The sequence below is a fragment of the Muscardinus avellanarius genome, assembly GCF_963383645.1.
Source record: "Muscardinus avellanarius genome assembly, chromosome: 16".
NCBI classification, from domain to species: domain Eukaryota; kingdom Metazoa; phylum Chordata; class Mammalia; order Rodentia; family Gliridae; genus Muscardinus; species Muscardinus avellanarius.
This window is the reverse complement of record NC_137802.1, coordinates 52256498-52399381: the sequence shown is the minus strand read 5'-3', so window position 1 is coordinate 52399381 and position 142884 is coordinate 52256498. Positions and strand designations below refer to the sequence as shown.

Here is a 142884-nt window from a genome sequence, read left to right as displayed (position 1 = left end):
TAATACTTATGGCTGTCTGGCATCCGGAGAGGAAGAACACTGGACAATGTAGACAAGTGGACCTGCTGAAATAAAGGCATTAAAAAGAATTATGCCAAGAAGAACGAAGCTTAGTGGGCCCCAACATTGTGCAAGAGAATTTGTCATGAGGCTGTTGTAGTGGAGCCCTTTTTAGCCAAGTAAGATGATGCCAGTTGGGGTCCCCCAGCAGTTCACCTGCAGCAGGTGTGGTGAGGATCACTGTGAAGGGCCCAGTCCACGGTGGTTGGAGATGTTTTGGTTGAAGCGATTTGAGGAGGACTTGATCCCCTGGCTTAAGAGCCTTGACTGCGGGGTGTGGAGCCGCTTCTGCAGTCCCAGGTTGGGGAAGATATCGGTCAGCACGTTCCCTAAGAAGGTGCCTGAGAAAAGACAAGGGAGATAGGAAGCCAAAGGAGGGGGGTCCAAAGGGAGAGATTAAGTAAAAAAGAGTGACCATACAGCAATTTAATGGGGCTCATGAAGGTGGGGCTTTAATGGGTGGCCCTCACATGGGCCAGAGCCAGTGGTAGTTCAGGCCACATTCACCTGCAGCTCCAGAGAGAGTTTTGTTAGATGGTTTTTAAGAATCCCATTCATTTGCTGGACGTGGTGGCGCACGCTTGTAATCCCAGCATTCGGGAGGCTGAGACTGGAGGATCGTGGTTTGCAGACAGCCTCAGCTACTTAGTGAGGCCCTCCGCAACTCAGTGAGACCTGGCTTCAAAATAAAGAATAAAGAATAGGGCAGGGGGTGTAGCTCGGAGGTTGAATGCCCCTGGGTTCCATCCCCAGTACCGCAAAAAAAGAAAAAAAGAAAAACAACTGGGTTTTCATCTGGACCCTGGGTGATTTCCTTAAATTTATTGTAATTAACTGCTTTATGGGAAGCATCCCACATGCCATCAAGAAGGCAGAGTATCATACGGTCTCTCAGTTTTATTTCATCACCCCTGCCATTAGGGGCTGGCTGATAATCCCAGTGGGCATCCTCAGAAGGAACCGCAGCTGCTCCTGTAGGCAGCGCTGGGTTGGTTAGATGAGCCTGGTTGGCCTGTTCCCAGGCAGCCTTTACAATATTATCCTGTTCATCCAGAATTAAGGCAAAGGTTAAAATAAGATGAGGATCCCACATGTGAGATCATACACTTGCACAATGTAAGGAAGGATGAGGGGAGGGGTTAGAAATGGCGCCTATAACCCAGCAAGGTCACAAGATGGCAACTGCCTCGTCATGATATGGCGACTGCAACTGTACCAGCATTGGGAAGAGGCTTCAAAATGTATTAATGGACCAGTATTGGGAAGGATTTCCAATTTTAAAAATATATCTTCGGTAGTAAAAGAAGCCAGGGGCTTCAAGGAAAAGGCTGCAGATCCCCAGATGCCAAGGGTGATAAGCTAGAGAACAGAAGGGAAGGCCTTTTTACATTTCTAAAGAGAGGTAAACTTCCTCAAGGATGTGGGGAAATCCCAGACTCCAGACACGCAATTTAACACATTTTGGAGTGTAACAAAAGGCATGGGCGTCTGGGCTGGAGACAGAGCAGGTCATCAACATATCAAACCACCTGCCCGGAGGTCTAGGTGGGTTAGAAGACTGGTTATGCCTGGCGTGGTGGCGCAGGCTTGTAATCCCCGCGCTTGGGAGGCAGAGACAGGAGGATCGCACAGGTTCGAAGCCAGCTGCGCTGGCTTAAGAGACCCTGTTTCCAAATTTAAAAAATGTATAAAATAGGTTGAGGAGTATAGCCCGGAGGTAGAAGGGCTTTCAGGAACCCCAGCACCACCAAAAAAAAAAAAAGACTGGTTATAAGAGAAAGCTGTGTCCAGGGATCTTCAGTGACTCCATCCCAGGCCACCCCACTATGTCACTCTGTGGCATAGTGCTTTATGCGCTATCTTTCCCGCTTTCTAATGGGACTATAACTGTTATCTTTATCTTTGTAATAATATATATATATATATATATATATATATATATATATTTTTTTTTTTTTTGGTGGTACTGGGGTTCCTGGAAGCCCTTCTATCTCCAGACTACACTCCCAGACCTATTTTTACATTTTTATTTGGAAACAGGGTCTCCTAAGCCAGCGCGCGTGCGGCTGGTTTCGAACCTGCGCGATCCTCCTGTCTCTGCCTCCCAAGCGCGGGGATTACAAGCGTGCGCCACCACGCCCGGCTGTAATAATATTTTATAATAATAAATTAATTTATTATTATAATTAATTTATAACAATCAATTAATATTAATTTATAACAATTAATTATAATAATTATTACAATTAATTTATAATAAATAATAATAAATTCCTTTAAATCTTCAGCCAGAGTCCGGGCTATTGCATATCTATCCCTAGCTCAGGACAAGAACCTGCAGTTTTATGGGATTAATCTCAAGGAACCTAACCGGGGTCCCCAGGGACTGTTCCCCCAAACGGTAACTAAACATTTTTTTTGTGTGTGGTACTAAGGCTGGAACCCAGAGGCTTTCTACCTCCGGGCTATACTCTCAGACCTATGTCATATTTTATTTGGAAACAGGGTCTCATTAAGTTGCCGAGAGCCTCACTAAGTAGCTATGGCTGGCTTAGAACCTGCGCAATCCTCCTGTCTCAGCCTCCCAAGCTCAGGGATTACAAGCGTGCGCCACCGCGCCCAGCTTAACCATAACATTTTAAGCTGTAACAGCAACGTCACAAGATTGTGACCAAGATGGCAACCGTGTAACGTCATAAGGTCACAAATGTTTAACGTCACAAAATGGCGACCAAGATGGTGACTGTGACATCACAAGGTAGCGACAATGTGCCATCACAAAATGGTGGTTGATGAGAAAATGACAGTTGATGGGAGAGAGCATTTGGAGGGATAGGAATGCAGGAAAAAGAAAGCCTGGACATAAGGACTTCTGACCATTTACCAGACCACTTACAAAAGTTGCTAACCATTCATGGGCCACTGCAACCCATTACCCAACTCATATCAAGGCCAGACAGGTGCTCAGGGCATACGTCCTCTGCTAGTTTTCGACTTCCCATAATTGGTTCATGGATGAGAACGAAGAAGAGGAAGCAGGCGTCCCCATTTTCCTGATCAATCGCTAAGAAATGGGGGTTAAGAGATGGGGAAAGACATTTCAATCCCTTCTGAAAACCAGAGGATGACCTGGTCATCCAGAGGGAGGTCCCAGGTGACCAGGAGATAGTGGGGTCACCAAGCGCTTGAATTTCGGGGTCGCAGTGGGCCAGCAGAAAGGGAGGACCCAAGTTCAGAGAAGCAAGAAGCCGGCACCTGCTAACCAAGGGAAGGGGAGGGAGCCCTGCTTGAAAGACCTCTGCGGGGTGCAGGAGCTCTGAGCCTGAGCAGGACGGCAGGCTCTCGGCGGCGGGGTGTGTGGCGAGGCCTTAGTGGCTTCAGGGGCTGGTGCGGAGGGCAGCCGGAGTGCTGGTGGTGCCAGAGCGTGGTGGCGGCAGCCAGAGCACAGAGCTTGAGCAGCCAAGGTGGCTGGTGCGCGGCAGGGCCCAGGTGGCTGGAGGGCAGGCAGCGGCCACAGGGCCCAAGCCGCAGAGGGCACAGGCAGCTGTGGCAGTGCCAGTGCTGGAGGTGGCCACAGGGCGCACACTGCCCAGTGAGCCTGCTGTGGGAGGGGCCTGTGGCGGGCAGCACTGGCAGCTGGTGGCCAGGCAGGTGCGGGTCTGGGAATGGAACCCAGGGGCATTCAACCTCTGAGCTACACCCCCAGCCCTATTTTTTATTCTTTATTTTGAAACAGGGTCTCACTAACTTGTGCAGGACCTCATTAAGTAGCTGAGACTGCGAATCATGATCCTCCTATCTCAGCTTCCCGAATGCTGGGATTACAAGTGTGTACCACCATGCCCAGCTTTGTTCCTTATTTTAAAACAAGGTCTCACTAAATTTCAGAGAACTTTACTAAGTAGCTGAGTCTGGCTGCAAATCTGTGATCCTCCTGTCTCAGTCTCCCAAGTACTGAAATTACATGTGTGTACCACCACGCCTGGCCTTATTTTTATTTTTAAATTAAATTTATTATTATTATTAGTAGTAGTAATAGTAGTAGTAGTAGTAGTAGTAGTAGTAGTAGTAGTAGTACTGGGGATTGAACCCAGTGGAATTCTACCTCTGAGCTACACCCCTGGCACTATTTTTATTCTTTATTTTGAAGCAGGGTCTCACTGAGTTGCAAAGGGCCTCATTAAGTAGCTGAGGTGGCCATGAACCTGCAATCCTCCTGTTCAGCCTCTCAAGTACTGGGTTCACAAGCACACACCACCACGCTGAGCTTATTTTATTTTTATTTATTATTTTTTATTTTATTTATTTATTTTTTATTTTTATTTATTTATTTATTATTTTATTTATTATTATTTGTGTGTGTGTGTGTGTGTGTGTGTGTGTGTGTGTGTGGTACTGGGGGTGGAACCCAGAGGCTTTCTACCTCCGGGCTATACTCCCAGTCCTTTTTTATATTTTATTTGGAAACAGGGTCTCACTAAGTTGCTGAGAGCCTCACTAAGCAGCTGAGGCTGGCTTCGAACCTGCGCGATCCTCCTGTCTCAGCCTCCCAAGCACGGGGATTACAAGCGTGCGCCACCACGCCTGGACTTATTTTATTTTTGGAACAGGGTCTCATTAAGTTAATGAGGGTCTCACTACTTGCTGAGGCTGTCCTTGAACCTGCAGACCTCCTGTACCAGTATAGGGAAAAGGCGTCAAAATGTATTAATGTACCAGTATTGTGAAATATCTTCAATTTTCAAAATATATCTTTGGTAGTAAAAAAAAAAAAAAAAAAAAAAAAACAACAACAATCCAGGAGCTTCAAGGAAAGGGCTGCAGATTTCCAGGCGCCTAGCGAGAGAATAGAAGGAACCCAAAAGCCTAGGGTCTTTTTACATTTCTTTCTTTCTTTCTTTCTTTCTTTCTTTTTTTTTTTTTTTTTTTTTGGCAGGTCTGAGGGTGGAACCCAGGGAAATTCGACTGCCGAGCTATACCCCCAGCCCTATTTTTTATTCTTTATTTTGAAACAGGGTCTCACTAAGTTGTGGAGGGTCTCACTAAGTAGCTGAGGCTGTCTGCAGTGATCCTCTGGTCTCAGCCTCCTGAATGCTGGGATTACAAGCATGTGCCGCCACCCCAGCTCTTCTTACATTTCTAAGAGAAGCGGACTTCCTCAAGGATGTGGGGGAACCCCAGACTCCTGACAAGCAACTTAACACATTTTGGTGTGTAACAAAAGGCATGGGGTCTGGGCCAGAGACAGACCAGGTAATGTCCACATCAAAAGATCTGTCCCTGGAGAAAGGACAGATCTAGTTGGGTCAAAAGACTGGTTATAAAATACTCTGTATCCAGGAATTGTCGGTGGCTTTGTTCCGGGTCATCCCCCTATGTCACTTTGTGGCGGAGTGCTTTACTCTAAGCTCTGTCTTTCCCTCTTTCTAAACTTTTTTTTTTTTTTTTTGGTGGTACTGGGAGTGGAACCCAGAGGCTTTCTACCTCCGGGCTATACTCCCAGACCTTTTTTATATTTTATTTGGAAACAGGGTCTCACTAAGTTGCTGAGAGCCTCACTAAGTAGCTGAGGCTGGCTTTGAACCTGTGCGATCCTCCTGTCTCAGCCTCTCAAGCGCGGGGATTACAAGCGTGCGCCACCATGCCCAGCCTGTCTTTCCCTCTTTCTAATGGCATCATAACAGTTACAACCATAACAGAATTGTCAGTGACTTCATTTCGGACCACCCCCCCTATACTATCCCTGGATAGCATGGGGCTGTAACTGTCTCCTGTATGTGTATCTTTGTAATAATAAACTAATTTAAGTATTCAGAGTCCCGACTAGTGTTACATTGATCCTAGTTCTGGACAAGGACCCATGGCTATGGGAATAGTCTCCAGGAGCCTAACAGAGGTCCCCGTGGACAGTTCTCCCCAAACCATAACAGTTACAAAACCATAACACTCCCAAGAACTGGGATTATAAGCATGTACCACCACATGTTGCTGCAGGGCAAGAATCTGGACAGGCCTTGCTGGGCTCCACTTTCAGTCTATACCATAAGCCAGATCCTTTTGTTCAGTCACATTTCAACCTGGCCTTCTAGTCTTCATCAAATCTAAGCATTAAAAAAAGCACAATTTTTGCCGGGCGTGGTGGTGTACACTTGTAATCCCAGTACTTGGGAGGCTGAGACAGGAGACTTAGTGAGACTCTGTTTCAAATAAGAAATAAAATAGAGTTGGGTTAGGTAGAATGCCTCTGGATTCAATCCCTAGTACCAAAAAAAAAAAAAAAAAAAAAGGACCATTTTGCCAGGCATGGTGGTGCAAGCCTTGTACTCTGAGCAACTCAGGAGGCTGAGGCAGGAGAATCCCAAGTTCAAAGCCAACCTCTGTAATTTAGGGAGAGCTTGTTTCAAAATAAAGAATGAAACCAGACGCCGTGGTACACGCTTGTAATCCCAGCATTTGGGAGGCTGAGACAGGAGGATCGTGGTTCATGGCCAGCCTCAAAATCAAGTGAGACCCTGTTTCAAAATCAAGACTAAAAAATAGGGCTGGAGGTGTAGCTCGGAGGTAGAATTCCCCTGGGTTCCATCCCTTGTACCGCATAAATAAATAAATAAATAAATTAATTAATAAAAAAGAATGAGAAGGTCTGTGGAAGTAGCTCAGGGGTAGAGTACACCTGGGTTTTATCCCCATTACTGAAAAATAAAATAAAAAAGGCAGTACCAGGACAAACATTGTCTTCCTTTGACAGATTGAAGAACTGACAGCCAGAGGAAGAAGTTCCTTTGAGGGGAGACGGCAAAAGGGCAGGCTCCCCTCTGGACTCTGGGTGAAGTCAGTGCTCTTCTCTCCACCCTTGTTTACTGGCTTGCACTGGGAACGTGCTTCTGGTCGTATCTAAATCCCTGCTACAACCTGAGTGTGTCTGTCCCCACCTCAACGTAGCCCGGGGGAAAGTAGGTGGCATACCTGGGAAGTGTCCTAGCGTGATGGCCGTGCAGACATACTATGTATTTTATGTGCTCACAGACTCATGCTTTGTTCTGTGAATCCTTTGTTCTATAAACTCAGTTAAGCTTGCAGACCGTCACGAGAGGCACGCAGCATAGAGTATAAGAAGGCAGTGTCTTGGAGTAAAGTTTGTCAGTTGCCAGAGGAGCAATTGTTCGTGTCTTTCTTTACACCTTTCTCTCCCAAGTCCCGGGGACTAAGATCTCCGACATCCCTTGGGCAAGATCCCCGGGCAGCAGGAAAGCAGCTGGGGACTAAAATAAGGAGCCCAGGTTCCTGGGGGCCGGCTCTGGCCTCTCCCCAGCAGCAGCAGCTCAGGCTGCCTGTCTGGGCAGGGAGGGCTGACCTGGCCGTGCGGCACAGGAGCCCTGGGCTCTGGACACGCTGCTCTTTCTAACAGGATTCTGAGTCCTTTTGGAGGCAGGTGTTAAGGTTTTCAGATTGCCAGGCCTGAGAAGAAGAGTTTAGAGATAAGGAAGTTTTTAGTCCAGAGGTTCAGAAAGAAAACATAAAGTCCACAGAGCCTTCCTGCTCCAGTGCGCCCCCTGCTGGAACAGCAAAACAAGTACGATGCCCCTATTTTCTTTCTCTCTCTCTCTCTCTCTCTCTCTCTCTCTCTCTCTCTCTCTCTCTCTCTCTCATCTTCCCCCCCCTCCGCCCCGCCCTCTCTCTCTCTGTGGTACCAGTGATGGAACCCAGGGGCATTCTACCTCCAAGCCACACCCCAGCCCTATTTTCTATTCTTTTGTTTTTGTTTTTCTGTACTGGGGATTTAACTCAGGGCATCCTACCTGTGAGCTACACTCCCAGATCTTTTTTGTTTGCTTGTTTTTTGCGGTGCTGGGATGAAGGCATTGTATCTCCGAGCTACACTCCCAGTCCTATGTTTTAGTCATTTTTTAATTTTTTGAAACAGGGTCTCACTGACTTGCGAAGGGCCCAGCGAAGTAGCTGAGGCTGTCAGTGAACTGTGATCCTCAGGTCTCCCCCTCCCAAATGCTGAGATTATAAGCATGTGCCACCACGCCCAGCTTTATTTTTGTTTTTGTTTTGTTGCTGAGTGTCTTGGTAAATCACTGAGGCTGTCTTCAAACCTGTGATCCTCCTATCTCAGCCTCCCAAGTTCTGGATTACAGTGTGCTCCACCACACCAGGCACACCTACTGTTTTTCTGCAGCAAGAGTCTCCTCTAGGAAGCATGACCCCTGCTCCTACTCAGGTTCCCAGTAGCAAGACAATTTTTTTGTATGTGTGGGTCTAGGGATGGAACCCAGAGGCATTTGACCTCTGAGCTACACCCCCTGCCCAGTTTTTTATTCTTAATTTTGAAACAGGGTCTCACTGAGTTGTGGAGGGCCTCACTAAGTAGCTGAGGCTGTCGGCGAACCGCAATCCTCCAGTCTCAGCCTCCCAAATGCTGGGATTACAAGCGTGCACCACCACGCCCGCTGTAGCAAGACTTTTCTAAACTGAGCATGGTGGCACAAGCTTGTAATTCCAGTACTTGGGAATCTAAGACAGGAGATAGCAGGTTTGTGGCCAGCCTCAGCTACTTAGTGAGGCCCTCCACAACTTAGTGATACCCTGCTTCAAAATAAAGAATAAAAATATGAGGATTATAGGCATGCACACCATGCCCCTGGCTTGCTTATACTACCATTTGTGAAATAAAAAATAAAAAAGCCAGGTGTGGTGGCACATACCTGTAATCCCAGTACTTGGGAGTCTTGAGACAGGAGGAACACAGGTTTGAGGACAACCTCATCAAGTAGTGAGACTCTCATTAACCTAGTTGATAAGTAAAATAAAAAATTAAATGCGAGTAAAATAAAAATAAGTGAGTACGGCGGAGTGTGAAAAACACGAGAGAGGTCCGGTACACATGGCATGTAAAGTTTTAATGGCACGGCTCTCCCGGGGATCAGGGCGAGGCACCATGGGGCCCGCGCGCCTGTCCGAAGCTTGAGGACGCGGGCTCTCCTTTTAAAGGCATGCATCTCGCGAGATGGGGGTTTACTCGCGGGAATGCCCAATTCTCGCGGGGTTTTCAGCCCCTCCCTTGCCCTGCAGAGGTCATGTGACACAAAGTCACATGAGTGCAGGACCCAACTTAACATTCCGGCCTTTTGATGGTAGGGATAATGGATGACGTTGGACCCTCTAGCTTCTTCCTGCTGTCAAGGGGCGTCGTCAGGGGCCCCAGGCCAGGAGGAGTTGGGAGTCCAGTCCCCCAGAAGGGGGTGCAGGTGGGTGCATAGCTGCAGTGCGAATTGGAGGTTACCCTGGACAGCTTAGTGATGTGCGCTTGAGGAGGCTTGAACAGGCAAGGGCTATTAAAGAAAAAAACAAATCATGAGATTGAGCAGGCGACCAAAAAGGAGACTGGTTTACTCAGTACCTGGAGAGCTACCCTGAGCTGGCAAAGAGGATGGAGGTTGAGGGATCCAGGAGCCATCAGTCTTCAGCCAGGCTGAGTAGGGCCAGCGGTGGGGCCTGGTCTGGAAAGGTGCTCCCCCTGTGTTGAGGCACCTGGGGCTCACCCTTTTCCAAGGGCACTGTTCCAGTGGCCCTCCTGGCCACACGCCGGGCACAGTCTGATTGGTAGGCGTGGCTTTGCCCCACTTGAGGCAGGCTCCTGGAGGTAGTTGTTGTTGCAGTCTTCCACACCTAGGTGGCGCTCCAGGGGGCTGAGCCGCCACCGCCAGCCAAAGGGCAGCTACCAGGGATCTGCTTTTTGGCAAAGTTGGAGTGTATGCTCCATTTCCGCCTGTTTCTCTCTGGAATTAAAACTTAGATGCTATGTTAAGGTTCTGTCAGCTGTGATGGACCTATACTCACAAAGAGCGCGTCCCGGGGCTGGTGTCCGGCAAGAATGGCAACGCAGACTCCCCACGGGCAGAGGGTGTCGCCCCAGCCCCGGCGTTTCCCACAGCACCTAGGGCGCGCCCACGTGGGCCGCCCAGCAAAATTGCAGTCTGGCGCGGGCCAAGATGGCGACTGTGACATCACCAGGCAGTGACTACGCGCCATCACAAAATGGCAGCTGGCGGGAAAATAAATGGAAGCTGATGGGGGAGAGCATTTGGAAGGATACCAGACCGCTTATAAAAGTTCCTAACTATTCCTGGGCCACCGCAACCTATTTCCCAACTCGTATCAAGGCAGACAGGCTCTCAGGGCATCTGCTAGTATAAAGGTTCGACTCCCCATAATTGGTTCGCGGGCGGAAACGAAGAACAGGAAATGGGCGTCCCCGGTTTCCCTGCTCAATCGTTCGGAAACAGAGGTTAAGAGATAGGGAAGAACGTCTTCATTCCTTCTCAAAACCGGAGGATGACCTGGTCATCCGCAGCGTGGTCCCAGTGGACCGGGGGACAATGGGTCACCAAGCGCTTGGATTTTTAGGTCCCAGTGGACCGGAAGACCCAAGTCCGGAACCCGCTAACCAAGGGAAGGAGGCAGTTTACCGGAGTGAAGTGTTGCCAGCCAGCGCTGGCTGCGACAGAAGCGCTGAGAAGCTGCTGGGAGCGTGGTGGAGCTGGGGCGCGTGGATGCCGGTGGCTGGTGTGGACGGCACTGGCGGCTGGCGCAGGTGGGATCAGTGGGGGTGCGCAGGCGGCATGGCTTGCCGGGCCCGCGGCGTGGAGACAAAATGGCTTCCAGGCACGCGCCAGACGCTGAGGCTGGGCCCCAAGGAGCACCGCCAGTGAGCCTGGCTCGGGGCGGGTGGGGCAAACCGGCCAGAGGTCCCGGTGGTGACCGGAGAACCAAGCTGGAACGGTGCTTTAGGAGGTCCAAGCGGCAGGCAGAGGTCCTGGCCCGCGCAGGCGGTTGGCAGGCAGAGCAAGTGCCAAGCTGCCTGGCTCGGGCCGGAAAGATGGCTGCCGACTCCTAGGATTGGTTAGGAGTGGAAAGTGGGAGGGATTAAAGATTGTGAGGCCTCCAGTGAGGCCATGAGGTGGAGTGGGAGGGATTAAAGATTGTGAGGCCTCCAGTGAGGCCATGAGGTGGGAGGGGTTAAAGATGGCGAGACCTCCAGTGAGGCCATGAGGTGGGAGGGGTTAAGGATGGTGAGGCCTCCAGTGAGGCCATGAGGTGGGAGGGGTTAAAGATGGCGAGGCCTCCAGTGAGGCCATGAGGTGGGAGGGGTTAAGGATGGCGAGGCCTCCAGTGAGGCCATGAGGTGGGAGGGGTTAAGGATGGCGAGGCCTCCAGTGAGGCCATGAGGTGGGAGGGGTTAAGGATGGCGAGGCCTCCAGTGAGGCCATGAGGTGGGAGGGGTTAAAGATGGTGGGGCCAAGATGGCGGCCCCCCAGTGATTCCACGTGTCCAAGATGGCGGGCCAAAGCTGGCGACCCTCCCCCCAGTAATTCCATGTGGCTGCTTACCGGAATGGCCAGGCCCAGGCAGCAGGGGTGGGCAGGCACAGGGTGAAGGGCGCCAGGGCACGAGTCCGAGTGGAGGAACCAGCTGGAGCGCGGGCTGGACTTGGCGGGCTGGGGGCTGTTTAGCAGAGTGGCGGCCGCCTAGATGGAGGAGGCAGGCGGCCTCGGCAGGCGGGTCTAAGCAACGCCAGGCGTGGAGAAGACATAGGCGCGCAGTGTGGCGCAGTCCGCGGGCGGCGCGTTCCCATTCCAGCGGCGGGCGGCGTGGGCAGGCGGGAACGGCGGTTTTAGGAGGTCCAAGCAGCAGGCAGAGGTCCTGGCCCGTGCAGGAGGTCAGCAAGTAGAACAGGTGCCAGCATCACCCAAGGAGCCTGGCTCCGGGTGGGTGGAACTAGCAGCCTGGCGGCCGGTGGAGCCTGCACGCCCCGGCGGTGGTGGCCGCGGAAGATGGCCGCCGGCGCTCCGGAAGAGAGCACATGGGCGGGAAAAGATGGCCACCGGCTCTCAGCAGAGCGCGGGGCTGAAAAGATGGCTGCGGGCTCTCAGCAGAGCTCGGGGCTGGAAAGATGGCCACCGGCTCTCAGCAGAGCTTGGGGCCGAAAAGATGGCCGTGAGCTCTCAGCAGAGCTCATGGCTGGAAAGATGGCCGCGAGCTCTCAGCAGAGCCCGGGGCGGGAAGAAGGCCGCCGGCTCTCCCAGAGAGCGCGGGGCCGGAAAGACGGCCTTGAGCTCTCAGCGGAGCGCGGGGCCGAAAAAATGGCCGTGAGCTCTCAGCAGAGCTCGGGGCTGGAAGAAGGCCGCCGGCTCTCCCGGAGAGCGCGGGGCTGAAAAGATGGCTTACGGTCCGGGCAGGCACGGGGCAGCAGCGGCGGCAGTGGTGGGAGCAACGCCTGCAAGCGGAGCGCTGGTGTGGGACCTCACAGTCGAGCTGCTGGTGGGTCGGAGAGTCTGGGGCTCAAAAAGAGAGTAAAAATAAAAAGAGAAAGCAGAAAAAAAAAAAAAAAAAAAAGGAAAAAAAAATGCGGAGGGACCCAAGAGTTCTCCCGGTTCGGCACCAAATGATAAGTAAAATAAAAAATTAAATGCGAGTAAAATAAAAATAAGTGAGTACGGCGGAGTGTGAAAAACACGAGAGAGGTCCGGTACACATGGCATGTAAAGTTTTAATGGCACGGCTCTCCCGGGGATCAGGGCGAGGCACCATGGGGCCCGCGCGCCTGTCCGAAGCTTGAGGACGCGGGCTCTCCTTTTAAAGGCATGCATCTCGCGAGATGGGGGTTTACTCGCGGGAATGCCCAATTCTCGCGGGGTTTTCAGCCCCTCCCTTGCCCTGCAGAGGTCATGTGACACAAAGTCACATGAGTGCAGGACCCAACTTAACACTAGTAAGACCCTGTTTTCAAATAAGAAATAAAATCAGGCGAGGGTATGTGTAGGTTGAATGCAGAATGCCTCTGGGTTCAATCCCCATTATCACACACACACACACACACACACACACACACACACACACACGGTTCTGTGAACAGCAGTCACTCTTGCTCTGAGTGGGATTCCTCCAGGCTCAGGTTAGAAGACTCGCTTTATAATAGGCCCCTTTGTACTATTTCTTTTTCTTCTATTTCTTTTTTTTGTGTGTGTGTGGTACTGGGGGTGGAACCCAGGGGCTTTTCTACCTCCAGGCTACACTCCAAGACCTATTTTATATTTTTATTTGGAAACAGGGTCTAAGTTGTGAGAGCCTCACTAAGTAGCTGAGGCTGGCTTTGAACCTGTGTGATCCTCCTGTCTTAGCCTCCCAAGCAGCATTACACCCAGCATTCTTTTCTTTCTTTTTCTTTTTCTTTTATTTTTGCGGGTCTGGGGATGAAACCCAGGGGCATCTGACCTCCACGCTACACCGTCTGCCCTATTTTTTATTCTTTATTTTGAAACAGGGTCTCACTAAGTTGCGGAGGACCTCACTAAGTAGCTGAGGCTGTCCACAAGCCGCGATCCTCTGGTCTCAGCCTGACGAATGCTGAGATTACAAGTGTGCACCACTACACCCGGGTTATTTCTCTTTAAATTATTTTCCCCAATACTGAGAATTGAATTCAGGGGCATTCTACCTCTGAGCTATACCCCAGCCCTATTTTATTTTTATTTATTTATTTATTTTTTGCGGTACTGGGGATGGAACCCAGGGGCATTCTACCTCCAAAGATATACCCCCAGCCTTATTTTTATTTATATTATTATTATTATTATTATTATTATTATTATTATTTGCAGTACTGGGGATTGAACCCAGGGGTATGTTACCTCCAAGCTACACCTCCAGCCTATTTTATACTTTATTTTGAAACAGGGTCTCACTAAGTTGCGGAGGGCCTTACTAAGTAGCTGAGGCTGGCTTCCAACTGTGATCCACCTGTCTCAGCCTCCCAAGTACTGGGATTATAAGCATGTACTACCACATCTGGCATTTTTATTCTTTTATTCTTTTTTTTTTTTTTTTTTTTGCAGTACTGGGGATGGAACCCAGGGGCATTCTACCTCCAAGTGACACCCCCAGCCCTATTTTTTTATTCTTATTTTGAAACAGGGTCTCACTGAGTTGCAAAGGGCCTAAGTAGCTGAGGCTATCTTCCAACTGTGATCATCCTCTCAGCCTCCCAAATGCTGGGATTACAAGCATGCAGCATCACTCCCGGCTCCCAGCCCTTTTTTTTTTTTTTTTTTTTTTTGGTGGTACTGGGGTTCCTGGAAGCCCTTCTACTTCCAGGCTACACTCCCAGACCTATTTTTTATACTTTTTTATTTGGAAACAGGGTCTCATAAGCCAGCGCACGCAGCTGGCTTCGAACCTGCACGATCCTCCTGTCTCTGCCTCCCAAGCGCGGGGATTACAAGCGTGCGCCACCACGCCTGGCTCAGCCCGATTTTTTTTATTCCTTATTTTGAAATAGGGTCTCACTGTGTTGCAAAGGCCTCCACTAAGTGCTGACATTTTCCTTGAACCACGATCCTCCTGTCTCAGCCTCCCAAATGCTGGGAGTACAAGCGTGCACCACCAGGCCCAGCTCCCCAGCCCTATTTTTTATTCTTATTTTTGAAAACAGAGTCTCATTAAGTTGCTGAGGGTCGTGAACCTGCTGTCTTCCGGTCTCAGCCTCCCAAGTACTGGGGTCACGAGCATGGGCCGCGACGCGGACTCTATTACTATGTGACACATGTATTGCTCTTTCCTCCTGTGTCAATGTCTGACACAGGTAGGCTGGTGTCTCTGCTTCTTCTCCACCTCATCTGTCTGTTGCCCCTGGCCACGCTTTCCTTTGTGCATGCAACCCACAACAGGCCCGGGGTTGCTTCTTCCTCATGCAGGGCCAATCTAGTTACCAGTTTATGGAATCCAGCTAGGATCCCTGCCCACGAGGCTGGAGAATGAGTTATTCCTCATACGACCACCAGGGGGCAGCACACGCCTAGGCTCTGCCTAGTGTAGGCTGGGAGCTGCGCCAGGGCCCTACAGTTCCGGAACCCTCGGTTGGGCCTTCTACCTACAGTTCCTGGGGGGCAAGAAGTGGAAGCCCACCCACTGAAGGTGGCAGTACAATTATTCCTGCATAAGAGGGGGCTCTGAGTTCAATCCTGAGTACCTAAAAACAAATAAAACACAAACCTCCTTGCTGGGCATGGTGGTGCATGCCTGTAATCTCAGAATTTGAGAGGTTGAGATAGGAAGATCACAGGTTCGAGGCCAGCCTCAGAAATTTAGCAAGAATCTCAGCAAGTTAGCAAGGCCCTGTCTCAAAAAATAAAAAGGCTGTGGGTGTAGCTTGGAGGTAGAATATCCCTGGGTTCAATCTCTAGTACCACAAAAAAACCCACCACAAAACCCCACCCCCAGAGCCATAGAGCCATCCTCTCGCATCCCATCCCAGGCCCTGGGATCTCCCACACCGTCCAGCTTAGTTCACCCTCGGGCCAACTTTAGCAGGTTGGCTGTGGGCAGTCCAAGGCCACTATATGCTGATAATTTAGCAGAGCCAAGCACCCATGGGCTCTGCTCCGCCTGCCACCCAGCTCCTGTTAGCCAGACAACGGAGGAATTTCTTCCCGTGAAACCGTAGGCCTCTCTCCCCTTCTACCTAATTATATACAAAAACTTTTATCAACTTAAAACATACAACTAGCCGGGCGTGGTGGCGCACGCTTGTAATCCCCGGCTTGGGAGGCAGAGACAGGAGGATCGCGCAGGTTCGAAGCCAGCCGCACGCGATGGCTTAGGAGACCCTGTTTCCAAATAAAAAATGTAAAAATAGGTCTGGGAGTGCAGCCCGGAGGTAGAAGGGCTTCCAGGAATCCCAGTACCACCAAAAAAACAAAAAACAAACAAAAAAAAAACATACAACTAAGTGGTATTATTATTATTATTATTTTGTGGTACTAGGGATTGAACCCAGGAACATTCTGCCACTGAGCTATACCCCCAGCCCTACTTTATTATTTTGGTACTGGGGATGGAAGCCAGGGGAATTCTACCTCCAAGCTACACCTCCAGCCCTATTTTTAAATTCTTTCTTCCTTCCTTCCTTTTTTTTTTTTTTTTTTTTTTTGGTGGTACTGGGGGTGGAACCCAGGGGCTTTTCTACCTCCAGGCTATACTCCCAGATCTGTTTTATACTTTATTTGGAAACAGGGTCTCACTAAGATGCTGAGAGCCTCACTCAGTATCTGAGGCTGGCTTCAAACCTGCGCGATCCTCCTGTCTCAGCCTCTCAAGCGCTGGGATTACAAGCATGTGCCACTATCCCTGGCTATTTATTTTTTAAAATTTTATTTATTTATTTATTTATTTATTTATTTATTTATTTATTTATTATTTATGTGGGTCTGGGGATGGAACCCAGGGGCATTTGACCTCTGAGCTATACTGCCTGCCCTATTTTTTATTCTTTATTTTGAAACAGGGTCTCATTAAGTTGTAGAGGGCCTCACTAAGTAGCTGAGGCTGTTCGAGAACTGTGATCCTCCTGTCTCAGCCTCCCAAATGTTGGGATTACAAGCATGTGTCACCACGCCTGGCTTTTATTCTTTATTTTGAAACAAGGTCTCACTGAGTTGCAAAGGGCCTTACTAAATAGCTGAGGCTGTTTGCAAACAGCGATCCTCCTGTCTCAGCCTCCCAAATGCTAGGATTACAAATATGCGCCACCACGCCCAGTTTTTTTAAATTTTTGAAACAGGAACTCACTAACTTGCAGAGGACCTCTACACTGCTGAGGCTGGCCACAAACCTGTGATCCTGTTTCAGTCTCTTAAGTACTAGGATTACAGGAATGCATCACCATACCTGGCTTATTTTATTATTTTTAAAATGTACTATTATAGCTGGGCGTGGTGGCGCACGCTTGTAATCCCCGCGCTTGGGAGGCTGAGACAGGAGGATCGCACAGGTTCGAAGCCAGCCTCAGCTACTTAGTGAGGCTCTCAGCAACTTAGTGAGACCCTGTTTCCAAATAAAATATAAAATGGGTCTGGGAGTATAGCCCGGAGGTAGAAAGCCTCTGGGTTCCACCCCCAGTACATTTTTATTTGGCACTGGGAATTGAACGGGGAGGCATTCTATCTCTGAGCTATATCCCTTTTTTTCCCTCCTCTTTCTCTTCCTTCTCCCCCTCCTTCTTTTTTTTTTTTTTTGGTGATACTGGAGATTGAACCCAGGGGCATTCTCCTTTGAGCTACACTCTCAGCCCTATTTTATTTTTATTTTAAAACAAGGCCTTACTAGGTTGATGAGAGTATCGCTACTTGCTGAGGCTGTCCTCAAACCTGTGATCCCCATGCCTCAGCCTCCCAAATACTAGGATTACAGGCATATCACCATGCTCCGCCCTTTTTTAAATTTTGATACAGGATGTCAGTAAGTCACCACACACTGGCCTTGAACCTGTAATCCTTTGTCTCAGCCTCCCAAGTACTGGGATCAGAGGTGTATGCTACCAAGTTTGGCAAGAGAAATAATATTTTTAAAAATTTCAAGCTGGGCATGGTGGTGCACGCTTATAATCCCAGCATTCGGAGGCTGAGACAGGAGGATCATGGTTCACGGACAGCCTCGGCCACTTAATGAGCCCTCTGCAACTTAGTAAGACCCTGTTTCAAAATAAAGAATACAAGCCGGGTGTGGTGGTGCACGCTTGTAATCCTCGTGCTTGGGAGTCTGAGACAGGAGGATCGTGCAGGTTTGAAGCCAGCCTCGCTGGCTCAAGATACCCTGTTTCCAAATAAAAAATATAAAACAGGTCTAGGAGTGTAGCCCAGAGGTAGAAGGCCCCTGGGTTCCATCCCCAGTACCACCAAAAAAAAAAATAAAAATAAAAAAATAAGAATAAGAATAAGAATACAAAATAGGGCTGGGGGTATAGTTTGGAGGTCGAATACCCCTGGGTTCCATCCCTAGACCCACAAAAAACAAAACAATTTCAGACAGTCTTGCTAAACGACCTAAGGTAGCCTGGAACTTGGGTTTCTCCTGCTGTAGGCTTCCAAACTGCTGGGATTAGAGGTGTGCACCACCACGCCCGGCTGCTCTAGACATTTCACATAAATGAAGCCATACATGTTGTCAGACTTTGTTCACTTAGAAATGAAGTTTGAGGTCTATTCATGTCACAGCACCTATTTTACAATAAAAAGGAGCACTTCACTCTTTTTTTTGGGTGGTTCTAGGGATGGAACCCAGAGGCTTTCTAATTCCGGGCTATACTCCTAGACCTATTTCATATTGGGAAACAGGGTCTCACTAAGTTGCTGGGGCTGGCTTTGAACCTATGTGATCCTCCTATCTCAGCCTCCCAAGTACTGGGATTACAAAGGTACACAACCACACCTAGCTCTATTTTTTATTTATTTTGGTAGTGGGGGTTGAACCCAGGGGCATTCTACCTCTGAGCGACACCCCCAGGCAACACCCCCAGGCTTTTAAATTGTTTTTTTTATGTTAAAACACGGCCTTCTTCTTCTCCTTCTTCTTCTTCTTCTTCCTCTTCCTCCTCCTCTTCCTCCTCCTCCTTTTTTTTTTTTTTTTTTTTTGCGGTACTGGGGATGGAACCCAGGGGCATTCTACCTCTGAGCTACACCCCCAGCCCAATTTTTTATTCTTTACTTTGAAGCAGGGTCTCACTGGGTTGCAAAGGGCCTCACTAAGTAGCTGAGGCTGTCCACTAACCTGGATGCTCCTGTCTTAGCCTCCCAAATGCTAATATTACAAGCATACGGCACCATGCCCAGCTTCTCTTTTGTCTTTTAAAAAAATTTTTAGTGTGTTTGTTACTGGGAATTGAACCCAGCAGCATTTTACCTCTGAGCTAAATCTCGGACTGTGTGTGTACATTTGTGTGTGTGTGTGTGTGTGTGTGTGTGTGTGTGTGTGTGTGTGGTGTGTGTGTGTGTGTGTGTTTGTTTTGCCGGGGACCGAACCCAAGTACATTCTACCTCCAAGCTCCACTTTCCAGTCCTCTTTTATTCTGAAAAGGTCTAAATTGCTGAGTCTGGCTTTGAACCTGCGATTCTTCTGTCTCAGCCTTCCAAGTACTGGGATTCCAGGCATGCGCCACCATGCCAGCCAGGCCTTCCCTTTTAATCAATGACAGACCACAAGTTAAAAGAGCTCATCAGCCGGGCGTGGTGGCGCACGCTTGTAATCCCCGCGCTTGGGAGGCTGAGACAGGAGGATCGCGCAGGTTCGAAGCCAGCCACGCACGCTGGCTTATGAGACCCTGTTTCCAAATAAAAAAGTATAAAAAATAGGTCTGGGAGTGTAGCCCGGAGGTAGAAGGGCTTCCAGGAACCCAGTACCACCAAAAAAAAAAAAAAAAAAAAAAAAAGAGCTCATCAGCCAGGCATGGTGGCACATGTCTAATCCTGGTACCTGGAAAGCTGAGGCAGGAGGATGGCAGGTTTGAAGCCAGCTTCAGCAACTTAGCAAGACCCTGTTTCAAAACAAAATAAAAAGGGCTGGTGGGGGGTACAGCTTCAGAGGTAGAATGCCCTGGGTTCAGTCCCCAGTATCATACCAAGCCACAAGAAGAAGGAAAAAGTCGCATCACCTAGAATTTCCACTTTGATTTGCGGGCTGGAGGGGGTAGTGCCCAGGGCCTGCTCCAGGGGCAGGCGTGTAAGGGCCAGGGTGGGCGAGGAACATGAAATGAACAGGGTGTCCCAGTCCCTCCCACCGCCCCAGCAGCAGCTGTCAGCCAGGGCTCGCATTCCTGGGCAGCCGGGCCTTGGAGGAATGGCAAGGGAGGGCTTCAGCAGGAATGTGTGAGGCTCGCAGGGCACTTTCCCTGCACGGCCCCGCCTGATGGCTCTCTGGCTTGCTGCCTGCCTACCTCAGCACCTCACATTCTCCAGCTTCCTCGAGGAAGCCATGCCAAGCCCCCACGTACGTCCAGGCCAAGGGCATTAAGGCTCAGAATAGCCAGGGTGCCGCTGGGCCAGAGCACGCACTTGGAGGAGGGCGGGCGGACGCCCAGGGCCCTCTCCACCAGGGGCTGCTGGAATGTGCCGTGAGGGGACCCTCTGAGCTATGGGCGGTGCCTGTGAACCTGCCGTGGCTCATCTGAGTGGGAAAGTGCCTGGGAAACTTGAGATAAGGTGAGAATTTCACACACTAACCGTGGAGCCAGGCCAGATGGCCTCTGGTCAGGAAGCGCAGCACCACTGGTGGGAGGTGGGGGTGTGCAAGGCCGGGTGGACCCAGAGGCCGGCCCTGAGCTACCCAGGGGCCATGGGCACAGAGACAGGCGGCATCTTTGGAAGAGTCAAACACACTTTATTCAGCACAGGACCATTGGGGCAGAAGGGTCTTGAGCGGATTCCTGGACAGAGAATTCTGCTTCAAAACCTCCGTAAATGGAGCACAGATCACACGTCAACAGGGGCACAAGGGCAGGCTCCCTCCACAAGGACCGCGTCAGGCCAGGGTGGCTGGGGCAGGTGGAGGGTGCAGGAGATCACTCAGAAACACCAGGGTGGGGGCGGGGAGACTCAAGGCTTCACCTCCCAGGGCGGTGGGGATGGACTGAGCCGGAGCAGCCAGGCTGCTGCACTGGCACATGATTAGCGGCCTGGGAGCCCAGCGGTGACATGGCCGTGCCGCCGTCACCACCGCGTTCCCTGGCAGCCTCGCCGCCCAACATTCCCTGCCCAGGACACTGCGCCCAAGACCTGGGTCAGCGTGAAGTGGGGAGGGGCACGGTGGGCAGAGCATGCAGACGGGGCCCTGTAGTCAAGACATGATTGGGGGAAGGGAGGGCTCGGGTCTCCACCAGGAATGAGCCTCGATCTGAACCTTCCGCCCAGGCTGTGTGGCTGGGCCGGGCAGCAAGGCCAGGGCAGTAACCATGGCGGGGTGGGAGTTGCGGTGTGCAGAGCCAGCCGGGCCCTCTGCTGCTGCATCCCAGGCAAGGTGTGTGCTGGGCAGGGCAGGGCAGGGCTATGAAGGTGGTGCTGGGTGTCCTGGGCCCCTTGAATATGATAAGGAGAAGCTACTCCCAATGGTCCGGAGGGGTCCAGCTGATTCCTGATTAAGACCACGTGGAGGGAGGTGGCAAAAGACAAAATATAACCTTCCTGGACCTACCCCTGCGAACCCGACTGGGACGTTAAATCAAGAGCACTCACTGGACGCGTCCGTCCTGCTTCCCTCCAAGTCCCCCAGCCAGTCACCCCAGGCAGGAGCAGGGGCTTCGGCCTGGGTGGGGAGTGCTTGGCTGCTCTTTACACACAGAATCCCAAATGGCCGGGCCTGAGCTCACTGTGTAGGCACAGACTGGCCTCCAGGGGGCGGAGAAGGGCCAGCTTTGGCTCAGCGGAGGCAGAGGGAAAGGGTGGTGCCCAGTGCGTAGGAGTGCCATCCAGGGCCCAGCTTCTCCCTAGAAAATCTGTGCCCTATGGGCAAAGCTGGGAGGGGAGAGACCCAGGGCAGGCCAGCTCTGAATGACTCACAGGCAGCTGGGGAGGGTGGCAGGGGCACAACACAACTGCACATCACTGTGGAGGGAGCGGGGAGGGCGACTGGGCACAGGCCGCACCAGAAGCTTATTCATCAAACTTCCCTTCGCGGATGTGCTCGAAGGAGAAGGGCAGGAACTTGAAGCCGGTCCCGCTGTAGAATTTATTCTGGAACTCAACCCTGGAAGAGGGAAGAGAAAAGTTGTCAACCTCAGCCAGGCCTGGCGGCTCAGGCTTGTAATCCCAGTACTTGGGAGGCTGAGACAGGAGGAACACAGGTTCGCAGCCAGCCTCAGGTACTTAGTGAGGCCCTCTGCAACTTAGTGAGACCCTGTTTAAAAAAATAAACACTCCCATCCAAGTACTAACCAGGCCCGACCCTGCTTAGCTTCTGAGATCAGACAAATCGGGCGCATTAAGGGTGGTGAGACCCTGTTTCAAAACAGCTGGGCGTGGTGGCGCACGCTTGTAATCCCCGTGCTTGGGAGGCGGAGACAGGAGGATCGCGCAGGTTCGAAGCCAGCCACGCATGTTGGCTTAGGAGACCCTGTTTCCAAATAAAAATGTAACAATAGGTCTGGGAGTGTAGCCCGGAGGTAGAAGGGCTTCCAGGAACCCCAGTACCACACACACACACACAAAAAGATAAAAAAAATAGGGCTGGGGGTGTAGCTCAGAGGTGGAACGGCCCTGGATTCCATCCCCAGTACCGCAAAAAAAAAAAAAAAAAAAAAGTGGTCAACCTACAAAAACCTACCTACCTTTCTTTCTTTCCTTCTCTTCCCCTCCCTCCCTCCCTCCCTCTCTCCCTCCCTCCCTCCCTTCCTTCCTTTCCTCTTTTGAGACAGAGTCTTGCTATGGTGTCCAGGCTGGCCTCCAACTTCTGGGATCAAACAATCTGTTTGCCTCAGTCTCCCCAGAAGCTGGGACTCAGAGGCGTGCCACTATGCCTGGCCCACAGAAACCTCTTGAAGCTTTTTGGGACTTTCCAGGTGGGCCAGAAAGATACCCTGTGCTCACCTTACCCCAAGCCTCACTTTCCTGGGTGAGCTTGCACAAGCCATGTTCTCAGCCTGCTTCCACAGCCCAGCAGCCACATTTATTTATTTATTTATTTATCTATTTATTTATTTTTTATTATTGGGGGAGTACTGGGGATGGAACCCAGAGGCTTTCTACCTCCAGGCTATACTCCCAGATCTATTTTATATTTTATTTGGAAACAGGGTCTAAGTTGCTGAGAGCCTCACAAGTAGCTAAGGGTGGTTTCGAAACTGCATGATCCTCCTGTCTCAGCCTCCCAAGTGTGGGGATTACAAGCGTGCGCCATCATGCCCGGTTTCAGCGTCCACTTTTAAAGACCAGACTCCAGCCGGGTGTGGAGGAACAACACTTGTAATCCCAGTACTTGGGAAGCGGAGACAGGAGGATCCCAGGTTCATGGCCAGCCTCAGCTCCTTAGTGAGGCTCTGTGCAACTTAGTGAGCCCCTGTCTCAAAGTAAGGAATTAAAAGATAGGGCTGGGCGGGGCGTGGTGACGCACACTTGTAATCCCCGTGCTTGGGAGGCTGAAACAGGAGGATCGCACAGGTTCAAAGCCAGCCTCAGCTGCTTAGTGAGGCTCTCAGCAACTTAGTGAGACACTGTTTAAAAAATAAAGTTCTGGGAGTATAGCCCGGAGGTAGAAAGCCTCTGGGTTCCACCCCCAGTACCACCAATAAATAGTAAATAAATAAATAAATAAATAAATAAAAGATAGGGCTGGGAGTGCAGGTTGCAGGTAGAATGCCCTGGGTCCCATTCCCCCAGACCCACCCTCAGAAGAGATCCCCATAAGACGAGTGCACAAGGCTCCTCAGTTTCTGTTCTTGCTCTGTCCTGCTGGCCCTGCCCAGAGGGTGTATTTATGCAAACTCTTTGTAGAGAGCCATGTGCAAGAAGCATTAAGTTGGCCAGAGCCTCTGACAGCAATGAGGTTCCTGAAGGTTAGTCCCCCAAACATCCCTCCAGACTCTGAGTAAGCAGGGACTCACAGCCCACCTCCAAGGGGAGCCCTGGAGGCCCCGGGCCAACACGACTGCCCCTGTATCTCTTCTTGAGAGGGAGTTCTGAGAAGGGAGGCTTGTGGGTGAATGTCAAAGGCTTTCAGTTCAGGGGAGGAAATTCCCAGGAAAGGGGGGAAGTTATGGAGGGAAGTCTTCTCAAAGCAAAGGCCAAAATATTCTCCAGCCACAAAAAACATCTGAGAAAGAATTCTTCTCTGGGGGCTAGAAGGAAAAACAGGGCCTTAACTCCATTCCCAGGCAATTGGGCAACCATCCCCGCTGCTCTCCTCTGGGCCCCCTCGGAGGGGCAGGAAGAAGCGGGAGCAGGGCTGCCTGGCCTGCTGGAGGGCTGCCCAGCAGCCAGATCACCACCAAATATGGGCAGAAAAATGCACGATTCAGATGATAAAAAAGCCAAGGAGAACTACCCTGAGGCATAGTTTCCACTTGGTACTGTGTGACCCTGGGGCACCACTACCCATCAAGAACAGGCAGGGTGGGGGCTCCCAGGGGCAGGTGACAGGAGGGTACAGGGCAAAGGCCTCCAGAAACTTTAAAGCTTCAAGAATACACCTATAATCCCAGTACTTGGGAGACTGAGACCGGAGTATCGCAGGTTTGAGGCCAGTCTCAGCAATGTAGCGAGACCTTGTTCCAAAATAAAAAGGGCTGGGGTATACTCAGAGGTAGAACACGCTGGGCGGGAACCAGGTGGGTTTCTCCTTCCTACCTCTCTTGGGTCTGAATGCTTTCCAAGGCTGTGTTTGCACACAGCCAGAGTATTTCTGTACAAATTCAAATAGATTTACACATTCCCTCTTCATTCTACAATTTATAGCCAGATAGTAGATAAGTCTCTATAGGATCCCAGCTCAAGACCTATGGGAAACACCAGAAGTACGCTGTTCCTGAATTCCAGCGAGGCGTCTAGAACTTTAACTCCTCCCACCCCGGCTGGCTAATCCCACAACTCTAATTTCCAAATGGGGCAAATGGAGCAGCTCTGCCTTCACACGGCTGCGGGCTACCACATTCACCTCCGGATCCTCAGCCTACCTCACGGACCCACAGGCGCAGCAGGGAGAAAGAGAGACTCGCCAGGAAGGGGCGCATAAATGCTGCGCCCCGGGACAACCACCTTCCCTGCCGCTGTTGCTCGAGGCGGGAGCTTTAGGGTGGCCCCAGCCAGGCACACCTTAGGCCTTTTCTTTTCCCCCACAGAGCTGGGGATTGGACATAGGACCCATGCTGGCTAACACTCCACCACCCAGCTCAACATCTTGAGTTTATCCGACTCCACCCCTCGCCCCAGAAGTCCTCACCCCCAAGCTGCTGGCGCAAAGCTGGGAAGCAATTTCCCTGTTAATCTCCCGGGCCTCTTCCCCTGAACGTGTGCTTCCTGAGCAAGCACCGCCACCAAGTCCACTGTGCCGGGGCGAGGAGGCCTACTGGCCGCCTGGAAGCTCCTTCTGGGCCACTGCTCTGCTCTGCTCTGCTTGGGGAGCCTCCGGGGGCCTGGCCATGCCCAGGAAACTAAAATGCACTAAAATAACTCGGTGAGGACAGCCTCAGCAAGCCTGGCAGGTTTCTATTGCCCCTTCTAGCTCCCGCACTTGGTAGAAGCCACCCAATGGCCAGAGGGGATAACTAGGAGACAGAAGAGATCAGTCCTGCCATGGACCAGGAAACCTTGTTTCCTTGACTGGGTGAAGGAGGAAAGAGCTCTGGGGCCTCTTCCGTTTCTGGTGGGGTGTGGCCAAGGGACGGTGGTTTTGGAATGCTGATCTGGGCTGAGCTGTTTTTCTGGCTTGTTCTCCACTTGAGCAGTTGAGGGCCTAAAACACACATCTGTCTGATGGCCCAAATGTCAGACAATGATGTCAGTCTGGAACCACATTCTTCCTACTACTTCTCTTGGGGAGGCCATTCCCTCAACCCTTCCTTGCTGTCAGGCTGTGGCAACACTTGTTCCTTCTGACAAACCACTTCCCAGTCATGCCCCATTAACACCAACTGATCCGGAGAGCACCAACACACGCGTGTGCACAAACATGGGGCAAGGAGGGCTCGGGGCCCTGGAGAGGAGGCCACGGGCTAAGAGTCTTTCTGCATTAATATTATTTTGATGCCCACAGTTATAACGAGAATCAGATCCTGTTTTTATGCCTTCCCTGAGAAAAAAAGATGTCTAATTATGGCGAGAGAGAATGACGAGCACAGAGCGGCCACTGCAATAGCTCAGCTGGGAGAGCGCTGGGCTGAAGAACGCCACATGCAGCTGGTCACAGTGGCACCCGCCTGTGATCCCATCCAACCAGGAGGCCAAGGCAACAGGATCACTAGTTTGAGGCCAGCCTGGGTAATGTAATGAGGCCCTCCACAACTCAGTGAGACCATTTCAAAATAAAATAAAATAAGACTGCAGGTGCAGCTCAGAGGTAGACTGCCCCTGGGTTCAATCCTCATTATCCCCGCCCCCTTCCATCCATACAAAGATGTACAGAGGGCTAGGTATGCGGCTCAGTGTTAGAGCATCCCTGGGTTTAATCTCTGGTGCTACAAAGGAAAAAAAAAAAATGGGAAGCACACTTGACATGGTAGGTGGAAGGGAAGGAAAAGAGACTTAAAAGACAGAATTGGCAGAATTAGTACCTAACTTGCTCATTATGTTTTAAAACGTGCCTCTTATGCTCCTCCATGAATATTAGATTTGTGGCTTATCTGTTATCAAATCATATTTGATAAAAGATAGAAACTCAGAAATTGTATAAATGGGGAGGCCCTTGAATCAGGAATAATCCGGGACGAAGTAAGAGGCATGGAGATGCCTATTCCAGAGGCAGGAAAACCAGCAGTGCCATCCTCTGCCGCCATCTTCTGCAGGAGAAGCTGTGCTCCAGGGTCAGTGGCCACAGCTCCCGGCTCCTCCTGCAGCCAAGACCTTGGTCAACTGAGAAGCTCCAGGACCTTTGGTGACATCCCTGGACGACCAGGAGGGGGCGCACAAGCACCAGTTCCACCACATTTTAGTGGCAGGGGAGACACCTACTCATGCCACAAGTGGTTCCCCCTCCTCAAAGTTGCACGAAGAATCTCTTCTGCCAAACAAACAAAAGCACAAGGTGGCTGGGCGTGGTGGCGCACACTTGTGATCCCCGCGCTTGGGAGGTGGAGACAGGAGGATCGTGCTGGTTCAGAGCCAGCCTCGCTGGCTTAAGAGACCCTGTTTCCACATTAAAAAGCTAAAAAATAGGTCTGGGAGTGTAGCCCGTGGAAGTGTATCCCGGAGGTAGGGCTTCCAGGAACCCCAGTACCACCAAAAAAAAAAAAAAAAAAAGCACAAGGTGTATGGTGGACCTATTCCTTGCAAACTAGATCAGAGGGGTGCTCAGGGGGTCTCGTGTGCCTCCTTTTGGGGTCTCCTCTCTCTCCAAGCAGGCTAGAAGTCACGTTTCGTCGGGCACCTGAACACCTTTTATGATACGCCGTGACAGACAACTGGTGTGCAGGATTCCTGTTTCTCTCAGGAACCTGTCATGGGAGCATCGCCTTTTCTTTCCACAAGGTAGAAAGGCAAGTTCGGAGAGGTGGTGCTCAGCCCGGTCACCTGTTCGTGGTGGGGGGGCTGGGACTCAAGCCCTGACTAGAAGCCTGCTCCCCGTCACCCCACTTCCTCAGGCTCCTTCACTTGGAGGTCATGGGTGAGCCTGAGGGAGAAGTAACAGCGTGGCGTCCAACACCGCCTCTGCTCACTCTGGAGCCGGGGCTGTGCGACGAGCCTGGAAGCATGGCGTGCCTGGACACCTCACCCTGCCCAGGGAGGAGGCAACTGGCCCTTCCATATGGGCTGGAATTAAGTGGAGTGCTCACTGTTCCCTCAAACTGGGGCTTGGGAGAGAGACGTGAACAGGAAAGGAAGGAGGCCAAGAGGGCAAGAAACAGTGAGTCACCCAGGCTGGTCACGCAGCTGCTCCCTCACCGGCCGAGGAAGTGTGCAGGGGAGTGCTCACTGATAAGCCAGGGCCCAAAGCCCTCCCAAGCTCCCGCCACAGTCTACAGGCCCTGGGAGGGGGGGGGGCTGGCAGGGAGGGCCGGAGGGAGAGCTGTGCCTACTGATGTTTTTTTCCTTGGGTGTGTGGTACTGAGGATTGAACCCAGGGGAGTTCTACCTCCAAGCTACTGCCCCAGTCCTATTTTTTTTTTTTTTTTTTTTTTTTTTGCGGGTCTGGGGATGGAACCCAGGGGCATTTGACCTCTGAGCTATACCCCCTGCCCTGCTTTTTATTCTTTATTTTGAAACAGGGTCTCACTAAATTGCAGAGAGCCTCACTAAGTAGCTGAGGCTGTATGTGAACTATGATCCTCCTGTCTCAGCCTCCCGAATGCTGGGATTAAAAGTGTGTGTCGCCGGGCGTGGTGGCGCACGCTTGTAATCCCCGCGCTTGGGAGGCAGAGACAGGAGGATCCGCGCAGGTTCGAAGCCAACCACGCGCGCTGGCTTAGGAGATCCTGTTTCCAAATAAAAATGTAAAAATAGGTCTGGGAGTATAGCCCGGAGGTAGAAGGGCTTCCAGTACCACCACCACCACCACCAAAAAAAAAAAAAAAGTGTGTCACCACACTGGGCTTGAATTTCATTATTATTATTATTTTTTTTTTTTTTTTTTTTTTTTGGCGGTTCTGGGGATGGAACCCCAGGGCATTTTATCTTCAAGCTACATCCCCAGCCCTATTTTTCGTGTTTATTTTGAAACAAGTTCTCACTGATTTGCAGAGGGCCTAAGTAGCTGAGGCTGTCCATGAACTGTGATCCTCCTGTCTCAGCCTCCCAAATGCTGGGATTACAAGCATGAGCCACCACGCCTGGCTTGAATTTCAAATTTAACTGAGTGTCCTATGTTTTAATTTGCTAAGTCTGGCCGCTCTTGTCTGAGGTCAGTCACAGCTCAGACCCAAGCCCAGCTCTCCTGCTCCTGTGTGCTCCATGTAGAACCATAAAAAGTCATACAAGCTGGGCGCGGTGGCGCACGCTTGTAATCCCAGCATTCGGGAGGCTGAGACAGGAGGGTCACTGTTCGCGGACAGCCTCAGCTATTTAGTGAGGCCCTCCACAACTTAGTGAGACCCTGTTTCAAAATAAAGAATAAAAAATAGGGCAGGGGGTGTAGCTCAGAGGTCAAATGCCCCTGGGTTCCATCCCCAGACCCTCAAAAAAAAAAAAAAAAAGTCATGCAGCACATGAAAGAGAAAACACCACAGCTTGGGGTGGTGTGGTGTGTGAGTGTGTGTGTGTGTGTGTGTGTGTGTGTGTGTGTTACTGGGGATGAGGCCCAGAAGCCTTCTATCTCTGAGTTACGACCCTAGCCCTATTTTATTTTCTATTTTGAAGCAGAATCCCACTAAGATGCTGAGAGCCTCACTAAGTGGCAGAGGCTGGCTGCAAACCTGTGATCTTCCTGTCTCAGCCTCCCAAGTAGTGGGATTACAAGGGTGCACCAATCACACCCAGCTACAAAACTGTCCTTCTGAAGCAGCTGCTTTAGTGCCCAGTTACAGGATGAACCCAGGAACCCTGGGCCACAGGAGGGTGGCCAGGGGCGCCACCCAGATAGATACCCTTGGCACGGCGCCAAGGGGAGGAACCGAGCTGGGGCGCAGTGTACTGCAGCTCTTCCCAAGAACAAGGCTATTCCAGTATTATTTTTAGTGCTCTGAAGACAGGAGAGTGAATGTCAGAAAAAAACAGAAACAAAGAAACATGTCAGAGAAAAACACAATGCTGGGGCTGGAGCAGTGTTTCCCACATGCTAGGCAAGCGCTCTGCTACTGAACCACGTCCCTGGTCCTTTTTATTTTTTGAGGCAAGATCTTAAGTTATCCAAGTTGGCCTCAAAATTTGCAATCGTGTTGCCTCAGCCTCCTGAGTCACTGGGATTCCAGGCCTGTGTCACTGTACCTGGCTCCCAGCAGCTTTTCAGGCCACAATCAAAAGAACAAGGAATGCTGGGGGCAGGGAGTAGGAATCTGATGACACTCGCCAGGGAACTCTCTTCGGAACCCAGGAGAAGATGAGCCTGGCATTCCTTTTCTTTGTCTTTTTTTTTTTTTTGGTGCTGGGGATGGAACCCAGGGACGTTCTATCTCTGAGCTACACCCCAAATCCTATGAAACAGCATCTTGCTGGGTTGATGATGAGAATCTCATTCTTTGCTGGGGCTATCCTCGAACCTGCAATCCTCCTCACTCAGCCTCCCAGGGGGACTGTGAGTGTGTGCCACCACTCTTGGCTGAGCTGGGCTTTTCTAAGACCTTTGTCTGAGGCTCAGTGCCAGGAAGGGGGTGAGGCATGCCATGATGTGGTGATGTGCCGGCCCCCATTTCCTGAAAGACAGCCTCCTGTGCCCCAGGAGGTGCCCCTCCTCCCCCAAGGCCCCTGCTCCTCACCAGTGTAACCGCAGTGCGTGAAGGAAGGCTGAGAGGCCCTCCATGATCAGCAGGATGGCCACAGTCAGGGTGGCAAAGGCGGCGAAGATGAAAAACAGCCCCAAACCGCCCGCCAAGCTCTTCACGTTCAGGCCGACGTGGATCACCATGGTCCAAAGCACCTCAGAGAGCTCTGGGAAGGGGGAGACAGAGGAAAGTCTGGTTCAACGTGGCAGCAAGTGGCTGTGGGTCTTACATTTGGCTCTGACATCTCTCCTGAAGGGCTCCTTGCACCCTGAATTCCCACAGTTTGGTGGGATCACCATGCACAGCTAAGCTCGCGTAAGCGCTGATCCTCCCGGCTATGCTCCTCCCTGGATTCAGAAGCCAGAATAATCTTAGGACTTTAACAAGATTTCCACCCTGTGTGAGCCCTGGCTCACGTTGAGGGTGTGCTCAGAGGAGATAGCCAGGGCTCTGGGCTGGAGGGAGAATACTCACGTGCGTGAGCAAGGCTGAGGGCCCAGAGCCGCAGGTAGGAGGCGGTGTTGGAGATGCAGCCCAGGCAGTACTCGATGGTGTGGATGGCCTGGTGGACCATGGTGTCCCCAAAGTCAAACTGTTGCGGGAGGTAACCAGAGAGAAGCTATCCGGTTAGAAGGGGTCTGTGCAGGAGTTCCGAGCTGGTCCCCTCAGAAGCTGGTGCTTCTGAGCCAGGCAGGTTGCGGGACTGTACTGCTACAGCTGACACCTCACCTCTGGAGGGGCTGGGGGCACCCAGCGTTGCAATCAGGCAGTGATGCGGCGAGGACCTCCCCAGAAGTCCTGCCTGGCTTAGCTCCAAGTGGATACCCGTGCCCTGCAGACTACCTTGTATCGGATCTGAGGGAGATTCTTCTCAATGTGTTTATTTTCTCTCCGGCTAGGTTCTGAGCTCAAGATGGGGTGTATCAAGGGCACTCAGCTGAGAGGAGGACTGTCAGGAGCAGCCAGTGGGCCCCGCCCAGCTGTTCCCCTTCCCGTGATGCCCACGGCAGAGTGAAGCACTCTTGCCTGGGATCCGGCTGCAAGAGCAGGTGGGGAGCCCTCGACTGCACTCTCGGCTGGAAGTGGAATGCAGAAGTGCAAGCCGCTGGAGTCTCTGATTCTTCTTAAAGCTTTTTGGGGTCAAACTAACCTTTTTTTCTCTGACTTCCGAAAAGATTGCCCAGGGAAATTTTGACACGAGTGTTATAAATTCCCACATGGATAAACAGTTCATTAAGGCCAAACAGGCTCTCTAGGATTCTTTCTTTGGTTTGTTTTCCTCATCCTCCCTTTCTTTCAGTGTTCTTTTCAAAATCAAGAATTAAAGCTGGGCGTGGTGACACATGCTTGTAATCCCAGCATTCGGGAGGCTGAGACTGGAGGATCACAGTTCACGGACAGCCTCAGCTACTTAGTGAGGCCCTCTGCAACTCAGTGAGACCCGGTTTCAAAATAAAGAATAAAAAATAAGGCAGGGGGTGTAGCTCAGAGGTCAAATGCCCCTGGGTTCCATCCCCAGGCCCGCCAAGAACAGGCTCTCAGACCACATTTAGGACCGCTCCAAGCACATATGAGGGGAATGTAGACTTCTGGTTTTGGTGGTTCTAGAAGCCCCGGTGGAGTAACAAGAGCCCACCCAAGACCAGGAGACAGTTCCCTTGCTGGAGGCCTCCCCAGAGCTCAGTCCAGGATTCCCCAGGGCCTTGCACTCTGGAGGCTCAGCCAGGCCCACACCCTCAGGTCAGGGTCTATTTTCAACAGTTTCTAAACTGTACTTGGGGGCTGGGCTGGTAAAGCCAGAAGGGTAAGGGGCCAGCTCCAGCCCCCACCTCTGGGAGATGTCTGTTTTTCCCTCCCCTCTGATTATAGTCTGCGTTATTTCTGGACTTTTCTCAGGGAACCAACTCTTAACACCTACATACCCTGAAAACTGCTGTGACCCTAGCTACCCTGTTACCTCAAGCTGGCAGTTAGGAGCTCTCCTCTCACTGCTGGCTGTACCGAGGGCAAGGCAGGGCCAGGTCTTCTCTCCTGAGAGCTCAGTGGGCAGAAGCCCTGGCTCCCTGAGAACCAGCCCTCTCCTCACCTGTGTTCCACGCCAGCTTCTCCCATTAAAGTGGGAAGACGACAGTGGGGGTGGGGGACAGGGAAGCTTCCCTCCCAGGCAGTGCCTCGCTCTATCTACCTCACACCCATCTTCTGCCTGATAAATCTGGACAGTTCTCAGGTGAGGGGAGAATGGAGCTGAGATCCAGGCCAGCAGCTGGAAGGAGACTCCCTCGTTAGGCCCCAGATGTCTGCTCTGGAGGGCCCAGGAGTCTGCACACGCCCCATCTGTATTCTCCAGTTTATATCCCCAGCCTGTTAGCTCCTCCCCAGGGCTCTCCCCTCCCAGCTCACAATGACCCTTCTTAGGAAGGTGGCTGCTTTACTTCCAATGGTTAAATCTACGGTGCTCTGTGCTCGTGACCGAGCCTCTGCAGCGTCTGTCACCGTGAGCGCGTCCTCCTGCCACTCTGCATAGTCCTTCATCTCCACCAGAGCTCGACTTCAACACCGAGGCTCCCTGGATTTCTAGCCCTGGCCCTGAGGTCATTCCCGTGGGGCTGCCACTTGGGGCCTTAATGACCACTCCTCAGAGTGATTTCCAAACAGGCATCCCCATCTTGGTGCTGCCTATTCCCAACTAGCTGTGCTACTCCTGCTGCCCACGGGCCTGCAGGAGATGCCACCCAACGCAGTGTGTCAGCCCTGTCCTCCGCCCCACCGAGACGTGCTGCTCCACGTCCAGACCTGGGCATCAATCTTGCCCCCTGCCCATTCACTACAGCACTGGGACCTTTGCTCTTTATTCCTTAATGTTTCAGGCTGGCCCTTCCTTTCCAACTCCTCCATAAATGCCTTGCTTCACTCAGACTGCCTGGTTCTTCCATGCCTCGAGAGCACGCCTCTCCCCCGTCTGATGCACCCCATGACTCTGACACTCAGGGGTTCTGGCCATGCAGGACCAGCTGTGGTGGATATGAAGGACTATGCAGGTGGCAGGAGGATGCGGTCACGGTGGCAGTGTTTGTGCCGCTTCCAGTTTGCTGCTCTCTGATGGCTCCTTGCCCAAACAACTACCATGGTGGTTCTCTGTCAACCTTCAGTCTCCCCTCACAGCAACCCCTCAACTCCCGGCTCTGCTCCAGCCCAGCTGAACCCCGCTCATCTCCAACATGTGATGGGCCTGTCTTTATGGAGCTGTGGATACTGGTGGGCCTGCCCGCCATCCTCCAGAGTCTGCGCCGCCAGGCGACGCTCAGGAATGACTCCTCGAGGAATCCTGTTCTGGTCTCTTACTCCCAACCTCACCCAGGGTGTGTCAGGCGCTCTTTCTGCGCTCTCATGGCATCCTGGGTGACGCCTATCGCAGCACCTGTCAGCTGGACTGCCTCTCCACGTTGGGGATCCTCAAAGGCAAGAACTGTGTTTTTCTTCTCTCAGTTTCCACAACACTAAACAAAGTGCATGACATGCAGGTGACCTATGAATGGATGGATGGATGGACAGGTGGGTGAGTAGGTGGCCAGGCAGCTGAATGTACCTGCTGAGAAGCCACAGTGGGGAGGGGCCACTGACCCCTGCTGAGTGGTTACAGCACTACCCAGTGGGCTGGCCCTGGCTGCGGCTGGACGGAGTGCTTGGGGAGGGACCCTGCAAGGAGCAAATGAGTTTTCATAGACAAGCAAAATGGGAAAATTCTAAAAGTAGGCTTGCTCTTTTTATTTTTTTGTTTGCAAACAGTGCTTTGCTAGGTTTCTCAGAGTCTCATGACATTGCTGAGGCTGTCCTCCAATCTCTGATCCTCCTCTTAGCCTCCTAAGTACTGAGATGACAGGTGGGCACCACCATGGCCAGCTTTGAATATTTTTTTAAGAATTTGTTTTGTTTGAAATCACTGGGTAACTGCCATAGTTATCTAAATTGGCTGTGGAGCGTCTGTTCCTGATAAAGATGCAACGTCGTGACTACCAAGGAGGCAAGGGAAGCTCAGTCCCTGGGTGAGGTGGGTGGTTGAAGCCTGGACAGGCTGCGTTAGAGTCTATTTCCTGTGTGTGCCCAGCCCTCCAGGACATGGCTGGGCAGTTTTGAGAATGACCATGGCACAGGGTGCACATTGAGGAAGGTGTTTAGAAAGCAATCCTGTTAATTGGAGGTGGTGATTCTGGGAGAGGGTGGGCTCCTTGCCAGCGTGGAACACCTGTCCCCCCAGTCATGCCAGGCAGCTCAGCCAGCAACTGCACAGATGAGCAGAGCAGGAGCAAAAACGCAGTCTCCCAACATCAGGATGACCAAGTACTGCCTGTTTTTACACAGAACAGCAAAGATTTCCTATTCCTATCCCACTGCCCTTGGAAAGGACCAGGAGAGCCAGGAAAAGGAAAGTTCATAGGTCTGGGCTTTTAGAGATGTTTGGGGGAAAGATGCAAACAGTGCAGCAAGGCCTTTAAAAAACCAAATTCAGAACACTGTGGGTCACCGCCGAGCAGAGGGCCTCCTACTCTAGGCATGGCCTGCACATTTAGCCAACCCTCTTTTCACTCTCTCTTGTTCTTTATGTGTGCCTGAGACATGAACCCCTTCCACCAGGTGGGCTGTTTTTCCTGGGATACATCTGAGAGGCAAAGCCTCCTTCTGAAAGCTGTCCACCTATCAATGGGTCACAGGAAGGCAGAGCTGACTCCGAGCAAGGCCCCGCGGTCCTGTGGCAAAGCACCATCAAGGGGATGAGGGCAGCAGGAAGAGGCTGGCTGCATCTCAGAAGGGAGGGAGGAAGGGCGAGCCTCGCTCAGAAGCGCTCAGAGGGCAGGCCAGAGACAGCTACCCCATGGCAGAGCAGCCGGGACATCACAGGAGAGGAAGCGGAGGCCCTTCAAGAATGCCAGTGCAGACATTACTTGCAGCTCCTTCAAAGTCACTCCCAGAGTATTAGATCAGCAAAGTCAATGACACAAGACAGAGGTGACCAATATGAGATGCAGTTAATGGAGATGAGCTTTTTCAGAACACAGGCTCACAAACTAGTTAGAAATGGCCAGTGAGATGCAGGACGCAGGTGTCATGTGTGTGGCCCGGGGTACAGCAGGGGCAGGAGAATGATCACAAGAATGGGAAAAAAGAAGCCCCCAGATAAACAGGAAGGCTTTTGTCTTACCACTTCATCCTCGGTAGGCTTGAAAACACAAATGTACACTTAGTGGGAAGGCATGCCACACACAAGGTCACAAGTTATGAGCACATACTACTGACTGCTTCCTGGGACGCTGTTATTGTTAAACGGGCTAACAAGTTGGCCCGTACACACAAAGTGAAATCAGTAGGAATTTAGAGCAGTAAGGTCCATATTTTTGCAATTAAAATAATCACATACATAGGTAAAAGGGGTCAGAGAGACTGAAAAGCCCAACCTGAGTCCGCTCCTAGTCTATTTAAGGATGAACATTCTATGAAGCCAAAGGACCACAAGTTCAAGGCCAGATTGGGCAATATAGAAAGCCCCTCAAAACATAAAAACCAAAAATAGAAGAAAAAAAGAAATTCTGTTTTAATGAACAGACTGAACAGGTAAGATTTAATAGTCCAGTTCGGAGGCTTTGTACTATGAGTTGTCAGGCAAGGAGAGTGGGTTTAAATAACTGGGCCTGGAAGTAGAGTCGCAAGTGTCCGACTCCTTTCCACTCTCCCTATAAAAAGACAGGAGGGGGAAAAAAACAACAACAACCCTCAAACAGGATATCTGCTACAAGAAGACATCAGTGGCATAGGACTTAAAACGTACCACTGAGTGCAGCTGGTCAGCAGTGCACCTCGAGCAGTTCTTGGAAGGACCAAGGAATGAAGAAGCTATTCTCAGCGTTCTGCTTCTGGTAACAAGAGCTGGGAGCTGGGTGCTGCCTGGGCCAAGGAGAGCGGTTCACAGTTGAGGTCGCATGCACAGTGCTGCAGGCACCACTTGCAAGAATTCAAGAAGAGCAAAGCAAAGCTGCTCCCAGCTCTGCGGGGAACCCCTGGGGTTAAAGCAAGGGCCCACAGAAAAAGCTGTGGTGCCCTATGCAGTCCAGAAGGCAGGCCGATTGTTAGTATTTTTATTTTTCAAGAAGACTGGAGTAAGCCTCTTAGGAAAACAAGACCAGGGCTGACCCAACGTGGAAGGAGAGGAAGCCCACGCCGCTGGACCTTACCTCTTCCGCGTCCTCTGAATGGGTGGAGAGCTGGTCATGCTGAATGATCTCAGCATCCTCCTCTGTTGGTCCGTTGCCCACCCTGATCCCACCAAAGTTGAGAGTTCCCTACACAGATGAACAGAAAGAGTAGAATTTGCCTGGGCTTTACTGTCACATTCTGCGAGGTGGGGAAGGGCGATGGTTAGTACATTCAAACCTCAGCAAGGCACATATCCTAACAACAAAGGTAAAATCCACTGATTGAACAGTTAGGTAAAAAAACAACAACTGTTCCCACCCCAACCGCCACCACCCCAGCCCCTACAGGTGGTAACCTGCATTCACCACCTCATCCAGCTGCACCAAGAGGTGCCGAACTCGCCTTGGTCAAGGCTAACCGAGAACCCTGCATGAATGAAAAGCTGAGTAAGAACAGACTCTCATAACAAGTGCAGCTCTATCTGTAAAGGCTGCAAGGGCCTGCACCTGCTGGAACTAAAGATTAGAGCTTCTAAGAGAGAGGGGAACCAAAGACATGGTGAGTGTACCCTGCTCTGATAAGCTTTCACCAGGAGCCTGAGAGTTCCAGCCACCTCTCCCAGAAATGTACCAGGTCTCTGCCCAGGAACAAAGGACTCTCGAGGTCAGAGAAGAAAGAAAAAAAAAAGCTTCATATACATTAATTTGTGGCTAAAAAATACTGAGTCAAGAAATTGAGCAAAGAGACTCTTTTCCTTCAGAGGGTTGGTTATGGAATGTAACGAGTCTTCCTTTAGCGGGGCATGGTGGAGCACACATGTAACCCCAGTACTTGGGAGGCAGAGACAAAAGGATCGCAGGTTCGAGGCCAGCATAAGGAAGTAGTGAGACTCTCATTAGCCTAGCAAGACCCTGTTTCAAAAAAAAAAAAAAAAAAAAAATAGGACTGGGGTTTAGCTTGGAGGTAGAATCCCCTGAGTTCATGCCTTTGTTACACACACACACACACACACTCACTCTTCTGCACATACACAGCAACTGCTGGCTAGATATTTGTTTCTTCTCTCTTCACAAGTACAGTCTTCAGGAAGATCTCTGTTCACAGAATTTTAAGGTCAACTTAGATTATTTTTTTTAAAGGGGCTTAATAAGGCCAAAGGACTCCCTGGGTACAAAAACCAGGCAGAACTGGGTTAAGTCTGAGAGATGCCAGTTAGTGCCAACCTGAGGCAGAGTGAAAGGGAAGCTGAACAGCAGCCGAGACTGCTTCATATGGTCTCTGTCGGGCCCAAGCTGGAGGACCACTCTCCTGCAAAATGGCCTTCAGGGCAGCAGCATTAAGCTTCCCCTTTTGGGGTGCCCTCTTTTTTTCTGTGTGTGGTACTGGGGATGGAACCCAGGGGCATTCCACCTCCAAGCTACACCCTCAGCCCTATTTTTTAGTCTTTATTTTGAAACAGGGTCTCACTGAGTTGCAGAGGGCCTAGGTAGCTGAGGCTGTACAAGAACCACGATCCTCCTGTCTCAGCCTCCCGAATGCTGGGATTACAAGTGTGCACCACTATGCCCAGCTGGGGTGCCCTCTTACCATAGCTCATGACCAGCTCAGTCCCCAGTGCTTGCATAGATTCTCTCTCTTCTAGTAATGACCTTCACAGGCTGGTCAAAGAACCAGTAGCTTTGGAATCATTACCTTGGAAGTGGCTTTTTTGTTTGTTTGTTTGATTTTGGTACTAGGGATTGAAACCAAGGGCATTGTACCCCTGACCTATACCTCAGACTTTTTTTGGGGAGGGGGGGTTACTGGAGAATGAAACAGGGGCATTCTATCTCTAAGCCATATCCCTAGCCCACCCACCCTCCCTTCCTTTCTACTAGAGATTGAACCCAGGGGCATTCTACCTATGAGCTATACCTCCAGCCCTATTTTATTTTTCTACATTGACTGACTGACTGATCGATTGTGGTACTGGGAATGAACCTGGGGCATTCTATCTCTGAGTTACACTTCCAGCCCTATTTAATTTTTTTACATTTATTTATTTATTTATTTGCCATACTGGGAATAGAACCCAGGGGCATTCTACCTCCGAGCTACACCCCCAGCCCTATTTTTTATTCTTTATTTTGAGACAGGGTCTTAACTAAGTTGCAAAAGGCCTCACAAAGTAGCTGAAGAAGCCTGGCAGCAACTGCGATCCTCCTGTCTCAGTCTCCTGGATACTGGAAGCTACACCCCAGCCCTATTTTATTTATTTATTTATTTATTTTGTTATTTATTTATTTATTTGATTTTATTTATTTATTTATTTATTTATTTTGGTGGTACTGGGGATGGAACCCTTCTACCTCCAGGCTATACTCCCAGACCTATTTTTTTTTTAATATATTTTATTTGGAAACAGGGTCTCTTAAGCCAGCAAGGCTGGCTTCAAATCTGCGCGATCCTCCTGTCTCTGCCTCCCAAGTGAGGGAATTACAAGCGTGTGCCACCATACCTGGCTTCCTCACTAAATTTCTGAGGTTGGCCGTGAATCTGCGATCCTCCTTGTCTCAGCCTCCCAAGTACTGGGATTACAAGAGTGCACCAACATGACTTGCTTTATTTTTTATTTTGAAACAGGACCTCACAAAATTACTGAGGTTGGCCGCAAATCTGCAATCCTCCAGTCTCAGCCTCTCAGTACTGAGATTATAGGCATGTGCCACCACGCCTGGCTGATATATATATATATATATATATATATGGTTTATTTATGGTACTGGGGATGGAACTCAGGGGCATTCTACCTTCCAGCTATACACCCAGCCCTATTTTTTATTCTTTAGTTTGAAGCAGGATCTCACTAAGATGCAGAGGGCCTCACTAAGTAGCTGAGGCTGTCTGTGGACGGTGATCCTCCTGTCTCAGCCTCCCAAATGATGGGATTACAAGTGTGCACCACCATGCCTGGCTTTTATTTTTTAAATGTCAATAGGGAACTGTCCAGGCTGTAGCATTACGCGTCACTTTTATTTCTCTCACTTGTCTGTTTTGTTTCAGCAACCTAGAAAACAAATTAGAAGTTCACCAGGTGATTCTGATGTGTAGTCAGATTTGGGAACCACCAAAACTTGAGCATCTCCAAATAAGGCACAAATAGCCCCTAACCACCCTCAGAAGGAGGGCTAAAGTATGAAAAATTGCACAGGAGGGGACTCCACTGTGTCCTCGGCTGGATTACAGGGTAGAGAAAGAAGGCTTCGATTTCCAAAGTAGAAGGCCTTTCTCAAGCTCCCCAATAAGCAGATAAGATAAGGGCAAACAGGTTAAATCTCCCAGCCAGATACTAAGGAGTAGCCCTTCAGAGCGCAGAAAGTAAGAGTTACAGGGAGGAGGATGAGAGACACACATCAGCACAAAAGTGAAAAGAGAAATTAAACTGTGATTTACCACTTACAATCAAGAAGACAGGACACAGAACAAAAACAGACCAGCGTTCATCTCCTTAAGAGTGATCATTCTGCGGTTGTCGGCTACTCTCGAGGAACATGTTAGGTTAAAGACCCAGTGCAATAAGACTCTATGAATGCACAGAATGCGGATCCAGACTGGGGATTTTTAACTTGGAGTTTATCATGGAAGTCAGCACCAGCTTCAACAGCACGAAGAATCGGAAGCGCTTCGTGACGCTAAGACTGGCAGGAAGAAGAGTACGAAGAGAGGGCACTAGCAACGGGCAGTATGTGCTTTAAGGGCTTTATTTTTCACAGGAAAGGAGAGAGTAAATTTCTACTGGAAATAATTTTAAGCAACAAGATTAAAATATCTTCTGATCCAAAATATCAGCTTCTTTAGTTCTAGTAAGATGGCTAAGAGGTTTTCCACATTTAAAATGATCAGGAAAAAAGGTCATCCATCTAAATACTCCATTTTCCTTAAGGGAGTACATTGCTTATAGTCCTTGGTAGTACACAAGTTATCACCACCAGTAAGATTTATTTTAATCTTATGATTCATAATGTAGAATATATTGAGCTAATTTTATACTAGTGCATTATAAGATTGTGGTTAAAAGATGTTTTTACAGACATTAGAAGCATTCAAATGCTTACCAAAGTGCCGTTACTAAATTACAAGTTAGTATCAGAAGTGGGGAAGATCAAGACAGAAGATGACTTTGGTTGCTGCCCTCATAGACCGCAGGCACTCAGCACACGGGGAAGCGAAAGCCTCCAACAGCTGAGGGCTTCTGAGTCTCTCACGAAAAAGGACGTGTATATGCTCTCACTGTAAAGAGGGCAAGGCACTGCTGAAAAGGACCAACGTCCAAGCACCACTCTGACGTCCAGCTCTAGAGCATAGGGAAGTTGATCGAGAATTACAGAGGTTTTCTTGCCTCCATGTTGAAAAATCATCCAACACATGGTCACAAATACAGACACAAAGGTGGATGGCTCCAAGAGCTTCTTGGATTAAGATGACGGGGCTCAGAGCACAACAGCCACTTGGTCCCCATGGGTGGAACTGTACTTACATATCTGAATAGGAACTCAGGAGCCCGATACTGTCAAGATGATACCAGAATCTATTCTTAAGAGGTGGGACGCTCTTCTGTTATCGTGTCAATGAGTAACAAGGACGTACTCTTCCCAAGAGCACACATGTCCCATGCTCTCGATAGTGTCAAAAAGGATCCTGCTGCACTGTTTGCCACCTCTTTAGACAAAATCTTTGGTTTGCTGGATTTAATTCACTCACTGTTGCAGCCGCTGCTGCCTCTACTCCCTGTTGGCTCGGGGTGGGGCTGACTGGGGCCTCCACAGGCTGCCCTTCCTGATAGTGAATGAGAGAAAAGAAGAAGGGAGAAGAAAACAAAAGAGGGAGAGAGGGAAGGGGGAGACGAATGGAGGGTACATGGAAGGATGAAGATGGTCAGAAAAGGGAGAAGGAGGGGCTTGTAACTCAGCTGCTCTCCAACAGGAGGGATCATCTCACAGCCACACGAGAGGCATGCAACAAGATCTCTTGGGCTTTCCCGAGCAGCGCAGTAAGCATTACGAGATAACCAGAAATCATATACATACTGAAAGTTTGGCAAACTTAATTGTGTGTGTGTAACTCTTATGCACACACGCATCAAATAAAAAAATACATATCAATATATATATAGTGCTTCTTAAATAGAAAAAAAAAACCACACCCTTTCTGCGGATGTTTTGGTTGGTGAAAATATCATTTAAAAAAAAAAAAAAAGAGCCTCAGTGTCAGTCCTGTGGTTGCCCAGGCAAACCACATGAGTGGGTTCACCCGTCGGCCGCTCTCGTGGCCTTGTTTTGGCGGATGCTGCCTCTAGACAGGCCCAGGCCTGGATTCTGCTTAGCACGGCGTGAATGAAGTATGATCGTGGAAGGAAAAAACTTATGACTGGTTCTTTCTAACTCAAAGTCATTCAAAGATGAAGCCAGATGTTTGAGCAGCAAATACATATTTCTTTGACTTTGGTATGCCCAATGCTCATGCTGGGATATAACATTAATGTGTTTCAAGAGTGTACAGGTTTTTGCACAGTAATTATATGTTCTGGGGAATTACCTTGATTGGGGAGGCGGGTGCTGGGAATTGAACCCAGGGCCTCACACATGCTAGGCAAGTGCTCTACCCCTGAAATACATCTTCAGCCCTGTTCCCCTGATCTTAAAAAAAAAAAAAAGTTTAGTAACTTTCAGCAGTAGAAATACACTCACCAAATGCTTCTTCCTCAAATATTGATGGCGAAGAATTAGTGGCTTAACCAACAGCATCCAAGGTACACACAGTATAGCAACCACTACCAGGAAACACTGAATTCCTTTCTGTAAAGATGGAATACAAGGGGTATCACATACAAGTCCGTTCATCAAATATGTAGCTTCTACTTCCAGCACGAAGTTCCTCTAAGCAGTTCTTTCATACTGTTTTACAGAGAACACTAGTTTCTAAAAATTCTTAGATGCTATGACAAGACCAAGCATTATCTCATCAACGGCAGTTCTAAAGTCTATCCTTTCTAGATATATAAATTAGTGAACCCTCCCAAGGTAGGGAGGACAATCCAAATTCAGAGCTGGATGTATGGGCTGAAAACCAAACACTTACAGAAGTGATCTTAGGGTTTTTTTAGGGTCATAGGAACATCTGGTTTCCTGACCTAGGGTAAACACCTACGGTAGCCATTTCCTAGGTTGACATACCTGTCCAGAATACAGCATTGAGATGCCAGATTCCGGGTAGAAAAAGAGAAACATGTTTATAAAATGGATCAGAAGGCTCGGTGCATCCTTAGAGGTATGAGCATCGTAGGCTGTCCACTTATAAAAAATAAGGATAACCAAGTAGCCGAACAAAGAGGACATGAAGATTATTTCAGGAATAAATCCAAAGTAGATATTCAGGGGCTTCCTGAAATAGCTAAAAGGAGAAAGAGACACACACACAAAAAAAATGTTAAGGGTGAATAGACCCAGGGCCCTTCCTTCACTGAGTGGAATGTTCACTAGATTTTTCCAGCTAATGCTCCTTCAATCTGTCCATATCACTTTATTTATTTGTAATGCTGGGGACTGAACCCAAGGGTGCTCTACCTCCAAGATACACCCCGAGCCCTATTTTATTTTTTACTTTGAAATAGGGTCTCACTAAGTTGCTGAGGCTGACTTTGAACCTACAATCCTCCTATCTTAGCCTCCCAAGTACTGAGATAACTGCAGGTATGTGCCACCATGCCCAACTTGTCTGTATCCCTTTTAAGAGGCAGCGGCAAGAAGCCCATGAAGCAACAGGGACAGGATTAACTATTCCCTTTCAAACTTTTGGCACCAGAACCACACCTATCACTCTCTCAGTGAGAAAGAGACTGAAAAATCTAGTGTACTTTGAGATCACTTCCTTGAATTACACATGGAGGAAGAAAAAAGAGTTTACTCAACTTGATGAAAATTGCTGGTTTTTTTCCAAAGATTTTTATTGTAACTGCAAACAGTTAAGAGAGTAATATTCAGCCTCATTTAAAAACCATGAGTTTTCTGGAGTTTTTTTGTGGTTTTTTTTTTTTTACAGTACTAAAGTTGGAACTCAGAGGCATTCTACCTCTGAGCTATACCCACAACGCTATTTTTTATTCTTTATTTTGAAACAAGGTCTCACTAAGTAACAGAGGCTGGCCAAGAACCTGCAATCCTCCTATCTCAGCCTCCAAAGTACTGGGATTACAGGCATGCACCACCACACCTGGACAAGATCATAAGATTTTTATAAAATTACTTCTGGAGCCAGGCGTGGTGGTGCACGCTTGTAATCCCAGAACTTTGGAGGCTAAGACAGGAGGATTTGAGTTCGTGGCCAACCTCAGCCACTTAGTGAGGCCCTCTACTACTTAGAGAGATCCTGTTTCAAAATAAAGAATAAAAAAATAAAAAATAATGTAGCTCAGAGGTACAATGCCCCTGGGTTCCATCCCCAGTACTGCAAAAATAAAATAAAATAAGATGTTATGATTTCTTTAGGCAAAAGCTTTATCTAAGATGGTGTGGTGGCACATGCCTATAATCCTAGTACTTGGGACGCTGAGACAGGAGAATCAGAGGTTTGAGGCCAGCCTCAGCAACTTAGCAAGGCCCTCAGCAATTCGGCAAATTTCAAAATATAAAAAAGAGCTGGGGGTATAGCTCAGAGGTAGAATAGCTCTGAGTTCAATCAACAGTACAAAAAAAAAAAAGATTATCTAAATTAAGTAGTGATGTGCGTACGTATGCCTCTACCATCTTTTACCCCATTAAGATGTATGACTAAGCCGGGCGTGGTGGCGCACGCTTGTAATCCCTGCTCTTGGGAGGCGGAGACAGGAGGATCGCAGGTACAAAGCCAGCCACACTGGCTTAAGAGACCCTGTTTCCAAATAAAACTATAAAAACAGGTCTGGGAGTATAGCCTGGAGGTAGAAGGGTTTCCAGGAACCCCAGTACCACCGAAAAAAAATATATATATATATATGACTACAATATACCAAAAAATAAAATAAAATAAAATAAAATAAATTAACTACGCACATTTGTAAGACAGGACAGAGCAACTCACATATGGTTGAAAAGGCTCAGGATGACTCCAAACATCATATGGATAATACCAAGAATAACAGACATCTTCATCTTAAAGGAGTTAAGGAAGGTCAGTTTATTGGTAGCGATGTTCCAAATCTGTCATAACCCAAAAAACAAAAAGGTATCACACACAGAATTCTCAAATGGGAAACCAGTGTTCATCTGATTAAAAGGTTTTTTTGGCTGGGCATGGTCATTTAAGCCTGTGATTCCAGCTACTGGGGAGGCTGAGGCAAGAGAATATCAGGTTCAAGGCCATCCAGAGCAACTAAGGCCCATTTCAAAATAAAAAATAAAAAGGGATCAGTTTGGGGGGGGGGGCAGTACTGGGGATAGAACCCAGGGGCATTTAGTCTCCAAGCTACACCTTGATCCCTATTTTTTTTTTTTTTTTTTTTTTTTTTTTTTTTTTTTGTGGTACTGGGGTTCCTGGAAGCCCTTCTACCTCCGGGCTACACTCCCAGACCTATTTTATATTTTGGAAACAGGGTCTCTTAAGCCAGTGCGGCTGGCTTCGAACCTGCGCGATCCTCCTGTCTCTGCCTCCCAAGCGTGGGGATTACAAGCGTGCGCCACCATGCCTGGCCTTTGATCCCTATTTTTTATTCTGTATTTTTAAACAGGATCTCACTAACTTGCTGAGGGCCTCACTAAGTAGCTGAGGCTGGCTTCGAACCTGCGAGATCCTCCTGTCTCAGCCTCCCTAGTACTGGGATTACAAGCGTGCGCCACTATGCCTGGAGGGGGGGGGCACGCGCGAATGTGTGTGTGTGTGTGTGTGTGTGTGTGTGTGTGTGTGTGTCTGTTCTATGTGTATCTGTTCTATCTCTGAGCTATACCACAGGCCGATTTAGTTTTTTGGGGTTTTTTTTTTTTTTTTTTTTGGCGGGTCTGGGGATGGAACCAAAGGGAATTTGACCTCCAAGCTACATCCCTTGTCCTATTTTTTATTCTTTATTTTAAAACAGGGTCTTACTAAGTTGTGGAGGGCCTCACTAAGTAGCCGAGGCTGTCCGAGAACAGTGACCCTCCGGTCTCAGCCTCCCAAAATGCTGGGATTACAAGCATGTGCCACCACGCCTGGCTTATTTTTTAAATTTTAAAACAGTATCAGCTGGGAATGGTGGTACATGCTTGTAATCTCAGTTTTTGAGAGGCTGAGACAGGAGGATCTTTGTTGTTTGTTTGTTTATTTATTTTGGTGGTACTGAGGATGGAACTCTTCTACCTCCAGGCTACATTCCCAGACCTATTTTATATTTTATTTGGAAACAGGGTCTCTTAAGCCAGCTGAGGCTGGCTTCGAACCAGCATGATCCTCCAGACAGGAGGATTTTAGGTTTATGGCTAGCCTCAGCAACTTAGTGAAACCTTGTTTCAAAATAAAAAATAAGGCCTGGTGTGGTGGCACAGGCTTGCTATCCCAGCATTTGGGAGGCTGAGACAGGAGAATCACTGTTTGCAGACAGTCTCAACTACTACTTAGTGAGCCCTTTGCAACTCTGTTTCAAAATAAAGAATAAAAAATAGGGCTGGGTGGGTATAGCTTGGAGGTAGAATGCCCCTAGGTTCCATCCCCAGTACCTAAATAAATAAATAAATAAATAAATAAATTAATTAATTAATTAATAAAATTGGGTGAGGGTATAGCTCAGAGGTAGAATGCCCCCAAGTTCAATTGCCAGTAACATCAAAAAAAGAAAAAAGAAAAAAAAACAGGGTCACACTAAGTTTCAGAGGGCCTAAGTTACTGAGGCTGGTTTTGAACCTGAGATCCTCATGTCTCAGCCTCCAAAGTACTAGGTTTACAGGTATGTGCCACCACATCTGGCTTCAGAAAGAGTCTTGTTAAGTTGCCCAGGCTAACCTTAAACTTGAGTTCCCTCTGCCTTAGCCTCCCAAGTAGCTGGGATTACAGCTGTACACCACCATGCTTGGCTAGTTTTTTTTTTTTTTTTTCTCTTTAAATTAAGAACAATCCTGAATATTTATTGAAATAGAATAGTATAACAAACTCCCACATACCTATCAGTGATCTTCAAAAATTACTATCAATTTATGAACTCATGCCAATCTTGTTTCATTATCCCCACTCTGCACCACTATATTATTTTGAAGCAAAATCTATACACCATGTCATTTTACCTTTAAACATTTCAGTGGTTTTTTTTTTTTTTTTGGTACTAGGGATTGAAGCCAGGGGCATAATACCTCTGGCCTCTCCCTCTGTTGAAAACAGGGTCTCACTAGGCTAATGAGAGTCTCTCTACTTGTTGAGGCTGGTTTTGAACCTGCGATCCTCCTGTCTCAGCCTCCCAAGCACTGGCATTACAGGCGAGCACCACTACACTTAACTCAGTAAGTATCTTTAAAAGGCAAGGACTCCTCTTCTTTTCTGGTACTGGGGATTGAACTCAAGGCATTCTACTGTTGAGCTATACCCCATCCTTAGTTTATTTTTTATTTTTTAAACAGAGTCTCAACAGGTTGCTGAGGCAGGCCATGCAAAGCAGAATTCATGTTTTTTAACATGATCACAATGAACTCATCATATTAAAAAGCATTAACAAGCCGGGCGTGGTGATGCACGCTTGTAATCCCCGCGCTTGGGAGGCGGAGACAGGAGGATCGTGCTGGTTCGAAGCCAGCCGCGCTGGCTTACGAGACCCTGTTTCAAAATATAAAAAAAAAAAAAATAGGTCTTGGAGTGTAGCCCGGAGGTAGATGGGCTTCCAGGAACCCCAGTACCACCAAAAAAAAAAAAAAAAAAAAGCATTAACAAGCCAGGCTCGGTGGCACAAGCCTATAATCCCAGTACCTGGGAGGCTGAGACAGGAGGATCACAGATTCAAAGCCAGCCTCAGCAACAGAGGCCCTGAGCAATGTAGCAAGACCCTATTTCCAAATTAAAATAAAATAGGACTAACGGTGTAGTTCTGATATAGGACATGCCTAGAGAAAAAAAAAAAAAAAAAAAAAAAAAGCAGAGTGGGAGAATATGAGAAATATTTGTCATCCAAGGTACCTGAGTCTATTCTGGCTTTGAAATACTCTGAACAAGTACATCAAAGTTTTCTTTTTTCTTTTTCTTTTTAAAACAAAACAAAACAACAACAAAAAATAAATAAATAAATAAATAAATAAAAACAATGTCAGCTACTTAGTGAGGTCCTCTGCAACTTAGTGAAACCTTGTTTCAAAAAAATAAAGAAGCCTGGTGTGGTGGTGCACTGTAATGCCCGCACTTGGTAGGCTGAGAAAGGAGGATCGCACAGGTTCAAAGCCAGCCTCAGCTACTTAGTGAGGCTCTCAGCAACTTAGTGAGACCCTGTTTCCAAATAAAGTATAAAACAGGTCTGTGAATACAGCCCAGAGGTAGAAAAGCCCCTAGGTTCCACCCCAGTACCACAAGAAAAAAAAAAAAAGAGTAAGCCAAGCATGGTGGCTTACGCTTGTAATCCCAGCATTTGGGAGGCTGAGACAGGGGGATCACAGTTTGCAAACAGCCTCACTTACTTACTGAGGCCCTTTGCAACTCAGTGAAACCCTGTTTCAAAATAAAGAATAAAAAATAGGGCTGGGATTTAAATTTTAAAGAATAAAAAATAGTCACATCAAAAAGCATTAACAAGCCAGGTTCGGTGGCACAAGCCTATAATCCCAGTACCTGGGAGGCTGAGACAGGAGGATTGCAGATTCAAAGCCAGCCTCAGATGGGGTGTAGCTCAGAGGTAGAATGGCCCTGAGTTCCATCCCCAATACCACACACACACACAAAAAAAAAAAAAAAAAAAAAAAAGAAAGAAAGAAAAATAGGGCGGAGGTGTAGTTTGAAGATAGAATGCCCCTGGGTTCCATCCCCAATACCACACACAAAAAATAAATAAATAAAAAATAGGGTGGGGTGTAGTTTGTAGGTAGAATGTCCCTGGATTCCATCCCCAGTATCGTGTAAAAAAAAAAAAAAAAATCAAGTAACTATCTTTAATTTTCTCACTTCAGAGATATAATTGAAAACTCTGGGGAAAGCATACAGAAAAAAAGTGTTCTTACCGGATCAATGCCAAAAGGGTATGGTCCACCAAACACTCCACGAACGGCAGGGTTCAGCTGGAGAACAGCGTTCTCCCGAAGCGTTTCCTCCCTACCAAATTAGGAGAAAAATCATACTTAATTATCAAGAGAGGAGAACTTTCGGCAGCCAGAAACTAAACTCAGAAGAAACTGCTATAGCTATATTGTCTCTTCAATAACAGGAGGGACTGGACTAGTAGTGAAGAATAAGGGATCACACACAAACACACACACACACACACACACACACACACACAAACACACACACGTAAAACTAAGGAAGTCTGTAAAAATCAGTTTTTAATTTACAAAAAAAAAGAGAAAAGTCTTAAGTCTTAGTTCCTTGAAATTTGCTGGAAAAATCACAAAGTACTTTATGAGTTTAAGCATAAATAAGGCAAATGTCCCTATATTCTTCTGGAACAGGGACAATTTCAACTATTTCCTAAAATGGTGTTAGTTTACCACTTATTTTACAAATCACTGAACATGAAAGGAATAAGCTTCGGCTTATGGCTTCTGCAACTTACGTCCAATTAGATAAAGTGAACATTGGCCGCACACTCCAGGATGACCCGAAGATATTGAGAGACTTGGAAAAGCAATCATTGTAGATGAGGCCAGTGTAGATGGAGAACACACCCATCAACAGAATAATGTATCGACCACTGAACACAGTGCTAAACATCTGGGGACCAGAAGAAAGAAGTCATCAGAATGTGCCATGCAGTCCATGCTGTGCTGATGCTATTTTAAATATACCAGCCACAGGCACGATTTCACCCTATTCTGGCCTTCTAAACATGAAGATACAACACTAAAAGTCCACTCGTACAGAACATGGATTCTAAAATAAAGTTCTCTAGTCTCTTGATAAATCTGTGGATAAAAGACTTTCAGGTCTTACTTGTCATAACGAAATGCTTGAGAAATCATACAACTTCTGTTCAATTTCTGTTACCTCATTCTCGTTCTTCTGGGAGAGGATCCGGCTCTCCCTTAACACCATCCACACGGCAAAAAGGGTCATCAAAATGCCATGGCCGAAATCCCCAAACATCACGGCAAACAGAAAAGGGAAAGTGATGATGGTGTACGGAGCTATGCAGAGACCAAGGAAAGAGAACCATAGTTACAGAAAAGCACAATTCCCCAAATGCCACCATCTTCTCCACAATGGAAGATCAAGATAAGATGGCTTAGGTCTCAGCTGGTGGACAGAGACTCACAGGGAAAACCTTTACAGCAGGATCTGTGTGTCTCACAGAGCTGCTGACAGGCTATGTTCTGCTGCTCTCACATCACCCTAAGAACACAGGAACTGCCAGGCCAGCCCTGGGGACAGTGGCTCCTCCAGGCCCTTTCCCAACCCAAAAACACTGCTCCTAAGGCAGGCCAGTGTCTTCTCTTTGTGTAGTAGCCATTTTTGAGCTGAACACAGCTGTCAGGCAACGAAGAAAACCCTGGAACCTGAGGAAAGCAGGTCCTGCCCAAGGTTTCAGCTAAACAAAAGTCCTCAGATTTCTTTTTTTGGGGGGTGGGGGCTGGGGAATCACACCCCAATATTTCAGGACCATGTACATGGTACGCAAGTGCTCTACTTCTGAGCTACACTCCCAGCCCCTCAAACTCTTGATTTAATAATAATTAACTCTCTAAACAGAGAAGAGAGGCCAGGCGTGGTGGCTCACGCTTGTAACCCCAGCATTTGGGAGGCTGAGACTAGAGGATCGCGGTTCACAGACAGCCACAGCTACTTAGTGAGGCCCTCTGCAACTCAGTGAGACCCTGTTTCAAAATAAAGAATAATAATAAAAAAAAAAAGGTTTAACAGAGAAGAGACCTGATTTGTGTTAAAAATAGTTAATTAGCCAGGTGAGGTAGATGCATACTTGTAATCCCAATACTTGGGAAGCTGAGACAGGAGGATTGTAGGTTCCTGTCCAGCCTCAGTTACTTACTAAGGCCTTTTCCAACTTAGTGAGACCCTGTTTCAAAAAATGAATTAAAAGCCAGGCATGGTGGTGCACGCTTGTAATCCCAACATCTGGGAGGCTGAGACCAGAGGATCGTGGTTCGCTGACAGCCTCAGCTACTTAGTGAGGCCCTCCGCTACTCAGTGAGACCCGGTTTCAAAATAAAGAATAAAAAAAAATAGGGCAGGAGGTATACCTCGGAGATCAAATGCTCCTGGTTCCATCCCCAGACCCGAAAAAAAAAAAAAAGAATTAAAAAAAAAATAGGGCTGGGGACATAACTTGGAGATAGAATGCTCTTGGGTTCAATCCCCAGTACTAAAAAAAAAAAAAAAAAAAAGGTTAATAATTGCAATATTTCATCTAACTTTGGAACAGAGAAGACAGGAAAAAGCCGTTTACTTATTTATTTATTTATTTATTTATTTTTATTTATTTATTTTTTGGTGGTACTGGGGTTCCTGGAAGCCCTTCTACCTCCGGGCTACACTCCCAGACCTATTTTTACATTTTTATTTGGAAACAGGGTCTCCTAAGCCAGCGCGCGCGGCTGGCTTCAAACCTACGCGATCCCCGTCTCTGCCTCCCAAGCACGGGGATTACAAGCGTGCGCCACTACGCCCGGCCTTATTTTTATTTTTTGAAGCTGGAGTTGAATCCAGGGTGTTCTACCTCTGAGCGACACCCCCAGATCTACTTTATTTTTTATTTTATTTATTTATTTATTTATTTATTTATTTATTTATTTATTTATTTATTTTGGTGGTACTGGGGATGGAACCCAGGGCCTTCTACCTCTGGGCTATACTCCCAGACCTATTTTATATTTTATTTGGAAACAGGGTCTCTTAAGCCAGCTGAGGTGGCTTCCAACCTGCGTGATCCTCCTGTCTCAGCCTCCCAAGCACAGGGATTACAAGTGTGCGCCACCACACCCGGCTTTATTTTTTATTTTAAAACAGTCTCGACTTCCGGGAAGATGGCGACCGAGAAAAGCGGGGCTTAAGAGTCCCGCTAACAACCAATCTCCATTACCACAAAAAGAGCGCCTTTCATAGCCAGAAAGCACCATCACCAGAAAAACAAAAAAAAAAACCACCAGGCTCCAGAGAGAAAGCGGACTGAGAACAGAGCTCAGGGCCACAGAGGAGACACACGCGCCCGAGGACGCGGCAGCAGCGCCATACTGCCGGAGGCACCGGCGAACTCAACGGACGGCTACAGCAAGCCAGGTGAGCCGCTGCGGAACAGCCTGGCGGGATCTTTCCGCAGACAGCATTTAAAGCTCCCAGTGGCTGAGCTCAGCACACGCTGCAGGGATTCAGAGTGGAAATCAAAACCAGAGAAGAAAAAATACGCCAGCCTCATGGCCGAGGGTGTGGCAGAGGCGCCATATTGCCACCGGCAGCGGCAGCAGCAGTGAATTCACCGAGTCCAGTACAGCTACATCTGCGTACTCAAGAACAGTGAGTCAAATTGTGGGCCACAGAGGAGAAATCGCAGTATTGGGCCTCCTGGGACTTGACCCAGTGAGGGAGTGGTGGTGGCAGAGATATCACACCATAGGAGAACGTGCAACCTGGCACCCCCCATAGTTTAAAGCAGCCTCTATCGACTCCCTGGGTCGGAGACTCTGTGATACAACCCAGTAAAGGAGTAGTGGGGTCTGAGATAATACAGACTCGAGATCCAGAGCACCTTAAGTGAAGCCATAGTGACCCAAGGGAAGAACCCAGAGAAGGCACAAACATCCGAAATCATGGGAAAGAGGAATAACACTGGAGTAATGAATGTGCACAACCCCACAACATCAGAACCTGATAAAACAGAAAATCAGAGATTTCTAGAAGATCAAATCAGGAAAATAACTGTAGAAATAATAGAGGTGCTTCGAAAAGAACTCAGAGAGAGCCAAAAAGAGATAAAGGATGCAATTAATGAAGTAAAGGCCTCAATTCAAAGCACAAACAACCGATTAGACCACATGGGGAACAGAATCTTGCTCTTAGAAGATGAGCAATCCAAAAATGAATGCATAGTTTCTAATCTAGAAAAAAATATCCAACAGCAGGAATCTGACATTGAAGAAATATGGGCCCATCTTAAGAGAGCTAACCTAAGAATAATTGGAATAGAGGAGGGAAAAGAAAGTGATACCAAAGGGATCAACAATCTCTTCAAGGAAGTAATAGCAGAAAATTTTCCAAATATAGAGCAAGTGGTTGATACACAGATCCAGGAAACTTATAGAACTCCCTTTAGACAGGATCGGAGAAGAGGATCCCCATGCCATATAATTGTCAAAATGACCAATGTGGAAGCCAAGCAGAGAATCTTAAAGGCAACAAAAACAAAGGGCCAACTGACATTCAGAGGCAAACCAATTAGAATCACTCCAGACTTCCCAAACCAAGTCATGAGAGCCAGAAGGGCTTGGAGTAACATATTCCAAACTCTGAAAGAAAACAACTTCCAGCCAAAAATTTCCTATCCAGCAAAACTTTCTATCAAATTAGATGGAGAAATAAGAAGCTTCCATGACGAACAGAAACTGAAGGAATTTATGTCTTCAAAACCAGCGCTAGAGAAAATACTCAAAGAGATTAACTACAAAGAAGAAATAGGTAACACACACCAGATCCAGAGAAACAAGAGTTTCCATCCAACAGACAACTAAGATTGGTTATCTGTGGAGATTCATTATTTATGTTAGTCTTTTACCTATCTCTAAGTTGTATTGTTTGCCTTTATTGTTGTTAATTTTTAGGATTTCTAGTTGGAATATTAATATACCTTCAGATATAGCATTTGGAAATATTTTATCCAATTCTATTAGTAACTTTTAACTCTGTTTACATTGTCTTTGGATATACAATATTTTCTTTTATTTTTTAGGGAGTTTGTATATTCTTCTGTTGCCTGTACCATTGAAATCATATCCAAGAAATCACTGCCAATTTCAATGTTGTGAGGTTTTATGACCCAGATTTTCTCCTAAAAGTTTATAGTCTTAAGATTTATATTTAGGTCTTTTATCTATTTTGAGTTAATACTTGTATATGGGATTAGGTAAAGGTCCAATTTTATTCTTTTCCATGTAATTATTATTTTTCAACAATATTTAGTTAAAAGATTATTATTTCCACCACCAAATGTTCGTGGAAACCTTGTCAAAAATAACTTGACAATATAGGGAAGAATTTAGCTCTAGGCTTGTATTTAACTCCAATGGTCTATATATCTGCCTTTAGAACAGTACTACACTGTTTCAATTATTGTAGCTTTATATGGTTTGAAATCAGAAAATATATATCTGCTAGCTTTGTTCTTTTTCAAGATCGTTTTGGGTATCTAGAATTCATATTCCATATTAGGATAGATTTTTTTCTGAAAAATAAATATATAAATATATGATAGTTTCACCTAAAAAACAGAAAAAAAATATGCTCTAGTAAGAAAGAAAGCAAAAAGAAATATTGAAATGCTATCTTTAAATCATCAAACGCTTGGTATCAGACAAATGAAACTGTTATGTGAGATTATCATTTTTAATTTTGGATAAATTGCTATAATACTAGATGTCAACCACTAAGCCAAGCATGGGAAGGAGGGATGGGGAGAGAATGGGGTGGGGATCGGGTGGGGGCTGACTGGGCGATGTGTGCATGTATGTCTACAAAAGTTTGTATCCCACTATGATGTATGAATACAGTGCACCAATAAAATAAAATTAAAAAAATAAATAAATAAAAATAAATAAATAAAACAGTCTCACTAAGTTGCTGAGGCTGGCTTTGAACTTGTGATCCTCTGTTTTAGACTCCCAAGTACTGGTATCATAGGCATGTGCCACCACTCCTGACTGCCATTTTAAACCAATAAGACATCTTGAAAACCATTTTGCAGCCGGGTGCAATCCCAGCACTTGGGAGGCAGAGACAGGAGGATCACGCAGGTTTGAAGCCAGCCTTGCTGGCTTAGGAGACCCTGTTTCCAAGTTTAAAAAAAAAATAGGTTTGGGAGTGTAGCCCGGAGGTAGAAGGGTACCACCAAAAAAACCCAGTACCACCAAAAAAAAACCCAAAACAACAACAACAATAACAACAACAACAACAACAACAACAAACATTTTGCTTAAAGCAGCTCCTAAAAATTGTTTGCTAGAGGCCAGGTGTTTGTGTTTATTTGTTTATTTTGGGTACTGGGGATTGAACCCAGAGGCATTCTACCTCTGAGCTATATCTCCAGGCCTATTTTTGTGTGTGTGTGTGTGGGGGGGGGTACTGGGGATGGAGTACAGGGGCTTTCTACTCTGGGCCTGTTTTATATTTTATTTGAAACAGGGTCTAAGTTGCTGAGAGCCTAAGTAGCTGAGGCTGGCTTCAAGCCTGCATGATCCTCCTTATCTTAACCTCCCAAGTACTGGGATTGCAAGTGTGCACCACCACTCTCAGCTTCCCAGCTCTATTTTTTATTCTTTATTTGGAAACAGGGTCTAAGTAGCTGAGGCTGGCTGCAAACCTGCAATCCTCCTGTCTCATCCTCCCAAGTACTATGATTACAAACATGAGCCACCACATTGGCCTTATTTGTACTATGTTTTGTTTTGTTTCTGTGGGTCTGGGGATGGAACCCAGGGGCATTCTACCTCTGAGCTACACCCTCTACCCTATTTTTTATTCTTTATTTTGAAACTGGGTCTCACTGAGTTGCAGAGGGCCTCACTAAGTAGCCGAGGCTGTCCTCCAAGTGCGATCCTCCTGTCTCAGCCTCCCAAATTACAAGCGTGTGCCACCACGCCCGGCTACATCTTCAGCTTTAAGTCAGTTGTTCAACAGGGTTTAAAATGAGGTGTTAAGAGAACCAAACAAAAAAAATCTAGAAGAAAAAAAGATTCAAGCTTTTTACCTGGGTTTATCTCTCGGTAAGTCCCAATTCCATAAGCATCTACTATGTTTTGAAAGCCAGATGTGAACTTGTTGGTTTTGTTATAGGTTGGGGGAGTCTGGTTTGTCTGCATCCTGTTCAGAATGGAGGGCACGGTGGAGCCACTGTGTTCCTGGGAAACATCAGCACATGTATCAAAGTTAGCTTATACTCCTACTTATGTGGTTCAATAGCTGTGTGGGGGGAGTATACAAATATATCAAAATTCATCAAAGTGGCCGGGCGTGGTGGCGCACACTTGTAATCCCTGCGCTTGGGAGGCTGAGACAGGAGGGTCAAACAGGTTCAAAGCCAGCCTCAGCTACTTAGTGAGACCCTGTTTCCAAATAAAATATAAAGTAGGTCTGGGAGTATAGCCCAGAGGTAGAGAGCCCCTAGATTCCATCCCAGTACCACCAAAAAAAAAAAAAAAAAAAAAATCATCAAACCATACACAATAATATATGTATTTTCATATTTTCATATAATGGGCGTGGTGGTATACACCTGTAATCCCAGTACTTGGGAGGTTGAGACAGGAGGATCACAGGTTTGTGGCCAGATTCAACTACTTAGTGAGGCTCTCCACAATTTAGTGAGACCCTGTTTCAAAATAAAACAAAAGCTGGAGATGTAGCTCAGAGGTCAGAGGTAGAATATCCCTGGGTTCAACCCCCAGTACCACAAAAAAAAAAAAAAAAAAGAAAAAAAACTAATCAGTGTTCCTAGGGACGGGTCTCCTCTTTCTGGCTGTGCGCTTCACAGCAGTGTGGGGACTCACCGTGCCTCTCCTGAGTGCAAACTGGATGGAATCGAGGTCAGTGACTGGGCACCAGACCTCCGCGATCAGGCACTTCTGGGTCACGTCTATGTTGCACAGGTTCAGGGTGTGGTAGATGGCCTTCATCTTCCGCACCTTGATGAACCAGACCCGGATGTTCTTAGCAGCGGCCTGCAGAACCCTCTGGCGGTGATCCTCCGTTTGATTCAGAACCTTTTGGAAGAGAAAGAAACAGAGAAGGGGTCTTAGATCTTAGGGTATGAATAGCAAAAGAAGCACATCTTTCTAGAAAGGGGTGCTGATATTTTTTTTTCCTCTGGCTTTTGTGGGGTTTTTTTGGTCAAATTATAAGATATATGGGTTATAACAACTAATTTATTTTCATCTAGCTTCAAGCTAAAAAGAAACCTGAAGAGACAAATTTTAGCTTTTCTTCTCTTCCTCTTTTTTAGTACTAAGGATTGAACCCAGGGGCATTCTACCTCCGAGTTACTCCCCCAGCACTATTTTTATTTTGAAGCAGGGTCTCACTAAGTTGATGAGAGTCTCACTACTTGCTGAGCCTTTCCTCAAACCTCTGATCCTATCTCAGCCTCCCAAGTACTAGGGTTACAGAAGTGCATCTCCAGACCCAGTTTATTTATGTATTTATTTATGTGTGTATGTGTGTGTGTGTGTGTGTGTGTGTGTGTGTGTGTGTGTCTCACGAGGGATTGAACACAGGGGCATTCTACCTCTGAGCTATATCCTCAGCCCTATTTTATTTTTTAATCTTGAAACAAGGTCTCGCTAAATTGCAGAGGACTGCGTATTTTTTATTTTGAAACAGGGCCTCATTAAATTGTTGATGCTGAGCCAGGCGTGATGGTGCATGCTTATAATCCCAGCATTTAGGAGGCTGAGACAGAAGGATCGTGGGTCACACACAGCCTCAGCTACTTAGTGAGGCCCTTTGCAACTCAGTGAGACCCTATTTCAAAATAAAGAATAAAAAATAGGGCAGAGGGTATAGCTCGGAGGTAGAATGCCCCTGGGTTTAACCTGTAGTACCGCAAAAAAAGAAGAAAAAGAGAGCAAGCTGCAAAAAACCCTGCATACGCACCAGCATTAGGGAGCAGCAGGAGAGAGGCAGTGCTGCCCACCTGTGCTGCCGATGAGAGGTAGGAGGCACTGTGTCAGCAGTAGCACCCACAGTCCCTCAGGGGTTGCACTGCGACATACCACTGTAATTGCAGGGCAGATTGATTGATTATTTATTTATTTATTTATTTATTTATTTATGGTACTGGGGGTGGAACCCAGGGGCTTTTCTACCTCTGGACTATACTCCCAGACCTATATTTTATTTGGAAACAGGGTCTAAGTTACTGAGAGCCTCACTAAGTAGCTGAGGCTGGCTTTGATCCTGTACGATCCTCCTGTCTCAGCTTCCCAAGCGCTGGGTTTACAAGCATGTGCCATCACACCCAGCTATTCTTTTATTTTTTGAAACAAGGTCTCACTAAGCTGCAGAGGGCCTCACTAAGTAGTTGAGACTGGCGGTGAACCTGCAATCATCCTGTTTAGCCTCCCAAATACTGAGATTACAAATTTGTGCCACCACGCCCAGCTCCTGATTTTTTGCTTTTTGTTTTTGTTTTTTTGGGAGGCTGGTACTGAGGTTCCTGGAAGCCCTTCTACCTCCGGGCTACACTCCCAGACCTATCTTATATTTTTTTTATTTGGAAACAGGGTCTCTTAAGCCAGCGCGGCTGGCTTTGAACCTGCGTGATCCTCCTGTCTCCACCTCCCAAGCGCGGGGATTACAAGCATGCGCCACCACGCCCGCCACCCAGCTCCTGTTTTTAATTTCTGTTCTGAAACAAGGTCTCACTAGGTTGCTCAGAGTCTTGCTACTTGCTGAGGTTGTCCTCAAATATGTGCTCCTCCTGTCTCATCCTTCCAAGTACTAGGATTACAGGCATGTGCCACCATGCCCAGCTGCATATGCATTTTAAATCTACCCATAAACCTAGAAAGTAATGAAGCCCTAGCCCCCAGAATCTGTTAATATAGCCTTTTATCAACAAACAATTCTATTAAAATAAAAAAACCAAAAAACAAAACAAAACAAATCTCTCTTCATCTGGTTAAATTAGTGTATCTCAAAGAAGCCGGCAACAGGTAAAACTGGTGGATCATATACAATGAGGGTTGGGATGAGAGTGTAACTCAGAGGTAAAATGCACCTGGGTTCTATGCCCAGTACCACCTCCCCCAATAAAAAAGCAGAGAACAAGCCCCACTGACTGCCATTTCCTTTCAGGTAGACATAAATTGTAACTACTTCTTAGAGCACTGGATGACTATGGTGTGCATAAACCACACATCCTGTAATTTAATATCTAACTGGATTTCTCTTGGGTTCAAGAGTCACTCCAGGGCTCTTTGGCTGGGCTGTATAGTTCAGATCAAAGGTGACCAGGATATACTCAGCTGCTAGGAGTGGTTGCCTCCAGAGGAGAGTATATATGAGAGGGTAAAACTGGCTTTACATGTACTTCTGAAGTATTTGGCTTTTTTTTGTTGTTGTTCTTTTTGTGGTATTTATTTATTGAGAATTTAATTCTGGGGCATTCTACCTCTGAGCTACACCTCCAGCCCTATTTTATTCTTTATTTTGAAACAGGGTCTCACTAAATTGTAGAAAGCCTCACTACATGGCTGAGGCCGTCCTTGAACCTGCGATCCCCCATCCCAGTCTCCCAGATATTGGAATCACAAGCATGTGCCACCACGCCTAGCCTTTTTTTTTTAGTATCCTGAACAGCTGTAAGTGCTTAACAAATTGTCTGTGTTTCAAAGAATGGTCCTCTTCAGTCGCAGTTCACAAGAACAAATTCCCTCTGGCCCTCTGTGTACCATTTGGAGATCGTCAATCCTGGTATTGACTCCAGAAGCCATTTCTTTCCGTTCCTGTGGCGTCTCAGGACAGGGATAGAGTGAGGCTCGGAACCTGAAATGTATGGATACAGCCTTAGGAACATTGAGGTTTCTTAGCATATTCAATTTTTTTTTTTTTTTTTTGCAGGTCTGGGGATGGAACCCAAGGACATTCTACCTCCAAGCTACACCCCCTGCCCTATTTTTTATTCTTTATTTTGAAACCAGGTCTCACTGAGTTGCGAGGTCCTCACTAAATAGCTGAGGCTGTCTGCGAACCGTGATCCTCCAGTCTCAGCCTCCCCAATGCTGGGATTACAAGCGTGAGCCAGCGCCCGGCTTGCATATTCAATTTAAATAATCTCAGAAAGTAATCCCAAATTACTAGTAAGACCAAAACAGGATTAGGTCAGATTGAGGTGTGAATGCTAATTACTTATGTTAAATAGCCTGCAGATAGAGGAATAATATTTTAACTATCTCAACATTTCTTTTCTTTTCTTGTTGTTGGTGGTGGTGGTACTGGGGGTGGAACCCAGAGACTTTCTACCTCCAGGCTATACTCCCAGACCTATTTTATATTTTATTTTGAAACAGGGTCTCACTAAGTTGCTGAGAGCCTCACTAAGTTGCTGAGGCTGGCTTCGAACCTATGTGATACTCATGTCTTAGCCTCCCAAGTGCTGGGATTACAAGCATGTGGCACCATGCCCAGCCTATCTCAACATTTCTGTAGCTATAAAATTCCCTTGAGATAAAAAAAAATAAAATAAAATTAATTATTAGTACTGGAGTCTAAGCCCTGGGGTATTCTCTCTCTCTCTCTCTCTCTTTTTTTTTTTTTTTTTTTTGCGGGTCTGGGGATGGACAGGGGCATTCGACCTCCGAGCTACAACCTCTGCCCTATTTTTTATTCTTTATTTTGAAACTGGGTCTTACTGAGTTGCAGAAGGCCTCACTAAGTAGCTAAGGCTGTCCACGAACTGCAATCCTCCGGTCTCAGCCTCCCAAATACTGGGATTACAAGCATGTGCCATCACGCCCGGCTTCTAAAATTAATTTTGTGTGTGTGTTGGGGGGGTACTGGGGATTGAACTCAGGGGCATTCTACCTCCGAGCTATACATTTCCACCTATTTTTTTTTTTGTTTTGTTTTGTTTTGTTTTGAAACAGGGTCTTGCTAAGTTGCTGATTCTTCCTAGATTGCTGAGGCTGTCTTTGAACCTGTGATCCTTCTGTCTCAGCTTCCTAAGTACTGGAATTATAGTCACGTACCACCACATCCAGCCTAAAACTTATTATACTATAAATAACTGGAGAAAATGGCATTGAAAAATATTTGTCTATAAGGCAGACTTTCAGAAAGTTTAAAGACACAGTGCATGTGATGATATGATGGTCTGCAGACCTACTGTTCCAGAATAATGGAAACTGTGGCGTTTCTGTTTAATTTTAAATGCTGGGGATTGAACCTAATGACCTTGGGCACACTAGGAAAGCAGTCACACCCCTAACCCCAGAAAATGGTGGTTCTGGTGGTACTTTAAAAAAAAAAAAAAAAAGACTTTAGGTTACTTTTTTTAGGTATTAGGGATTGACCCCCACACCTTGGTCTCAAACCTGTGATCCTCCCATCTAAGCTTCCCAAGTACTGAGTTTACAAGGGTGTGCCATCATACCCACCTTATATTTTGTGACAGGGTCTCACTAAGTTCTCCAGGCCAACCTCAAACTTGTGATCCCCCAGCCTCAGGCTCCAGAATAGCTAGAATTACAGGTATGTACCACTGAGATCAACTTGGTTTTAAAATAGCCCAGACCTCAGAAGCCAGGTACAATGGTGCACACCTATTATCTCAGTAGTTGGGAGGTTGAAACAGCAGGATCTCAGGTTTTAAGCCAGCCTTAGCAACTTAGCAAGATCCTAGGCAATTTAACAAGACCCTGTTTTAAAATAAAAAGGGTTTAGTATAGTTCAGAAATAGAATGCCCCTGGGTTTAATCCCCAGTACCAAAAAATAAAAAAAAAGAAAGAAATTCAGGTGTGGTGGCTCATGCTTGTAATCCCAGTACTGAGACAGGAGGATCACAGGTTCAAGGATAGCCTATGGTTACTTTAGCCATACCCTATTTCAAAAAATAAAATAAAATAAAATAGGGCTGGGGGTATAGCTAAGGAAAGTAGAACCCTCAAGTTCAATCCCCATTTAACAATAAATAAATAAATAAATAAATAAGCCCCGACAGTATTTAAAAAACATAGTCATCATGTCAAGGTGAACTAAACAGGCTCTGCCCATCACTAGTTTTGGTCCTAAGGCTCCACAGCCATGTAACACAGCTCTGCCCCTCGGGTGGCATGGTGTCCCTTACCCTTCACAGATCTTCTTGACTCTGTTTTTCAGTTGATCACCTTGGAAGAAAATGATGAACACAGACTTGTGCACGTAGTCACCCTAGGCCCCAGAAGAAAAACCAAGAGTGAAGACCAAGCCTGGATCAAAGTACCTTTAAGTTTCTGGTTACATAGGAACAATAGAAATCCTTTATGTATATGGCCACTCTATATGTTAGCCACTGTCCTCATTCCTTCCTTAAGTTTAATTAAGGGAGTATCTGCCCTATAATTTCTAATTCACATAATCCTTATTCATTGTATATATTATGTGTGTGTGTGTATGTGTGTGTGTATGTATGTATTTGTTTGTTTATTGTTCTGGGGATTGAACCCAGGGGACTCACTTAGCTGGGTGTGGTGGCACATGTTCTTAATCCCAGTACTTGGGAGGCTGAGACAAGAGGATCATAGGTTCAAAGACAGCTTTAACAATTTAGTGAGGCTTTCAGCAATTTAGTGAGATCTTGTTTCCAAATAAAAAACAAAATAGGTCTGGGAGTGTATCTTGGAGGTAGAAGGTAACTGGGTTCCATCCCCATCCCCAGTAACACACACACACACACACACACACACACACACACACACACTCCACTTAAGTTCTCCCACTTTACTACTCAGTGTAGAGGATGAAAGCCACATAACTGCACAATTTACCTAATTCAAAAAGGTTTACAATTCAATCTCTCTTCTTAGGTAGAACAAAGAATACTAATTTAAGAGCGTCATAAGATACTTTAAGCCAGAAAAACCAACTCTAGCTTCTAAATAATACAAAAGTGACATGACTTTTTTTTTTTCCCGGCACTGGGGATGGAACCCAGGGGCATTCTACCTCCAAGCTACACTTCCAGCCCAATTTTTTATTCTTTATTTTTGAAACAGGGTCTCACTGAATTGCAAAGGGCCTAAGTAGCTAAGGCTGTCTGTGAACCACAATCCTCTTGTCTCAGCCTCCCAAATGCTGGGATCACAAGCGTGCGCCACCACGCCCGGCTCAACATGAACTTTTTTAAAGTACATAAACCTCCCATGCATACTTGGTATATGGAATTTATTTGCCATTTATTTATTTATTTATTTATTTATTTATTTATTTATTTATTTTTGGTGGTACTGGGGTTCCTGGAAGCCCTTCTACCTCCGGGCTACACTCCCAGACCTATTTTTTACATTTTTATTGGAAACAGGGTCTCCTAAGCCAGCGCACATGGCTGGCTTCGAACCTGCGCGATTCTTCTGTCTCTGTCTCCCAAGCGCGGGGATTACAAGCATGCACCACCACGCCCGGCCATTGCCTTTTAACTTTTGTTTATAATTCCTGAAATCAAGACTCATCATGGTCATGTAGGTTTAGGTTACAAACTCTGTCCCGTTGCAGCAAATGCCAAAACACAAGATTGCTCCTATTTTCCAAAGCAGTAAGTGAGGAACATCATCCTATTTCCTACAATCGTGTGTGTGTGTGTGTGTGTGTGTGTGTGTGTGTGTGTGTGTTACTGAGGATAGAACACAGAGGCATTCAACCTCTGAGCCATACCCCCCAGCTCTATTTTTTTTTTATTTCTAGAACAGGGTCTCATTACGTTGCTAAGGCTGGCTTTGAACCAGGGACACTTCTGTCTGAACCTCCCAAGTAGTGGAATTACAGGTATACACCACCACACCTAGCCACAATATCTACGTGTGTGTGTGTGTGTGTGTGTGTGTGTGTGTGTGTGTGTGTGTATGTATGTATGAACCCAGGGGCATTCTACCTCTGAGCTATATCCCCAGCCCTATTTTTTTACTCTTTATTTTTGAAACAGAGTCTCACTGAGTTGCAAAGAGCTTCACTAAGTAGTAGCTGAGGCTGTCCGCGAACCACTTCGATCCTCCTGTCTCAGCCTCCCATATGCTGGGATTACAAATGTGGACCACCATGCCCTGTTTTAAGTTAGTTTTCATAAAAGGAATTTTTTCTTTCAGTCCCACATTAGTGACAGGAAATATATAAAGTTTAAAATGACTGCAAAGCCGGGCATGGCGGTGCATGCTTGTAATCCCTGCTCTTGGGAGGCTGAGACAGGAGGATCGCGCAGGTTCGAAGCCAGCCTCAGCTACTTAGTGAGGCTCTCAGCAACTTAGCAAGACCTTGTTTCCAAATAAAATATAAAATACGTCTGGGAGTGTAAACCATAGGTAGAAAGCCTCTGGTTTCCATCCCCAGTACCAGAAAAAAAAAGAAAAAAATTGCAAAAAAAAATTCTAACCAAAATAATATCTACATGGGTAAGCCTTGAAATTATGTATACATTAGATATACACATGATGGAAATTAAATCAGAAAAAAGGAAGCCTGGCATGGTGGCCTATGCTTATAATCCCAGCACTTGGGAGGCGGAGACAGAAGGATTGCACGTTCAAGGACAGTCTAAGCACATAATGAGACTCCCATCAACCTAGTGAGACCCTGTTTCAAAATAAAAATAGAAAAATAGGGCTGGGGGTATAGCTCAGAGGCAGAACATCCCTGGCTTCATCCCCAGACAGACAGACACACACACATACATACCCCAAAGAAAGCTGGGGAATGAGTTCAGAGGTAGAACGTCTCTAGCTTTAATTCCCTGTCTGTCTGTCTGTCTGTCTGTCTCTCTCTCTCTCTCTCTCTCACACACACACACACACACACACACACACACACACACACACACACACAGCAAGGAGCAATCCTTCAAGTCCTAAGATCAAAGCAGGGACAAACATATCTTCTGTGGAAGGTAGGTTGCAGGGTTTCAGGATGCACCGTGCTGTGCTACTGCTCTGTGCTCCCTTTTTAAGACCTACTCCACAGGACACAATTTCCCTGTCTTACAGTCACAGGATCCTCCAGGGGGTTCTCAATTTCAGCCTGTCGCAGGAAAACATTCCCTCGGCACACTCGCCAAAGCATGCGTTCAAAAGTGGGGATGCGCTCCCGGTTTATCACACCAGCCACGAAGCTGTGGGGAGAAGAGCCAGGTTGGAAACTCTATTCCATGTCACGGAATGGGAAGTTCTAATACGAAGAAGAAAAGTTAGGGAAGAAAGGCAAGGAAAGAGTAAACACGGGACTGTTGTCATGTCAAAAGGGCAGAACAGTCTTATTTCTGACCTGATTTCTGGACCCAGCGGAGGGCTGATAGACAACTCTTAGGAACTGCATCCTAAGAGGCTCGGGAACACCTCGCAAAAGGCTCAGCAGAGAGCCCATCCTGGTAGCAAGGGAATCCCCAGCCTCGTGCTCTTGTGAACAACAGAGATGAGCATGACCCCACTGAGTGTGGAGAGGCTGGAGTGGTACTCACCCAAGTCTTAAAGGCGTGCCTCTTCCCACCTCACTTGGCTCCAAGAGGGATGAAGACTCTTCCAACAGGTCTGGATCCGCCATCTGCTGATGATGCAATTCAGCCTGAATTCACAAATCAATTAATATCTAATGAAAATAGTTAGTGGCATGCAGGGAACGAGGAGCCAGGAGCCGGCTTCAGAAAGTAAGGATGGGAAAGAAAGAAAAAAAAAAAAACATAAAAACACCCCAGACCACCAAGAGATAAGACACACACATAAAAAGAAGGCGAGAAGAACAGGGGAAGAAAACAAAGGAAATAGACACAAGGTAAAGAAAGCATACTTGCCCCAGGAAAGCATCTGGGGAAATGGTTTTAGAAATGAGGAATAAAAGAAAAACATTAAGTGGTGGTGACATGTATAAATCTGTTACTTGGTGGAAGCCATTTTCTCTAAAGTTTCCCTGAACAAACCATGAAAATACCAAGAATACCTTTGCATGTGGACAGGAAACTTAAAGGTCTTTTCTGAGCTGAAGTGCAGCACTAGGCAGATACCCTTAATCTTTAATTTCTAGGCAGCTACAAACTAGAGCTTTCCCTGGGTGAGAAGTCGAGAGCACGTCCTGGTCGCAAGTATGATCTGTGATCTGTGATCTGGAAAAAGACAGAGGAGCATTTCCAGGCACCCAGGTTTTCCAGGCCCTTAGAGATTCAGAATATGAGAACATTCAGCATGGCCACACCTAAGATGCCCAAAAGCATGGGATTTAAAGAATACTTCTTCCTCCAAAAGGTTAAGAAGCACAACAGTGAGGCGGGCCTTACTCCTCTTTTGTACCCATAAAGAGAAGAGAAGGTGAAAATATATTTGAATGTCTATTTTCTGACTAGGAATCTAAGAATATTTTTAAAGTTCATTTAGGCTTTAAAAACAGGGCACAGTGGCACATGCTTTAAATACCAGCTTCTCAGGAGGCTGAGTCAGGAGGATCACAAAGCCACAAGTTCAAGGCCAGCCTTGGCAACTTAGTGAGACCCTACCTCAAAATAAGATATAAAAAATGCTGGGGATATAGCTCAGTGGTAGACTACCTGAGTTTAATCCCTAGTACCACCACCAAAAAAATCAAGTAAAGTAAAGAAAAAGCAATAGGCAAAAAGCCATTATAGAGCTCCTGGTTTAACTGGCTAGATTTAAAATGATTTCCACCATGACAGTTTATACAGTGTAATGAATGAGGAGAAGGATCTTCCCACACAAAGCTCTATAACTGCCTCTCTCTCTATCCGACTTGTTCTGCCACAATTTACTTCCATTGGAAAGCAGAAACTGCTCTAAAACATAAAGTTCAATCAACTTTACTGCTGGATCTCCCCAACTTTAATATCCGTGTACTACTTGTTTGACCAAAGACTTAAAGTAGCCAGAACACTCTTCCTTTTCAAAAACAAAACAAAAAGGAGAATTTCCCCCTATCGTTTTCATTCCAAATTTCAATTTAACTCTACTCTTCTCAACCACATTATCAAAATCTGCCACATGGGAACTGCCCTTGATAAAGTCACAGGATGATTAATGTTCTAAAGAGGGAGGAAAACTAAGTATCAACCAGAGAAGACTGAAAGCCCCAAAAAGGGACAGCAATTGTTTTGATCAAGGCTGATTCAAAAGAAAGAAGGAAGAATAAAGGGCATACCAGAAGGACAGAGAAATACTGTCACGAGAATAGAAACATTTACTGTGAGAGAATGGGGACAACCAGTTACTGCCTGCGGTCACAGGAAACATAAGGGGTTCTTTCTGTTCTTACTTCAAATAGGTTGACTGCAGGCAACTTGTTTTGAGGATCAGATGATAACAACATTTGGCTTTGTTCTCGGGATATCCCTTGGCAAAAACCGGCAAGACTTCCTCACAAGACTTCCTCCTATTTGTCTATGTGGCTCACAGGACCTGGTTTAAGTAAACCAATTCTTACACGTCAGGCTTAAGGCAAACGTCTGTGTCTGAAAGGTGACAACTGCCAGGACAGCAGACAGCACTTAGTGGCTAGATTACTCCAAAGACTGCGTCTGGGATTCTCCAAGGATAAAACCCAGCAGAATTAAAATTAAGCAGAAACTTCAATATTCTTATTAGTTCATACTTAAGAATACTAAGTCGCAGAGAAGGAGGTTTAAAATTTGTAAATAAAATAGCCTGATGGGAAACTAGAATGATTAGAAACACTAACCAAGGGCACTTAAAGCAATATCTAAAACTATGTTCCCGGGCCTCCAAAACTTAACCGTTAAGAATCTGGGTTCTCTAGTAACAATAAAATGTTTCTCTAAATTATTTGTTATGCCCCTTTCTCCATTTAGAATACTGCAAAGCATGCCTTCAAAAAGCAAGTTGCAGAACAGACCTTCAGTTCTGTTTCTACAGCATTTAAAGCAGCACACCCAATCAAGCTACATCAATTATTAAGAGCAAACCCTTTACCTTCCAGCCACATTAAGAAAGAAATTACATCAGCGTTTAAAGTATTCACCCAAGCCCCAAGGGAGATGGCAGATGAGAATGAAAAATAAAGAAAGCAGATGGATGGAAAAACTCAGAAGGAAAGGAAGGCAGGGATCTGCATGCCATTAACCATTACTTTTCCAGTCTTCTTTACGTTCTCATATGTTATGGTGCTTATGGTAAAAGATGCAGAGAAATCTCTCCAGCTCTTACAGTTCTTCATAAGCAAGAAGACTGAGAAAAGGATAATCATTAACAAGTCATTTTAAATGCTCTGGATAAGAAATGGCTAAGCTGAATTTGCAATCATCTTAAACATAAGAATATTCAGTACATGTTTACTTTTCCCTTTCTATGCACTGCCAATTACGGAGTCACTTTCTGAATTAGACATTTTCTGCTAACTCCTTACTGCCAGTTATTGATTACAGTCACCAAATATGTTAAAAGATGAGGGGTTTACAATTGGTAGTGTTTTAGGCCCTTTGCAAACATTACAGTTTCAGGCATAAAAGAACATCTTATGGGAAATTCCAAGTTTCCAACATTTGAGGGCTGCAATTTGCTTACCTTTTTTGTTATTTAAGCACGCACTTGCATGCACAGATGTGACCACTCTTGAGGCCCTGTTGCTGATCATGGCAGCAACACTGAGACTGCTGCTTGGCAGCCGAAAGGCAAAATCTATGGAAGAAACCTGACTGAGGCTATGAAAGCGCCATAGAATCAGCAAGGCCGGAGTGGGGGGGAACACTGGTTCTTGCCAGAAGACTTCCTGCACTGCTGTGAGGGTGCTAGGAAGGAATGACAGGGATGCTCTTATGGCCAAGGCCTTGTGTGCAAAGTACTTCCTGAAGCTGGGTGTGGCGGTGCATGCCTATAATCCTAGTACTTGGGGGGCTGAGACAGGAAGATCACAAGTTCCAGGACAGCCTCAACAATTTACCGAGACCCTCAGCAAATAAGCAAAATTAAAACAAAAATAGGAAACAGAGCCAGGCGTGGTGGCACACGCTTGTAATCCCGGCATTCAGGATGCTGAGACAGGAGGATAGTGGTTCAAGGATAGCCTCAGCTACTACTTATGAGGTCCTTTACAATTCAGTGAGACCCTGTTTCAGAAAATAAAAAGACTGAGCCAGGTGTGGTAGTGCACGTTTGTAATCCCAGCATTTAGGAGGCTGAGACCTGAGGATCGTGGGTTGCAGACAGCCTCAGCTACTTAGTGAGGCCTGTTGCAACTTAGTGAGACCCTATTTCAAAATAAAGAATAAAAAATAGGGCAGGGGGTTTAGCTCAGAGGTCGAATGCCCCTGGGTTCCATCCCCAGACCCACAATAAATAAATTAATTTAAAAATGACTAAAAAATAGGGCTGGAGTATAACTTAGAGGTATAATGCTCCTGGGTTCCATCCCCAGTACTGAATAAAAAAAAAAAAAAAAGGGCTGGGGGTGTAGCTTAGATGCAGAATGCCCCAAGGTTCCATCCCTAGTACCACACACACAAAAAAAAAAAAAGAAAAGAAAATATAAAGGGCTAGGGCTTTAGTTTGGAAGTAGACTCCTCCCCTGGGGAGGTTCAATCCCCAGTATCCCCCCATAAAAAATATCTGTATAATTGAAATGTACACAATTGTTGTATAATTAAGGAGGGAGAAAGCAACCTACCATGAAAAGGGCACAAAGGTCATGAAGACTCGGCGTCTGCTTTCATAGGACAGGCACTTAATGTTTAGACTCAGTAATTACAAAATAAAAATCCAGTAGCCCTAATTATTTTAAAATCACATATTCCAAATGGTTCTTCTTATTTTAACTATTTTTCTTTTCTTCTTTTTTTTTTTAATGTGTGTATGTAGGACAGGGGATTGAACCCAAGGGCATTCTACCTCTGAGCTATACCCTCAGACTGATTTTATTTATTTAGAAACAGGACCTTGCTAATTTTCTGAGAGCCTCACTTAGTTGCTGAGGCTGGCTTCAAGCCTGTGATTGAAGATACCACACCTGGCTTAACTCTGTATTTTTAAATTAGAAAATTAAAAGAATTTAGTCAGGCATATGATCCCAGCTACTTGGGAGGCTTAGATGGGAGGATCACAAGTTTGAGGCCAGTGTGGGCAATTTATTAAGACCCTGTCTAAAAAAATTTTTTAAACTTTTTTTTTTTGTGTGTGTGGTACTGGCGATGGAACCTAGGGCTTTCTACTTCCGGGCTACACCCACAGGCATATAGGCATATAGGTATATAGGCATATATATATATATCCTGTTTCCAAATTATATATATATATATATATATTTTTTTTGAAACAGGGTCTCATTAAGTTGCTAATAGCCTCACTAAGTAGCTAAGGCTGGCTTTGAACCTATGTGATCCTCCTGTTTCAGCCTCCCAAGTACTAGGTTTACAAGCAAGTGCCACCATGCCCAGCTAAAAAATAAAATTTTAAAAAAGGAGCCAGGTATGGTGGAGCACATCTGTAATCTTAGTACTTAGGAAGCTGAGACAGGAGGACCAAAGACTTAAGAGCAGTCTTAGCAGTGTAAGGAGACTCTCAGCAGCCTAGTGAGACCCTGTTTCAAAACAGGGCGTGGTGGCACATGCTTATAATTCCAGTACCTGGGAAGCCGAGACAGGACGATTGCAGGTTTGTGGCCAAGCTTAGTTACTTATGAGGCCCTGCCCAACTTAGTAAGACTCTGTTTCAAAAATTAAAAAAAAAAAAGGGCTGGGGGTGTAGCATGAATATTGACTGGCCCTGGGTTCAATCCTCAGTACCACAATAAATAAATGGCTGGGGATAGAGCTCAGTGGTAGGGCACTTGCTTAGCATGTATAAGGCTCAGAATCATTGAAGAAGAAGAAGAAGAAGAAGAAGAAGAAGAAGAAGAAGAAGAAGAAGAAGAAGGAGGAGGAGGAGGAGGAGGAGGAGGAGGAGGAGGAGGAGGAGGAGGAGGAGGAGGAGGAGGAGGAGGACGACGACTACTACTAAATAGTTTAAGTGACTATTAAAGATTCAAAGCCAGTCTCAGCAACTTAGTGAGGCCTTCCACAACTTAGTGAGACCCTGTTTCCAAATAAGAAATAAAATCAGGCTAGGGGTATAACTTGGAGGTAGAACACCTCTGGGTTCAATCTTTAATACCAAAATTAATTGATTAATTAACATTTCCCTTAAGAGGGCTCATTATTTAGTCTTTATTAAGACTGTCTCTCAGTTGGGCATGGTGGCACACTTGTAATCCCAGTACTTTGGAGGCTGAGAAAAGAGGATCTGGGTTTGCATTAGCCTCAGCTACTTAGTGAGACTCTGTTTCAAAATAAAGAATAAAAAATCAGCTGGAGGTGTAGCTTGGAAGTAGAATTCCGCTGGGTTCAATCTGCAGCACCACACACACACACAAATGTCTAAATGAACCAAAATAAAGCTGGACTTGGTGGGGTACATCTGTAATACCAGTACTTGAGAGACTGAGACAGGAGAATCACAGGTTCAAGGACAGCCTCAGGAAGCAGTGAGACTCTCTTCAACCCAGTGAAACCCTGTTTCCATATAAGAAATAAAATTGGGCTGGGGGGTATAGCTCGAAGGTAAAATGCCTCTGGGTTCCATCTCTAGCACCACAAAAGAAAAAAAAGAAAAAAAAAAGTAGCTCATGTGGTGTATGCCTATAATCCCAGTACTTTGAGGACGGAGACAGGCAGATTGAAGGTTCAAAGTAATTTAGTGAGGTGCTCAGCAACTTAGTGACTCTCAGAAACAGCAACTGTTAGCCGGGCGTGGTGGCGCACGCTTGTAATCCCAGCATTCAGGAGGCTGAGACCTGGAGGATCGCGGTTCACGGACAGCCTCAGCTACTTAGTGAGGCCCTCTGCAACTCAGTGAGACCCGGTTTCAAAATAAAGAATAAAAAGTAGGGCAAGGGTTAGAGCTTGGAGGTCAAATGCCCCTGGGTTCCATCCCCAGATCCGCAAAAAAAAAAAAAAATAAAAAAATAAAGAAACAGCAACTGTTTGCAAATAAATAAAACAGGGCCAGGGATGTAGCAGTGAGGTAGAAGGTCACTGGATTCTATCCCTGGTACCACAAAAAAAAAAAAAAAAAAAAAAAAAATATTCAAGCAGTAAGCATACTGGAATTCCAGATTAATTTGTTGACCAAGACCAAATATAAGTGCCTATGCCTGTTGCAAAAGACCTTAAACACCTGGAAAGAGCTACACTGTCCACACTGTCTAATGCAATGATAATGGGTGCTAGTGAAGGCATTACCACCAATCCTAGAATGTCCAACTTAATGAGCAAACTGAATGTTCACACTAAACCTCTACTGATGCTATCCAGATTCTGAGTCTTGGGAGGATCAAACTTTTTTTTTTTTTTTTGGTGGTACTGGGGTTCCTGGAAGCCCTTCTACCTCCAGGCTACACTCTCAGACCTATTTTATATTTTTTTTATTTGGAAACAGGGTCTGTTAAGCCAGAGAGGCTGGCTCCAAACCAGCGCGATCCTCCTGTCTCCGACTCCCATCTTCCTGTCTCCTGTCTCTGCCTCCCAAGCGCTGGGATTACAAGCATGCACCACCACGCCCGGCAAGGATCAAACAATTTAAACTCATACAGGCTTTTCCCTATTACCTCCCTTCCACAGATCTTCTTCATTAGCATAGCTTCTCTGAGCCAAATCCTTAGTCCATGAGGAATATATCACATCCTCAGCAGATTTTTTCTAGACTGCGGGTTTTCAAAGTAGCATATCTCAGAATCACCTTGTTAAAACAGATGACTGGACCCCATCCCCAGTGTTCTGCCTCTGTAGATCTGGGATGGGAACTGATAATTTTTATTTCTTATTTATTTATTTTTTTTGAGGGTCTGGGGGTGGAACCCAGGGTCACTCAACCTCTGAGCTATACCCCTGCCCTACTTTTTATTCTTTATTTTAAAAAAGGGTCTCAGTGAGTTGCGGAGAGCCTCATTAAGTAGCTGAGGCTGTCCACGAACTACAATCCTCAGGTCTCACTCAGCTTCCCAAATGCTGAGATTGTGTGCGCCACCACACCCGGGGCATTTGATTTGACCTCTGAGCTACATCCCCTACCCTGTTTTTTATTATTTTGAAACAGGGTCTCACTAAGTTGTGGAGAGCCTCACTAAGTAGCTGAGGCTGTCTTCAAACTGCGATTCTCCAGTCTCAGCCTCCCAAATGCTGGGATTATAAGTGTGCACCACCACGCCCAGCAATAATTTGTGTTTCTGACAAAATTCTAGGTGAGGCTGTTGCTGCTGGCTAGAGAACCCCTGCTTAAATCTAGAGAACAATAGAGAATTGGTCTCTTGTCAAAAGACATAAACCAAAAGTAAAATTGAGAACATATCAGATGCTGACTGAAATAAGCCTTCTGTATTTAAAAGCTTTGCCCAGGTTTTTTGTTGAGCAAAGGAAATAGAAAGCTTTATGTGAAGTCACAGTGAACAGTAATTAGAAAAATCTCTAAGTGTTTAGAGTTTCTAATTTGGTGGCAAGGACGCGTGGCAGAAAAGGTTACCAACATTTTAGGTCATCAGAAAAAACACAACCAAGGCCAGACGTGGTTGTAATTCCCGCGCTTGGGAGGCTGAGACAGGGATGGCATAGGTTGGAAGCCAGCCTCAACTACTTAGTGAGGCTCTCAGCAACTTAGTCAGACCCTGTTTTCAAATAAAATATAAAATAGGTCTGGGAGTATAGCCTGGAGGTAGAAAACCCCTGAGTTCCACTCTCAGTACCACTAAAAAAAAAAAAAAAAACCACAACCAGACTGAAAGGGAAGACTCCTTCCCAGGTTTAACTAGGAGAAGGGAGCGTTCTGCGGGTCCAATTCCAAGTACTTTTAAAGGGTCACCTCACAAGCTTTCACCTGGCAAATTAGTCACCTATAGTTAACTGCTAACTTATTAACTTTTTTTTAATAATGTAATGAAGTTGCATTTATGTAAAAATCCAAACACATGTCCTACCAATATTTCCATATAACACAGTAAAAAACTCTTGAAAAATTAGTGTGAAGCTGGGCGTGGTGGTGTATGCCTATAACTCCACTACCTGGAAGGCTGAAACAGGAGGAGTTTCAGGTTCAGTAACAGCCTCAGCAACTTAGTGAGGCCCTCCACAACTTAGTGAGGCCCTGTTTCAAAATAAAAAATTAAAATATGGCTGGGAGAGGATCTCAGAGGTAGAACACCCCTGGGTTCAATCCCTAACACCACACACACACACACACACACACACACACACACACACACATATCAGTGTGGCATATGCTATCTAAAGCGCTGAAAAATGTGCCCAAAGATTGATAAATGAACAAAAAAAAAAAGAAAAATTTGATAACAAAAGTTTTGACATTAAACTTTTGTTATAATTTTGTGGATAACTGTATTTTTCCTTCAACCTGTGTGTTTGAAGAACTTGTTTCACTCTTCAACTTTAACTGTAAGCATGTACTTACCTTATATTACATAAGTATAGTGTAAAGATTTCAACTATGTCTATACAATGACTTTAGAATCCCTTTCCCCATCTTGAGATGAAAAATTGCAGAAAATGTGAAAATATACAAAACCATGGTTGGCTGTGTACTGCATGAAATATGGAACATAATCTGACATTTCTTCAACTAAAACAAGGTGCAAAAATGGAACTGCTTCCAAACTAGCAAATGAAAATAATTACTGGGATAAAAATATGGCCCAATTGTGTGGGTATAATATTGACTGCTCAAATACTAAAAGAAACAATAGTCTGACCTCATCAAAAAATTGCTGAGTTTTGCGAAGTATAAATTTTAATTCAGTCAGTTCCAGAAAGTTTCTCTTCAGAGCTTCCTGGTTTGTGTTGATTTCCTTCAGTTCATTTTCAATCTTTTCAAAATTGGCCTAGAGGAAAAAGAGAAAACTATTAATTCAAACTTAGATTAATATGCTGTTTGTTGTCGAGCACGGTAGCACACACTTGTAATCCCAGCATTTGGGAGGCTGAGATAGGAAGATTGTGGTTTGCTGACGGCCTCAGCTACTTTGCAAGGCCCTTCGCAACTCAGTGAGACCCTGTTTCGAAAAATAAAGACTAAAGCTGGGTGTGGTGGTGCATGCTTGTAATCCCCGCGCTTAGGAGGCTGGGGCAGGAGGATCACACAGGTTTGAAGCCAGCCTCAGCTACTGAATGAGGCTCTCAGCAACTTAGTAAGACCCTGTTTCCAAATCAAATATAAAATAGGTCTGGGAATATAGCCTGGAGGTAGAAAGCCTCTGGGTTCCACCTCCAGTACCACCAAAAACCAAAACCAAACAAAAAATAAAGACCAAGCAAGACATGGTGGCACACGCTTGTAATCCCAGCATTTGGGAGGCTGAGAGACCGGAGGATCGCAGTTTGGGGACAGCCTCAGCTACCTAGTGAGGTCCTCTGCAGCTTAGTGAGACCCTCTTTCAAAATAAGGAATAAAAACTAGGGCAGGGAGTGTAGCTCAGAGGTCGAATGCCCCAGGGTTCCATTCCCAGACCTGCGATAAATAAATAAAGTAAAAAATAAAAAAATAAAATGACTAAAAAAATAGAGCGAGGGTGGGGGTGGGTGGGAGCTCAGAGATAGAATGCCCCTGGGTTCCTGAGTTTCATCCCTAATACCAAAAAAAAAAAAGCTGTGAAAATTATTTATTTATTTATTTATTTATTTATTTATTTATTGCAGTACTGGGGATAGAACCCAGGGGCATTGTACCTCTGAGCTACACCCCCTGCCCTATTTTCAGTCCTATTTTTTTTTGAAAAGGGTCTCACTGAGTTGCGAAGGGCCTCACTAAGTAGCTGAGGCTGTCCATGAACCATGGTCTTCCAGTTTCCACCTTCCAAAGGCTGGGATTACAAGCATGCACCACCACGCCTGGCCCGCTGCTGTGAAAAATATTAAAATAAATTTACCCCACAGAACTGTTGCCACACTGATAGATCAGTGCACTACACCTATGCAATGACTGCTAGGATTTTCCTAGAGCAAGTTTATTTTATTTTTTTATCTTTTGTGGTACTTGAGGTGGAACCCAGGGGCATTCTACCTCTGATCTACACCTCAGCCCTATTTTTTATTCTTCATTTTAAAACAGGGTCTCGAAGCCGGGCGTGGTGGCGCACACTTGTAATCCCAGCATTCGGGAGGCTGAGACCTGGAGGATCATGGTTCGCAGACAGCCTCAGCTACTTAGTGAGGCCCTCTGCAACTCAGTGAGACCCGGTTTCAAAATAAAGAATAAAAAATAGGGCAGGGGGTATAGCTCGGAGGTCAAATGCCCCTGGGTTCCATCCCCAGACCCGCAAAAAAAAAAAAAAACAGGGTCTCGCTGAGTTGCCAAGGGCCTCACTAAGTATCTGAGGCTGTCCGCGAACCGTTATCCTCCTGTCTCAGCTCCCAAATGTAGGGATTACAAGCATGCGCCACCACCGGCTGGTTTAAGACAACTTTCTTTATAAAAAATTTTTACTTAAAATAGTCTTTCTTTAGTTGGGCATGGTGATGCATGCTTGTAATTCCAGTATTTGAGAGGATAAGACAGGAGGATCACAGGTTTATAGCCAGCCTCAGCAGGCCCTCTGCAATTTGGTAAGACTCTGTTTCAAAATAAAAGAATATGCCAGGCGTGGTGGCACATGCTTGTAATCCCCATGCTCAGGAGACAGAGACAGGAGGATTGGACAGGTTGGAAGCCAGCCTCAGCTACTTAGTGAGACCCTGTTTCCAAATAAAATATAAAATATGTCTGGGAGTATAGCCCAGAGGTAGAAAGCCTCCGGGTTCCACCTAGTACCAACAAAAATAATAAATAAATAAATAAATAAACAAGAAAAGAATAAAATAAAAAAAAAGCTTTTTACCCCAGCATTTGGGAGGCTGAGATATGAGAATTATGGTTTGTAGACAGCCTCAGCTACTTAGTGAGGCCCTCTGCAACTCAGTGAAATCCTGTTTCAAAATAAAGAATAAAAAAGCCGGGCGTGGTGGCGCACGCTTGTAATCCCAGCATTCAGGAGGCTGAGACCAGAGGATCATGGTTTGCGGACAGCCTCAGCTACTTAGTGAGGCCCTCTGCAACTCAGTGAGACCTGGTTTTAAAATAAAGAATAAAAAATAGGGCAGGGGCTGTAGCTTGGAGGTCGAATGCCTCTGGGTTCCATCCCCAGACCCGCAAAAAAAATAAATAAATAAATAAATAAATAAATAAATAAATAAGAGAAAAGAAAAAAGAAAAAAAAAAGAAAGAAAAAAAAATAAGGCTGGGGTGTAGATCAGAGGTAGAATGCCCCTGGTTCCATCCCCAGTACCCAAGTACTGCAAAAAAAATCTATAATACTGTTTGGGATATTGTTTAATACCACAAACAGGAAATTAACTTGAATCCCATCTACAAAAATTTATAATGAATACACAAAGCATACAAGGTTGACAAGAATCACTCTACACTCCATCTACTCAGGAAAGTAATTTTTGTATTTAAATTGAAAGAACCTTATCTGGTTTTCTCAGAATTATTTACCTCTAAGTCAATCATGTCTCGGGGGAAGGGCACCTCTGGGTTTTCGCCAGTGTCCATAATTGGGATGTTAGCTTTTCTTATCTCTTTCTCAACAAATCCTAAAAAGATAGAATCAAAACACTCATTTCCAGCTGCATATCTGGAGTCATTATTATTTTAAGGCGGGGGGAGGGGGGGGGTCTAAAACCTGGTTACAAGGTAGCACCTCTGAAGTTATCCCAGAGAGGCTGGTTGACCCACTACTGCTTTCTTTCCCTCTTTGAGTCTTAAAATAGGCCTTCATTAGCCAGGCGTGGTGGTGCATGCTTGTAATCCCAGTACCTGGGAGGCTGAGACAAGAGGATCACATATTGGTGGCCAGCCTCAGATTTAGTGAGGCCCTCTGCAACTTAGTAAGACTCTATTTCAAGATAAAAAAAAAAAAAAAAAAAATAGGACTTGGGATATAGCTCAGAGGCAGAATGCCCCTGGGTTCAATCCTTAGTACCTACAACCTACACACACACACGCACACGCACACACATACACGCACGCACACACATGGTGCTTTAGCTGGGTGTGGTGGTACATGCTTGTAATCCTAATAAGTACTTGGGAGGCTGAAACAGGGAAGATCACAGGTTTGTGGCCAGCCTCAGCTACTTAGTGAGGCCCTTTGTAATTTTGTGAAACCCTGTTTCAAAATAAAGAATAATACATAGGGCTGAAGGTATGGCTCAAAGGTAGAATGCCCTGGGTTCAAATCCTAGTACCACCAGAAAAAAAAAATTGATGGTGCTCTGATTCCATGTCTCAGAATTCTGTAACGTACTTCTGCTACTAAAATCTCACAAAAAAAATGACCACAGTATGTTTAGCTTGCAGCCTGTCGTTTGAACAAGGTTTCCATTAAGTACTACCTAGCTCAAACCCCACACAACCCATTTATACATAAGAAATTCATCTTAACGTCATGAACACAGATTTTTCCTCTTTTTCTCCTGCAGTGTTTTCATTCTTTATTTGCAGGACTAATGTCTCATATCTAAGACAAAATATTCATTGCAAAAACAACATATGAGATAAAATTTCACATACGAAGCTTTCGATCCATTTCTTCACATCTTCTAACTTCATTCACAAATTTCCGCTGGAAAACATTCACATCTGGATTTAACTGAAAAAATAAGAATACAGATACTGCATCTATTTCCACTATTTCACATGCAACACAGCCTGCAAAGTGAAAACCTAACTTTGCGTCACTATATAATGCAACGCTAATCAAAACTGTCTACACGCAGGGGGCACGTTCCTCTAATCCCAGTTCTTGGGAGGCGGAGACAGGAGAATCACAGGTTTGAGGCCAGTCTCAGCAACTTGGTAAAGACCTTAGCAACTGAACAATACTTTGTTACCAAATAAAGGCCCCTGGGTTCCATCCCCATTATTACACACACACACACACACACACACACACACACACGCACGCACGCACGCACGCACGCACGCACGCACACACACATGCACACCCACACAAAGAAACCTAATGATCCATATGAACTGCCTTGTGACTGGTCACATCAGCTAAAGCTAAAAACCTCTCTTGCTGAGCCAGGCGTGGTGGCGCACGCTTGTAATACCCGCGCTTGGGACGCTGAGATAGGAGGATCACTCAGGTTCGAAGCCAGCCTCAGCTACTTAGTGAGGCTCTCAGCAACTTAGTGAGACCCTGTTTCAAAATAAAATATAAAATAGGGCTGGGAGTATAGCCCGGAGGTAGAAAGCCTCTGGGTTCCACCCCCAGTACCACACAAAAAAAAAAAAAAAGACCTAAAAACCTCTCTTGCTGCTGGAACACATTACTCAAATTGGAAGCAAATCTGGCAAGATGCAATGGGCTCCCTTTCTACCACCTCATATTTGGGCAGTGGCTATCAGTGAAGCTCTGTTTAGTTTGCCTCCTTTTTTCTTCCTCAAGCAGAGGAGACAGGGGACAAACCTCTATTCTCCTGCTTCAGGGTCTTCAACTTCTGGTGACAGCGGGTTTATTCACTCATTTACCACATGTAGCTTTCAAGCAATGAGACAGTCCTTCTGGGATGCCCAAAAATAAGTCCCAGCAATTTGAGAGACTACAGCAGGAGAAGCACAAGTTCAAGGTCAGCCTGGGCTACTATTAGCAAGACCATGTCACAAAATAAAATAAAAAGGGACAGGAGCCAGGCGTGGCGGCACACGCTTGTAATCCCAGCATTCGGGAGGCTGAGACCGGAGGATTGCGGTTCGTGGACAGCCTCAGCTACTTAGAGAGGCCCTCTGCAACTCAGTGAGACCCGGTTTCAAAATAAAGAGTAAAAAATAGGGCTGGAGTGTAGCTCAGAGGTAGAATGCCCCTGGGTTCTATCCCCAGTATGGGGGAAGGGGGAGTAAAATAGGGCTGGGGTGTAGCTCAGAGGTAGAATGCCCCTTAGTTCAATTCTCAGTATTTAAAAAAAATATATATCTTCACTAATAATAAAACAACATGAGGTGCTTGCTTGCTTTCACGGTATTAGGGATTGAACCCACGTTCATTCTACCTCTGAGTCACACCCCAGCCCTATTTTTTTATTCTTTATTTTGAAACAGGGTCTCACTGAGTTGCAGAAGAACTTACTAATTAAATAAGCTGGCCACGAACTAGAAATCCTTCTGTCTTAGCCTCCCAAGTACTGGGATTACAAGTGTGCACCACCATACCCAGCTATCAGTTGCCTTCTAATGTGATGTATCAAGAAGGGCACACTATCATGTATGTAAAAAATATAAAAAGAAGCCAGCCGTGGTGGTGCACGCTTGTAATTCCAGCATTTGGGAGGCTGAGACAGGAGGATCTCAGGTTTACAGCCAGCCTTAGTTGCTGAGTGAGGCCCTTTGCATTTTAGTGAGACCTTGTTTCAAAATAAATAATAAAAAATAGGGCTGGGGATGCAGCTCAGAGATAGAATGCTCCTGGGTTCCATCCCCAGTACCCCCACAAACAAATGTATGTATGTATGTATGTATGTATGTATGTATCTATCTATCTATCTATCTATCTATATGCATAAAGCTGGTGTAGTAGTACATGCCAGTAATCTCAGTACTTGGGACACTGGGACAGGAGAATCATAGGTTTGAAGCCAGCCTCAGCTACTGATTGAGGCTCTCAACAATTTAGCGAGACCCTATTTGCAAATAAAAAATAAAATAAGGCTGGGGGTATAGTTTGGAGGTAGAATGCCCCTAGGATCAATCCCCAGCAGAGAGAGAGAGAGAGAGAGAGAGGGAGAGAGAGAGAGGTGAGAACCAGGCACTGTGGTATAAACCTGTAATCCCAATATTCAAGAAGCTTAAGACAGGAAGATTATAGTTCGAGGACAGCCTCAGCAATGTGGCAAGACTCTCAGCAACCTAGAAGACCCTATTTCAAAACAAAAATAAAAATGACTGGGGTATATCTTGGAGGTAGAATGACTGGGGTATATCTTGGAGGTAGAATGCCTCTGTGTTCCATTCCCCCAAAAAATGTCCCTGTCTCTCTGGTGCACAGAGAAAGACTTTAATCAATTATTTCCAATTATAAATATAAAGTCATAGCCGGGCGTGGTGGCGCCCGCTTGTAATCTCCGCACTTGGGAGGCTGAGACAGGAGGATCGCACAGGTTCAAAGCCAGCCTCAGCTACTTAGCGAGGCTCTCAGCAACTTAGTGAGACCCTGTTTCCAAATAAAATTTTATAATAAATCAATAAATAAAATCAATCAATCAATAAATCAATCAATAAATAAATCCATAAATAAAAATGTAAAGTCATGCTGGGCGTGGTGGCATATATCTGTTAGTCCAGACCTTGAGAGGCTGAGATTAGGATCACAAGTTTGAAGACAACCTCAACAACTTAGCAAAATTCTCAGCAACTTTTTGAGACCCTATTTACAAGTAAAAAATAAAATGGGGCTGGTGGTGTAGCTTCAAAGTAGAATGTGGCTGGGTTCCATCCCCAGCCGCCCCCCCACACACAAAATGTAATAGAGGTATATGCCAGGGGGATGGAGGAGGGAAGGAAAGAGGAAGGTGCTGAGAAATTAAATTGCCCAAGCTATATATGTGCATGTACAAATATGTAAGAATTAATTCTACTACTATTATATATGATCATAAGCCAATTAAGAAAAAGTAAGAGAGGTATATGGACCATTGAAATTGTATAACAGGAAGATCTGAGTCAGATCCTACTGAATTGTTAACCTCCCCCTAGTAAGCATCATGCCTTACTGATCAGATTATAAACCCTACAGTCAAACTGTTGTTACTCTTAGACTATCCTTTAGTTTGGTTGGTTTTGTTTTGTTGCCTGGTGGGGATCAAATGCAGGGCCCCCAGCACGCTAGACAACAGTGCTCTCTACCACTGACTTAAAGGTCTCTAAGCCTGTACATTTTCATTTGATATCTTTTCCAAGTGGCCTAAATAATGAATTACCACATATGCCTACTTACACACTATATATCTGTAGCTGGATGCCTCAGATTTTGTTCTTTAAATAAAAAAGTCCCATTATATGAAAGAATAACAATTTTCTAAAAAATATCTTGTCGTGGGTGTTAAGAAGCACAAAAGCAAAGTAAAAACCTTGAAAAGACTAATTTGGTATGCTCTCCTGGTATCCCAACAATTACTTAAGAGTGCTTAGGATGGTTCTCAAAGTAGAAGCCAGCAAAACCATCGAAGGACTGCCACAAAACATTCTCGCCTCTAGAAAGACATCTTACAGCATATACTACAATCAGTAGGCCAGTGCTAAAATATTATTCTTGTAAATAAAAACAAAACACTCCAGTGCTTGGGAGGCTGAGACAGGAGGATAGCACAGGTTCGAAGCCAGCCTCAGCTACTGAGTGAGGCTCTCAGCAACTTAGTGAGACCCTGTTTCCAAATAAAGTATAAAAAAAAAAGGTCTGGGAGTATAGCCCAGAGGTAGAAAAACCCCTGGGTTACACACACACACACACACACACACACACACACACCACTCATAATAAAGCCATTTACACACACACACACACACACACACACACCACTCATAATAAAGCCATTTGACTAAAATGAGAACAGTAGCAATCAACCCCATAGCCAGGTGTGGTGGCACAGGCCTATAATCCCAATACTTGGGAGGCTAAGAGAAAAAGTTAGCAAGTTTGAGTCCAGCTCCAGTAACTTGGAGGAGGTCTCCAGAACTTAGTGAGACACTGTTTCAAAACAAAAATAAAGCCGGGCATACACGCTTGAAATTCCAGCGCCTGGGAGCCTGAGAGAGGAGGATCGCATAGGTTTGAAGCCAACCTCGGCTACTTAGTGAGGGTGCTACTTAGTGAGGGTCTCAGCAATTTAGTGAGACCCTGTTTCCAAATAAAATATAAAAATAAATAAATAAAATAAAAACTGGATCTGGTGGCACAGTTTTGTAATCCCAGTATTTGGGAGGCTGAGACAAGAGGATCACAGCTTCAAAGACAGCCTCAGCAAATAGTGACCTAAAGAGGCCCTATTTCCAAATAAAAATAATCCAGGCGTGGTGGCACATGCTTGTAATCCCAGCATTCGGGAGGTTGAGACAGGAAGATCGCAGTTCAGGAACAGCCTCAGCTACTTAGTGAGGCCCTTTGCAACTCAGTGAGGCCTTATTTCAAAATAAAGAATAAAAAATAGGGCTAGGGTGTAGCTCAGAGGTAGAATGCCCCTGAGTTCCATCCCCAGTACCACAAAAAAAAAAAAAAAAAGAGAAATAGGAACCGGGCACGGTGGCACACTTGTAATCCCAGCATTCAGGAGGGTGAGAATGGAGAATCGAGGTTCCTAAACAGTCTCAACTACTTAGTGAGGCCCTTCGCAACTCAGTCAGACCCTGTTTCAAAAAACAAAATGACAGCCTCAGCTACTTAGTGAGGCCCTCTGCAACTTAGTGAGACCCTGTTTCAAAATAAAGAATACAAAATAGGGCAGGAGGTGTAGCTCAGAGGTCGATTGCCCCTGGGTTCCATCCTCAGACCCATGGGAAAAAAATAATAATAATAATAAATAAAATAAAAAGACTAAATAATAGGCTTGGGGACGTAGCTTGGAGGTACAATGCCCCTGGGTTCCATCTCCCATACTGCAAAAATAAATAAAATAGGGCTGAGGGTGTAGTTCAGAGGTAGAATGTCCCTGGGTTCAATCCCATTGCCAAAAAAATATTTAAAAAAGGAAGAACTGGCCAGGCATGGTGGCGCACGCACACTTGTAATCCCCGCGCTTGGGAGGCTGAGACAGGAGGATCACATAGGTTCGAAGCCAGCCTCAGCTACTTAGTGAGGCTCTCAGCAACTTAGTGAGACCCTGTTTCCAAATAAAATGTAAAATAGGTCTGGGAGTACAGCCCGGAGATAGAAAGCCCCTGGGTTCCACCCCCAGTATCACCCCCCAAAAAAATGAAGAACTGGGGAGCCAGGTGTGGTCATCCACACCTGTATTCCCAGTACTTAGGAGGCTGAGACAGAAAGATTGTAGGTTTGAGAACACACACAGCAGCTGAGCAAGACTCTCAGCAATCTAGTGAGACCCTGTTTCAAAAAAATATAAAAAGAGCTGAGGGTGGCGGGCGTGGTGGCTCACACTTATAATCCCCGCGCTTGGGAGGCTGAGGCAGGAGGATTGCGCAGGTTCAAAGCCAGCCTCGCTGGGTTAGGAGACCCTTTTTCCAAATAAAAATATAAAAAATAGGTGTCTGGGAGTGCAGAAGGGTTTCTACCCAGAGGTAGAAGGGTTTCCAGAAACCCCAGTACCACCAAAAAAAAAAGAGAGAGAGAGAGAGAGAGAGCTGAGGGTATAGCTCAGTGGTGGAGTGCCCCAGGTTCAATCCCTAGTACCACAAAATAAATAAATAAGCAGCAGCCCCATATCTACTTACATCACGAAACTGAACCTTCCCAAGTTCTCCTAGTTCACTGACGCAACAGTAAGCAGCTTCAGACTGTAAAAATAGCTGGGCCAATGTCATCTCTTCACTCCGGAAAAGCTCCCCCATGGTGGCAGAAAGCAGAAAGTAGTTAACTGAATATCTGGATTTCACTTCAAACCTGAGGCGAGACAAAAAAATGACATGACTCTGGAAATCATCTACAGGACTAAAAGCAAACACCACCCAGTGATGCTGTCATTTTGCATTTTATTTCTTCTGTCCCATGCCAACAGGTCTTCAACAACTGTTTTGATATCATACTTAGAAAGATGAAAAATAACCAGGTGTGGTGGCGCACCCTTATAATCCTAGTACTTGGGAGGCCGAGACAGGAGGATTGCAGGTTCGTGGCCAGCCTCAGCTACTTAGGCCCTCTGCAACTTAGTGAGACCCTGTTTCAGAATGAAGAAAAAACATAGGACTAGGGGTGTAGCTCAGAGGTAGAATGCCCCTAGGTTCAAGCCCTACTGAATGCACACACACAAAAAGAAAGGAAAAGAGAGACTGCAAAAGCAATTACCGAACCCTGGACTGCAGAGTGTCTGATGAAAAGTCATTTCCTTTGTAGTCCACGTCAGAATCAAATGACAATATTTTGGGCAACCCAACACATAAGGATGTATCCGGATTTAAGATAGGCACTGGGTGCCAGAAATATTTCTTTAAATACCCTAGACTTAATATTTTGAGGTAGTAACATTCACATTGCTGTTTTTGTTTTACTTTGTTTTGTTGAGCAGGAAACAAACAGAGGAGACCTTGATTACTCCATCTTCTTCCTTCCCCAGCCTTTCCCTCCAGTACTAGAGGCAAAGATGAGGACCTTATGCATTCAAGGCAATCTACCGCTGCACCACACACCCAGCCCTTAATACCCTCTTTTAAGAGATGGCTGTTTTAGCCGGGGGTGGTGGCGCACGCTTGAAATCCCCGCGCTTGGGAGGCTGAGACAGAAGGATCGCACAGGTTCGAAGCCAGCCTCAGCTACTTAGTGAGGCTCTCAGCAACTTAGTGAGACCCTGTTTCCAAACAGACCATATATATATATGGTCTGGGAGTATAGCCCAGAGGTAGAAAGCCTCTGGGTTCCACCCCCAGTACCACCAAATTAATTAATTAATTAATTAAATAAAATAGGTCTGGGAGAATAGCCCAGAGGTAGAAAAACCCCTGAGTTCCACCCCCAGTACCACCAGGAAAAAAAAAAAAAAAAAAAAAAAAAGATGGCTGCTTTGTGACTACTTTTCTCCCCTCTACTGACCGTTCCCATTTCCAGCACTACCCTAACACTATTGCCATGTTACAAGGTTTAACCTTCCAAACTCCTCAGAAACTACCATTTCTTCTCTATGGAATCCAAACAAATAACTATTATGGAACAAGAAAGAGCCAGCTTGCGTATTAAGCTTAATTTCAAATCAAGCATGACAGGAACACATTGGTAATGACAAAGCAATTTTAACAAGCCACCGAGAAAAAAAAGCTTTCCACCTCTGCAGCTTCCCATTTCTCATCCCCATCTTCAAGATAATTACATTCTTTCATCCGTCAAATCTTCTCATGCATGAACCAATAAAGGTTTCATTTTAGGTAAACACTGTTGCAGGATGTGAAAGACAACTGGCGCTATCAGTGGTCCTGAAACTGCAATTATTTACTCTCGATCAGCTAAGACTATATAATATCTAACCTCAGCAAAACATACACTGTGTTAATGTGATAAAGTCATCTATATTCCGTATTGAGGCTGACATCACTGAGACTGACATCAAAAGGAGATTTGCTCTTCTTAAAGGCTGGGAGACATTTTGAGAAATCTGAAGGACAAAACCTTTTCTGCATTTGATGTTCAAGGCAGCAGAACAACACACTCCGATAAAAGCAAGGGTTTCTCAAGAGATTATGTGGGTTGATTTTAATAAGCCTAGGTGTTCCTGAATCATCCAAATCAGCTATTACCCTACCCTTTCCGCCCCATTCATTAGGGATAGATCTCACAACCTCAAAACACATAAAATTATGCCCGATCAGCACCATCCAAGGGTCTGCCAATAATGAGAGCCTCTAATGAGTGGCCTCTTCTCATTCTTTCTTGACTGCTGGTCTCCCTAGAACATTTCGATCCCGCTGGAGCCAAAAAGAAAACGAATTAAGCCAAAATGGTTTCTGAGGGGGGTGGGTCCTAAAATGAAATACGAAGAAACAGCGATTCTGCAAAAAGGATGAGTCCAAATCCAACAATCCCACGCGCCCGGCCTCGAGGAGTCTCGCTCCGGGTACCCAGCCCTCGCCTCGTAGGAAGGTATTCTTCACCTGCTCCATTTCCTGTCCACCCAGCGAGGAGGCAGGAATGCCCTGGAGAGGAGAATGGCACGCCTATCTCCTGGGGCCCCGAGAGAAGGGGGGATAATCTCCAAACTGGGAGACCCTTTATCAAAGCGCTCCAAATTCTTTGGCCAACCCAATGACCTTCGGTCCTTCCCCCTCTTCCTTAAACGGCGGAAGGGATTCAGGTCTTCCAAAGGGCAGTGAACCTCCGGTCCCTCTGCCCACAGGCGGGGTGCCTAATGAGGCGAGAGAATTCCCATTTTTTTTCTCAGAGATCTTAAGGTCTCTACTAATCCCTTTGGCAGGCGAGAGGGATATTAAAAAGATGTCCTGCGTCCCTCGAAGCCTCTCCCGGACGCGCTGTACCTGTATCCCGGCTCACCTCGGGCCGCCGGCCCCGCCGCCGCCGCCGCCGCCGCCGCCGCAGCCAAGCTCGCAGCCTCCGCGGCTCCGGGCGGCAGCACCACGACGTGCTGCGTCAGCGAGGCCCCGCCCCGCGTCGCCGGGCCCGCCCCCGCGATGACCTCATCGCCGTCGACCAATGGCGTGCGGCCTCGCCGGGCTACCGCAGTGCGGAGCTGCAGGGCGCAGGCGGGGCCCAGCCGCTGACGCCATTTTGGTGCCAGTGCTGTGGGTCCCCGGCCCGGCCGGCGGGTGGGGTGCGGGCTGCGGGCTGCGGTGCTGGCGCAGGTGTTTTGAGATGTCAGTTCCTGAACCCTTTAAATTATTTTCTCGTTATCCTCCAGCCACGGTTGCCTGTGCTGCTTATTTTGCAAATAATTGATTCACATTGTGGGTGTGGTGCTGGGATGGAACCCCAGGGGCATTTTACCTCTCCAAACTACACTCCCAGCTCGAATTTTTTTTTCTTTTTTCTTTTTTTTTTCTTGGTGGTACTGGGGGGTGGAACCCAGAGGCTTTTCTACTTCCAGACCTATTTTATGTTTTATTTGGAAACAGGGTCTCACTAAGTTGCTGAGAGCCTCACTAAGTAGCTGAGGCTGGCTTCGAACCTGGCGATCCTCCCTTCTCAGCCCCCCAAGTACTGGGATTACAAGCGTGCGCCACCACGCCCGGCCTTCAACCCAATTTTTTATTCTTTATTTGGAGACAGGGTCGTGCTAAGTGGCTGAGGCTGTCCTTGAACCGTGTTCCTCCTGTCTTAGCCTCCCAAATGCTGGGATTACAAGCTTCCGCCACGACGCCCGGCTCTCACATTTTTTTTTCTTGGAAGTAGCGTGAAAAGGAAAACAACATTATGAAATGGACCTAAGATGGAGAGAAGCTTCAAAGTGCACAGCAATTATTTTACAAATCAGAACATATTGAGCCCCAGACTGGGAGATGACCTGCTTTAGATGCTGTAGTATTATACTGAAGTCTTAAGGGTCTCCTGCATATAAATATAGAAAAAAAAAAAAAAACCTCCTTATTAAAGTACTTGTTAGGACACGGTGCACTCTTGTTATTCCTGTATTTGGGATGCTAAGATGGAGGGTCTCAGGCTGAAAGCTAACTTCAGCAATTTAGCAAGACCTTGTCTTAAAAAAAAAAAAAAAAAGTCTGAGGATATAAGTTTAGTGGCTTCTCCTTAGGTTCAATCCTCAGGGGGAAAAAAAGCAGATGACAGAGTGTGTGTGTGTGTGTGTGTGTGTGTGTTTAGTACTGGAGATTGAAATGGGGCATTCTACCTCTGAGCTATACCCCCAGCCATTTTTATTTGTTTTTTTGTTGTTGTTTGGAAACAGGATCTGCTAGGTTGCTGAAAGCCTTGCAGTGTTGCTGAGACTGTCCTCAAACCTGTGATCCTCCTGTCTAAGCCTCCCAAATACTGAGTTTATGGGTGTGGTCCACCACACATGGCTAAAAGTCATTTTTAAATCTCGTTGGATATATTTCTACCCATTGGTCCATTTGACCACTTAGGAGTTTACAGTTCACTGAATTTGTTAATAATAATTTTGAGGCCGGGCGTGGTGGCGCACGCTTGTAATCCCCGCGCTTGGGAGGCAGAGACAGGAGGATCATGCAGGTTCGAAGCCAGCCGCGCGCGCTGGCTTAGGAGACCCTGTTTCCAAATAAAAATGTAAAAATAGGTCTGGGAGTGTAGCCCGGAGGTAGAAGGGCTTCCAGGAACCCCAGTACTACCAAATAATAATAATAATAATAATAATAATAATAATAATAATAATAATAATAATTTTGAGTGCAAAGTGATTTCTACATATTTTTTTAAATGCCTTTCTCAAATATCAGTGATAATTGCCCTTGTTTGCCATTCTGTTAAAAAGAAGTAGGGCTGGGTGTGGGCCCAGGCCTGTAATCCCAGTACTTGGGAGGAGAGACAAGAGAATCACAAGTTCAGGGCGAGCCCCAGCAACTTAGGGAGACTTTCAGCAACTTAGTGAGACCCTGTTTTAAAACAAAAAATAAAAAGGGCTGGGGTGTAAATCAAAGGTAGAATGCCCCTGAGTTCAGTCCCAGTACCACACACATTCACAAAAGGAGAGATTCCCAGGTCATTTGTAATAACCAGAATCATATCAGGAAGAACTCGGAAAACCGGTTTTTCATTCTCCGTAGATGATAGAACCCGATTGAGATTCAAGTATGATGAGGGAGATGTTTCAGATTAAAAAAAAATGTATATAATTCTTGTCTGCCTGGCAAAAAGACCACCTAGCCTGATTCACTAGCTTAAATGTGAATATAAAGGGCAAAAGGTGGACATTTTAAACCAGGCATGGTGGCACATGGAGGATGGCAAGATCATGGCCAGCCTCAACAATAATAATGAGACCCTCCGGAACTTAGTGAGACCCTGTTTCAAAAATAAAAAATAAATTAGGGCCGGGGATGTAGCTCAGAGGTAGAATATCTCTGGGTTTAATCCCCAGAACCTCCCCAAAAAACACACAAAAAAGAACATTTTAGCCAGGCGTGGTGGTGGACACCTGTAATCCCAGTGCTTGGAAGGCTGATACAGAAGAATCACAGGTTTGAGGAGAGCCTCCGCAAGTAGTGAGACTTTCATCAACGTAGCAAGACCCTGTTTCAAAATAAAAATAGGCCAGGCATGGTGACACACACCAGTAATCCCAGTACTTGGGAGGCTGAGACAGGAAGATCACAAATTGAAAGCCAGCATCAGCAATTTAGTGAGACTCTCGGCAACTTAGCAAGACCTCGTTTCCAAATAAAAGATAAAATTAGTTGGAAGGTGTAGCTCAGAAGAAGAATACCCCTAAAACCCAAAAGTTAATTAATTGATTAATTAATAAATAAAGAGCTGGGCGTGGTGGTGCACGCTTGTAATCCCGCGCTTGGGAGGCAGAGACAGGAGGATCGCACAAGTTCAAAGCCAGCCGTTCTGGCTTAAGAGACCCTGTTAAAAAAAAAAATTATATATATATATATATATATATATATATATATATATATATGGTCTGGAACCCCCCCTAAAAAAACCAAAATAAATAAATAAATAAAACTGGGTGTGGTGGCACATGCTTGTAATACCAGCATTCAGGAGGCTGAGACAGGAGGATCACAGTTCAAGGATAGCCTCAGCTACTTAGTGAGGCACTCTGCAACTTAGTGAAAACCTGTTTCAAAATAAAAAATAAAAATGGGGGAGGGGGTAAAGCTCAGAGGTGCCCCTGGGTTCCATCCCCAGGCCAGCAAAAACTAAAATAATAATAAATAATAAATAAATAGCCAGGTGTGGTGGTGCACACTTGTAATCTAAGTACTTAGGAGGCTGAGGCAGTAGGATCAGAGTTCGCAGACAGCTTTAGATACTTAGGCCCTCCACAAATTAGTGAGACCCTGCTTCAAAATAAAGAATAAAGCCAGACATGGTGGCCCATGCTTGTAATCCCAGCATTTGGGAGGCTGAGACAGGAGGATCATAGTTCAAGGACAGCGTCCACTACTTAGTGAGGCCTTCTGCAACTTAGTAAGACCTTGTTTCAAAATAAAAAAATAGGGCAGGGGGTGTAGCTCAGAGGTTGAATGCCCCTGGATTCCATCCCCACATCTGCAAAAAAAAAAAAAAAAGAAAGAAAGAAAGAAAGAAAGAAAGAAAGAATAAAAAAATCAGGCTGGAGGTATAGCTTGGAGGTAGAATGCCTCTGGGTTTAATCCTCAGCACCACAATAAATAAATACATACATTCCTACACGTACATACATACATACATACATAGGGCTGGGGGTGTGGTTTGGAGGTAGAATGCCCCTGAGTTCAATCCCCAGTACTCCCCACACACATACACAGATGGGCATTTTATGTGAGTTTTCTGTTTCATACTGAGTGAAGTCATACTTGACATTTTCACAATTTTCTCAAGAAGCAGCCATTTGGAGAAACCCAGACTGTCTTCGTTCCCTATTTGCTATTTCTCTCAACTTTCCTGGCAAGACAGACAGCGAACCACATTTGAAAACCTGCCAAGTGTTAGAAACCTATTACGCAATGACTGTAACTTGCTTCCTCTGAGACTTAAAAAAAAAAAAAAAGTAACCTCAGAGTCAGCTGCTTGCTAACCACACATTTTTTCACATTTCACCTTAAAGACAGCCTCTCCCCTGGACTCCCTTCAGTTCCCTTCAACTCTCCCCGTGGCTTCCTTGAAAGTACAACCCTCTCGCAGCTCCTTTTCTGTTTCCTTCCATCCCTGCTGTCAGTTGCTGCCCAGTGTTGCCGCTCTTCTTGCTCCAAGGGCTCTTCCTTGGTGGTCTTGACCACTGCCAGGCTTAAAGGTCTGCGTGTGCTATTCCTATCTGTTTTTCTGGTGGTACTGGGGGTGGAACCCAGGAGCTTTCTACCTCCGGGCTATACTCCCAGACCTGTTTTTTTCGGAAACAGGGTCTCACTAAGTTGCTGAGAGCCTCACTAAGTAGCTGAGGCTGGCTTCGAACCCGTGCGGTCCTGTCTCAGCCCCCCAAGTGCGGGAATTACAAGCGTGCGCCACCACACCCGGCTCCTATCTGTTTTTCTATTCACCTCTCTCCAAGGCTCAGTAAAGGAATTTCTAACTGCTTGCTGGATAATGCCCTAGGCATAAGAAAACAAAACAAACAGAACAAACACACTTCCTACCCTAGAGGAGTTCACAGTTCCCGGAGAAATAAAGTTCTAGTCATAGGAGAGAGAGGAGAGAGAGAGGAGAGGGGGAGAGAGGAGAGAAGAGAGAGGAGAGAGGAGAGAGGAGAGAGGAGGGAGGGAGAGAGAGAGAGAGAGAGAGAGAGAGAGAGAGAGAGAGAGAGAGAGATATGAGTACCACGATTAATACTTAATATGCCTGGTTCTTTTCTAAGAGCTTTATAAATAGGAACTCATTTAAGCCTTACAGCAATCCTAACAAGTAGATATAGCCATTTAACAGAGGATATGCTGGTATTAAGACGTAGATCTAACAGCATCAACTTAAATCTCTTGGGATTTGTTTTTTTTTTTTGTTTGTTTGTTTGTTTTGTTTTGTTTTTGCGGATCTAGAGATGAAACCCAGGGGCTTTGACCTCCAAGCCACATCCCCTGCCCTATTTTTATTCCTTATTTTGAAACAGAGTCTCACTGAGTTGTGGAGGGCCTCACTAAGTAGCTGAGGCTGTCTGCGAATGGCGATCCTCCTGTCTCAGCCTCCTGAATGCTGGGATGACAAGCGTGCGCCACCATGCCCGGCTCAGGGTTTTGGGTGTTAGCGCATATGCTTATCACGCACAAGGTCATGAGGTCAGTGGACAAAAATTTTAAAATGCTGTTAAAGTCAGGCATGGGGCACGTGCTTGTAATCTCAGTACTTGGGAGGCTGAAACAAGAGGATTGCAAGTTTGAAGACAGCCTCAGCGATTTAGTAAGGCCCTCCACCACTTATGAGACCCTATTTCTTTTCTTTTCTTGTGGCACTGGGATTGAATCCAGGGGCATTTTGTTTTTATTTTGAAACCTCTAGCCCTATTTTGTTTTTATTTTGAAACAGGGGCTCACTAAGTTGCAGAGGGCCTCACTCAGTAGCTGAGGCTGGCCCCAAACCTGAGATCCTCCTGTCCCCAGTCTCCCAAGTACTGGGATTACAGGTTGTGCCACCTTGTCCAGCAGTGACACCCTTAAAAAAACAATTGTTACTGTAGTGTAATGGCTAGAATAAATGTTTTCTTTTCTCTTCTTCCCTTCTTCTTCTCTCTGTCTCTTTTTCTTTTTCTTTTTCTTTTTTTTTTTTTTTTTTTGGTGGTACTGGTGAAACGGGGGTTTCTTGAGAGGAAACCCGGCGTTTCTTCAAGAAGAGGAACTCGACATTTCCTACCAAGTTCTTGTCTACGGTGAGCAAAGAATGACACCCGCAGACCTCAGGAAGGGGAGTAAAGGTTTATTGGAAGCAGCAGGGAATGAGAAAAGGTGGCTGAACACCCCCAAAGGGGCTGGAACTCTGAGTCCAGCAGCTGCTTTCAGAACAATACTTGAGAGTAGTAGCCCAAGCCGAATTGCCTTCAGGTGTAGGCTGCTTCCTTTCAGAATCCACGCGATCTGCCAGAAGGGAATAGAGAAAAGTGGCCGAATACCCCAAAGGGGCAGTCGGAACTCCGGGGTCCAGTAGCTGCCTTCAGGGTCACTACCCGAGAGTCGCCCGAGCCAAGTGCCCATCAGTTGCAAACTACTTTCTCCCAGAGTCCACGCGATCTGCCAGAAAAGAGGTGCAGGTCACCCCTAGGGGCCTGGCCAACCATGATGTCCAGCAGAGGCCTTCAGGTCACTACTCGAGAGTCGCCCGAGCCACGTGCCCTCAGATGCACTCTGCCTTCTCTCAGGGCCAACACGACCTGACCTGCGAGAGAGAGAACAGCTCCCCAAAAGGGGAGGGGGTCCTGAGAGGGAAAGTTCTCCTTGCTGATACCTAAGGGTCATTGTCCACTGCTTGCAAGTCCACTTTGGTTAGGGTGACTTTGGAATTTCAAGGAGAATTCTGGGAAGTAGCTCTCAGAATTTGCATAGGGTATTTGCAAGTCCTTTGAAGAGTCTCCTTTCAGGAATGCCAGACTTGCTCTGAGCTGGCTACTGGGTTTGTTGATTAGTAAACAGATGGCTTTGTGAAGCTCTGGCCTTCTTATCTCTGAGCCTTTGGAATTTCAGATATTTGTCCCCCTCAGGAAACTCAGGAAACTCAGGAAATTAACTTTTTTCTACAGGAGGCCTCTTTCCTGTCTGCCTCTTTCCTTTCTACCTCCTCACTGGGGTTCCTGGAAGCCCTTCTACCTCCGGGCTACACTCCCAGACCTATTTTTTTGTTTAATATTTTGAAACAGGGTCTCATAAGCCAGTGTGGCTGGCTTCAAACCTGCGCGATCCTCCTGTCTCCGCCTCCCAAGCGCGGGGATTACAAGCGTGCGCCACCACGCCCGGCTTCTGTTATTTTTAATATGAATATATGTGCAGCACATGTCCAAATTTCCACCAATAAAGAGATCATGAGACAGGAGGATCACAGATTTGAGGATAGCCTCAGAAACTAAGCAAGACTCAGCAACCTAGTGAAACCCTTTTTTTTTTTTTTTGAAGATTTAAAGAAATTTATTAAAAAGATAGAAATACAGAAAATAGTTATAGAATGGCATGGGGAGAGGGTGGTCCGAGCCAATTCACCACCACCACCCCTCCCCAAACCCTGTTTTAAAACAGGGCCAGCAGCCGGGCGTGGTGGTGCACGCTTGTAATCCCAGCATTAGGGAGGCTGAGACCTGGAGGATCGCGGTTGGCGGACAGCCTCAGCTACTTAGTGAGGCCCTCTGCAACTCAGTGAGACCGGGTTTCAAAATAAAGAATAAAAAAAAATAGGGCCGGGCGTGGTGGCACACACTTGTAATCCCCGCCTTGGGAAGCAGAGACAGGAGGATCGCGCAGGTTGGAAGCCAGCCGCGCGCACTGGCTTAGGAGACCCTGTTTCCAAATAAAAATGTAAAAATGGGTCTGGGAGTGTAGCCCGGAGGTAGAAGGGCTTCCAGGAACCCCAGTACCACCAAAAAAAAAAAAAAAAAAATAGGGCAGGGGGTATAGCTCGGAGGTCAAATGCCCCTGGGTTCCATCCTCAGACCAGCAAAAAAAAAAATTTAATAATAATAATAATAATAATAATAAATAAAACAGGGCTAGGGATGCAGCTTGGAGATAGAGTTCAATTCCTAGTAACACACACACACACACACACACACACACACACACACACTTATTTTATTTTATTTTTTTAGTTTTTTATTGGTGTATTATATTCATACATCATATTGGGGTAAAAAAAACACTTGTGTGTACATACATGTACACATCACTGATTTAACCCTACCCAATTCCCACCCCCATTCCCTCCCCATCCCTCCCTCCCTTGCTTGGCTTAGTGGTTGACTGCGATATGTTTAAGTACATTGGACACACAGTTATTTCAGATGGGATCTGAGAAGACTAGTAAAGTTAAACTGAGTGTTTTGAAATGGGTACTTGCTCACTTTCATTCCATTCCATAGACTTCAAAGTATTAGTTTCCTAAGGCTGCCCTAATGACCATAGACTAAGGGGCCTAGAATATAGCTTTTTTTTTTTTTTTTTTTTGGTGGTACTGGGAATGGAACCCAGGGGCATTCTTCCTCTGAACTACACATCCTAGCTCTATTTTTATTTAATCATTATTATTTTTTTTTTTGGTGGTACTGGGGTTCCTGGAAGCCCTTCTACCTCCGGGCTACACTCCCAGACCTATTTTTACATTTTTATTTGGAAACAGGGTCTCCTAAGCCAGCGCTCATGGCTGGCTTTGAACCTGCGCAATCCTCTTGTCTCTGCCTCCCAAGGCAGGGATTCAAAGCATGTGCCACCACGCCCGGCCTAACCCTATTTTTTATCCTTTATTTTGAAACAGAGTCTCGCTATCTACCTATCTATTTATTTATTTATTTATTTATTTATTTATTTAGTGTGTGGTACTGAGGGGTGGAACCCAGGAGCTTTCTACCTCTGGGCTATACCCTCAGCCCTATTTTATACATTATTTGGAAATAGGGTCTCACTAAGTTGCTGAGAGCCTCACTAAGTAGCTGAGACTGGCTTCGAACCTGCGCGATCCTCCTGTCTCAGCCTCCCAAGTCCTGGGATTCCAGGCCTGTACTACCATGCCTGACTTTGAGCTCTAATTTTTTTTTTTTTTTTTTTTTTTTTTTTTTTGCAGGTCTGGGGAACCCAGAGGCATTCGACCTCTGAGCTACACCCCTTGCCCAATTTTTTTAATTCATTATTATTATTTATTTATTTTTTTTTTTTGGTGGTACTGGGGTTCCTAAAAGCCCTTCTACCTCCGGGCTACACTCCCAGACCTATTTTTACATTTTTATTTGGAAACAGGGTCTCCTAAGCCAGCGCGCGCAGCTGGCTTCGAACCTGCACGATCCTCCTGTCTCTGCCAAGTGCGGGGATTACAAGCGTGCGCCACCATGCCCGGCTTTATTCATTATTTTAAAACAGGGTCTCACTGAGTTGTGGAGGGCCTCACTAAGTAGCTGGGGCTGTCCACGAACCACGATCCCCCAGTCTCAGCTTCCCAAATGCTGGGAATACAAGCGTGCGCCACCACGCCCGGCTTGAGCTCTAATTCTTAAACTATTTCACCAAGAATCTCAGTGTTCAATGAGAGAATTCTCTTACAACCTTTAGGCCACCAGTTTTGACCTTTGACCATGTTCTTGAAACGTAGATTAGCAGTTTGTTTCCATAGAAGTAGTTTCTTTGGAAATTTCACTCAGAGTTCCTCAAAATAACCCTTCTGCTTTTACTTTCAGTGCCTGTGGATGTCTAAGATAAAGCCAGACACAGTGGCACATCTGTAATCCCAGTACTCGGGAGGCTTCAAACAGGAGGATTAAAGGTTCGAGGCTAGCCTTAGCAATTTAGTGAGATATTCAGCCACGTAGTGAGACTCTGTTTCAAAAATAAAGTATAGTAAGATGGGCCTGGTGGCACACGCTTCTAATCTGTGTCTCAACTTGGAAGGTTGTGACTGGAGGATTGCAGGTTTGAGAACAGCCTCAGCAAGTAGTGAGACTCTCATCAACAGAACCAGACCCTGTTTCCAAATAAAAATAAAATAGGACCGGGTGTGGTGGCGCAGACCGGGTGTGGGAGGCGGAGACAGTAGGATCGCGCAGGTTGGAAGCCAGCTTCTCTTGCTTAAGAGACCCTGTTTCCAAATAAAAATATAAAAATAGGTCTGGTAGTGTAGCCAGAGGTAGAAGGGCTTCCAGGAACCCCAGCACCACCAAAAAAAAAAAAAAAAAAAAAAAAAAACAGGGCTGCATGCAACTTGGAGGTAGAATGTCTCTGGGGTTCCATTTCCAGTATGGCAAAGAAAGAAAGAAAGCCGGGCGTGGTGGCGCACGCTTGTAATCCCCGCGCTTGAGAAGCTGAGACAGGAGGATCGCGCAGGTTCAAAGCCAGCCTCAGCTACTTAGTGAGGCTCTCAGCAACTGAGTGAGACCCTGTTTCTAAATAAAAAATATAAAATGGGTCTGGGAGTATAGCTCGGAGGTAGAAAGCCCCTGGGTTCCACCTCCAGTACTGCCAAAAAAGAAAGAAAGAAAGAAAGAAAGAAAGAAAGAAAGAAAGAAAGACAAAAGAAAGAAAGAAAGATGGGAAGGAAGGAAGGAAGGAAGGAAGGAAGGAAGGAAGAAAGGAAGGAAGGGAGAAAATAAAAGAAAAAATGAAAAGATCTAGGGGTGTAGCTAAGAAGTAAAATGCGCCTGGTTCAATCCCCAGTACCAGGTGGGCATGGTGGCGCACGCTTGTAATCCCTGCGCTTGGGAGGCTGAGACAAGAGAATTGCACAGGTTGGAAGCCAGCCTCAGCTACTTAGTGAGGCTCTCAGCAACTTAGTGAGACCCTGTTTCCAAATAAAATAGAAAATAGGTCTGGGAGTATAGCCTGGAGGTAGAAAGCCCCTGGGTTCCACTTCCAGTACCACCACCAAAAAAAAAAAAAAAAAAAAAAAAATCCTCAGTACCATACACACACACACACACACACACACACACACACACACACACATACACACATAAATAAAAAATATAGCCAGGCATGGTGGCTCACGCTTGCAATCCCCGCGCTTGGGAGGCTGAGACAGGAGGATCACGCAGGTTCAAAGCCAGCCTTACTGGCTTAAGAGACCCTGTTTCCAAATAAAAAAATATAAAAAATAGGTCTGGGAGTGTTGCCCGGTGGTAGAAGAGCTTCCAGGAACCCCAGTACCACCAAAAAAAAAAAAAAAAAAAAAAAAGCCAGCCTCAGCTACTTAGTGAGGCTCACAGCAACTTAGTGAGACCCTGTTTCCAAATAAAATAGAAAATAGGTCTGGGAGTATAACTCGGAGGTAGAAAGCCTCTGGGTTCCACCCCCAGTACCACAAAATAAATAAATAAATAATATAAATAATACAAAGGGCTGGGACGGTAGCTTGAAGGTAAAATAATAATACTCTTGTACTCTCTTAGTTTCAATCCCAAACACCACCCCTCCCAAAAATAAATAGCTAGACATGGTAGCACAGACCTGTAATTCCAGTACTTGAGAGGCTGAGACAGAAAGCTCACAGGCTTGAGGCCAAACTCAGCAACCCAAGGAGGTCCTCTGCAGCTTAGTGAGACCCTGGACTTGTGAGACTGAGACAGGAGGATTGCAGGTTCTCGGCCAGCCTCAGCTACTTAGGCCCTCCACACATAGTGAAACCCTGTTTCAAAATAAAAAAAATAGGTTAGCCGGGCGTGGTGGCGCACGCTTGTAATCCCAGCATTTGGGAGGCTGAGACAGGAGGATCGCGGTTCGCAGACAGCCTCAGCTACTTAGTGAGGCCCTCTGCAACTCAGTGAGACCTGGTTTCAATATAAAGAATAAAAAATAGGGCAGGGGCTGGGCGTGGTGGCTCACGCTTGTAATCCCTGCGCTTGGGAGGCTGAGACAAGAGGATCGCACGGGTTCGAAGCCAGCCTCAGCTACTTAGTGAGGCTCTCAGCAACTTAGTGAGACCCTGTTTCCAAATAAAATAGGAACTAGGTCTGGGAGTATAGCCCGGAGGTAGAAAGCCCCTGGGTTCCACCCCCAGTACCACACACACAAAAAAAAAAAAAATAGGGCAGGGGATGTAGCTCAGAGGTCAAATCCCCTGGGTTTCATCCCCAGACCCGCCAAAAATAAATAAATAAATAATAAATAAGTAAATAATAGGTCTGGGGCTGTAACTCAGAGGTAAAATGCTCCTGGGTTTAATCCCCAGTACTACACACACACAAAAAAAAAAAATTAAATAAATAAGCAAATAAAAATAAAATAAACTGGGTATGGTGGCACATGGCTATAATCTCAGTATTTGGGAGGCTGAGAATGGAGATTTATAAGTTTGAGAACAGCTTGAGCAAGTAATGAGACTCATCAACCTAGCAAGACATTATTTCAAAATAAAATTAGGCTGGGGTATAGCTTGGAAATAGGAATCTCCTGGGTTCAATCCCTAGTAAAACACACACACACACACACACACACACACACACACACACACACACACACGGCTTTGGGTATAGTTTAGAAGAATGACTCTGGGTTGGTTCAATCCCCAGTGCCACACACACAGAAAAAAAAAAATTATTTTGGTAAAAAGCAAAAATTTCTTTCTAATAGATGTTGAGGGTTCCTTTGAAGTTAAAGGGAGCTCTCTCCTTTAGCTCAGCTCATGCTGGGAGATCTGAATGACTTGAAGGCGCGTGACAGTTCCTGAAACCTCACGACTCCTGTGACAGACACGGGGCAGGGAGTTTTAACTCATGGAGTTAGGAATGCGTGCAAAGCGGCTTCTTAAAGCAGTGGAATTTAAAACACATGAGAAAAAGCCCGGCGTGATGGCATACACTGTAATCTTAGCATTCTGGAGGCTGAGACAAGTTATTGTGATTTGAGGGCATCCTCAGCTACTTAGGCCCTTTGCTACTCAGTGAGAACCTGTTTTAAAATAAAGAATAAAAGCCAGGCGTGGTGGCACTCGTGCTTGGGAGGCTGAGACAGGAGGATCGTGCAGGTTCGAAGCCAGCCTCAGCTACTCAATGAGGCTCTCAGCAACTTAGTGAGACCCTGTACCCTCAGTACCACAATAAAATAAAATAAAATAAAATAAAATAAAGAATAAAGAATAAAAGGGATGAGGCTTGGAGGTAGAATGCCCCTCGGTTCCATCCTCAGTACTGCAAACACACACACACACGCACACACACACACACACACACACACACACACACACACACGAGAGAACTTGAGATGGGAAGGAGGGATAAAAGGGAGGGGCACAGGGCAGAGAAGAACTTCTGCGAGCCAGCTGCTGTTGGTGCAGGCCTGTAATCACAGTATTTAGGAGGCTGAGACAGAAAGGTCGCAGGGTTGAGATCAACCTCAGAAACTTAGCAAGATCATTTCAGCTGGGAGGGAAGCTCAGAGGTAGATCAGAGGTAGAACTGCCTAGTTCCATCCCCAGTACCACACACGCACGCACGCCCGCACGCACGCGAACCTTCTATGGTATTAAAACTGAGATATTTGCCCTGGAAAGTGAGAAACTAGTTGAAGATTTCTAAAGTGAACATTCTGACAACTGTGTCTTTATTGTGTTTCTAGTGATTTGAAGAAAGAAAATGAAATCTAGAATAAAGATATACATTGGAGCCAGATATGGTGTCCCACACATATAATCCCAGTACTTGGGAGGCTGAGACAGGAGATTTGCAGATTTGAGGACTGCCTCAGCAAGTAGTGAGGCTCTCATCAACCTCATGAGACCTTGTTTTAAAATAAAAATAAAATATAGGGCTGGGGGTTGCAGCTTGGAGGTTCAATGCCCTGAGTTCCATCCCTAGTAACACACATACACAAAAATTATGGATGGAGTATAAAAAGGAGCTGGGAGAGTGGAATCGAGTTAGGGACATCAGTATAAACCAATGGTTTTAGCCGGGCGTGGTGGCGCACACTTATAATCCCAGCACTTGTGAGGCTGAGACAGGAGGATCGAGCAGGTTCGAAGCCAGCCTCAGCTACTTAGTGAGGCTCTCAGCAACTTAGTGAGACCCTGTTTCCAAATAAAATATAAAAAGGTCTGGGAGTATAGCCCAGAGGTAGAAAGCCTCTGGGTTCCACCCCTAGTACCACCAAAAAATATAAAAATTAAAAAAAATAAATCAATGGTTTCATAGATGGATAGATAGACAGACAGACAGACAGACAGATGTCATCCCATTTTGGCCTGTTGAAAGAGCTTAGAAGCAATAATGTAATATAACAATAACCAATGACCATAGTTGGTGCTCAGTTTTGGTTTGGTTTCCTTTTTTTTTTTTTTTTCAGTACTGAGGATTGAACCCAGGGGAATTCTACCTCTGAGCTACACCCCAGCCCTACATTTTGTTTTTATTTATTTATTTATTTTTGTGGTACTGGGAATGGAACCCAGGGGCATCCTAACTCTGAGCTACACCCCAGCCCTATTTTTTAATCTTTATTTTGAAACAGAGTCTCACTGAGTTTCCAGGGGTTTCACTAGGTAGTAGCTGAGGCTGTCCTGGAACCTTGATCATCCTTTCTCAGCCTCCCAAATGCGTGCACCACTAGTGACATTTTCATCAACCTAACGAGACCCTGTTTTGAAATAGGACTGGGAGCCGGGCGTGGTGGCGCACTCTTGTAATCCCAGCATTCGGGAGGCTGAGACCGGAGGATCGCGGTTCATGGACAGCCTCAGCTACTTAGGAGGCCCTTTGCAACTTAGTGAGACCCTGCTTCAAAATAAAGAATAAAAAAAAATTAAAAAAAAACAAAAAAACAAAATAGGACTGGGTGTGTGGAATGGAGGTAGAATGCCTCTGAACTTAATCCCCAGTCTCATACACACACACACACACACACACACACACACACACACACCTACCTGCTTGTGTTAGCAAACAAACAAAAGGAGAAATACACTGTACTGATGGACCCAAATACAACCATGTTAATTTCATTAAATATGAATAGATTAGCCGGGCGTGGTGGCGTATGTTTGTAATCCCAGCATTTGGGAGGCTGAGACCGGAGGATCGCCAGGTTCGAAGCCAGCCGCGCTGGTTTATGAGACTCTGGCTCCAGCCCTAGTTTTTAATCCTTTATTTTGAAACAGGGTCTCACTAAGTTTCAGAGGGCCTAAGTAGCTGAGGCCAGGTGCAAATCTGCGATCCTCCTATTTCAGCCTCCCAAGTACTGGGATTACAAACATGCACCACACATACAGGTTGTTTTTTGTTTTTGAAAAAGGGTCTCACCAGGCATGGTGGTACAAGCTTGTAATCCCAGCGTTCGGGAGGCTGAGACCTGGAGGATCGCGGTTCGTGGACAACTTCAGCTACTTAGTGAGGCCCTCTGCAACTTAGTGAGACCCTGTTTCAAAATAAAGAATAAAAAATAGGGCAGGGGGTGTAGCTCGGAGATTGGATGCCCCAGGTTTCCATCCCCAGACTTGCAATAAATAAATAAATAAATAAATAAAATAAAAAGACCTGCAAAAAAAAAAAAAAAAGAAGAGGTTATAGGGTGTTGCTGTGTTGCTGAGGTTGGTCTCAAACCTGTGGTCCTCCTGTCTCTGCCTCCCAAGTACTAGGATTACAGATGAATGCCATCATGACTAGCTACAATGACAATTTAAGACTGATCTAAAAAGAGAAAAAAGTAGCTTTGAGGTGTAATTTGCATATCTCACAATTCACCAGAAGTGTACAATACAATTCAACGGTTTTTAGTACGTTCACAGAGTTGTGTAACTACAATCAATTTTGGACCATTTTCATTACCCCAAAAAGACACTCTCATCCAATACAAAACAAATTCAGATTTAGGAAGGAGAGATTTGATTGGAAAGGCTTGTAATTGTCAGGCCCAGTGGTACATACCTGTAACTCCAGTTTTAGTGGTACTGGGGTTCCTGGAAGCCCTTCTACCTCCGGGCTATACTCCCAGACCTATATTTTTTTTATTATATTTTTGAAACAGGGTCTCTTACGCCAGCGCCAGCGCGGCTGGCTTCGAACCTGCGCGATCCTCCTGTCTCCGCCTCCCAAGGGCGGGGATTACAAGCATGAGCCACCGCACCCGGCACCTATAACTCCAGTTTTAATATATATATATATATATTTTTTTTTTTTTTTTTTTTTTTTTGTGGGTCTGGGGATGGAACCCAGGGGCATTTGACCTCCAAGCTACACCCCCTGCCCTATTTTTTATTCTTTACTTTGAAACCGGGTCTCCCTGCATTGCAGTCGGCCTCACTAAGTAGCTGAGGCTGTCTGCGAACCGTGATCCTCCAGGTCTCAGCCTCCCAAATGCTGGGATTACAAGCGTGCGCCACCACGCCCGGCCAGTTTTAATATATTTTAAAAATATATTAAAATTTTAGAGCCAGGTGTGGTGACACATGATCCCAGTACTTGGGAGGCTGAGACAGGAGGATCACAGGATCAAGGACAGCCTCAGAAAGCAGTGGGAATCTCATAAATCTCGAAAGACCCTGTTTCCAAAAAAGAAATAAAATCGGGCTGGGAGTGTAACTTGAAGGTAGAATGTCTCTGAGTTTAATCCCTAATACCATAAAAATAAATAAATAAGTAATAAAATAGGCCGGGCATGGTGGCGCACACTTATAATCCCAGTACTTGAGAGCTGAGAGGACGATTGGAGGTTTGCAGCCAAACTCAGCTACTTAGTGAGGCCTTGTTTCAGAATAAAGATTTTTTTTTTTCTTTTGTGGGTCTGGCCTATTTTTTATTCTTTATTTTGAAACAGGATACCACTGAATTGCAAAGGGCCTTACTAAGTAGCTGAGGCTGTCAGCGAACCCCACCATCCTCCAGTCTCAGCCTCCGGAATGCTGGGATTACAAGCATACACCACCACGCCCGACTTAAAGAATTTTTAAAAAATAGGGCTGAGGTAAAGCCGGGCATGGTGGCGCACGCTTGTAATCCCAGCGCTTGGGAGGCTGAGACAGGAGAATCACGTAGGTTCGAAGCCAGCCTCAGCTACTTAGTGAGGCTCTCAGCAATTTAGTGAGACCCTGTTTCCAAATAAAATATAAAAAAAGTCTGGGAGTATAGCCTGGAGGTAGAAAGCCTCTGGGTCCACCACCAAAAAAAAAAAAAAAAAAATAGGGCTGAGGTATAGCTCAGAGGTAGAATGCCCTAGGTTCAATCACCAGTACCACTAAATAAATAAGACTGGGGATGTAGCTTGGAAGTAAAATGCCCTCTATGTTCAATCTCAGTACAAGGAAGGAAGGAAGGAAAGAAGGAACAGTAAACACACACTTTGGGGGCCTGACTCTTCTTTTAAAGAAGAGAGCATGCAGGAGTGGCATCTGCCTAGTGAGTTAAGTTCTTGAGATTGTGAAGCACAGAACATCAGGTGGTCTGATTCTTTTCAGAATCTTCAAGTTGAGCCAGGAATGGTGGCAGGCCAAACCAGGAGGATCTCAGGCCCGAGGACATCCTCAACAAGTAGTAAGACTCTCATCAACTTAGCAAGATTATGTTTTAAAAATAAAAATAACCCAGGCGTGGTGGTGCACCCTTGTAACCCCAGTACTTGGGAGGCTGAGACAAGAGGATCACAGGTTCACAGCCAGCTTCAACTACTTAGTGAGGCCCTCTGCAACTTAGTGAGACCCTGTTTCAAAATAAAGAATAAAAAAAATAGAGTTGAGGTATAGCTCAGAAGTAGAATGCCCCTGGGTTCTATTCCTAGTACTGAAGAAATTAAATAAATAAATAAATAAATAAATAAATAAATAAATAAATAAATAATAGGGCTAGAGTTGTAGTTTAGAGGTAGAATTGCCCTGGTATTGGAAAATTGCCCTGTTATTAATTCTCATTAAAAATGTAACTCGGCGTGGTGGCGCACGCTTGTAATCCCCCTGCTTGGGAGGCTGAGACAGGAGGATCGCACAGGTTCAAAGCCAGCCTCGCTGGTTTAAGAGACCCTGTTTCCAAATAAAAAATATAAAATAGGTCTGGGAGTATAGCCCGGAGGTAGAAAGCCCCTGGGTTCCACCCCCAGTACCACCACACACACACAAATAATAATAATAATAATAATAATAAGGCTGGAGTTGTAGCTCGGAGGTAGAATGTCCCTGGGTTCCACTCCTAGTACAGAAAAAAAAAAAAAAAAGTACAAGACAGTCAGAGCCTGGGTGCTGCGCAAGCGTTCAGGCAGGAAAAGACTGCAGCTTTGCCAGCTATGCTTCTGAACTTCCTCCTCCCGATTTTGCCCCATGTTAATCTATAGTAAAAATATAGTAAAAATATAGAAGCAATTAGGACCTTAGAAATAGAAAAGCAATTAGAAACCCTGGGATCACATGGAGCTCTGCCTGGGACTTTTTTTTTTTTTTTGGTATTGAGGATGGAACCCAGGGGCAGTCTACCTCCAAGCTACACCCCAGCCCTATTTTTTATTCTTTATTTTAAAACGGTCTCACTGAGTTGCAAAGGGCCTCACTAAGTAGCTGAGGCTGTCTGCAAACCGTGATCCTCCTGTCTCAGCCTCCCAAATGCTGTGATTTCAAGCTTGCTCCACCACAAAAAAATTAAAAATAAATAAATAAATAAAACAGTGCTGGGAGTGTAGCTTGGAGATAGAATGCCTCTGAGTTAAATCTTGTTCACACACACACACACACACACACACACACACACACACACGAACAGCTGACACACAATTGGTAGCAAGAAGAGTGAATGACCCTTTTTCTTTTCTCTCACTTGGGCCAGAATTTGTATTCCAGCTGCGTGTGGTGGTGCATGCCTGTAAACTCAGTACTTGAGAGGCTGAGACAGGAGGATTGCAGGTTTGAGGACAGCCTCAGCAACTTGGTGAGGCTCTCAGCGACTTAATTAGACCCTGTTTCAAAATAAAAGGGCTGGGGGTGTAGCTCAGAGGTAGAATGCCCCTGGGTTGAATCCCCTCTCCCCAAAAAAGTAGCTCTTATATTCCAAACTATGTGTGTGTGGGGGGGTGTTGCTGGGGATTTAACACAGGGCCTTTGCATGCTGTGTTAGCACTGTACTTCTGAGCTACACCCTCAGTCCTCAGAACTCTTTCTTCCTTTCTTTTTTTCTCTTTTCTTTTTTTTGTACTGGGGATGGAACCCAGGGGCATTCTATCTCTGAGCTACACCCCCCTCCCTATTTTTTATTCTTTGTTTTGAAATAGGGTCTCACTGACTTGCAAAGGGCATAAGTAGCTGAGGCTGGCCAGGAGCCACAATCCTCATCTCAGCCTCCCGAATGCTGTTATTGCAAGTGTGCGTCACCACGCCCAGCTAGGACTGTTTCTATTAAATCCATTTATTTATTTATTTAGGTGGTGCTAGGAGTGGAACCCAGGGGCTTTTCTACCTCCGGGCTATACTCCCAGACCCATTTTATATTTTATTTGGAAACAGGGTCTCACTAAGTTGCTGAGAGCCTCACTAAGTAGCTGAGGCTGGCTTTGAACCCGTGCGATCCTCCTGTCTCAGCCTCCCAAGCGCGGGGATTACAAGCGTGCGCCACCACGCCCGGCCTATTAAATCCATTCTAAATGTATCTAAGAGAAATCCCCTTTCCCTCAATTTTCCATTTAGAACCAACACCAAATCTTTGAAACCAGGAGGTCGTGGTGGCGCATACTGTAATCCCAGCATGCAGGAGGTGGAGACGAGGATCACATAGGTTCAAAGCCAGCCTCAGCTACTCAGTGAGACCCTGTTTCAAAAATAAAGAATAGAAATAATGCTGAGGGTATAGCTCGGAGGTATAATGCTCCGGGCTCCATCACCACTTAAAAACAAAACAAACAAAAAAAAAAAAAACAAAACTTTGAAACGAGCCTCTCTCCCCAAGCACAGCAAGTAGTCAGCAGCTGTACTCCTTTAAGCAAAACCATTTAATTTGTGGAATTTGGCTCTTTTCCCAGGAAACAGTTTCCATTTCACAATGTGACAGAACAGGAAGAGTGCGAACTCTTGTTGAGATACAAATCCCTTGTGTTCTGCTCAGATTTCCACATTTCCATTGTGCTTTGGGTGTGAGTCCGGCTGTGCGCTGGTGGAGTGACTCAAGTGAATCCCAGGGGCCTCTGCTTGGTGTGGGAGAACAGTCAGTACGGACCTGTTCCTGGATCCATCACATATCTACGCAGGGAAGGTGTCAATGGCTTTTCCATGGGTTTAAATTTAGAGGCAAATAGACAATCCAGATAATTCATTTTCCCAGGCCCTTTGATGTTTACAAGTAGATAGGGCTGGCTGTTTACCTGGTACGGTGGTGCAGGACTGTTATCCCAGTACTTGGGAGGCTGAGTGAGGAGGATAGCAGATTCGAGCACAGCCTCAGCAAGTAGGGAGACTCTCATCAGCCAAGCCAGATCCTGTTTCTAAAATAAAAAATAAAGCCAGGTGTGGTGGCACACTCTTGTAATCCCAGCATTCGGGAGGCTGAGACAGGAGGATCACGGTTCAAGGACAGCCTCAGCTACTTAGTGAAGAAGCCCTTTGCAATTCAATGAGACCCTTTTTCAAAATAAAGAATTAAAAAAAAATAGGGCCAGGCGCAATGGCACATGCTTGTAATCCCGGCTTTTGTGAGGCTGAGACAGGAGGATCTGAGTTTGTGGACAATCTCAGCTACTTAGTGAGGCCCTTTGCAATTCAGTGAGACCCTGTTTCAAAAAAATAAAGAATAGCCGGGCGTGGTGGCACACGCTTGTAATTTCAGCATTCAGGAGGCTGAGACAGGAGGATCTTGGTTTGCGGACAGTCTCAGCTACTTAGTGAGGCCCTTTGCAACTCAGTGAGACCCTGTTTCAAAAATAAAGAATAAAAAATTGGGCAGTGGGTGTAGCTCAGAGGTCAAATGCCTCTGGGTTCCATCTCCAGACCTGCAAAAATAAGAAAGAAAGAAAGAAAGAAAGAAAGAAAGAAAGAAAGAAAGAAAGAAAGAAAGAAAGAAAGAAAGGAAGGAAGGAAGAAAGACCGGGTGTGGTGGTACACATTTGTAATCCCAGCATTTGAGAGGCTGAGACAGGAGGACTGCAGTTGGAGGACAGCCTCAGCTACTTAGTGAGGTTAGCGAGGCCCGGTTTTTTGCAACTCAGTGAGACTCAGTTTCAAAATAAAGAAAAAGAAATAGGGCCAGGTGTGGTGGTGCACGCTTGTAATCTCAGTGCTTGGGAGGCTAAAATAGGAGGATTGCGCAGGTTCAAAGCCAGCCTCGGCTACTTAGTGAGACCCTGTTTCCAAATAAAACATAAAATAGGTCTGGGAGTTTAGCCCAGAGGTAGAAAAGCCCCTGGGTTCTACCCCCAGTATCACAAAATAAAATAAAATAAAATAAAGAATAAAAAATGAGGCTGGGGGTGTAGCTCGGAGGTAGAATGCCCCTGAGTTCAATCCCTGGTACAGCAAAAAAAAAAAAAAAAAAAAAAAAAAAAAAAAAAAAAGGACTGGAGCAAGGTGGTACATTTTTATAATCCCAGTACTTTTGGTAGACAGAAGGATTGTAGGTTCAAGACCATAATCAGCAATTTAGTAAGAGACCCTCAGAAATTTAGTGAAATTATGTTTCAAAATAAAAATAAAATAGGGCTGAGGCTAGGTGTGGTGCCATAAGCCTGCAATCCCAGTACTTGGGAGGCTGAGACTAGAGGATCGAAGGTTCCAGGACAGCCTCAGCAAATAGTTAAGACTCATCAACCTAGTGAAACCTTATTTCAAAATAAAAAATAAAACAGGGCTGGGGGAGGGGTTAGCTTAGAGGTAGAATGCCCCTGGGTTCAGTCCTTAGTACCACAAAAATAAATAAATAAATAAGTAAATAAATAAATAAATAAAATTAGGATTGTAGTTTAGCTCAGAGGTAGAATGCTCCTAGATACAATCCCAGTACCATAAATAAATAAATACATACATACATATATATATACATACATAGGGCTGGGTTCACTCCCTAATACTACACACACATACATAGTATTGTCGTTGTTTAAAAAAGAAAGTGAAAAAATAAACTAGAAAATATGACAATAAATAAATATTATAGTGTCTCTAACCTGCGATCCTCTTGGTAGCAGGATTATAGGCATTTGCCGTCATGCCTGGCTTACGTGCCTTTTTGGTAGACAGAAAACCACCTTTTCCAATATATTGTAGAAGTTTCCCGACTGAATAGTGGACGAGGGATTGAGTGCAGAAGTTGTAGAAGATAAAGTTTAAACAGAGAGAAAACAAATATATCCAGTCTTCAGCAAACAGGAAGGTAAACCCCATCAAAATGAATTTTTTGTGTGTGGGTTTGGGGATGGAACCCAGGGGCATTCGACCTCCGAGCTACACTCCTGCCCTTTTTTTATTCTTTATTTTGAAACCGGGTCTCACTGAGTTGCGGAGGGCCTCACTAAGTAGCTGATGCTGGCCGCGAACCGCGATCCTCTGGTCTCAGCCTCCTGAATGCTGGGATTGCAAGCACGCACCACCACGCCTGGCGCGAAAATAGAATTTTTTGCTGAATGTGGCAGCACACATTTGTAAGGAGGCTGAGGCAGGAGGATTACAAGTTTATAGGCCAAACTGGGCAATTTAGCAGGACCCTGTCTCAAAATAAAGAGTAGCTCAGTAAGAGAGTACTTGCCCGGCATGTATGAGGCCCTGCGTTGAATTTAACCAGAATCAGAAAACAACAGGAGTTAGTGTTTGTTTTTAGGATAAAAGAAACGAGAACATAATCAAGGCAGCTGGGCGTGGTAGCGCATGCCTATAATCTCAGTACTTGGGAGACCTGAGACAGGAGGATTTGCAGGTTAGGGAGCCCGGATTTAGCAATTTAGCAAGACCTTCAGCAACTTAGTGAGACCCTGTTTCAAAATAAAAAAGGGCTGGGGTTGTAGCTCAGAAGAAAAATGTCCCTGGGTTCCTGGTTCAATCCCCAGTAACACACACACACACACACACTTGAGGCAAAGGAGAAAAGATTTGATGGCATTTCCTCTAACATGTCTTCTTGCTATTTTCTGTTTGCTAGTCTGAAGTACTGCTTGCCCTGAAACCAAAATTCCCACACCATAGCAAATGTAACTGGTTAGAACCTTTGACCAGTTTTTAGCACCAAACCATGCCTAAATGAGCACTTAATGATTCTGAGCCGGGCACGGTGACACATGCTTGTAATCTCAGTACTTGGGAGGCCGAGACGGGAGGACTGCAGGTTTGAGGCCAGCCTCAGCTACTAAGTGAGGTCCTACACAACATGGTGAGACTATGTTTCAAAATAAAGAATAAAAAATAGGGCTAGGGGTATAGCTCGAAAGTAGAATGCCCCTGGGTTCCATGCCCAGTACTGAAGAAAAAGAAAGAAAGAAGGAAAAGAAAAAAAAGAGGAAGAAGAGAGGAAGAAATTGAACTCATTCTACCTCCAGCTACACCCCCAGCCCACTTTTATTTCTTATTTGGAAACAGAGTCTCACTTGGTTGCTGAGAACCTCTCTAAGTTGCTGAAGCTGGCTTTGAACCTACGATCCTCCTGTCTCAGCCTCCCAAGTACTAGGATTACAAGCATGTGCCACCACACCCTGTTTAGAAAGGAATTTTTGAAGGTATAGGCACTTTTCCTGTGTGTCATAGAGACAAGAAGAGTGCCTGTAAAGCTGGCAAAAAAAAAAAAAAAAAAAAAGGCACTGCTGTTGTGGCAGATGTAAGCCAGCTGCTGAGGGCTGGCCTCTGTTTTTCTGATGTAAAAACACATCAACCATCTCAGCTGTTTATTATGAACAGAATACACTGTCTTCCTGAATGTGTGTGTGTGTGTGTGTGTGTGTGTGTGTGTGTGTGTGTGTGTGTGTCTGTGTGGTACTGCAGATAGAACCCAGGGACATTCTACCTCTGAGCTACATCCTCTACCCTATTTTTTATTTTTTATTTTTTATTTTTTTGAAACAGGGTGTCAGCCGGGCATGGTGGCGCACACGTGTAATCCCCACACTTGGGAGGCAGAGACAGGAGGATTGAGCAGGTTCGAAGCCAGCTGCGCATGCTGGCTTAGGAGACCCTGTTTCCAAATAAAAATGTAAAAATAGGTCTGGGAGTGTAGCCCGGAGGTAGGACTTCCAGGAATCCCAGTACCACAAAAAGAAAAAAGAAAAAGAAAGAAAGAAAGAAAGAAAGAAAGAAAGAAAGAAAGAAAGAGGGTGTCATTAAGTGGCAGTGGGCCTCACTAAGTAGCTGAGGCTGGCTTTGAACCTGCATGACCCTCCTGTCTCAGCCTCCTAAGTACTGGGATTACAAGCATGTGCCACCATGCCCTGGCCCTAGAGGCTTCTTTCTTTATACCTGGAGACCCCTCCATCCTATGGCCTGGCTCTTATTTTTTTTATTTTGAAACAGGGTCTTTAGCAGGGTCTAGTGGTGCAAGCCTGTAAACCCAGTACTTGGGAGGCTGAGACAGGAGGATCGCAGGTTTGCGGCAGGTCTCAGTAACTCAGTGAGGCCCTCCGCAACTTAGTGAGAGACCCTGTTTCCAAATTTAAAAAATGAAATAAAATAAAGATAGTGGTGCCGCTCAGAGGTAAAATGCACCTAGGTTCAATTCCCAGAACCTAAAAAGAAAGAAAGGGAGGGAGGGAGGAAAAAGTGTCTTGCTAGATTGCTAAGAGTCTCACTAAGTTGCTGAGGTTGGTCTCAAACCTGTGATCCTTCCGTCCCAGCCTCCCAAGCACTGGGATTACAGACGTGCCCCACGCCTTATTATTTGTCCTTATTAAAGTCCCTCGGCCAGTAGCCGTCTCCTGTAAGCCGTCACACTTTCTTGAACAAATGCACGGGTGAAGGAGTGCGAGTCTAGCTGCTGACCAGGTGGCATCCTTTCTCCTCCTCCCCCCAGGCCAGAGTGGTGGCATTCCTTCAAGATCCCTTATACGGACTCTCTGCGGCCCGAGGCGCAGAACGGAGCCGCGTGGCTTTCAGCAGACAGAGTGAGCCCTGGACACCACAAAGGCCGGCCCTGGCTGCAAGCGACGGCACGCTGGATGCAGCGACTGATAACCGAAGCTGCTTATTTTCAGTGAAATGGAGTGAACTGCTGGGGAAAGGATTGTTGGGCTCCATCCAGGTCGGCCTGAGCTGGTAACGCTGGTCCGTGAGGCTCGGCCTGCCCCCTGGTGGCCGTAGCTGGCATTGCGGAGGTGGAGGGAAGCTTGGCCCTGCAGACATTTCTCCAACATAGCTATGCAAGGGTAGGGCCCTCTCACAAAAATTCTGTTAAGGAGGCATTAAATGAGTCAGAGATGTGTTTGCTGGACTATCCCTAGAACACAGCTTGACTCATCCACAAAAATTGACATTCCTTTCAGTGGAATAGAAATGTTTTCCTGATGGGCAAGCCAGAATGGTATGAACTTAATTCCTCCTCCTCCCCCTCCCCCCTCCTCCTCCCCCTCCCCCTCCTCCTCCTCCTCCCCCTCCTCCTCCTTCCCCTCCCCCTCCTCCTCCCCCTCCTCCTCCTCCTCCCCCTCCTCCTCCTCCTCCCCCTCCTCCTCCTCCTCCTCCTCCTCCCCCTCCTCCTCCTCCTCCCCCTCCTCCTCCTCCTCCTCCTCCTCCTCCTCTTCCTTTTTGTTTTTTTGTGTGTGTGGCACTGAGGATTGAACCAGGGGTATTCTATTTCATAGCTACACTTATTTTTATTTGGAAACAGAGTCTTGCTAGGTTGATGAGTCTCACTACTTGTTGAGATTGTCCTCGAACCTGTGATTCTGTCTCAGCCTCCCAAGTGCTGGGATCACAGGTGTGCACTACCACACCCAGCCGACTTAATTCCTTTTAGCAGGTATGTACACACACACACACACACACACACACACACACACACACACACACCCACCACTAAAATCCCTCTTTAGCACCCCCAAGAAGGCTTAAGTTATAATCTGTAAATGTCCATTGATAAGAATAAGTACAGTACATGTATTCATTGGAAAATAAGGCAGTTCTACATAGAACAGTCTCTAATATATATTGATAACTAAGGTAAATAACTGAAAAAAGTATAGGATGCAGGAATGTTCTATAGAAGATTTCATAAGAAAATGGTCATAATGGCTTCCTGGGAGAGAGAGTTACTGGACCAGGAGGAGAAATCAGTTATTTTCAGCGTAGTATGTGTGTGTCTGTGTTACTGGAGACTGAACCCAGGGTGCTCTACATTTGAGCTACAACCCGAGCCCTTTGTTGTTATTTTAGTTTTGATAGGATCTCAGTAAATTACCACGCTCTGTCCTCAAAATTGCAATCCTCCTGTCTCAACCTTCTAAGTACTACAGATGTGTACAAACACATCCAGCTTATTATGTTCAGTGTATTTCTTTGTGTGCTGCTTGCAGTCAGTCTGTATTTTGCTTGTCACCTGTTTAAATAATCTACTCAATCAAAAAAGGGTAGCCAGCCGGGCGTGGTAGCTCACCCTTGTAATCGCAGCATTAGGGAGGCAGAGATTGGAGGATCTCGTTCATGGACAGCCTCAGCTACTTAGTGAGGCCCTTTGTACTGGGGGGTTGGGGGGAGGAAAGTAGCCGGGCACGGTTGCCCACACTGGTAATCTCAGCATTTGGAAGGCTGAGACAGGAGAATCGCGGGGTTCATGGACAGCCTCAGCTACTTAGTGAGGCCTTCTGCAACTTAGTGAGACCTTGTTTCAAAATAAAGAATAGCTGGGTATGGTGGTGCACGCTTGTCATCCCAGCATTTGGGAGACTGAGACAGGAGGATCACGGTTCCTGGATAGCCTCAGCTACTTGGTGAAGCCCTCCGCAACTTAGTGAGACCCTGTTTCAAAATAAAGAATAAAAAATAGGGCAGGGGGTGTAGCTCAGAGATTGAATGCCCCTGGGTTCCATCTCCAGACCCATAAAAATTAAAAAAAGAATAAAATAAAATAAAAATATTAAAAAAATTAAAAAGCCAGAAGCATGCTTGTAATCCCAGCATTTGGTAAGCTGAGACAGGAGGTCTCAGTTTGCAGCCAGCCTCAGCTACTTAGTGAGGCCCTCTGGAACTTAGACCATGTTTCAAAATAAAGAATAAAAAAATAGGGCTGGGGATGTCACTCTGAGATAGAATGCCCCTGGGTTCCATCCCCACTACCTCCAAAAAATAAATAAATAAATAAATAAATAAATAAACAAATAAGATTTAAAAATAGGGCTGGAAATATAACTCAGAGGTAGAATGCCCCTTGGTTAGTCAGGCTTGGAACAGGCCTCTACTCTCAGTAAATTAAGAGAATGAGACAGGAGGATGATAAATTTGAGGTCGGGCTCAGCAACTTAGTGAGCCTTGTCTTGAAATAAATAAATAAAAAGATTGAGGACATGGCTCAGTGGTAGCGCGACCTGGGTTCAATCCCTAGTATCACACACAAAAAAGTAAATAAAAATTAAAACATAGGGACTTTTGGAGGATCCATTAATGTCCTCTACTGTCACTTTTTTTTTTCTTTTTTAGTACTGGGGTTGAACCCAGGGGCATTCTACTTCTGAGCTATACCCCCTGCCCTATTTTTTTTATTCTTTTTTTTTTTTTTTTTTTTTTTGCGGGTCTGGGGATGAAACCCAGGCGCATTTGATCTCTGAGCTACACCCCCTGCCCTATTTTTTATTCTGAAACCGGGTCTCACTGAGTAGTTGCAGAGGGCCTCACTAAGTAGCCGAGGCTGTCCGCGAACCACGATCCTCCAGGTCTCAGCCTCCCGAATGCTGGGATTACAAGCGTGCACCACTACTCCCGGCTTTTTTTTTTTTTTTTTTTGGTGGTACTGGGGACAGAATCCAGAGGCTTTCTACCTCCAGGCTATACTCCCAGACCTTTTTTATATTTTATTTGGAAACAGGGTCTCACTAAGTTGCTGAGAGCCTCACTAAGTAGCTGAGGCTGGCTTTGAACTCGTGCGATCCTCCTGTCTCAGCCTCCCAAGCACAGGGATTACAAGCGTGCGCCAACACGCCTGGCAACGCCAGGCTTTTTTTATTCTTTACTTTGAAACAGGGTCTCACAAAGTTGTGGAGGGCCTCACTAAGTAGATGAGGCTGTCCGCAAAGCGCGATCCTCTAGTCTCAGCCTCCCGAATGCTGGTATTACAAGCGTGTGCCACTATGTCACCACAAAAATAAATAAATAAATAAATAAATAAATAAATAAATAAATAAATAAAATCTGTGTGTGTATGTGAGAGACTGGGAATAGACCCCAGGGGTAGTCTACCTCCAAGCTATACCTGCAGTCCTATTTTTTTAATTAATTAATTAATTTATTTATTTATTTATTTTTGCAGTACTGGGGATGGAACCCAAAAGCATTCTACCTCCAAGCTATACCCCCAGCCCTATTTCTTAGTCTTTATTTTGAAACAGGGTCTCACTCAGTTACTGAGACCTCAATCCTCAAACTTGAGATCTTCATGACTCAGGTTCCCAAATGCTGGAATTACAGGCATGCACAGCTCATTTCTCTTAATTTGGTGGTACTGGGATTGAAACCAGGGGAATTCTACCTACAAGTAACACCCCTATTCCTATTTTGTTTTGAAATAGGGTCTTGCTGGGTTGATTAGAGTCTCACTACTTGTTGAAGTTGTCCTCAAAGCTGTGATTCTCCTGTTTCAGCCTCTTAAGTATTGGGATTACAGGCATGTGCTATACCATGCCTGGCTCTAACTCTTTTTTTTTTTTTTTTTTTTTTTGCAAGTCTGGGGGATGGAACCCAGGGGCATTCGACCTCCGAGCTACACTCCTGCCCTATTTTTTATTCTTTATTTTGAAACCGGGTCTCACTGATTTGCAGAGGGCCTCACTAAGTAGCTGAGGCTGTCCATGAACTGCGATCCTCTGGTCTCAGCCTCCTGAATGCTGGGATTACAAGCGTGCGCTACCACGCCCGGCCTTTTTTTTTTTTTTTTTTTTTTTTTGTGGCACAAGGGCTTGAACCCAGAGGCATTTCACCTCTGAGTTAAACTCCCAGCCCATTTTTTAAATTGGCTGGGCGTGGTGGCGCACTACCCTCGCTTGGGAGGCAGGCCGAGACAGGAGGATCTCACAGGTTCGAAGCCAGCCTCAGCTACTTAGTGAAACCCTGTTTCCAAATAAAGTGTAAAAAAATAGGTCTGAGCCGGGCGTGGTGGCGCACGCTTGTAATCCCCGTGCTTGGGAGGCAGAGACAGGAGGATCACGCAGGTTCGAAGCCAGCCCCGCGCGCTGGCTTAGGAGACCCTGTTTCCAAATAAAAAATGTAAAAATAGGTCTGGGAGTGTAGCCCGGAGGTAGAAGGGCTTCCAGGAACCCCAGTACCACCAAAAAAAAAAAAAAAAATAGGTCTGAGAGTATAGCCCGGAGATAGAAAGCCTCTGGGTTCCACCCCCAGTACCACCAAAAAAAAATTTTTTTTATATTGAGACAGTGTCTTCCTAGGTTGATAAGAGTCTCACTACTTGCTGAGACTATCCTTGAACCTATGATCCTCCTGTCTCAGCCTCCCAAGTAACTGGTATTAGAGCCACACTCAGCTTACAGTTTTATATACCAGTTCACTCTATTCAAACTTCAAATGACAAAACCACTTGTTTCTAAGGAAACAGTTGTTAAAGTGTTGGGGAAAGTATTCCATTCAGTAGTCCTTAAAGCTCTATCCCTCTCAAAGTCCTTTCTGGAATGGTGGGTTCTCTGACTGTCTCGAGACGTTTTGGGGCTCCTCAGAGCAGTTTTTGATTTTCCCTAATGACAATGGATGTCAGACTAGAAGTGACCTTTGGCCGAGCCCGTCTTTCAGCCAGCTAGGGAAACCCAAGCCTGGTTTCCTAAGCAGGGAAAAGGTTTGCAGTATTTCTGTGGGAAAGGGAGCTGGAGGCCCTCCAGGTATCTGGGCTGTGTTAGGGGGCCAGATGTGGGAGGAGGGCAGCTTCTCTTTGGACCCCTTCTTCTGTTTCAGGACCCCCCCTTTTTTTGATACTGGAACTGAACCCAGAGGCATTCTACTTCAGAGATTCATCCTCAGCCCTATTTTATTTTTTCATATGGAAATAGGGCCTTGCTAAATTGTTGATTCTAGCTTCGAATCTTAGATCCTCCTGTTTTAGCCTCGCAAATACTGGGATTACAGCCCTGTTTTATTTCTTTCATTTAGAAACAGGGTCTTGCTAAATTGCTGAAGGCCTTGCTATATTGCTTAGCTGGCTTGGAACATGCAATCCTCCTGTCTCTCGGTCTTCTTCTTCTTTTTTTTTTTTTTTTTGGTGGTACTGGGGTTCCTGGAAGCCCTTCTATCTCCGGGCTACACTCCCAGACCTATTTTTACATTTTTATTTGGAAACAGGGTCTCCTAAGCCAGCGCACGCGGCTAGCTTCGAACCTGCGCGATCCTCCTGTCTCTGCCTCCCAAGTGCGGGGATTACAAGCGTGCGCCACCACGCCCGGCTTCTCTCGGTCTTCTAAATTCCGGGATAACAGGCATCTGCCACCACATCTGGCCTCCCGAATGCTGGGATTGCAAGCCTGCGCTACCACACCCAGCATTTTAAAAAATTCTTTATCTAGAAACAAGATCTTACTAAATTATGGAGAGCCTCACTAAATTGTTGAGGCTGGCAGCAAACCTGCGATCTTCCTGTCTCAATCTCCCAAATTCCGGGATTACAAGGGTGCCGAACTATGAGGACTCTTTAGACCTACTCGGAACTGCCTGGACCTTTGTACCTCCTATGGATGAAACTATGTTTCAGTTAATCCTCAAACCAGTAGACTCAAAAATAGCACCTGTGGAGCTGGGTATGGTGGCCCGCGCCTATAATCCTAGTATTTGGGAGGCTGAGACAGGAGGATCTCAGATTCCAGGACAGCCTCAGCAAGTAGTGAGACTCTCATCAATCTAGGGAGACCCTGATTCAAAATAAAAAGTAAAATCTAGTGTGGTTGCACATGCTTGTAATCTCAGGATTTGCGAGGCTGAGACAGGTGGATTGCAGGTTTGCAGCCAGCCCCAGCTACTTAGTGAGGCCCTCTGCAACCTAGTGAGACCGTGTTTCAAAATAAAGAATAAAAAATGGAGGCTGAGGGTGTAGCTTGGAGGTAGAATGCTTCTGGGTTGAATCCCTAGTACTATACACACACACACACACACACACACACACACACTAAAATAGAACCAGGTATGGTGGCACATGCCTGTAATCCTTGTACTTGGAAAGCTGAGACAGAAGGATCACAGGTTTGAGGGCAGCTTCAGCAAGTACTGAGACTCGCATCAACCTAGCAAGACCCTGTTTCCAAATAAGAACTAAGCCGGGCATGGTGGCGCACACTTGTAATCCCAGCATTTGGGAGGCTGAGACCTGGAGGATCGCGGTTCGCGGACAGCCTGAGCTACTTAGTGAGGCCCTCTGCAACTCAGTGAGACCCGGTTTCAAAATAAAGATTAAAAAAAAAAAAAAAGGGCAGGGGGTGTAGCTCGGAGGTCGAATGCCCCTGGGTTCCATACCTGAAAAAAATAAAAATAAAAAATAAGAACTAAAATAGGCTGAGGGTATAGCTCAGAGGTAGAATGCCTCTGCATTCAATCCCTAGTACCACAAAAAAAAATAAATAAATAAAATAAAATAGGTTTGGGGATGTAACTCAGAGGTAGAATGTCCTAGGTTCAATCACACACACACACACACACACACACACACACACACACACACACACACACCAGCACTTGTGGGATGACTATCGTTGCATAGTTCCTTGTCCCACAAAAAAGGTTCAGAGTGCCTGGGTGTAAAGAAGAAAGAAGGAGCCAGGCATGGTGGCGCACACTTGTAATCCCAGCATTCGGGAGGCTGAGACCAGAGGACCATGGTTCGCGGACAGCCTCAGCTACTTAGTGAGGCCCTCTGCAACTCAGTGAGACTCGGTTTCAAAATAAAGAATAAAAAATAGGGCAGGGGGTGTAGCTCAGAGGTCGAATGCCCCTGGGTTCCATCACCAGACCCGCAAAGAAAAAAAAAAAAAAAGGAGTTGGAAGGCCTGGGTTCAGGTGTTAGTGCCAACACTAACCTGCAAGTGACCTCTGCTAGGTCTCCCGGCTCTCCTTTGTCTGTCTGTCAAATGGGAAATGGGAGTCCCTGAGCTGCCTGATGACTGCTAGTCTCTGAGATGGAGAGGGTTGAACAGGGTCCTAGACCCTGCCCTCTGAGGTTGGAATCAGTTCTGGGGGATGGGGACACACGGAAATGTGATTTTTAGAGAAGGAAGAGAGGTAGGTAAAAGTCTTTCCTGTTCTATTGCCTTTGCGTGTGCACGTGTGCGAGGCTGGGGATGGACCCCAGGGCCTTACGCGTGCTAGGCCAGCGCTCTACCACTGAGCCGCACCCCCAGTACTACTTCATTTCCTGTCTTAACCCTACAGTATTAGGATAATTCTAAGAGGAACCTAGGCGAACTTTGCAACCCTTCACCACTACTGTGACCTTAATTATAATTCTCTCTCTCTCTCTCTCTCTCTCTCTCTCTCTCTCTCTCTCTCTCTCTCTCTCGGGCAAGAATCCATCCTTTCCATCTCAAAAAGTGGGCACGGGCAGATATAGTATTTTGTCTCTACTGTAACTTGGGGATCTCACGGTTCACCTGACCCTAGATCTCAAAAGGCTGAAATGGGTTTGCCGATGAGCAAAAGAAGGAGAGAGGAAAAGCGGAGCAGCCTTTCAGGACCTGATTCCTTTGCCCTGGCTCCCTCCCGCCGCCTCGGCTGCCAGCGGGGGCCCCGGTCTCCGCTCCAACTATTCCAACCATCCCGGGCAGGGTGGGGCGCTCGGCTCCCGCCCCCCCCCCCTCTGCTGCAACCCCCCTCGTCGCTCTCCCCTCGGGTCCGGTCCCTCCCTTTCTGGGGTGGGGCCAGCCAATGGACAGCGCGTCTCCCGGGTTTGGCCCGGGAGCGGGGCCCTGCGCGGATCCCCCGCCCCACAGTCCTGGCCGCGGTCCCGGGGCGCACGGACGTGGCTCGAGTTTCCTCGGCTCTCGGCTCTCGCTCGCTTCCACCGTCCGGCTCCTCCTTCCCCCCGGGTCTCCCGCTCCAGCTCCAGCTCCACCCCGCTCCAGCCCGGTTCGGCCCCGGGTAGCCATGGAGGACATCACGCTGCACATCGTCGAGCGGCCGTTTTCCGGGTTCCCCGACGCCGCCGAGGCCCCGGAGCCCGCCCCGGTGGGGGCGCCGGCCGCCGAGGAGCCGTCGGGGGCCGGCTCGGAGGAGCTGATCAAGTCCGACCAGGTGAACGGCGTGCTGGTGCTGAGCCTCCTGGACAAGATCATCGGCGCCGTCGACCAGATCCAGCTGACCCAAGCCCAGCTGGAGGAGCGGCAGGCGGAGATGGAGGGCGCCGTGCAGAGCATCCAGGGCGAGCTGAGCAAGCTGGGCAAGGCGCACGCCACCACCAGCAACACGGTGAGCAAGCTGCTGGAGAAGGTGCGCAAGGTCAGCGTCCACGTGAAGACCGTGCGCGGCAGCCTGGAGCGCCAGGCCGGCCAGATCAAGAAGCTGGAGGTCAACGAGGCCGAGCTGCTGCGGCGCCGCAACTTCAAAGTCATGATCTACCAGGTGAGCGCGGGGCGGACCCCGCTACCCAGCCCGGCGCGGGCGCGGCGACCACCACCCTCCAGCCGGGGAGCCGGGCTCGGGCGGGGCGGGCTCCCCGGGCGCCGTGCACCCCGCGCCTCTCCACCGGGCCCCTCCCTCGGGCCTCCAACTCCTGGGGCGCCGTGCACCCCGCGCCTCTCCGCCGGGCCCCTCCCTCGGGCCTCCAACTCCTGGGGCGCCGTGCACCCCGCGCCTCTCCGCCGGGCCCCTCCCTCGGGCCTCCAACTCCTGGGGCGCCGTGCACCCCGCGCCTCTCCGCCGGGCCCCTCCCTCGGGCCTCCAACTCCTGGGGCGCCGTGCACCCCGCGCCTCTCCGCCGGGCCCCTCCCTCGGGCCTCCAACTCCTAGCGGAAATGTTAGGGGGCCGGACTCCGGAACGCTGCCCCTGGCAGATTGCTCCCCGCGGGAAGTTTCGGGGCCCCCTGTAAGCGGACACTGGCGGCGGGGCCCGGGCCCGGGACCTCCGGCTCTGCGGGCCCGATATAGCGGGTGATTCAGGGCTCAGGCACGCACCGGCAGGGGCTGCGCCAGGCGACCGCCAGCCCCCCCTTGCTCGCCCCCGCGCCCCCGCATCAGCCTCCGCTGCCCACCGCCCCAGGTCCTAGCTGCCCAGGCTCCGTTAGGCCCTTGGGGACACCCTGGCCCGCGGGGCGCGGGCGCCCTTGGCCTCGGGGAAGCGGCAGAGGCCAGGCAGGGTGGGCGTTAGGGGGGCCAGAGGGCTGGCAGAGGGGGCTGGGTGGCCCCCGCGGAGTCCTGAGGTCCGGGCGCGGTGAACCAGCCCGCATACCTGCGGGGGCGGCAGCAGGGCGCAGGGCGAGGCAGAGGAGCGTGCCCGCGGGAGGAGGCTGACTCTCCCTGCCGCTGCCGCCTCCGACCTCTCCCCGCTCCTCCTGCCTGGGTACAAACGTAGTTTTTTTGTGTGTGTCATAACGCCAAATAAAGCTGGGCATCTGTGTTGCCGCTCCTCGCCCCTCCCCTCCCTGCCCCCTTTAGGGTGAGCCCGAGCTGAGGGCTTGGCGATCCTTGGCGGGGCGGGAATGTGCCCATCCCTGTCTCCTCTGAGCTCCCCGGGGGCTGGTGAATGCTCCCACCCCAAGGAGTCAGGGTCAGGGGGCGCAGGGTTAGTGTGTGGCCTCTCTTTCTCTACTGAAAGGAAAATTAAGAAGAAGAAAGCTAGACTTCTCGCACCTCCACGTGAGCTCCCCTGTGTCGGGGAGCTGGGGTTTCACTGACCGCTGGGCCGGTCAGACTGGTTCTTGGTGACCATCTGGGTGAGGTGAGGTACTTGCCTTGGTCTCTCTACGATGAAATTCAGAGAGATGCAGACTGGGACTAGACTGTTTAGAACAGGGAGTCTGTAGTGGCAAGCCAGTCCTTCTCCAAGGAAGTGGGGTGGGATAGAAGCAGAAATGGCCCTTGGCTTCTTCTCTGGTCTTAACTACTGCTGAAGGACTTCTGAGTGCACCAGCTTGGCCTGTTATTAGCAAGCTTTGCTTTAGCCAGGCCAGGAGTGGTGGGCCTCCCTCGCCTATAATCCCTGTACCTGGCAGGCCTAGACAGTAGGATAAATTGTCCTCTGCAGCTTAGTGAGACTCTTTTTTTTTTTTTTTTTTTTGGTGGTACTGGGGTTCCTGGAAGCCCTTCTACCTCCGGGCTACACTCCCAGACCTATTTTATATTTTTGAAACAGGGTCTCTTAAGCCAGTGCGGCTGGCTTCTAACCTGCGCGATCCTCCTGTCTCCGCCTCCCAAGCACAGGGATTACAAGCGTGCGCCACCATGCCTGGCTTGAGACTCTGTTTTAAAATTTAAAATTAAGAGCCGGGCATAGTGGCGCACGCTTGTGCTCCCAATACTTGGGAGGCTGAGACAGAAGGATCTTGGGTTCCTGGCCAGCCTCAGCTACTTAGGCCCTCCACAACTTAATGAGACCCTCTTTCAAAATAAAGAATAAAGAGCTGGGTGTGGTGGTGTACGCTTGTAATATCAGTATTTGGGAGAGTGAGACAGGAGGATCCCAGTTTGCAGATAGCCACAGCTACTTAATGAGGCCTTTTGCAACTCAGTGAGACTGTTTCAAAATAAAGGATAAAAAATAGGGCTGGGGGTATAGGTCAGAGGTAAAATGCCCCTGGGTTACATCTCCAATACTGCCCAAAAATTTAAAAATAGAAAAATAAAGAATAAGAAAATAGAGCTGGACCCAGGCATGGTGGCACATGCTTGTAATCTCCACGCTTGGGAGGCTGAGACAGGAGGATCGCGCAGGTTTGAAGCCAGCCTCAGCTGGTTTAAGAGACCCTGTTTCCAAATAAAATATAAAATAGGTCTGGGAGTGTAGCCCAGAGGTAGAAGGCCACTGGGTTCCATTCCCAGTACCACCATAAAAAAAAAAAAAAAAAATAGAGCCGGGTATGGTGGCACATGCCTGTGGTGGTTCACACTTGTGATCTCAGTATTTGGGAGGCTGAGACAGGAGGATCACAGTTTGACAGCCATAGCAAGTAGCGAGACTCTCTTCAACCCAGTGAGACCTTGTTTCAAAATAAAAATAAAACTGGGCTGGGGGGTGTAGCTCAGAAGTAGAACGCCCCTGGGGTGTAGCTTAGAGGTAGAATGCCCATGGGTTCAAGTTCTCAGTACAAAATAAAAAGGGTGGGAGGGCTGGAGGCATAGCTCAGAGATAGATAGACACACACCACCCATTTCAATTCCCAGTACCACGCACAAAGTGGTGCTTCCACCAAGTACAGCACTGTGGGGGGAGGGAGGGACTGTGAAGACTTTTTGAACCTGCCCAGCCCTGGGAACCATCAGGGATGGGAAACAAGGTGGGGGTCTGGGGCAGCAGACCAGCTGTGCCTTTGCTCTGGAGCCTAGTAAGGTAGACGGTTGCCTGGAGGACGTCCAGTGCTGACAGTCTCACTCTAAATGTCCCAGACTGTGGAGCCTGGGAAAGTTCTTATCCTGTTGGAAAACCTCCCTGTGCTGAAGATGGAGATTCTGAGTGGAAAGGACAGGTATGGATAGAGAAAGAGCTGGCCACAGAGGCCAGTGCCACCCCTCTGACCTGTCGGGTCCAGCATTTGGCAGTGACCTGGGTCTGTATAGAGGGGGCAAACACAGGATGTCTTTGCATCTGTACTAAGCCAGGGCCAGTGGGGGGGAGGAGCGCGGACAACAAAGACATGAAGCAGAAAGAGCCAGGCATAGCTGGGCGCGGTGGCGCATGCTTGTAATCCCAGCACTTGGGAGGCTGAGATCAGAGAACCACTGTTCACAGCCTCAGCTACTTAATGAGGCTCTTTGCAACTCAGTGAGACCCTGTTTCAAAATAAAGAATAAAAAATAGGCCTGGGGCCGGGTGTGGTGGCGCACGCTTATAATCCGTGCACTTGGGAGGCTGAGACAGGAGAATCCCACAGGTTTGAAGCCAGCCTCAGCTACTTAGTGAGGCTCTCAGCAAGTTAGTGAGACTCTGTTTCCAAATAAAGTAAAAAATAGGTCTGGGAGTATAGTCCGGAGGTAGAAAGCCCCTGGGTTCCACCCCCAGTACCACCAAAAAAAAAAAAAAAATAGGCCTGGGGCGTATAGCTTGGAGGTAGAATGTCCCTGGGTTCCATCCCCAGTACCAGAATAAAAAAAAAAAAATTTAAAAAAAAAAAATAAATAAATAAATAAATAAAACTAAAGATCCAGGCATGGTGGTGTACCTTGTAAATCCTAAAACTTGGGAGGCTGAGATAGGAGGATCACAGTTTCTTGGCCAGCCTCAGATACTTAGACCCTCCATAACTTAGTGAGACCCCGTTTTAAAATAAAAAATAAAAAATTGGGCTGGAGGTGTAGCTTTGGAGGTAGAATGCCCCTGGGTTCTATCTCCAGAACCGAAAGAGAAAGAAAGAAAGAAAGAAAGAAAGAAAGAAAGAAAGAAAGAAAGAAAGAAAGAAAGGAAGGAAGGAAGGAAGGAAGGAGTGGTTTAAGCTGAGCCCCTAACCCACTAAGAATCAAATAGAAAATAAGAATTAAACAGTCTCAGCCGGGCGTGGTGTCACACACTTGTAATCCCAGTGCTTGGGAGGCTGAGACAGGAGGATCGCACAGGTTCAAAGCCAGCCTCAGCTACTTAGAGAGGCTCTCAGCAACTTAGTGAGACCCTGTTTCCAAATAAAGTATAAAAAATAGGTCTGAGAGTATAGCCCAGAGGTAGAAAAGCCCCTGGATTCTACCCCCAGTACCACACACACACGCACGCACGCACACACACACACACACACACACACACACACAAAACAACAACAACAAAAACAGAATTAAACGGTCTCAACCCCAGGAAGAGCTCAGGGATAAGGAAAAGATTCCAGAAAGTGGGATGGGGTTCAGGATACAGAACTTCCCTGAGCCGAGGGTAGCATGGATTGATATCCCAGGTCGGGGTGAGGAGGTAGGGCCTCCGCTGCTGGAGGAAAGCCGAGACTTCTCCTCCCCAGGTCTGCAGAGGGGAATGAGGTAAAAATAGCTGTGAGTCTTGGCAGACCTAATAGGGAAGTCTGGGGGCGGCAGCGTTTATGGGAAAGTCAGGCTGAGGAGGTAGAATGAGGCAGAGAGGGAGGGAGAAAAAGAGAGAGAGACGGAGGGACTCCCATGATGGAATGTTTTGGAGGGGAAGCCAGGAGGAGATGCTGTATTCCCAGCTGCAGATGTGGGAGATGATGATGTGGCAGTGGGGGCTGGGTTGAGGAGGCCACTAAAGGACAGAAAGGGCCCAGCTGGGGGATCAGAACATCTGGATACCCAACACCCTCTTCCTGAGGGGAGAAGGGTCAGAGAGAATCCCTCTTGCGGCCACAAACAGAAGCTAACAGTTTGGCATCCCATCCTGTCAGGTGACACTTAGCTAAGCCACAGCTAGTGAATGAGAGAATTCTAGTAACAGGAGTTAGTGAGGGCTACTGGGAGAATCAGGGGAGGCTGTGTGTATGGAGGTAGTTGCCTAATAAACCATGCAACCAGGGTGGAGTGGACACTGTTACAGAACTGAGTCTCTCAGGCAATGGTTTGGATATTTTTAGTTATTTTAGAATTCAGAGAGGGGGTAGGATGGAGATAAATTTGTGTGCGTATATATGATATTAGGGATTGAACCCCAGAGACATTTTACCTTTGAGTTACACCCTGGGCCTTTTTATTTATTTAATTTAATTAATTTATTTATTTTTGCAGTACTGGGGATGGAACTCAGGGACATTCTACCTCAGAGCTACATCCCCCAGCCCTATTTTTATTCTTTATTTTGAAACAGGGTCTCACTGAGTTGCAAAGGGCCTCACTAAGTAGCAGCTAAGGCTGTCCACGAACCATGATCCTCCTGTTTCAACCTCTCAAATGCTGGGATTACAAGCGTGCACTACCACACCTGGCTTCATTTTTTTTTTTTTTTTCCAGGTCTGGGGATGGAACCCAGGGGCATTCTACCTCCGGGCTCCACCCCCCAGCCCTATTTTTTATTCTTTATTTTGAAACAGGGTCTCACTGAGTTGCAAAGGGCCTCACTAAGTAGCTGAAGCTGTCAACAAACTGCGATCCTCCGGTCTCAGCCTCCCGAATGCTGGGATTACAAGCGTGCGCCACCACGCCCAGCTATTTTTAAATTTTGAAACAGGGTCTCACTGAGTTGCAAAGGACCTCACTAAGTGGCTGAGGCTGGCTGTGAACCCGATCCTCCTGTCTCAGCCTCCCGAATGCTGGGATAACAAGTGTGCGCCACCACGCCCAGCACCAGACAATTTTTTTGTTTCTGAAACAGGGTCTCGCTAGGTTGCTGAGAGTCCTCACTAAGTTTCTGAGGCTGTTCTCAAACCTGTGATCCTCCTGTCTCAGTCTCCCAAGTACTGGTATTATGGGCATATGTCACCACACCTGGCTTGGAAATAAATGTTGTCTGGAATAGATTTTTTTTGGTGTGTGTGTAGTACTGGAGATTGAACCCAGGGGCATTCTACCTCTCAGCTACACCCTCAGCCCTATTTTTTTTTTTTCATTCTTTATTTTAAAACATGTCTCACTGAGTTGCAAAGGGCCTCGCTATGTAGCAGCTGAGACTGGAATTACAAGCCTGCAGCTACCAGGCCTGGCTTTATTCTTTATTTTAAAACAAGGTCACAATTAGAGGGTCAAAGTAGCTGTGGCTGGCCTCGAACCTGGGATCCTCCTGTCTCAGCCTCCCAAGTCCTGAGTTTACAAGCATGTGCCACTCCGCCCAGCTTCTGGGATAATTTTGGTGAGGCAAAGTTGGTGACCAGTAGCTAAGACTCATCAGACCTGCTCCAAGTGCTTAGGGATAGGACTGGGAACCATTTAAGGGGTTAAGTTGTTCATGGGCATTAAGAGGGAAGACTACGGCCTTAAACTAGGGCTTCCTGGCTTCTCCTCCCCAAACCCAAACCCAACCCTTAACTCCTTCCTTCCTGGACTCAAAGTGATTCAGGGCTATTTTGCTCCAGAAGAACCTAAGAACTTTGTCCCCAAATACTCCCAGCTCGGGGCCCTGGTTCCCTTCACCCCCTGTGCCGAGTGGCCATGGGAAATATGTCTACCATGCCCTTCCCCTAAAAGCTGAGTTTGGGTTGTTTTTCTTGGCCACTGAGTCCAAATCAGAAAGGATATTTTTAGGGGTATTCCCAAGACTAAAAGAATTCTGTCTGTCCTCTTCCCTTCATACTTTTTAATAGAAAGTCCTCTTATTTCTTTTATTTTCCCTTCATATTTTAAAGTAAAATCTAAGCTGAAGCCAGACATCATGGTGCACGCTTATAACCCCAGCATTCATGAGGCTGAGACGGGAGGATCGCGGTTCACAGACAGCCTCAGCTATTAGTGAGGCCCTCCACAACTTAGTGAGACCCTGTTTCAAAATAAGGAATAAAAATTAGGCCGGGTGTGATGGTGCACGCTTGTAATCCCCGCCCTTGGGAGGCGGAGACAGGAGGATCGCGCAGGTTCTAAGCCAGCCTTGCTGGCTTAAGAGACCCTGTTTCCAAATAAAATATAAACTAGGTCTGGGAGTGTAGCCTGGAGGTAGAAGGGTTTCATCCCTAGTACCACCAAAAATAATAATAATAATAATAATAATAATAATAATAATAATAAATAACAATTAAGGCAATAATAAATAACAATTAAATAAAATAATAATAAATAACAATAAATAACAATTAAGGCAATAATAAATAACAATAATAAATAACAATTAATAAATAACAATTAAGAGGTTGAATGCCCCTGGGTTTCACCCCCAGACTAGCAAAAAAAAAAAAAAAAAAAAAAAAATCTAAGCTGGGTTTGGTAGCACACATTTGTAATCCTAGTACTTGGGAAGCTGAGATAGGAATATTGCAGTTTCAAGGACAGCCTCAGCAATTTAGTGAGGCTCTCAGCAACTTAGTGAGACCCTCTTCCCAAATAAGAAAAAAAAGCCGGGTGTGGTGGCGCACGCTTGTAATCCCCGCGCTTGGGAGGCTGAGATAGGAGGATCGCGCAGGTTCGAAGCCAGCCTCAGCTACTGAGTGAGGCTCTCAGCAAATTAGTGAGACCCTGTTTCCAAATAAAATATAAAATAGGCCTGGGAGTATAGCCCAGAGGTAGAAAGCCTCTGGGTTCCACCCCCAGTACCACCAAAAAAAAAAAAAAAAAAAAAAAAAAATCAAACAAATAAGAAATAAATCCTGTCTGGGGGTGTAGCTCGAAAGTAGAATGCCTCTGGCTCAATTCTCAGTATCACTACACTACTACTACTACTAATACTAATACTACTACTACTAATAATAATAATAAAAGTAAAATGTAGGGCTGGGATGTAGCTCAGTGGCAAATGCTTGACTTGCAAGTGCACTGCCCTAGGTTCGTTTCTCAGTTCCAAAAAAAATAAAAAGAACTAAAAAAACAATTAAGCTAAGAACACAGAATGAAACAAAACAAAATCTAACCGGGCATGGTGGGGCACGCTTGTAATCCTAGTACTTGGGAGGCTGAGACAGGAGGAGCGAAGATTCCAGGACAACCCAGCAACTTGTGAGGTTCTCATCAACATAGCGAGACCCTGTTTCAGAATAAAATTAAAACCCGGGCGTGGAGGCGCAAGTTTGTAATCCCAGCATTTGGGAGGTGGAGACAGGACTGTGGCTTGTGGACAGCCTCAGCTACTTAGTGAGGCCCTCTGCAACTCAGTGAGAACTTGTTTCAAAATAAAGAATAAAAAGTAGGGCTGGGGTATAGCTTTGAGGTAGAAAGCCCCTGGGATCCATCTCCAGTACTGAAAAAATAAAATGAAAATAAGATAGAGCCGAGCGTGGTGGTGCACGTTTGTAATCTCAGCATTTGGGAGGCTGAGACAAGAGGATTGTGGTTCGTGGACAGCCTCAGCTACTTAGTGAGGCCCTTTGCAACTCAGTGAGACCAGACCCTATTTCAAAATAAAGAATACAGCATTCGGGAGGTTGAGACCAGAGGATCACAGTTTGCAGACAGCCTTAGCTACTTAGTGAGGCCCTTTGCAACTCAGTGAGACCTGGTTTCAAAATAAAGAATTAAAAATAGGGCTGGAGCCGGGCGTGGTGGCGCACACTTGTAATCCCCGCGCTTGGGAGGCTGCGACAGGAGGATCGCACAGGTTTGAAGCCAGCCTCAGCTACTTAGTGAGGCTTTCAGCAACTTAGTGAGACCCTGTTTAAAAAAAAAAAAAAAAAAAAAAAATATATATATATATATATATATATATATAGTCTGGGAGTATAGCCCAGAGGTAGAAAGCCTCTGGGTTCCACCCCCAGTACCACCCCCCCCAAAAAAAAAAATAAATAAAAATAGAGCTGGGCACGCAGCTCGGAAGTAGAATGTTCCTGGGTTACATCCCCAGTACTGCAAAAAAAAAAAAAAAAAAAAAAGAATAAAAAATAGGGCTGGGGTGTAGCTTGGAGGTAGAATGCCCCTGGCTTCCATCCTCAGTACCACAAAATACATACATACATACATACATACATACATACATACAATAGGGCTGGAGGTGTGGCTTAGAGATAGAGTGCCTACAGGTTCAATCTCCAGTACCAAAAAAAAAAAAAAAAAAAAGTAAAATCTGACAGTTATAAAGGTCAAAGTCAGAAAGTTGTGAAGGCAGAAAGCAGGCTAGGATATCATTGCTAAGCAACAACCTCAGAGATGAGTGGTGGTTTGTGCCATCGTTTTGAACCGTTGTGAATAATATCTCATCATTCCACTACTACAGACCTTTTGAGCTAGAAGACGCCCTAAAGATAATCAGCTTCATTTCCTTCATTGTGTAGCTTAGGAAGCCAGGGCCCCAAAAGGGAAGTCACTTGCCTATTGTCCCAGAGACTGTGGGTCCAACCCCAGCCCAGGGCGCAGGTATGCCCCTCTTTCTGCTGCACTCCGCTCCACCCTTTCCTCCTCCTGTTCCTGGGCTCTGAAGCAGGAGTCAAGGCTGAGGCGGGTCCTCACCTCACTCCTTCAGTCTCCGAGGGAGAGAGTTGCACTGTCAGCCCTGGGGCTGCTGTGTGTGGATATGCACAACTGCTGCGTTGCCGTCAATGTTGGAGGCTATTAGTCGCTCAACCTCATGAGTGCTGAAACAGAGGCAAGATGTGGCCATGCCAGGCCATGACCAGGAGAGAGTAGGGGTGCAGTGTATGTGGACTGCACCCCTGAGCCGGGTGTGGTGGTACACACCTGTAATCCTAGTATGTGGGAGTTTGAGACAGGAAGATCGCAAGTTCGTGCCAGTCTCATCAATTTAGTGAGATCCTGTTTCAAAATAAAAAAATTTAAGCCGGGTGTGGTGGTGCATGCTTGTAATCTCAGCCTTCGGGAGGCTGAGGCCCGGAGGATTGCGGTTCCCGGACAGCCTCAGCTACTTAGTGAAGTCCTCTGCAACTCAGTGAGACCCTGTTTCAAAATAAAGAATAAAAAATAGGGCCGGGCGTGGTGGCGCACGCTTGTAATCCTCGCGCTTGGAAGGCTGAGACAGGAGGATCACATGGGTTCGAAGCCAGCCTCAGTTGCTTAGTGAGGCTCTCAGCAACTTAGTGAGACCCTGTTTCCAAATAAAATATAAAAAAAGGTCTGGGAATATAGCCTGGAGGTAGAAAGCCTCTGAGTTCCACCCCAGTACCACCAAAAAAAAAAAAAAAAAAAAAAAAGGTCAAGGGGTGTAGCTCGGAGGTAGAATGCCCCTGGGTTCCATCCCCAGACCCGCCCCCCAAAAAAAAATAATAAAAATTTTAAGCTGGGTGTGGTGGCGCACGGTTGTAACCCCAGTACTTGGGAGGCTGAGATGGGAGGATCGCAGGTTTGATGACAGCCTCAGCAATTTAGTGAGGCCCACTGCAACTTCATGAGACTCTGTTTCAAAATTAAAAGAAAAAATTAAAAAAAAAGGAGATTGGGGTGGGTGTAGCTCAGAGGCAGAATGCCCCTGGATTCAATCCCCATTACCACTAAAAAAAAAAAAAAGGACCAAGCTCCTGGCCAGCCGTGCTGTCCCCTGGCACGCACTCAGCATTTGCCCAGGGGAGGCCATTTTGGTTTCCTCTCTCTTTGGCCTCCCTGCCACTCCCACCTCCTCCCTGTACCCTGCAGGGCAGTCTGGACCTGCTGCTTTGGGTTTCTGTGACTACAGGTCTTACTGAACGCTGCTATTGTCTGGATCTGGCAGTGCCACCAACTGTCCCTTTCTCCAAGCAAGAGTGACAGCTCAGCCCCCAGGAGGGAAAGTTGGAAGCAGCAGCTGTGTGCCTTAGAACATAGGCCCACCTGCTGTAAAAATGGCTTGGTTTTAAATCCAGATTTCTCTGTGCATTTTTCAGGGTCTCATATTCCAAGCCCGGGCAGAGGGAGAGGCAAGGGAGCCCTGAGGAGGGGAGGCACCAAAGGGCCACAGCCAGGATGTCCCTCTTCCCAGCCTATCCCTCTCCTTGTTCCGGGGCGGCACCAGTGCCCACCCTGCCTCCCGGAAAAACAGGAGCTGGACTGGAGTCCAACAACTGGCCTCTTAGAAAGCCCCCTTTCCATGCCCGACATCCTCTTTCCCTTCCAGTCCAGCCCCCAGTAGCCACGGTGGGAACCCGAGGATGGGACTGGGGAGACTCTAGAGGGAGGAAGGGAGGGGATTCCATTTAAGCTGTATTTATTAATTCATGGGCTTGGGCTGGTCACACCCCCTTGGCTCCAGGGCCCTCTCGATGTGGTTTCTTTCCACCCGAAGACTTTGTGTGTCCTACCCTTCTCTTGGGCCCCTCTCTGCATGCCACAGAGGCCTCTTTCTCTCAACCCCATCCACACCCATCCCCAGCCCCTTTTAAACCCCTTTTCCTCATCTTAGCCCAAGAAGAAGCTGAAAGCGCCCTCTGACCTGGCCACACCCAAGATCGTGCCTTTTGACCTTCTGCCTGAGACTGAGCCCTTTGACCTGAAGCCTGAGACAGTGCCTGAGCTCCCAGATTTTGAGCAGACGCCTAGGACGCTGCCCTATTACCCAGAGCCTGGTCCCCGGCCCATCCCGGAAGAGCCGACCGCCGGTGGGAGGGTTTAGGTCCCTGGGGCTGGTGAGCACGGGGTATCACTCCAGGCCAGTGTCAGCTCACCGCTTGGTGGTGCCCATGCCGGGGTGCCCATGCCGCTACAAGTGGGTGGTGGGCCCTGGGGGAACACTCCAGAGAGGCGGAGTTCAGATGGATGTGGTGTGTGCAGTGTGGGTGGGAGGTAAAGGGAAGGGGCCTTCCCTTCTTCTTGGTTTCTGTTTAGTTTTTGTTTCCTGATGTTTCCAGATTGAACCCAGGGCCTCATGCATGCTAGACAAGCTCCCTACCCCTGAGCTGCACCCCCTGCCCTTGGCTTCTGCTTTAATCATAGACATTCCCAGCACGGGCCGGAGCAGCACCCGGAGGCGCCCTGCGTGATGCTGCATGCAGTGTGCGTGGCTTCTGAGTCCTCTTCCCTTCCCCTGCCAACAGCTCTTCAGAGACAGGCCCCTTTGGCTCAGTGCCTCTTTGGAGGGGGCCCTCAGGAGGCCCAGAGCCTGGGGTCTGTTCTGTGCCTTCTCAGCCTCCCTCCCTGTAGCTGAGAAAAATATTTATACTTATTTTTTTCCAGTTTTTTTAGAAAATGTTTGCAAAGGGATCCCTTATGTTTTCCAGATCCTGCTTTGGGTGGGGCACCCAAAAGCTGCCTACTCAGAGAGGCTGGAATGGAGGATATTTTAGCTGGTTCTGGCTTGGATCCTGAGCCTCCCTACATACAGAGTTTCTCAATTCTTTTTTTTCCCCTCTCATGATCATCCCTCTAAAGAGGCATTTTATTTTATTTTATGTTTATTTTATTTTATGTTGGGAGATTGAACTCAGGAACATTCTACCTCCAAGCTACATCCCCAGCCCTATTTTATATTATTTTTTAAATTTGAAAACATGGTCTTAGCTGGGCGTGGTGGCACATGCTTGTTTGAGGACAGCCTCAGCTACTTAGGCCCTTTGCAACTGAGTGAGACCCCGTTTCAAATTAAAGAATAAAAAATAGGGCAGGGGGTGTAGCTCCGAGGAAGAATTCTCCTGGGTTCCATCTCCAGACCCCCCCCCCAAAAAAAAAAAAAGAAAAAGAAAAGAAAACACCAGTCTTACGAAGTTGCTGAGGAACCTGCGGCTGCCGAAGCGGCTCTGAGCCTGTGATGCCCCTGCCTCGGCCTCCCAGGTACTGGGCTTACAGGAATGTGCCACCACACCCAGTTTAAAGAGTCCTTAATTTCCATTTCTCTCATAATTTTTTTTTTGTGTGTGTGTGTTCTCTCACCGAGCTACAACCTCAACCCTTTTTTATTTTCAGACAGTCTCACTGAATTGCCCAGATTGCCCTAGAATTTACAATTCTCCTGTCTCAGCCTCCCCAGTAGCTGGGATTACACTAATCCCACAGTGTGCCACTGTGCCTGGCTCCCCCAGGACATTTATTTATTTATTTATTTATTTATTTATTTATTTATTTTGCAGTGCTGGGATGGAACCCAGGGGCAGTCTACCTCCGACCTATACCTCCATCTCTATTTTTTATTCTTTATTTTGAAACAGGGTCTCACTGAGTTGCAAAGGACTTCACTATGTAGCTGAGGCTGTCCGCGAACCGCGATCCTCCTGTCTCAGACACCTGAATTCTGGGATTGTAAGCATGCACCACCACGCCCAGTTTATTTATTTATTTATTTAAATTTATTTTGTGGTGCTGGAGATGGAACCCTGTGGCATTCTACCTTGGAGCCACACGCCCCCAGCCCTACTTTTTATTCTTTATCTGGAAATAGGGTCTTACTAAGTTGCAGAGGGCCTAAATAGCCGAGGCTGGCCTTGAACCTGTGATCCTCCTGTCTCAGCCTCCCAAGTACAGGGATTACAAGCGTGCGCCATCACGCCCGGCTCCCATGACATTTTAGAACAATGGATATACTCTATTTATGTATGGTGGCTCTTTGTGACACCATAAACCATTGTAATATCTAAGTCTAGTATCCCCCCCCCATAAATTTTTGCCCCCTGGGTGATAATATGACCCCTGTTGAGAATGCATGAGATTGCAGGAGGACCACCTTCCCCTTGGCCAGCTCCCAACTCCTTATCTCTCTCCTTATCTTGGCAACCTCAAGTGGAGGTCCTGAGGTGTAGGATACTCCACTTCTCCAATGTGCACCCTCTGCTAACGCGCTCTAAGCAGGCCCTGGGTCCCTGAATTGCCTCTTCAGGTGTCTTTCCTGGCAGTAGGTGGGACAAACTGGTCAGTGCAACCTGGAGCCTTGAGGCACCTGTCTCTTCTCCCTCACAAACCTAAATTGCCTGGCCAGGTGCATATAGGTGCTCAATTAAATTCTAATTTTATAAAGATCTTCCTAAGCCAGAAGATCGTAAGTTTTTGGGTGGGAGTGTGCGTAAGAAAAGACTGGAATCTTCCCCGGGGATCTTCTAAATCCACCCTGGATCCGAGCCTTCCTGGGTTGGGGAGCTCTGTTGTGTTTGCCAGGGGACAGGGGTGCTTTTGTTCAAACCTGATCATTAAAGGTAACTAACTGTGGAAACAAGCTTGTTGGGAGTGGTAGTTTTGTTTAATTAAAATGGGACGAGAACAAGCAGAGCCCTCCCTCTTGCCAGCCCCCAACCCCCCCCCCCTCCACTGGCTTAGGAGCTGTGCCAGGGAAGTTGGGTGGGACAAAGGTGCCTGGCCCGGATGCCCAAAGTGGGGGGAGGTGCTCTGGATTGTGTTGGTGGTGGTTGTGGCAACGGCAGACTGGGTGGGCCCAAGACTGCAGTCCAAGGCTGTGAGTCATGGGGAAACCTGGCTCAGAAAGGGGGAGAAAAGGGAAATCCATTAATGGAGGGGAAAAGCTAGTGGTGGTGTACCCTCTCCAGAGCCAGCCTACTGGATACTGTCCAGGGATTCAGGTCAAGTTTTTTTCTACTCCTGTCCCCTGATCTTCCAACCAACAAGACAGCTCCTCTGGTGGAAGCCATCACTCCAGGGAAGCATGCAATGAATGAGGTTCCTATGCCCCAGGTACCTTTGCGGTCTGGGGAGACTCCCCTAAATCCAAGAATAAACCTCCCCTCCTGGGGATTGCTCCCTGGTATTGCAGACCTTTCGCCTGGCACTAGGAGGATGGGATTGGCTATGAGAAGCCTGCAGCTCTTTCCTTAGCTACATATTCCAAGCGCAGCTGGCTAAAACCTTTATCTAGAAAGCCAGAGGCCAGGGAAACCAGCCAACTTAGGTTTTAAAAGCTGGGGAGGTCAGGAGGCTGAGACTGGAGGATCGCCTGAAACCAGCCAGCTTAGGTTTTAAAAGCTGGGGAGGACCAGAGGCTGAGACCAGTTGGTTCTTGGCCAGCCTCAGCTACTTAGTGAGACCTTGTTGCAAAATAAAGAATAAAAAATAGGGCAGGGATGTGTAGCTTGGAGGCCAAATGCCCCTGGGTTCCAGCCCCTGACCCGCATTAAAAAAAAAAAAAAAAAAAAAAAAAAGCTGGGGGGAATGGAGGGATATGGGAAAGGGGAGGCTAGATCAGGGGTGCTGGGGGTGGGGCTGGAGACAATGTGGATTTGTTTTCCAGCAGCTGGGACAGTTTCCTGACTATTCCCTGCTGTCACCCGTAATCCCCTCCCTAGGACGTCCACATTGTTTGAGTTGAGTGAAAGGAGGGGCTCTGTTTTGAGTGGGGGATAGTTTTATTCTGGGAAACAGAGATCAGAACTGATCACACACACACACACACACACACACACACACACACACACACACACTGGGGCTACAGGTAAATTCTGGGTGGAAAGGATAAAGAGGAAGCCAAAAGTTTAGATACTAGAGAGTCCTAAAATGATACCTAAATCCTAAACACATAAATCCTGATGTAAGTCTCCAGTAGGAGGCAGGGAGAGGAGGACTGCAGAAGAAGATCCAAAGAACGCAACCTCTTTTAGAGGTTGGGAACCTTCCTACACTCAAAACAAGAAAAATGCTCCTTTGATGCCTCAGTGAATAAGAGGCAGAGGAATGGACACAATGCCCTAGGGTGCCTGTGATAGCACTAGGCCACCTATGGCAGGTGGAGACTACAAGTCCCAGCATGCCCTGTGTCCAGGTCACCTTGCCTGCTGGGAGGTGTAGTAGGGTAATGGAGAGCTGGAGGTGGCTTGGTGCCCTGCAGAGCTGGTGCCTGGTTGGGGAAAAAGGTGGAGTGAGCATTCCCTTTTTGTCTCTGCTAATGCTATTACAGAGAGGGAAGGAAGTTGGGAGGAGGTGTTCCTAGTTTTTAGTATAAACCAGGAAACTCTGGGGTGATGGGGGATGTGGAGATGGGAGGGAAGAGGAAAGAGGCTGGGGGTGGGGAGGAATTTCTGTAGCAGGTGGTGCAGAGATTTCAAGTAGCCTATGTATAGACATGTGTGTCTGTGAGAGGGGTCAGTTCATGTTGCCTCATCTTCTCAGATGGAATTTCCTTACAGTTCTGGGAAACAATCTTTAGAAACCCCTTTAGAAAGCCTGTCTGCTAGACACCGGGATGAATGCCAGTAATCCCAGGAGGATCACAAGTTCAAGGCCTGGGCAATTTAGAGAGACCCTGTCTCAACAATACAAAATTAAAAAGTCTGGGGTGGCCGGGCGTGGTGGCGCACGCTTGTATTCCCAGCATTCGGGAGGCTGAAACAGTAGGATCGCAGTTTGAGGCCAGCCAGAGCTACTTAGTGAGGTCCTTTGCAACTCAGTGAGACCCTGTTTTAAAATAAAGAATAAAAAATAGGGCTGCGGATGTAGCTTAGAGGTAGAATGCCTCTGGGTTTCATCACCAGGACTGCAAAAAAGAAAAAAAAAAGTCTGGGGTGAACCAGGTGTGGTGCCACATGTCTATAATCCCAGTACTTGGGAGGCTGAAACATTTTTTACAAGTTCAAAACTAGCCTTAGCAATTTAGTGAAGCTCTCAGCAATTTAGTGAGACTCTGCTTAAAAAAAAAAAAAAAAAAAAAAAAAGGCTAAGGGTATAACTCAGAGATATAACACCAGTGCCATAAAAACAAAACTGGAGTGAGCTGGGCATGGTGGCATACGCTTGTAAGCCCAATATTTGGGAGGCTGAGACAAAAATCACAGGTTCTTGGCCAGCCTCAGAAACTTAGCAAGTTCCTCTGCAATTTAGTGAAACAGGTTTCAAAATTACAAAATAAAATAGGGCTGGAGTGTAAGTCAGAGGTAGAATGCCCCTGGGTTTCATCCTCAGTATTATAAATAAAGAGGGGGACTGGAGTGTTTTGTTCTGTGGTAAAGTACCCCTAGGTTCAATCCTCAGTACAAAAGAAAGAAAGGAAAAAAAACAAAAACACCTAGTCTCTCATTCCTTCATCTGAGGTGCCTAGACAGTCTGGGCTAAGTAGGAGCTTCTGCTGACCTTCAGGGCCAGGCTCCCTCCCCTTTCTGTGCTCAGCCTCCTTTACTTGTTGTTGTTGTTGGTGGTGGTGGTGGTAGTGATCATGGTGTGTGTGTGTGTGTGTGTGTGTGTGTGTGTGTGTGTGTGTGTGTGTGTTGATCCTGAGATGCTGAAATGTTGATCCAGAAGCAGGATCTTAGCACATCTTCCTGGAATGGCAAGACAGGAGTAAGGCTACGTAGTCCAAGGGGAAGAGGGCCAAGGCTGGCTCTGAGATCCAAGACCAGGGGCAACCAGGGACCACCATCGTACCCCTAGCTCTTTGACCTCAGGCCTGTTGAGGGTCCTGTAATTCCAAGAGGATTACAAGTTAGGGGCAAGAATAAAGTATTCCCTTTCCAGGTGCAGTGGTGCTTGCCTAATTTTCAGCTCTACCTGGGATGTTGAGGAAGGTAAATTGCAAGTTCAAAGCCAGTACATGAAACTTAGCAAGACCCTGTAGCAGAATTAAAAAAAAAAAAAAAAAATGCTGGGGATGTGGTCCCCCTGGGCTCAATCTCCAGTATTGGGAGGCTGAGATAGGAGGATCACAGGTTTGAGCCCAGCCTCATCTACTTAGTAAGACCCTCTGCAACTTAAGTGAGAATTTGTTTTGAAATAAAAAATAAAAAGTAGGGCCGGGGGTGCAGCTTGGAAGTGGAATGTCCCTGGGTTCAATCAAAAAAAAAAAAAAAAAAAAAAAAAAAAAAAAGCAGGACATTCAGAACCAGGAGAAATGTCCAGGCAATGGGGAAAATATGTTCTTGGCTTCTGACCAGCTTCTTCCTCTTTCCTCCCTCACGTTCCACTTGAGGGAGGCCCACTGGTGGAGTCAAATTGTATGAGGTCAAGGAAGAAGGGGTGTCGTGGGCCAGGCTCTCCTTCCCCACGGCTGGTTCTTAAATGGCTCGAGTCTGGAACGAGCGCTCCCTTTATCCTCAAGGTACCTTACTGAGGGGCCCCCAGGCCCACCCACCCCGAGCGGCCCTCTGCCTGGCTTTTCGGCCACGTTTGAGCAGTGTGTGCCTTAAGGCACCAGGGGGCGCCCTGACATTTCAGAAGTTAAGCTGCGTCTCTTGAGGCTACCGTGGCTTCTTGGAATCTGATAGTTGGCCATTGGGCGCCGGTGACCGAGTTGGAGGGCGATATTTGGCCAAAGTGTCATTATAATGCAGGCCCCCTGCCGGCCGGGGGCTGGGTTCCCCCCTCGCGCAGTCTGTGCACCCGCGTGGAGGGCCCTGGGGACCCCAGGATGGATACGCGGGGCCGATTTCACCCCCACCTGCCACCACGCAGGTCCCCATGGGCGCCCCGGCACGGCCGCCCTCTCTGCCCTCCCCTCGGCCTCTCAGCTGTGCTCTGCTCTCCCCGCAGGATGACGTGAAGCTGCCGGCCAAACTGAGCGTCAGCAAGTCGCTGAAGGAGGCGGAGGCGCTGCCCGAGAAGGAGGGCGACGAGCTGGGCGAGGGCGAGCGGCCCGAGGAGGACGCGGCGCTGGAGCTGTCCTCCGACGAGGCGGTGGAGGTGGAGGAGGTCGTCGAGGAGTCCCGCGCCGAGCGCATCCGGCGCAGCGGCATGCGGCGCGTGGACGACTTCAAGAAGGCCTTCTCCAAGGAGAAGATGGAGAAGACCAAGGTGCGCACGCGCGAGAACCTGGAGAAGACGCGCCTCAAGACCAAGGAGAACCTGGAGAAGACGCGCCACACCCTGGAGAAGCGCATGAACAAGCTGGGCACGCGCCTGGTGCCCGCCGAGCGGCGCGAGAAGCTCAAGACCTCGCGGGACAAGCTGCGCAAGTCCTTCACCCCCGACCACGTGGTGTACGCGCGCTCCAAGACGGCCGTGTACAAGGTGCCGCCCTTCACCTTCCACGTCAAGAAGATCCGCGAGGGCGAGGTGGAGGTGCTCAAGGCCACCGAGATGGTGGAGGTGGGCCCCGACGACGAGGAGGGCTGCGCCGAGCGCGGCGAGGCCGCCGACCTGCTGCGCGGGAGCAGCCCCGACGTGCACACGCTGCTGGAGATCACCGAGGAGTCCGACGCCGTGCTGGTGGACAAGAGCGACAGCGACTGAGCCCGCCCCGCCCCTTGCCCTTTCAGACTTCCTCCTCTCTCTCTCTCTCTCTCTCTCTCTCTCTCTCTCTTTCTCTCTCTCTTGCATTCTCTCCCACTCTGGGCCCCCGTCGGGCTGAGATTTTTTTTTTCTTTCTGAATTGAAAACACCTCCCTTCGAGGAGCACCCCTGCAAGTCACAGCTGTTAGACTGGAGGGGGAGGTAGCCTCCCACCCATTGGAGATTCTGGGTGGAAATGGGAGGAGCCATGGTTGTCCCGGTACTGGGATATTGCTTGATTCCACGGTTGCCCCCCCCCCCCAGGGAGGCTGCCTGTCCCTCAGCCTCCCCGCCACAGCCTCACACCCGGTCGCATCATTCCTGCGCACTGATCTCTCTTACCCTTCCTTCCAGTCCTCACCCCTGGAGGCCCCGAAGCCACGAGTACCGCAAGAGGAAAGAGCGAATCCTAAAGAGGACCCTTGCCCCCATGGGAGGGTCTTAGGGGAAACTAAGGCACTGGGGGAGAGAGGCAGAGTAAACCGTAAACTTGGATGGGGTCCGGCACAGGCTCTATCTGCAAAGCATCCCGAAGAGGAGCCCGGGAGAGGGGACAGGGGGCGCACTGTGCGGGGAAGGGGCACACTCACAGGTCTGCTATCTGTACAGGGGGGTACGTGGCTATGGCTTTGGGAAGGAGAACAGAAAATAGGAGAAGGTAGAAATGGGTAACGAGAGACTAGTGCCTTCAGCTGCATGAGAGAACAGGACGAGAACCCTGTCTTCCTGGGCTTCTTGGGATGGCAGGACCATTTTCAGGAGTGGAAGGGAGGACAGTGTGAGAAGGCGATGATCCAGAGAGGAGAGAGAGGTGAGCCTGGCCGGATCCCTCACCTAGAGTCTTGAGTGCTGCCCTGGGCAGCCTACTTCTCAGAGCTGAGAGCAGTAGGGTCCCAGAAGGGAGCAGCAGCAGGCTGTGGCGAGCTGGATGTTTGGAGGGAGGTGGGATGAGATTAACAGTTGCGGGTGGCCTGGACAGGAGCAGAGACCTGGCCTAGCAGGAAGGTGGGGGCTCAGCGTAGAGCAGCCAGCTCCAGCCCCCTCCCGGCAGCTTCAACTGGAGACCCTTCCCTACAGCTGGTTGACCCTGCCCAGACCTTGCCGGTTTCCTTATCCTTTCCCGAGTGCCTCTCCTGAAACTTTTGGGGTGAAAAGGGGTTACCGCTTCCAGCCCAAGGCCTGATTTCTGTAGTCCACTGACCAGGTTCTCAAGACTCTTCAGTACTTCTCTTCCTGCCCATTACAGGCTTGTCAGAAGCAAGCACAGCCCCTCCCCCAAGCCTCTGCCCCTAGAGAGGGCTGGAACCCCCTCCTCCCCCAGCACACTTCATCTTCCCAGCTCAGCTTTTTAGAATTGCAGCTAATTGTTTTAAGGGTTGGGGGGGGGAGGGAACCTGGGGACACAAACCTTTTATACAATACAAAGCTTTGCTTTTTTTTTTTTTCTTCCTTTTCCTTTTCTCGGTTCCCTTCTCTCCTCTGAATGGTTGGAGACACGTCAGCTGAGGGAGGATGGGGATTGCGGGACGTGGTCCCTTGGTGCTGATGGATGGAAGGGGTCTGAGTTGTGGGCAGATGCAGTTTCTTGTGGGCTCTGGGGAGCCCCCTCACTGTGTCCTGGTGAGCAGCCCGACCAATAAACCTGCTTTTCTAAAAGGATTGCATTAGGTTGTGTTCTCCCCAGGCAGTTACCTAGGATGAGCCACAGAGGACAGGAGAGAATGTATAAGAGGGGAAGACTGTGGGTATATACTTGCTGGGGGTGGGAATAATAGCAGCCAAGGTATTGAGCCTTTATTCTCTTCCAGGACCAGTTCTAATACTTTGGCATAGAATTGCTTATTTAATCTGGTCATACCCTATGAGGCACATTCTATCATCACCGTCCCATTTGACAGAAAGGAACCAGTACTGATCCAAGGTCACACAGCTGCTAAATGGCAGAGCTGGCACTCAGAGGCAGGGCAGCCCGGCTCCACAGTCTGCGGAAGGGTCACAGTCTGCAACCCCGTACTTTCTGGATCCACTTCCCAGCTGCCAGGGCCGCCGTCCTCCAGACATGCCCAGTCTTCCTCAGCCTGCGCTTCCCGCAGGCATCTTCCTAGAATTGAAGGCCTGGGGAATGGGGGTGAGGGTGGGGGCTCAGAAGACCAAATGTCAGAGAAGGACACCAGCCCAGGATGATAAGCAAGTTGTATCCACAAAGTATATTTCATTCTCCCTGAATGCTGGGTATCCGTTTTCCTCTCTGGCAGCCTCTCTGCCCCAGGAGCAAGCTCCTCCCACCTGCCCCCAAGTGGTGAATTTTCTTAGATCAATGAACTCCAATGGTTCTGCCTACCTCGGGCTCACCTGAGGAGCCAGGCACAGAGTTGCACACCTGTAATCGTAGCTATTCAAGAAGCTGCAGCAGGAAGATCGCGACTGGAAGCCCAGACAATTCAGCAACACCTTGCCTAAAAAAAAAAAAAAAAAAAGAAAAAAAAAAGAAAAGGCTGGGGAAGAGCCTGGTGTGGTGGCGCACGCTTGTAATCCCAGCATTTGGGAGGCTGAGAGGAGGATCGTGGTTCACAGACAGCCTTAGCTCCTTAGCGAGACCCTTCGCAACTCAGTGAGACCCTGTTTCAGAAATTAAATAAAGAAGAATAAATAGGGCTGGGGTGTAGCTCAGAGGTAGAATGCCCCTGGGTTAAGTCCCCAGTAATGGAAAAAATAAAAAAGAAAAAGAAAAGCTGGAGAGGTGGTTGTAGTGGTGCAAACTTGTAATCCCAGCATTTGGCAAGAGGACCGCGATTTACAGACAGCCTCAGCTACTTAGTGAAGCCCTTTGCAACTCAGTGAGATCCTGTTTCAAAATAAAGAATAAAAGGCCGGGCGTGGTGGTGCACACTTGTAATCCCCGCGCTTGAGAGGCAGAGACAGGAGGATCATGCAGGTTCGAAGCCAGGCGCGCGCGCTGGTTTAGGAGACCCTGTTTCCAAATAAAAATGTAAAAATAGGTCTGGGAGTGTAGCCCAGAGGTAGAAGGGCTTCCAGGAACCCCAGTACCACCAAAAAATAAATTAAAATAAAATAAAAAATTGGACTAGGGGTGTATCTACCAAGGTAGAATGCCCCTGGGTTGAGTTCCCAGTACAAAAAAAAAAAAAAAAAAAAGCCTATCTACAGTTACTGGAAAAAAAATTTTTTTTATCAGGGTTTTTTGTTTTGTTTGTTTTTGCAGTACTAGGGAATAGTACTACACCCTATTTTTTATTCTTTATTTTGAAACAGGGTCTCACTAAGTTGGGGATGGCCTTACTAAGTAGCTGAGGCTGGCCATGAACCTGTGATCCTCCTGTCTCAGCCTCCCAAGTACTGGGATTTGCCACCACAGGCACCTCCTTTCTCAGGGTTTGACAGGGTATTTGCTTGGTGACATCCTTGTGCAGTTCTATTCTACTCTGGCCCCGCCTTTCCTAAGAGCACTCTGAACAGCCACTCTCCTGGGGGCCTGTGCCCCGTGGCATTCTTCCTTTATTTCCCAGTGCTGGCTGAAGCCCTTCTGGAATCAGAAAGACTCCTTTCATCTAGTGTCACAGTGGGGAGGCCGGTCACAGGCATTGTAGAAATAACCAACTACCTACTAGTAGAAGTCACTGGGTTCCCGAGGTCTTATAGCCACAGGACATTATAAAAATAAATAAATAAAAGAGGTCTGGTGGTGTATCATGGAGGTAGAAGGCCTCTGGGTTCCATCCTCAGACACACACACACACACACACACACACACACACACACACCAAACAAACCAGGCTTGGTGGTGCCTGTTTGTAATCCTTGCACTTCGGAGGCTGGGACAGGAGGATCGCAGGTTTGAAGCCAGCCTTGGCAACATAGCGAGGCCCTCTGCAACTTAGTGAGACTGTGTTTCCAAATAAGAAATATAATTGGGCTT

The 142884-nt window shown here is 46.9% G+C and overlaps 2 protein-coding genes across 22 annotated transcripts; one reads left to right on the top strand and one right to left on the bottom strand.

The window, feature by feature from the left end:
- Nucleotides 1–21542: 21542 nt before the first annotated feature.
- On the bottom strand, nt 21543–83788 carry ATP6V0A1 (ATPase H+ transporting V0 subunit a1; the record flags this gene model as incomplete). Of its 21 annotated transcripts, none has more annotated exons than XM_080713825.1 (22): nt 21543–21636; nt 29945–30116; nt 30425–30542; nt 35148–35165; nt 36175–36282; nt 40877–40951; nt 41863–41970; nt 42349–42565; nt 44231–44349; nt 48307–48397; nt 48858–49015; nt 49289–49428; nt 55212–55362; nt 56011–56223; nt 58912–59005; nt 61306–61388; nt 64185–64311; nt 64657–64760; nt 73941–74069; nt 76721–76818; nt 77798–77876; nt 83672–83788. In XM_080713825.1, 22 exons carry the CDS (start codon nt 83786–83788, stop codon nt 21543–21545), a joined length of 2613 nt encoding a protein of 870 aa, XP_080569951.1. The 21 variants fall into 21 exon arrangements, with proteins under 21 accessions (XP_080569951.1, XP_080569965.1, XP_080569967.1 ...); XM_080713839.1 differs by having other exon boundaries at nt 64657–64739; XM_080713841.1 differs by lacking the exon at nt 40877–40951.
- A 35527-nt stretch (nt 83789–119315) lies between these two features.
- CAVIN1 (caveolae associated protein 1) lies at nt 119316–138908 on the top strand (the record flags this gene model as incomplete). Its single annotated transcript, XM_080713881.1, has 2 exons — nt 119316–119789; nt 138210–138908. The coding sequence occupies 2 exons, from the start codon at nt 119316–119318 to the stop codon at nt 138906–138908; spliced, it is 1173 nt and encodes a 390-aa protein (XP_080570007.1).
- Between the last annotated feature and the right edge of the window lie 3976 nt (nt 138909–142884).